This window comes from Natator depressus, chromosome 25 (genome assembly GCF_965152275.1).
Source record: "Natator depressus isolate rNatDep1 chromosome 25, rNatDep2.hap1, whole genome shotgun sequence".
Lineage (NCBI taxonomy): Eukaryota > Metazoa > Chordata > Testudines > Cheloniidae > Natator > Natator depressus.
In genome coordinates this window covers 3413489-3520657 of record NC_134258.1, presented here as the reverse complement: position 1 = coordinate 3520657, position 107169 = coordinate 3413489, and the positions used below count along the sequence as shown (strand labels likewise).

The 107169-nt window shown below is 53.6% G+C and overlaps 3 protein-coding genes and 1 long non-coding RNA gene across 5 annotated transcripts; 2 read left to right on the top strand and 2 right to left on the bottom strand.

Annotated features, from left to right (window-relative positions):
- Window positions 1-12086: 12086 nt before the first annotated feature.
- On the top strand, window positions 12087-65734 carry TJP3 (tight junction protein 3). Of its 2 annotated transcripts, none has more exons than XM_074939522.1 (20): window positions 12087-12173; window positions 31766-31822; window positions 32314-32438; window positions 33172-33274; window positions 36207-36720; window positions 37260-37363; window positions 52022-52184; window positions 52912-53002; window positions 54301-54365; window positions 55513-55591; window positions 56079-56235; window positions 57481-57589; window positions 58751-58970; window positions 60113-60309; window positions 61154-61249; window positions 61888-61958; window positions 62368-62679; window positions 63108-63356; window positions 63789-63841; window positions 65161-65734. In XM_074939522.1, the coding sequence occupies exons 2-20, from the start codon at window positions 31775-31777 to the stop codon at window positions 65261-65263; spliced, it is 2859 nt and encodes a 952-aa protein (XP_074795623.1). In that variant the 5' UTR covers window positions 12087-12173; window positions 31766-31774; the 3' UTR covers window positions 65264-65734. The 2 variants fall into 2 exon arrangements, with proteins under 2 accessions (XP_074795623.1, XP_074795622.1); XM_074939521.1 differs by lacking the exon at window positions 12087-12173 and adding an exon at window positions 26589-27054.
- Window positions 65735-66526: 792 nt separating this feature from the next.
- APBA3 (amyloid beta precursor protein binding family A member 3) lies at window positions 66527-82141 on the bottom strand. The gene is made up of 11 exons (XM_074939876.1): window positions 82002-82141; window positions 78678-79956; window positions 77695-77734; window positions 76313-76458; window positions 74936-75022; window positions 72924-73082; window positions 72071-72250; window positions 71441-71653; window positions 70221-70340; window positions 69332-69472; window positions 66527-68057 (listed from the first exon to the last, which is right to left on the bottom strand). Exons 2-11 carry the CDS (start codon window positions 79908-79910, stop codon window positions 67986-67988), a joined length of 2391 nt encoding a protein of 796 aa, XP_074795977.1. The 5' UTR covers window positions 79911-79956; window positions 82002-82141; the 3' UTR covers window positions 66527-67985.
- An 8660-nt stretch (window positions 82142-90801) lies between these two features.
- On the bottom strand, window positions 90802-93411 carry LOC141977834 (uncharacterized). Its single transcript, XR_012636291.1, has 3 exons — window positions 93129-93411; window positions 91821-92080; window positions 90802-91247 (listed from the first exon to the last, which is right to left on the bottom strand). It is a non-coding gene; the product is annotated as an uncharacterized LOC141977834 (long non-coding RNA).
- A 396-nt stretch (window positions 93412-93807) lies between these two features.
- On the top strand, window positions 93808-96997 carry MRPL54 (mitochondrial ribosomal protein L54). The gene is made up of 3 exons (XM_074939156.1): window positions 93808-93938; window positions 95122-95278; window positions 96634-96997. The coding sequence occupies exons 1-3, from the start codon at window positions 93839-93841 to the stop codon at window positions 96764-96766; spliced, it is 390 nt and encodes a 129-aa protein (XP_074795257.1). The 5' UTR covers window positions 93808-93838; the 3' UTR covers window positions 96767-96997.
- Window positions 96998-107169: the final 10172 nt, after the last annotated feature.

Here is a 107169-nt window from a genome sequence, read left to right as displayed (position 1 = left end):
CGAAAGTCTAAGCTCCCACCCATTTGACCCGTTTATCATGTGTTAAAACAGTGGTTCTCAACCTTTCCAGGCCACTGTACCCCTTTCAGGAGCCTGATTTGTCTTGTGTACCCCAAATTTCACCTCTCTTAAAACTCGGGCTTTGGCTTCAGCCCCGTGTGGCTTACCTGGGCCCCAGCAAGTCTAAGGCTGGCCTTGGTGACCCCATTAAAATGAGAACTGCTGAATAGTATATAGAGCGCTATAAACATGTCAGATTTCAGAGTAACAGCCGTGTTAGTCTGTATTCGCAAAAAGAAAAGGAGTCCTTGTGGCACCTTAGAGACTAACCAATTTATTTGAGCATAAGCTTTCGTGAGCTACAGCTCACTTCGTCGGATGCATACTGTGGAAAGTATAGAAGATCTTTTTATACACACAAAGCATGAAAAAATGGGTGTTTACCACTACAAAAGGTTTTCTCTCCCCCCACCCCACTCTCCTGCTGGTAATAGCTTATCTAAAGTGATCACTCTCCTTATAATGTGTATGATAATCAAGTTGGGCCATTTCCAGCACAAATCCAGGTTTTCTCCCCACCCCCACCCCCCTCCACAAACCCACTCTCCTGTTGGTAATAGCTTATCTAAAGTGATCACTCTCCTTACAATGTGTATGATAATCAAGGTGGGCCATTTCCAGCACAAATCCAGGGTTCAACAAGAACCTCGGGGGGGGGGGGGTAGGAAAAAAAGAAGGGGAAATAGGTTACCTTGCATAATGACTTAGCCACTCCCAGTCTCTGTTCAAGCCTAAGTTAATTGTATCCAATTTGCGAATGAATTCCAATTCAACAGTTTCTCGCTGGAGTCTGGTTTTGAAGTTTTTTTGTTGTAATATCGCAACTTTCATGTCTGTAATCGCGTGACCAGAGAGATTGAAGTTTTCGCCGACTGGTTTATGAATGTTATAATTCTTGACATTTGATTTGTGTCCATTTATTCTTTTACGTAGAGACTGTCCAGTTTGACCAATGTACATGGCAGAGGGGCATTGCTGGCACATGATGGCATATATCACATTGGTGGATGTGCAGGTGAACGAGCTTCTGATAGTGTGGCTGATGTTATTAGGCCCTGTGATGGTGTCCCCTGAATAGATATGTGGGCACAGTTGGCAACGGGCTTTGTTGCAAGGATAGGTTCCTGGGTTAGTGGTACTGTTGTGTGGTATGTGGTTGCTGGTGAGTATTTGCTTCAGGTTGGGGGGCTGTCTGTAGGCAAGGACTGGCCTGTCTCCCAAGATTTGTGAGAGTGTTGGGTCATCCTTCAGGATAGGTTGTAGATCCTTAATAATGCGTTGGAGGGGTTTTAGTTGGGGGCTGAAGGTGACGGCTAGTGGCGTTCTGTTATTTTCTTTGTTAGGCCTGTCCTGTAGTAGGTGACTTCTGGGAACTCTTCTGGCTCTATCAATCTGTTTCTTCATTTCCGCAGGTGGGTATTGTAGTTGTAAGAATGCTTGATAGAGATCTTGTAGGTGTTTGTCTCTGTCTGAGGGGTTGGAGCAAATGCGGTTAATTCGCAGAGCTTGGCTGTAGACAATGGATCGTGTGGTGTGGTCAGGGTGAAAGCTGGAGGCATGTAGGTAGGAATAGCGGTCAGTAGGTTTCCGGTATAGGGTGGTGTTTATGTGACCATCGTTTATTAGCACTGTAGTATCCAGGAAGTGGATCTCTTGTGTGAACTGGACCAGGCTGAGGTTGATGGTGGGATGGAAATTGTTGAAATCATGGTGGAATTCCTCAAGGGCTTCTTTTCCATGGGTCCAGATGATGAAGATGTCATCAATATAGCGCAAGTAGAGTAGGGGCGTTAGGGGACGAGAGCTGAGGAAGCGTTGTTCTAAGTCAGCCATAAAAATGTTGGCATACTGTGGGGCCATGCGGGTACCCATAGCAGTGCCGCTGAGTTGAAGGTATACATTGTCCCCAAATGTAAAATAGTTATGGGTAAGGACAAAGTCACAAAGTTCAGCCACCAGGTTAGCCGTGACATTATCGGGGATAGTGTTCTTGATGGCTTGTAGTCCATCTTTGTGTGGAATGTTGGTGTAGAGGGCTTCTACATCCATAGTGGCCAGGATGGTGTTATCAGGAAGATCACCGATGGATTGTAGTTATTACCAACAGGAGAGTGGGTTTGTGTGGGGGGGCGGGGGGGAAAAAACCTGGATTTGTGCTGGAAATGGCCCAACTTGATTATCATACACATTATAAGGAGAGTGATCACTTTAGATAAGCTATTACCAGCAGGAGAGTGGGGTGGGGGGAGAGAAAATCTTTTGTAGTGGTAAACACCCATTTTTTCATGCTTTGTGTGTATAAAAAGATCTTCTATACTTTCCACAGTATGCATCCGATGAAGTGAGCTGTAGCTCACGAAAGCTTATGCTCAAATAAATTGGTTAGTCTCTAAGGTGCCACAAGTACTCCTTTTCTTTTTATAAACATGTCAGCGTCTGTGAAATTTTAGGTTTCAGAGTAGCAGCTATGTTAGTCTGTATTCACAAAAAGAAAAGGATTACTAGTGGCACCTTAGAGACTAACCAATTTATTTGAGCATGAGCTTTTGTGAGCTACAGCTCACTTCATCGGATGCATTCAGTGGAAAATACAGTGAGGAGATTTATATACACACAGAACATGAAAAAATGGGTGTTACCATACACACTGTAAGGAGAGTGATCGCTTAAGATGAGCTATTACCAGCGGGGTGGGGGGGGGGGGGGGAAGGAGAAAACCTTTTGTAGTGATAATCAAGGTGGGCCATTTCCAGCAGTTAAAAGGAACATCTGAGGAACAGTGGGGGGTGGAGGGTGGGGAAATAAACATGGGGAAATAGTTTTACTTTGTTTTTCTTTTTGTGAAATTTTAGTTTGTACTGACTTCACTAGTGCTTTTCATGTAGCCTGTTGTAAAACTAGGCAAATATCTAGATGACTTGACATACCCCTGGAAGACCTCTGCATATCCCCATGGTTACACATACCCCTGGTTGAGATGTACACCGCCTTGCCTATGCCACACTTCTAATATGTTAGCTAGAACAGGTTAGATAGCACATTTTAACAATGCACCTTTAAATCCTAGTCTAGATTCTAGACAAACCCAAAGTGGCCTTTGGGCTACACCCTGCCCTCCTAGGGAACCGAGCCAAAACAATCCTCTTCCCCACTCTCCCTTTTATTCTTAACCCACATAGGCCCAGAACTTTACAGTCAATTATTACCAGTTGTTGTTGGCATCTTCTTTTTCTCTCATGTAACAGCACCACCTAGTGGTAGAGTTCTCCTCCTCTGTTGCCCTGACACACAGGATCTAGTAGTTCTGTGTTGTTGGCATCATTTCTTCAACTTTGGCTGCACTTTTCCCCTCACCTTTTTATTTACACATTCCCCATCCGTGGCCCCTCAAAGTCGTGGGATCTCCTGGTTAACCTCCTCCTAGCCCTAGCTAAAACAGCCATCTATAAAACCAGAGAGAAGAGGTTGGCCAATGAAGCGTCCTGCGACTGTAGGGCCGTTTTCCGATCCTCAGTACATTCACGTATCCGGGCGGAGTTCCTCTGGGCGGCGTCCACCGACTCCCTTGACGCCTTCGAGGAGCGGTGGGCGCTGTCCGAGGTTCTCTGCTCGGTGACCCCGTCTGGTTCCCTCCGTCTGACCCTTTGATTGACGGGAAGAGCGAGAGACCCCAGCCCCAGCCATTGCCGCTGTGGATACCATCATCACAGTCACCTAGGAGGGGTCCTATCACATGTGGGTGTACGTTCCCCCCCCCAAACTGCCCATCCCGCAGCTGTGCCCATCTTGTCAGGCACTCTCAGGAGAGGAATAATCGGTGACACTGGGCATGGCACTAGGTAACTTGAGGGGGTGGAAGACCACGAGTGTCGAGGAAGCCCCCCAGCTCTAGGCCACCAGGTAACTCAGGAGGGTGGAAGACCATGAGTGTCGAGGAAGCCCCCCCGCTCTGGGCCCAGACTAGCCTGAACACTTCTCCCTCCTGAAGGCTGCTGTGTTATACCTTGCGTTTGCTTTTGTTTTGTTGCATAGTTTTTTTTTTTCCTTTTTGATGATTCTTTGTAAGTGTTATGCAAATTAAATTCTTTTCTGCTTCAAAAAAAATAATTCCTTCAACCAGATACAACGTATGAGTCTCACCTGGGATGACAAAGCAGTTGCTGTTGAACGTTACGAAATACATCACCCCTCCCTCCTCTCAAGGAGAATACTTCTCATGCATCACAGCCAATCCCTGCTTAACCAAAGGAGCAGATCCTCAGACCAGCCCATTGCACTGAAGCCTCCAATATGGCAGTGTGGAAGTTTTTTATCCAGGAGATGGGTGCATCCTGATTTTCATGGTATTTCACAGAGGGCAGGGTTAGAGGTGTCTGGCTATGAGCTTGGTGACTCTGGTTGATTTCATGGGGGGTATAGTATAAGAAGATGGAGTAGGTAGATATATAGCTTTATATTACGTTGTTCTGGTGGTTTTGACTCAAACGGAAGAAGGGCAGTGTGAGTTCCTGCCCTCCCCCGTAAGGGCCCCATGAGGGGTGCTCTGCTTCTGCAAAGCTGCATGCCCACTTCCTCCTCAAGCACCACTCTGGCATGGCCTAGCTACCGAGCAACAGAAGTGCCACCGGAAGTGAGCTGTAGCTCACAAAAGCTTATGCTCAAATAAATTGGTTAGTCTCTAAGGTGCCACAAGTACTCCTTTTCTTCCTGTGGGATGACTGTCCCACTCCCATTTCACAAAGTGTGGCCGGACGGCACAGGGCAGCAGGAAGATGGTGTCACACACATGGGTGCCTGGGCATGGTAGGGGATGCGCTGACCTTGCAAAGGCACCTGCATACACCACCCTCCCCCTCCCCCTCCCCCTCCCCGTAAATGCTGGGACGTGGCTAGACCCTACATGGAATCTCTTCTGCTCCCAGTGCAGGAGTGCCTCCTCTTGTGCGGGGACATGGCAGGACCACACAGGGTTTGTGTGACTCGACTCAGTTCCACACTAATGCTTTGTACATTTGACGGTACTTTGTGTCTCGTCAGTGTCACTGTGTTCCCCCCCCCCCCCCAGACACTCACTTCCTCTTGATATTGGGAGCTTTTCCGTACAGCAACTTGGGGGAAGAGAAACATTTCTAAAACAGGCAGGTGGGATTGTAAAGGGGGCAGGAGAGGGAGCCGTCAGAACCCGCAGCTACTGTTTGCAGTGGACTAGATTTGAAATAGATTCTGGTCCCTTTAACTGTGAATCAGTCATTGGTCCTTCTGGTCCAACAGCCTTTTCCATCTCTCCGCAGCTCCCTAATATTGGGTCCAATTCAGCCCAGCTGTAAGTGCGCTCAGCTCCACTGAAGTCAGTAGAACTGTCCCCCCTTTCACCAGGGCTGTTGGCCCCTTGAGAGTGTGTCTCTTTCCCTTCCTTTTCTCTCTTTACAATACTTGTATTGCTGGGAGGCTGCCAGCTGGCTATGCTGCTGCCAGTGTTTGTTTTCTGTGGTGGCAACATGACGTACTCTCCAGGGGTGAGGAAGTCACGAGGATGCCAGTGCCAGGCTTAGTTGGCCAATCTAATTGATGGGCACTCCGCCTGTTAACAGGAAGGACGATCCCAAAGCAGCTTGTTACAAATGAAACATCCTATCAGCTGTGGAAGATGCTTCATCTAAAAGAAGCTCTTCAAAGAAACGATCCCCTTCTGCCTCGTAATAACCCATTTATCTTAGAGTTGTGCCTTCAGTATTGTCCTTTCAGGATACTGGGCTGAGAAAGTGCTGGCCTCCCCAACCCATTATGTCCTGTTTTCAACTGTCATGAGCCCAGGACTTCCCAATAACTCATGGCAGGCTGCTGGCAGGTTACCTCTTTTCCACTTAGAATGGCACCATCTAGTATAGAGATCTGCCCTGGCCTCTGATTTTATTTTCTCTCAGCCTTGTCTTCATTATGAGAGGGGGGAAAGGTGTGTTTTTAACAGGTGTTAACCAATGGCAACATCCTAGAGAAGACTAGGAAGGCAGTTGTGGTTTAAATGTGTTAGCTGGTGTTAGGGTGACCAGACAACAAATGTGAAAAATCGGGACAGGGATTGGGGGTAGTAGGTGCCTATATAAGAAAAAGACCCAAAAATCAGGCCTGTCCCTATAAAATCAGGACATCTGGTCACCCTAGCTGGTGTGGTGTATTCAAAACTTGTTAAAATAAGTTGTCACTTTAAATTCTAAGGGGTTTCCTGCTTCTGCTTGCAGATGAGGGGGCTCCTAGAGAAGAGTGCAATTCTGCTCCTCAGCAGTGAGTCTGCAAAAGAGCCAGTCTGGTGCAAGGTGGGGTGAGTTGTGCTCCTCTGCTTTAGGGAGCAGCCTGCTTTGACTAGCTCTGTATTTGCTTGGTGCGTATTAGATTTCTGGATTCTAGGAAATAAAGTTCAACCTTCCAGCAAGGGCATTTCTGTTTTGTTTCTAGCTCTGTGCGTATGCTGTGAATGTAACAGCTGGTATAGGTTTATCTTGCCCAGCTAGGCCCTGTTAAAACTACAACTGCCTTTTCTTTACCAGGATATTAACATTAAAAATACCCCTTTTCTCTTTAGCGTAGGCATGGCCTCACCAGGGCCGGCTCCAGGCACCAGCGTTCCAAGCAGGTGCTCGGGGCGGCGGTCAGAAAGGGGCGGCAGCTTCTCCCTTCCGCCGGCCGCGGCGGCAATTCAGCGGCAGCTTCTCTCTCTCCTGCCGGCCGCGGCCGCAATTCGGCGGCGACAGGTTTTTTTCACAGCTTGCGGCGGCAAAAACAGCAGAGCCAGCCCTGGGCCTCAAACCTACACACACCACCTGAATGGCCAATGTTGTCATCACTCATTCAGCCAAATACAACCAAATCTCCAGAGAGCAGCTATAGGCTCCCTCTGCAGCCTTTTTCTGCTGCCAGCTTCCTGGCTTTGTACCAGCCCTGCCTATTCCTTCTCAGCTGGGCTCTATCATCAGTCCAGGGTTACGAATTCCCCTCAGCTGTGGTCTATCCAGTTAATAGGCCACTTCCTCAGTCTCATTAACCCCTGCTTGGCTAGTGTGGAGTGAGCACCAGTGGCGTATTAACACCTAAGCCGACAAATTTGCAGGGGCGGCAAATTTATAATAGCAGCCAGAGCTGCTTCCCCCGGCCCCGCCCCAACTCCACCCCTTCCCCGCCCCCTCCCTGCCCCTATTGGTCCCCTTCCCCAAATCCCCGCCCTGGCCCCGCCTCCACTCCTGAGCGTGCCGCGTTCCCCCCCCCGCCCCCTCCTTCGTGAAGCTGTTTCCTGCACAAGCGCTGGCAGGGAGAAGCAGGACCCGGGAGCGCGCTCAGGGGAGGAGGCGGGGGGGGGGGGCGGCAATTATTTCAGGGCCTAGGGGCGGCAAAATCATTAATCCGCCACTGGTGAGCACCCATCACACTTGCTCAGTTTCTAAGCAGCATAAAACTTTTAAGTACTTCCTAATTAGCTCCTGTATTCCTTGATGGGTATACTGTAAACCCTTATGTACAATTGGGGGCCAGGAAGAGTAAGGTGTAGTGCAGCCTTATTCTATAGAGACCGAGGCCCCCATCCTACAAACACTTACATACATGCTTGATTTCACCGCTGTTAGTCGTTCCACGGATGTCAGTGGGAGTACTTGTACTAGTAAAGTTAAGCATGTGAGTGTCTGCAGAGTCAGGGCCCTAGATAGATTCCACAACAGGAACACCCCAGCTTTTTCTAAGTAAATATTACCTAGCATGCCAATATGGCACCTGGGTGGGAAAAGCTCCCCTATGGTCTTGTGCCTTCAATTATTATTTGATTATACAGATTTGATTAAGGGAGGAAGGGAGTTTAGTGGTTCATGCACTGGGAATTGGGAGACATGGGCTGCAGCATGGTCTGGGGAATGAAGGGAATCAGGAGACCTGACTCTGCTACTGACTTGCTGTTTGACCGTAGCCAGGTCACTTAACCTATATGTTCATCAGTTTCTCCATGTGTAAAATGGGAATTATAATACATACTCACTTTTATAAAGAGCTTTGAGATACTCTGATGGAAAGTGCCATCTAAGTATCAGTCACCATGATATGCATAATCTATTAGATCAGTGTTCAGCTGTGTTTGTTTAATTTTGGAAGGCATGTGGAAGTTACCTGTTACTCAGGGACTGTCAAAAGATTCCTCACTGGGAGAGCCATGTACTTGCAGTGTTGAACTGCCTCTGCCACTGTTCAGTTTTATTTGGCTCTCCAGGGAGGAGATATCTGCTTGTTTAAAAATAGCCCCTTACCAATATCAGATGGGTTAACTGAGATATCTACAGCTCAGAAGAGATCTGGTCTGTGGGTTGAGGAGGGAGAGAAAAAGCCCATTGGCAGTTGGTCTGTAATTTGGAAGGGTCAGTGCTTTAAGGAAACAGCACCTGAGTGGCAGTGTTAGTTCCCCATTATTCTCAAAGCAATGGAAACCTGATTCCCAAGACAACACCTGTGCAGCTGCATAATGTGGAGTCAAACACTGTAGCTAGTGAGAATATTTAGCCTTCCGTATCATTCAAAGTGCCATGCAGACATTGACCAAGGAATCGTCACAACCCCCCATCATAGAAAAATATCGTTATCTCCGTTTCACAGCCCAGGAAGCTGAGCTATAGAGGAACTTTCGGGCTTTGGTCCCCAGAGAGAATCCTGGTCGGAGATGTGATTAGAGCTGAGACGTTCCTCCCTCCTTGTCTTGTGTTCACACCACTAGACTGTGCTTGATAGCAAACAAAGAGATGGACAGTTCTATGAGCAGGGATGAAATTGGTGGCCCTGCAGGCTAAGACTATAGCGTAATCCTGTCTCGTGCGCTGGGATGGAACGAAGCCGATCACTGCTGACGTTAGGGAAGAATTTTTTTCTCCTTGTTCAGCATTGCGCAATCAGGCTGCTGTCTAAGGTGACTTTTATGCCCTCCTCTATAACATCAAACATTGACCACAGTCCTAGGGACACACAGCAGGACTTGGACTGTTGGCCTGGTTGGGGGTGGCAAATGGGCCAAATTCCACACTGGTGCAGGCAAGCACTGCTCTAATGAATTCAGTGAAGAAAAACCAGCAGCCCAGCCCCGTGGCTTAGAGATATTGTTCTGCATTGGCCCCAGGGAGAGGGGAGTAGGGCAATTCTTATTGTTCTTTATTATTTGTATTATGGTAGCACCTGTGCAGCTAAGGGCCAGTTGAGGATGGGGCTCCATTGTGCCAGGCGCTGGCCAGACAGAGTACTAGAGAGTCCCTTCCCTGGAGAGTTTCCATCCAAAACAGACCAGACCCAAGGAGGGAAGGAGGGGTAACAGACGAGCAGAGCAACAGGTGTAAATGTCACTGAGTGCTGTGTGTTTTGTTTAATCCTTCAGAAGGACTTTCATGGGTGCAGGGGGATTTGCTAGATGAGGAGACAAGGGAGGGAGCGGGGCCATAGAAGCGGGTAGGGGAGATGAGGGATCATAGAATCATATAATATCAGGGTTGGAAGGGACCTCAGGAGGTCATCTAGTCCAACCCCCTGCTCAAAGCAGGACCAATCCCCAATTAAATCATCCCAGCCAGGGCTTTGTCAAGCCTGACCTTAAAAACTTCTAAGGAAGGAGATTCTACCACCTCCCTAGGTAACGCATTCCAGTGTTTCACCACCCTCCTAGTGAAAAAGTTTTTCCTAATATCCAACCTAAACCTCCCCCACTGCAACTTGAGACCATTACTCCTTGTCCTGTCCTCTTCTACCACTGAGAATAGTCTAGAACCATCCTCTCTGGAACCACCTCTCAGGTAGTTGAAAGCAGCTATCAAATCCCCCCTCATTCTTCTCTTCTGCAGACTAAACAATCCCAGTTCCCTCAGCCTCTCCTCATAAGTCATGTGTTCCAGACCCCTAATCATTTCTGTTGCCCTTCGCTGGACTCTCTCCAATTTCTCCACATCCTTCTTGTAGTGTGGGGCCCAAAACTGGACACAGTACTCCAGATGAGGCCTCACCAATGTCGAATAGAGGGGAACGATCACGTCCCTCGATCTGCTTGCTATGCCCCTACTTATACATCCCAAAATGCCATTGGCCTTCTTGGCAACAAGGGCACACTGCTGACTCATATCCAGCTTCTCGTCCACCGTCACCCCTAGGTCCTTTTCCGCAGAACTGCTGCCTAGCCATTCGGTCCCTAGTCTATAGCGATGCATTGGGTTCTTCCGTCCTAAGTGCAGGACCCTGCACTTATCCTTATTGAACCTCATCAGATTTCTTTTGGCCCAATCCTCCAATTTGTCAAGGTCCCTCTGTATCCTATCCCTCCCCTCCAGTGTATCTATCACTCCTCCTAGTTTAGTATCATCCGCAAATTTGCTGAGAGTGCAATCCACACCATCCTCCAGATCATTTATGAAGATATTGAACAAAACGGGCCCCAGGACCGACCCCTGGGGCACTCCACTTGACACCGGCTGCCAACTAGACATGGAGCCATTGATCACTACCCGTTGAGCCCGACAATCTAGCCAACTTTCTACCCACCTTATAGTGCATTCATCCAGCCCATACTTCTTTAACTTGCTGACAAGAATACTGTGGGAGACCGTGTCAAAAGCTTTGCTAAAGTCAAGAAACAATACATCCACTGCTTTCCCTTCATCCACAGAACCAGTAATCTCATCATAGAAGGTGATTAGATTAGTCAGGCATGACCTTCCCTTGGTGAATCCATGCTGACTGTTCCTGATCACTTTCCTCTCATGTAAGTGCTTCAGGATTGATTCTTTGAGGACCTGCTCCATGATTTTTCCAGGGACTGAGGTGAGGCTGACTGGCCTGTAGTTCCCAGGATCCTCCTTCTTCCCTTTTTTAAAGATTGGCACTACATTAGCCTTTTTCCAGTCATCCGGGACTTCCCCCGTTCGCCACGAGTTTTCAAAGATAATGGCCAATGGCTCTGCAATCACAGCCGCCAATTCCTTTAGCACTCTCGGATGCAACTTGTCCGGCCCCATGGACTTGTGCACGTCCAGCTTTTCTAAATAGTCCCTAACCACCTCTTTCTCCACAGAGGGCTGGCCATCTACTCCCCATGCTGTGATGCCCAGCGCAGCAGTCTGGGAGCTGACCTTGTTCGTGAAGACAGAGGCAAAAAAAGCATTGAGTACATTAGCTTTTTCCACATCCTCTATCACTAGGTTGCCTCCCTCATTCATTAAGGGGCCCAGTAAGGGGATGGAGCATGCAGGGCAGGTGGGGATTGGAGCTAGCAGCTAGTCAGCACAGGGGAGAGAATGCCCCACTCTTTTTTGCTCCCTGGTGCTGAGGGTGCTGCAGAAGAGAAGGCCCTGGGGATGCGGGGTGGGAGGGGGGACACGACAACTCTTATTGCTCAATAGGGACCCCTCTGGCTGACTGAGATGCATCTTGCCCACCTTGGCCAGAGGCTTGTGGTACTAATGCAGGTGGGAAGGTGCCTCGAAACCACAGAGTCATAGCAGGCTAGGGAGGAAAGAGCCATTTGATCCCCCTTGCAAAAATGCCATGCCAGTTTCCCAGCCCAAGCACCCAGCCCCTCACCTGTCCTTGCTAGGGAGATGCTAAGGAAGAAACACCCCTCCCAGGTGAGCAGGGGAGGGTGAGAAAGAAATGTGCAAGGCTGTTTTAGATCAGCCCCATCCCCTTGCAATACAGAGACTTGTCTCTCCTACCTATTAATTTTTTAGGGTTCCCCCAGGTATAGGAGTATTTTCTGGCCTGCTCTCAGTCTTCCTGTATGTTTAATTGCCAGCATAATTGCCCAGGTCCCGTTTCCCAAACGGTTAATTGCCCAAGTCCCGTTTCCCAAAGGTTTAATTGCCCAAGTCCCAGTTCCCCAAAGTTACCTTTTCTTTCGCCCTCTGTTTGCCTTCCAGTGTGTGGCCCACAAAGGGTTAAGCGAGCCGCCCTGAAATGAAAGCTGCTGCTGCATATTTCAAGGAGGCTCTACCTGGGGAGTGGAGAGTTGTCTTCTTCCTGGTAGGGAAGCACCAGGGAGTCGTCTCTATGTGTGGCTGAATCCCAGTGACTTTCTCTGTTGCTGAGGAGCAAACACCTCCCACTCCCCAAAGGTGAGTGTTTAATGCGGTGAAACTGTGGCTTTGATTTAACTGGGTTGTGGTGGAGGGAGAGGGAATCCCTCGGTGCTAGCCCACAGCTGAAAAACAACGTACTTTTTGAGTTGGAAAAAGTACGGTCTGACCCATTTTGTCTGCACACCTCCCTGGAAGCCAGGAGAGGCAATAGAAGGGCCTTTCAGACCCTGCTGTAGTGTTTCCAAAGGACGGGTGTGTCCAGAAGTACTTAAAGCTCCCCTGGAATGAGGGAGCAATGTTAAAAAAATTCCTATTGACTTTTATAGGTGCTTCTTAAAGAATCAGTCTTCAAGTGCTAAACTGAGGGAGGGCAGCTCTAGAACTGAATTTTGCAGTTGGAACCCATCTCTAATGGCAGTTTTGTAAAGGAAACTCACTGTTAGGGGGCTTATTCCTTCACCCGCTTACTTCCCTGGTCCTTCTTGCATGAACAGAGAGCAACGATACCCGAAGTCCAAAGGTGCAAACAATTCGATGTTTATTGGGGTGAACTTCCAGCAAGCATGATTCCCGTTTCCTTCCTTAGTGTCCCCCTTCCCAGCTCTGACACCACAGAGCCTTATCTGTGTCCCTGTTCCCATTTCCGCCCCTTAGCAAAACATAATTCCAATTCCCCCCCCTTACTTCCTGATTGATTACAGACTATATAGTAAAACTTGAGTTCTGCTTAGCTATACCTTAACCAATCATTTTACTGAAATTTAACTAACCAATCTTAACATATTGTAACATGATTATTTAACCAATTATATCCCACCACCTTAATTAGTTTACACCCAGCAAAATTAATTATACAGCAGACAGAAACAATCACAGAACCAGAAGGAGACCATGCCAATAAACAATAGCAAAGTGGGAACTTTATAATGACAAAACAATACAGAAGTAAGGATTTCACATCCCAGCTATTGATAAGTGAGTTCTTGCCAGACAGGATGCTATCAAACTAAGTTTCCTTTTGCATTTTCTAGGCACTTCCCTTTCTCTGGAGGCGAAAGGCACTATCAGGACAGGATTGTATCCTAACAGCCCAATAGCACCTTATTTCAATGTGACTAGTTTGGAACGTGAGGATGTGACCGGTCGCTTCCCAGCTTATGGCAGCCTCTGCTGCTTAGCCAAAGGCCTTAGCCTGAGAACAGGGCCTCAGACTGTCACAGTAAGAGAAGGCCTTTACACCAGCAGACAGTGATTTTGATTCTTTCTTTTATACCTCTAGAACTAGCTGAGTGATAAGAATACACCTAAATTCTTAGAGTATAGGCCTTTATAGACAGGCCTGAATATCTATATCCTAGATACTCTTGTCAGCTCTACATGATTAGCTATGGCCAGTGACTTTAACACAGAGCTGAGCCTGGAAACGGAAAGTTGAAATGCTGGGGAGTTTAATTGATTTTATTTCAAATATGAGCTCTGAAGTGTTAGGCTGACTTCCCCAAAGCCTGACTGATTTCACTCATCTAAACTCCATCACACTGGTGTGTCTCAGGGGCCCTCCCCTGCACCCGGCAGCGAAGCAAACAGCTCTTTGCTGTAGCCACAAAGTAGCTTGCTTGGATGTAAACAGTCTCTCTGATGACCCTGAAGCATGTTGCTGAGCAGATTGAGGCATAAGTAGGTGAACTGCAGACAACGAAGGCGCTTTGACGAAAAACAAGTTTTAAGAAATTCTAGGCAGCTTTATGTAGTTATTCTGGATTTATACAAGTGTAACTTAGAGCCAAATCTGCATATGTGACAGGATACACTCTCGGGGCCAAATCTATGCTGCAAATAAAACTAAGTCAGAGGATCTGATTATACCACTGTTTCCATCTGTAGCACAGATGGGACCTGATCTGAATTTAAGCCCTGGGGAAAAGTCCTAAAAGCTTTTGTGTCCTTGCATGTTTGTTCAGCCACATCTCTGCTGGGCAGTAGGAAAGGAAAGGAAAAGACAAAACCGCTATTTGTAGTGCGCCCAGTGCCGTATATACAAACCAGGGGCCAAGCTCCCTGCCTCAGAGCTCCCAGCCTAAGGCTCCAGTCCTGCAATCCCATCATTCCTGTGGAGCCCTCCTGGATTGCTAGGGCCTGACTCAGAAACTGGTGGGAAAGGCATCATGAATCGGTGGATTTTAAGAGACGCTCTTAGACCAGACCCTCCCTGCCTCTAGTTTCCCCACAACTGTGGTTGTTTACACTGTGAGCTGTCAGGGTCTGTGCTCAGTCGGTGCTTAAAGCACAATGACAAAATACTGGGCTGTTGCTGTCTCCTTCCTTCTGTAGTAGCCCTGTGCCATGGGCTGCAATGGGAGTCAGACTCATAGGTGCTGGAACTAGGGCGGCTGGGGAAGGGGAGCTGCCACACTCCCTGGCTTGAAGTGGTTCCATCACATACAGGGTTTACAGATTGGTTCAATAGCTCTCAGCCCCCGACTGTACAAACTGTTCCAGCCCCCCAGCCAGGCTAGGGCTATGGTCAGTGTTTTCGATATACTGCTTGATTTAGCAGGCTGAGAGTGTGGGGGTGGTTTCTGCAATGAAACCTGCCAAACCAGCTTCTCTGGCTGTTTGATTGGGTGTCTTCTCTCCCTCAGCATGGGCACACCCACCACAGCTAGGCTAGTGTTTAAGTGCCCCAAGGGTGGAGCAAAATTCCATCAAGGCAGAAGCAAACCTGTGTAGGCACTTGAATTGCTCCTGTAATCTTGCTCCTCAGAGTGCAAAAGTGGGGAGGATCAAGGGGAATTGCAGGGGAGGGGCTGCAGATCCTTTCCCAAGGGCCCTGGCAGAGCAGTGGGGGTGGGGAGGCCAAGGCTGGACTAGTGGAGAGGGGCTGCAGGTCATTAGTAAGGGCTCGTGGTAGTGCTCTGAGGTAAACGTGCACTTACTAGAGCTAGCAATCTGGCTGTCGCCTCTTCTGAGTCCCTCACTTGGACACTCCCATGTGCAGTGATAGTAGAGAGCCCTTTCCTGGGGACTGCATGTGTGTTCCCCTCTGGGCCTCCCTTCCTCAAAACCACTCGGTTTATCTTTGCACTAGGCCTCTCAGAACTCCCTGTGCTGGGCAGCCAATAAAGGAGAGAGCTGGGGCTAGGGGCAATAGAAACTGCTCCTCACCTTGGGCAATGTAGCAGGGTGGAGAATTCAGGACGGCTCTGATTGCCTCCCTGATGCCAGTAAAACTAGTCTGTTTTAACGCCCACTGTCCCGCCCTGCAGAGGAGTTTCGGGTCAAAGACTGCAGCCAGTTCAGACCTAGGCTAGGAGCCTGTTGATTGCATCTGCTTCAGCAGGTGTCTAAGCAGCTGGGCTTAGTCACTGAGCAATCTTTCCCTGTGCCACTCTGCACTGTGCTCTCTTTCTGGTTCCAAGAAAAGGAGGACTTGTGGCACCTTAGAGACTAACCAATTTATTTGTAGCTCACGAAAGCTTATGCTCAAATAAATTTGTTAGTCTCTAAGGTGCCACAAGTACTCCTTTTCTTTCTGCGAATACAGACTAACACGGCTGTTGCCGGCACGCCGTGCCAGAGGCGAGCAACAGCGGTGGCGGGGGGGGGGGAGGCTTGCTACCCGGTGTGCTTCACCCAATAATCACAACGGGGTGGAGAAGCAGAAAAGTTTATTTGAAGCTTCAAAAAGGTACAGGGAGATTAGAATCTCAAATCCTGTACACAGAGCAGAAAGTTACACAGGCTTTTATACATCCTTTCTTCAGCATACTTACCAATAGCAAACTGCCCTAAGTATCCATATAGCCAGCCAATCCAGTTCCCAGCTAGTTTCCTTGTTTTTTGTATCATTTGTTAAACTATACATAAAGCTGCTTTATTCAGCATTGTTCTTCCATATCTGCCCTGTTTGGCCTTGTTTAGTTTCAGGCACTCTGACTCTGCAACATATTGTTGCAGATCCTCAGCATAACTGCTGCGAGTGCCTCCAGGCGGGGGCGCCAAGCACACTTGGGCCTAGTACGCATAGCTGCTGCGAGTGCCTCCAGGCGGGGGGGGGGGGCAAGGATACTTGGGCCTAGTGCGAGGGGGCTTCATCGACACTCGTGGTCTTCCATCCCCTCGAGTTACCTAGTGGTCATGCCCAGTGTCCCCAACACGGCTGTTACTCTGAAACCTTTCTGGTTCCAGTCCACCTCTACCACAGCCGGGGAGGGCCCAGCTCCCCATAAGGCAGGGGGATTCTGGGGAATTCCTGCAATCCTTCTGCAGTCCTAGCCTAGGAATGAGCTCTGCAGCCTCTCTCTGGAGTTGAATCCTGGCCCTATGCTGGGGTTAGAACAGAGGCACCCAGGGCCCAGCCTCGCAGAATTTGTCCCTGCCTACACCTTCCTTTTTGTTTTTAAACACAACAATCTGCTTCTATGGCTCCTCTCTCTGATGGTCCAGTGCTTTACAAAGCCTCCCCGCCCCATTTTACAGGCGGGAGATACTTGCCCTCTGTGTGGCTAACTTGCCCAAGGTTATGGGCAGAAAGGGAACTAGCGCAGGAGTCCTGACCCCCAGGCTCCTGCTCTAGCCACCAGACAATGCTGCCTTTGTGACTCCGCCTGTGAAAAGATGATTCTGTCTAGAGTGCAGCTGCCCCCTCTCCTCTTTGCACATCTTGGCTTTCCGAGCAGTTGCGCCGCCCCACTGAGAAGGCTCGTGGCTCTATGATGGCGAGAGCTGCGTGGCTGAGATTCTAGAGCTTTTAGTCCAAATGTTCTGGTGTGTGTTTCTTTTGAAGTTGGGCTTCTGTATAAATTGGTACCCAAACTGGCTGCTTCACTGTGCCTGTCTGCACTGTGCATCTCTCCCAAGACAGACGTGCCATCGCACACACGGTGATCACTAGCGCAGCAGGGATCTTGCAGTATGGAAATAAAAGGTCTGCTGAAGAGTAGCAACCAAAACAAAAATGCCCCTTGCCGGTTTCCCTAAGAAATGTGGCCCCACAGAATATCAAACACTATGGAATGTTCCCACTGACAAAAGCAGGGACAAAACTGGCTTTGTGGCTAATGTGTCGGACTGGGTGATCTGGGTTCTAGCTTTGGCTCTGCCATAAACATGTTGTGAAACTTGCTCTGTGCCTCAATTTCCCTGTCTGTAAAATGGGGAGAAAACAATGGCTTACTTCACAAGGATTTAATGAGACTTAAAGCCTTCATGTTTGTAAAGTGCTATGAGAGCTGTGGGATGGAATGCACTAACAACAGCGAGGCTACATCACTGCCGGTCCTCATCCCTATCGTACAGATGGGAAAACGAGCACACAGAGAGAGAGAACAGTTTGACCCAGATCATGCAGTGAGTCAGCAGCAGACATGAAAATAGAACCAGGTCCTGTAGAAGGGAAAATAATACATTACAATTGTTTGGGTGAAGAGACTCTGTAGGACTATAAGTGGGGTCTGAAAAGAAAAGATGATGAGATCCCTCCCCAAAGAACATCCTGATGATGTATGGCTTATGTATGGGTCTGTCACCTTAGTGGAATAGTCTTTAATTGTATGTATTCCAGCAACTGTGTTTTGTATCTTGCATGCATCACCAACCTGGGGACAGAGCATTTAAGCGGCTGGAAATTGAAGCTAGACATATTCAGACTGGAAATAAGGCATAAACAATTAGCAGCAATGGTGATTAACCATTGGTACAATTTACCAAGACTCGTGGTGGATTCTCCATTATTGAGAATGTTTAAATCAAGATTGGATATTTGTCTTGCTAGGAATTATTTTGGCACAATTCTCTGGCCTGTGTTATACAGGAGATCAGACTAGATGATCACAATGGTCCCTTCTGGCCATGGATTCTATGAATCTATGAAAAGTCCTTGAAGCAAATAGGGCTTCATGTCTTGATGGCAGAGACTAGAATAGAAATGAAATACTTCTGTATAGGGCCTGGGAAGAAAATCCCCAGGGCTCCCTATAAATGAAGTGTCTCTGAGGTCCTCCTCACTGCTCCATGTGGTGGTCAGATCATGAAAGTTGATAAGGACTGTGCAGTGCACGTGAGCTCAGAACAGATACCTGGACTCCAGATAATTGTTAAACTATCCATAATAGATACAGACAGGACTGACTCCTGTAGGAATAACTGGAGTCCTTTTTGGTAAAGAACTGGTGGTTCATGACCTGTTTGATCACGTTTCTCACCTTGGCACATCTCATCCATGGCTCTTCTCCCAGGAACCTGCCTGTAGATTTTCATTTAGGCAATGAGAACCATCTTGTTGGTTTGTTTTTATTTATAATTTTGTATTCATTTTTCAAATACAACAAATATACCAAAACACCAGATTCAACATAATACAAAAGTAAAGAAAGTAGGATAAAAGCAGTGAAGTAAGATATCTTTCTTCAGAGTATACATTAATCATAGACCTCTTAAAGAGTCATTCCAAATTGTTTTGAATTTTTCAGGCATACCCTTTCTGCAGAATGCCAGTTGTTCATTAGCTGCAAGGTCAGCTGTATCACTGAGCCAGGCAGGCATCAATATTTGGTGGGGATTGACCATTTTTGCAGGATTAACTTTTTAGCAATCAAAGACCATGTTGCCTTGTTACCAGGTAATCTCCAGCTATCCAGAATATATACAAGAATGAAACTTAAGTGGGAGGGCTCCAGTTTAGCATACAAAATCAAATTGGTCCTTTGACCCACCTCATACCAGAAATTCTTGATACAGGGGCACTCCCAAAACATATGAGCTAATGTAACACCAAGGGAATTATATTTCCAACAGTGGTCAGTATTTATGAGACCCATTACCATTAGCCTATATGGGGACAACTGTATTCAAAAAAGTGTCTCTTTTGGTGAATGAGCTGTAGTCTCAGGTCTATAGTTGCTTTTTAAACATTAGATAAAATTGTATTCCACTGGGCCAGAGATAGCTGTGTATCCAAATTTCAGTCCCAAATTTCAGTAGAAAGTTCACAATCTTTGGCAGAGTTCTTTGGACCAGACAATAATAAAAGGATACCACTGGCTGAGAAAATCCAGGACATTTCCTTCAAAATAATAAACATTCTGGAGCTCTCAATGCATCCAGTGCAAATACATGTAGAAGTCAATGCTTTAACTGAAGATATTTCCATGCTCCAGAGCAGGGCATGCCAAATTGTTTCTGAAGGTCTACAAGTGGTTTAAATTTATCCTTGTTAGTTAGCTGTGACACAGTCATAATTCCTGTGGCCATCCAATCCCTCCACATCAAAGTTTTGCTGCTGATTTTAAGGATAGGATTGCTCCAGAGGACCACATCTACATGGAAAAATGGATGGAAGTGGAATTTTTTTAGCTAAATTTGACCAATCTTGCCTCACAAATGCTATTGTGGGAGCTCTGGAGCCATCAAATCTATAATAATGTGATCCTACAATGCCTGAAAGTGGGAGAGAGTATACTAATTCTTGTTCAGTCTGAACCCAAGGTGGGGTCTGTGGGGTCATATCTAACAGCCACAAAGATGCCGGGCTTAACAAAAAGGAGATATGATAATTTTCCAAGTTGGGAAAATGAAATCCTCCCAGAGATAGGGGGAGCTGTAATTTGTTCAGAACCAGTCTAGGTTTCTTACCTGCACTCCTAAGGAACATTCTGAAAATATTATTGAATTTTTTTAAATTGAGTTTCAGGAATAGAAATAGGGAGCCCCCACAGGACATAACAAAATTCTGGGAAGGACATTCATTGTCAGTATATTAATTTTATCCAATAAACAAACTGAGGGTTAACACACTATCTCCCCAAATTGTCAGCCACTTGGGCATTAATTGGATCTGTATTTATCTTAGGAATGTCCTGAATAGTTTTGAGAATTGGTATTCTTAAATATTTCATATAAGATGATTGCCCTTGAAATTCCCAATTTGAGGAAAGGCCTTTGTGGGCATATTTGTTAATGCCTAAGATTTCTGATTTCCCCCAATTAATTTTATATCCTGAGGAATCCAGATTTATTAATAGTGGTTAGAAGGTTAGTAATGGTAACCTCAGGCTTAGACACAAATACAAAAGCATCATCCACAGAGCATAATTTTGTGCTCTTTTCGGCCCACCTTGATCCCGTGAATATATTGACTAGCTCGGATGGCAATGGCTAAGGGTTTTAGAGCTAAATCAAACAGAGGAGGAAGGGGGTAGCCATGCCTCATATCATTCTGTAATGGAAATGGGGTAGAAATAATACCATTGGTAACTACCCTGGAAATCGGGATAGAATATAAAAGATTCATCCAAGCAATACATGGGTCACCAAATCCAAATTTTGCTAACACAGGAAAAAGATAGTCCCAGACTATGCAGTCAAAGGCCTTTACAGTGTGTAAAGAAATGACACCTAAGGGCAATAATATCAATCAGCTGATGCAAATTATCTGAGCCTTGTCTATTATAAACCTACCTGATTTATGTGTATAATATGGGATTGGACAAAGTTCTCTCATACAGCAAGAACTTCAGCTAAAATTTTAGCATTACAATTGATTAAAGAAATTGGCCTGTAATTACTATATAGTTCAAGGTCTTTCCCAGGTTAGGAATAACAGAAATTACAGCTCCTTTAAGAGTAGGTGGGAGGGTTAGCTCATCCTGGGCCTCACTGAACATATTCAATAATCTAGGTATTAAAATTTCAGATAACATTTTGTAAAATTCAGTTGGGAACCCATCTGCACCAGGAGTCTTTCCACCCTTTATTTCTGTTATAGCCTGAGTCAGTTCTGTGATTTCTAGAGAAGCATCTAAAAGTTCCTTCTGAGAGTCCGAGATCTGTGGCAGAGACAACCTAGATAACTTTCTAGTGGACTATCTTCCCTCATCAGCTACATAAAACTGTTGAAATTCTTTGAATATCTGACTGTGTTGTATATAATTTATTGTCGCTATTTGTCATGGTAGCAATCTTCTTTCTGTTCGCTTTTTGCTTAAGTCTATATGCCAACAGCTTGCCAAATTCCCAGCAGTTTTGCTTTAAACAGATTACAGCAAACTTAGCTTTTTGGGACAGATGTTTGTGATTTCATGTCTTAGATTGGGGTGGGCAAGCTTTTTGCCCTGAGGGCCACATCTGGGTGTGGAAATTATATGGCAGGCCATGAAAGCTCATGAAATTGGGGTTGGGGTGTGGGAGGGGGTGTGGGCTCTGGCTAGGGGTGCGGGCTCTGGAGTGGGGCCAAAAATGAGGAGTTCAGGGTGCGGGAGGGGGCTCTGGGCTGGAGCAGGGGATTGGGGCACCGGGGGGCTCTGGCTGGGGGTGCAGGCTCTGGGGATGAGGAATTTGGGGTGCAGGAGCATGCTCTGGGCTGGAATCAAGGGGTTCAGAGGATGGGAGGGGGATCAGGACTGGGGCAGGGGCATGGGGAGAGGCTCGGGGTGCAGGCTCCAGGCAGCGCTTACCTCAAGCAGCTCCCGGAAGCAGCGGTTACTCTGGTGAGCTGTTGGGTGGTGGTCATGGCCCAAGTCCTGCCTGGGGGCCCGTAGGCATGGATGCAAGATCTGCGATCCTTCACAGGGTGTTAGGGATGAACTTCCCCAAGGGGTAGGGGTGTCTTGCACCTTCCTCTGAAGCATCCGGTTCTGACCCCTGTCAGAGACAGGACTCTAGACAAGCAGGGGAATTGGCCATGTCTAAGAGACGGAGTTTAGGGTAATTCTACACAGCAGCGTGAGTCCAGACTCAAGCCAAACCCACCTTGTGTCCACACTGCAAATGCCCTAACCTAGGGCTCGGAGCCAGGCTCCCAGGAACCTGGAGGGCCCAAGCCTGTGTTGAGCTGGGTCCTAGGGTCTGGGCCCTATTGCTTTCCTGCGTGCACATGGCCCTGGCTTGACTCAGGTCCCAGAAGTCCTCTAGATGTACCCCAGAGTTCCCGGCAGCAGACAAGCAGCGCTGCCGGCAGCCAGTGCAGCGGCCACATGCGCCATTGCTGCCTGGCCGAGATGCTCCCTGTTCCTGTCCTCTTGCAGGGCAGGCAGCAGCATGCTGCACGCCCAGCCCTGGAGCCACACCGTGCCACTCCGCACTTGGAGCCTACATTTTATGTCAAACTTCACAACAGACAAAAATAAATAAAAAATCAACCAACCCAAACCCCTTCATTGAACAACCCAGGTTACAAATGAAGAATGGCAGAGTTTCACTGTGACAGTTTGACGGCCCTTCTCCTCAGAACAGGTGCACAGGGGCATTTTCCTGCCTAGAGCTGGAGAGCCCGGCTCTCACATTAGACGGCAGTTCCGTATAAGCCTTCTCAACCTGCCGTCAGTCTACGGAAACGGCCCCCAAAGGAGGCATTATATGGTTTGAGTCCTAACGCGCCTCATGGGTGCCTGAGTCCATCCATAGCATCGGCACAGTTAGGAAACAGGGTGGGCAGTAGAGTTTTCCCCCAGGGCACCATGCCCACTCCTGCTCTAGCCCTAGGACAAACTCTTTGGCCCGAGGGCCACATCTGGGAATAGAAATTGTATGGCGGGCCATGAATGCTCACAAAATTGGGGCTGGGGTGTGGGAGGGGGTGAGGGCTCTTGGGTGGGGCCAGGAATGAGGAGTTCAAGGTGTGGGAGGGGGCTCCGGGCTGGGGAGTAGAGTGTGTGGGCGGGGGGTGAAGGCTCTGGCTGGGGGTACAGATTCTGGGGTGGGGCTGGTGTCATGGAGTCACAGAGCGATGCTCTGGAACTACTCCATATGAAGCTAGGCAGGACGCTGGGGGAGCCTCCTCTTTGTGAGCAGACTGTCTCCAGGGCAAGAAGCTCACACCTTACACAGCTTCGACCTTCCTGGGTCTGACCTCGGAGCATTCAGCATCCCCTTCTCACACCGTGCGCTTCCCACAGTGAGTCCACCCAAGCGGGGTCCTGGGGAAGCCAGAGGGCCCTGCACCCCAATTCTGCAGTCAGACGTGACTCTCAGCAGCCAGTAGAGCAGAAGGTTTATTAGACGACAGGAACACAGTCTAAAACAGAGCTTGTAGGTACAGGAAAAAGGACCCCTCAGTCAGGTCCATCTTGGGGGGCCAGGGAGACCAGAGCCTCACCTGGGCCTCCCTCCATTTCCCCAACTGAAACTCTCTGGCCCCTCCTCTGGCCTTTGTCTCTTTCCTGGGCCAGGAGGCCACCTGATCTCTTTGTTCTCGAACACCTTCAGTTGGCACCTTTGCAGAGGAGGGGCCCAGGTCATCAGTTGCCTGGAGACAGAGTGTTGGCCATTCTCTGTGCAGACACCATCACACTGGCCCTCTAGGGCTCTGCAACAATCACACACCCTTATCCCACCACCTAGATACTTAAGAAATGCCTAGGGGAAACTGAGGCACCCACACAGTATTCAGAGAGAACATTAAGAACATTCCCACTTCGTCACAGCTGGGGATGAGGAGTTTGAGGTGTAAGAGGGTGCTCTTGGCTGGGACTGAGGGAGGGTGGGAGTTTGAGGTTCAGAGGGTGGGACGGGGATCAGGGATGGGGAAGAGAGTTGGGGTGCGGAAAGGGATGCAGGCTCTGGCTGGGGGTGCAGGCTCTGGGGTGGGGTTGGGGATGAGGGATTTGGGGTGCTAGAGGATGCTCCGGACTGGGATCAAGGGGTTCAGAGGGTGGCAGTAGGATCAGGGCAGGGGGTTGGGGCATGGGGAGAGGCTCGGGGTGCAGGCTCCAGCCAGCTCTTAACTGAAGCGGCTTCCGGAAGCAATGGCATGTCCCTTTTCTGGCTCCTACGCAGAGGCACAGCCAGGCAGCTCTCCATGCTGCCCCATCTGCAGGCACCGCCCCTGCAGCTCCCCTTGGCTGAGGTTCCCGGCGAATGGGAGCTGTAGGGGCGGCGCTTGGGGCGGGGGCAGTGTGTAGAGCAGAGTTCCCTGGCTGCCCCTACATGTAGAAGCCGGAGGAGGGCCATGCTGCTGCTTCTGGGAGCCGCGTGGAGTGGCCCCCGACCCTGCTCCCCAGCTGGAGCGCAGGAGTGGGGCAAGCCCCAGACCCCATTCCCCAGCAGGAGCTCAAGGGCCGTCTTAAAATGGCTGGTGGCCTGGATCCGGCCCACGGACCATAGTTTGCCCACCCCTGGGCTAGAGTGTCAACACTGGTAGGTGGTGGGGGCGCTAGCACTTTGGAATATGTTTTCTTTGACTTCGGCCTGTGCACCACAGTGTGGATGCCAGAGCACTTGGTTTGACCACAGATTAGACAATCCTTAGCCTAGGATTAAAATGCGGTGTAGACAGTCAAGACCAGGGTTCCCTGACACAGGTGAGCTGACTCAAGTCCCACTACCCCTGGGCTTACATTGCTGTGTAGACATGCAATGAACTCCCCCTGGAGCTAATGACCATCACAAACCTCCCCACCTTCTGCACCAAGAGCATGCGTGTGTGTGTGTGTGCGCACGCGCATAGGCGCCGACTACGTGGGTACTCTGGGGCTGGAGCACCCACAAGGAAAAATTGGTGGGTCCTCTGCACCCACCGTCAGCTCCCCGCCCCAGCTCACCGCCGCCTCTGCCTCCTCCCCTGAGCGTGCCACTGCGTCCTGCTTCTCCCCCGTCCTTCCCAGCGCTTGTGCCGCAAAACAGCTGTTTCACGGCACAAGCGCTGGGAGGGAGGAGGAGGAGGAGGAGGAATAGGGCATGCTCCGGGAAGTGGCGGGACCGGGGTGGGATTTTGGGGAGGGGTCAAATAGGGACAGTGAGGGGACGGAGTCGGGGTGGGGGGGGCGCGAGCACCCACCGATGCCAACAAAAGTTGGCACCTGTGTGTGTGTGATTACCAAAAAAAAAATCCACAACAAAACACTCCACTGCACACACTTCTGCCCCGCGGAGAGGAGGAGAGAACAAACACATGACAGATGTTAGTCACGGTGCTTAACGCATGACTGGAAGGTGCCCAGATCCTGTGGTGATGAGGGTGGTATAAGAACCTAAATAGAAGAGAACATGTTAGGCCGGTTCCCTTTTCACTCTGGGCTGACCTTGGGGCAGTTTGCAATCCTGTGCTCAGTACCAGGATTCTCCTATTGCCTTTTCCAAATGTAAACTTTGTTGCAAAGCAAAGAGCAGACTTACAGCGAACGGAGGCGAAAGCCCGAATCCCTGTGCTGCTCTCTGCGTGCAGCAAACAAGGCGCTGAGTGTAGGCTGTCAAACAATGCTGCACATGAGAGAGAGGAATCCTGCAGGTGTCCTGCAGCACTCAGCCTGACACAGAAAATCACAACCAGCTCCATTCCTTATGCACCTTGTGATCTTTTGGCCTGCTAAAGCCAGAGGTAAAGGAACATCATGGGAGGCTACAGGAGAGGTGAGCTAATCTAGTCGCTTCCAAACTGCAGCCTGCAGAGAGATCCCATGGAACCGGCTTCTCCATGTTTCCAGCTGTTAAAATGCATCAACAAACTTTCCAAATTGCTGTCATTTGCCCCAGGAAAGCGAGGCCAAATGCTCATGAATGGCAAGACAGATGGCTCGTGATCATGAATAGGAGGAGAAACGTCCACCAGCCAAGGTGTGGTCCATGCTATGAAATGTGTGAGGATGCAGCGTGGGCTGACCCCTCCTCGCCAGAAGGATACTAATGCTTTGTGCTTGTATAGCTCCCTTCAGCTGGGACGTCACAGTAGCTTACCCATGTTAATGAGCATTAATTTGATGCTGGCTATGCCTCTGGGGGATACTGCAGTACTATGCATAAGGATTAGGGGTCCCATTTTACAAATGGGGAAACTGAGGTGACTTGCCCAAAGCAGTGCGAAGTCAGTGGCTGGAGAAGGAACCCTGGAGTCCTGACTCTGGGTCTGCTTATGCAGTGAAAGCTGGGCACAGGCTCATCCACCGAGCTAGCTCCAGTAACAAAGCAGGAAGGCTTCAGAGCGGGCTAGTGAGCTCAGTACAGAGCCAGAGCCCATGCCTGGCTTAGGGTGACCAGATGTCCCGATTTTATAGGGACAGTCCCGATATTTGAGGATTTTTCTTATATAGAAGCCTATTACCCCCAACCCCCGTCCTGATTTTTCACACTTGCGGTCTGGTCACCCTGCCTGGCTTGTACGGCCCACTCTGGTGCCCAGGCTGCGCTGTCTTCACTGCTCCTGGAGTTAGCTGGGGCCAAGCCAGCTGCAGTAGGTGAGCCCAGGCCAGCTTTCGCTGTGCAGACGGACCCTCTGGCTTTACCACGAGCTCCCATTACCTCTCAGAACCCAGGAGTCCTGGTGCCATTAAATCTCATCTAGTGCAAATCCGTTTATGGTGACTGGGAACCATTCTCTTGTGGATACATCATTAATGGGATGGCGGGGTGGCAAAAACACTCTTTGCTCGGCATTCTCCTTCCTCCCAAGGGCGCAGAGAGGCTCCCTGCCTGGGGCAGCTGGAATCCGTGTCCGGCGCCCTTACCTGCGTGCTGCATTCCCTGTTTCCTGCCTGCACCTAACCTGCAACTCTGTAGCTAAAGCCAGCTCTGTTCCGCTGGCCCAGCTGCTGGGAAATCCTGGCCTGGAGTCTTGTACCAGATGAGAACGAAGTCCAGGCAGGAGACTGGCTGGGACCACAGGTCAGCTGGTCACCTGAGCGCACGTCAGCCTGGTCTCTTGGAATAGGTGTGTCCCGCACCTGGCTGTGTCAGCAGGAGGCGGGCCGTGGAACAGGGAGGAGGCGGAGCAGCAGGTGTAAGCCCCCATCTCCCTGGGAGAAGGAAGAGCTGATTGTAAAGTGCCCGAACCTTGCAGCTGACCACAGAATCTCTCGGCCTCTGCACATCTGCTCCGTATAGATTGTCTCCCTTGCTGCTTGGAGCTCCTGGAACCTTTCGTCCCCAGGGCCAGCCCTGCCCATGGGAGCAGCCTGGGGCTTTGTGGAATATGGCTGTAAGATTTCAGGCAAGTCTCTTTCTCCAGCAGGTGTGTGCGCGTCCAGCGAAGGAGCTCCTGGGCCAGTAGCTTTGCAAGTGCTGTGTGTGGTAACAGCCGTCGTGGGGCAGGGGAACAATCTGAAGGGAGAAACAGGGTTTATCTTGCTCCAGTTCCGCAGCAGCCTGTTCAAAGGACAGTAATTGCAGGCGAAGAAAACAATCTTATCCAAGCGGGGGTGGGGAGGGGAGAGCACCGCAGGGTTCCGTTCTCCGCTCTTGGCTCTGCACAGCGCTGAGCACTGTCAGCCGCTCTGACCCTCTGCAGAATGTTGTGCTGGTTCCTGTGCAGAACAGGTACGAGGCAGGCAGCAATCGTGAAAGTGTCCCCTTACGCACTGCCCCCAGCCCTGACCTAGAGGGGTCCCTCCAGTGGGGAGACCAGCCTCGCGGCCCATTCTGTCCTGGGCGCCCGGGCCAAGCGTGACCGCCGGGCATCGCGTGTGATGGCTTCCATGATGGGCTTGCTCCTCCTTGAGGACTGGCTTTGTGCATGGATTGAGACCTGCCAAACTCATTTCGCATAGGGCCTCCAACAGCCAAAGGCAGCAGCTTTTGCTCACTCCCAGCCTGGCTGAGATCTGAACCAGCAACCTAGTTCAAGAGGGAAGGAGATGCAAACATCAGGATGATTCTGAGGAGAGTCTGCTCACAGCCCATCCTGCTCCCGTTAAAGCCAATGGCAAAACCCCCTTTGACCTCGACTGGCTTTGTGCACGGTGCAGACATGCTCTGCATGTGGTTGCACCATCCTATCGCTTCTCATGCTGTAGAATCATAGAATTGGTTGGAAGGGACCTCAGGAGGTATCTAGTCCAACCCCCTGCTCAAAGCAGGACCAATCCCCGATTTTTGCCCCACATCCCTAAATGACACCCTCAAGGGTTGAACTCGCAACCCTGGGTTTAGCAGGCCAATGCTCAAACCACTGAGCTATCCCTCCCCTCCAGTAACCTGCAAACATTGATTTTTTTCAGGCATATCCAGATTTGGGTGGTGGTGTATTTTGCTTTCTTGTCAAGCTGTGTTTACTACTTTGCTATGCCAGCTGTTCTGAGAAATCCTGTGCTGGGGGGATGCTCTGTCTGCTGAACCTAGGGATTCCACCTGATGCGTAATTTCCCCTGCAGACGGAAGGTTTGGCTAGAAAGGGGCCTGAATCAGAGCTCCCTCAAACTTTCGGGGTATTTTAAATATGGATCTGAAGTTTGCGGCTTGCTCCCTTCTCTAATTGTATCCTGCAGTGCAGCAACTGCAGGGCCTGGTCTGTTCACTATTGACTGTATCAGCTCTGCAGAAGGAAGCAAGATGATCCAGGTTTGATCAGTCTCTGCAGCTTGTGGATTTCAAACCCTCTCTCCAATTCCTGGAGTCTTTTTGTCCACCTGTCCTTTTTGCTTACACCACGTTTTGGCTGTTTCCTTCTTTAGGCATCTGGATGTCTTTCCTGCTCTGATTCCTCCTCTTGGGTTGTGGAATGCCTCTTGTCCTGCTAACAGATACACTTTCAGCTGAGGGAATGATCAGCCTGGCTGATCTGCTTGGGTTGGGAAGTTGTTTGTGAGTGGTTTTCTCAACGCTGATAAGAGCTTTTGGGCCTGAGCCTCCACACTTACTCTGGTTCGGTGTTGGTGTAATTCCACTGACGCAGTCCTGGGGCTAGGGTTGCCAATTTTGGTTGGATGTATTCCTGGAGATTTCATCACATGACAATCTCTTTAATTAAAGATTACTCTTTCATTCCTGGAGACTCCCAGCCAGTCCTGGAGGGTTGGCAACCCTGCCTGGGGTAGAGTCAGGGCCTTGGTGGTCACTGAAAAGTGACCAGTCCCAGGTGATGCTGCTGGTGCTGGAGGTTCATTCTCTGGATGCTGGCTGTTGGTTTTTTTCACTGAGGGGACAAAGGTGCTGGGAGGGTGGTGCCTGATGTTCAAAACCAGCTGCTGAGGAGGAGCAGAGACTGGGAGATCTCGAGACTTCACCCTTTTCCGGGGCTGGCTGTTAATGCTCAAAATCGTGGGGTGGGTGGCGGCTGGAGCTGGCACAATGGGAGAGCATTTTCCACACGGCTCTGCCAATGTACTCCCTGCTTGTCTGGGGTCCAGCCTCCCTGCAGTCCTACCCTCTGCAGGGGTATGGTCTGGGTTACTTGATCAATCGCTGATCCTTTCCTACCTCTCGTACACCAGGCTGTCCATCAAGATCTGAACTGCTCGGTGTTTGGTTACTGTAGTGTTGAGACTGCAGGTGCCTAATAATGACCTTGGAGCATGGGCCTGCTCATTCAGAATGCACCATCTGCTCCGTACTTGAAACCAGGCTGAGAACATGCAGGCTTCTGCTTTTACCTTTCTTGGATCACAGACCTCACACTGCTTAATTGTGCATCAGTGCGCTGGGGAGCAGGGGCTAGGGTATGGGACTGGAGTTCTGTTCCTGGCTTTGTCACTCCATGTGCTCTGGGATTAGTCACGTCTGTGCTCTGTACCTCGGTTTCCCCATCGGTAAATGGGTGATATTATTATTGAACTCTATTATTGGAAACTGCTGTATAAGCACTTACTGTATGTTGTTAACCTATAATTTACCATTTATTAAATGCTGTACCAGTGCTCATTATATGTTGTCCTTTGATAGACCGACATGCAGTAGGAACTGTCATCTGTCCTTGCATATTGGCTGACTTGTAGATAAACCCGATTCCCCTCCCTAGTTTGAATAGATACTTTAAAGTCACGGGCCCGTGTGTAACCTGGTGGACTGTATCTGGTGCAGTCTGACCCCTGGGCAGGCCAAGGAGGAGGTCTGCGGTAACCCGATTGGTGAGGCTTATAACATGCAGCTTTTCTAAACTCTGTGGGTTACAATAACTGCAAGCGCAGCATTTGTGGGTCTTTGACTCCTAATCACTCTCTCCCTGGAAGGCAGGAGTTTCGTTTTGGCTAAAAGCCCCTCTGCTTCCCAGGTGGACGTGGACTGCAGACAATTGCACTTGAATCCCCAGAGGAAAGGCCGGTGAGGTGATTCACATGCCGCCCGCCTGATCCATCTGGGGCTCTGCTGCTGCTGTGTCCACTTGAGCTGGGTTCCGAACTGGGGCCGTTGCGGGGCTACTGATGCTTCTCCAGCGTCTGGCAGCCGACTGACTCGGAACAAGCTCCTGTCTGTGTTCTGGCCAAGGGCTGAGTTCTCCAGCTCCCCGGGGCAGGCCGTGGAGGTGGTCAGTGTGTGCCCTGCTCTCCGCGCCATTCCAGCCCCACTTGCCTCCTCCAGGGACTCCGCTTACTGGGTTGGTGTGTTTAAGACCCTCTGTGGGAACACGAAAAGGAGGAGTGAGCAGAGATAGCAGGGAGGGGGCACCCGCTGTGTGCTCTGCTAGCTAGTCACTGCTAGCTAGTGGCACAGCTTAATTCTCAAGTGCCCATGTGAATTGTTTAGCAATAAGTAACCATGCAGGCTTCTGCTCTTACCTGTTCTTGGATCACTGGCCTCCTCACGCTGCTTAATTCCATGCCGGAGCATGGGGCAAGGGTCTGGGGCTAAGTTCTGTACCTGGCTCTGTCACTCCATGTGCTCTGGGGTTAGTCACATCTCTGTTTGCATTTCAGCTTCCCCAGCTGTGAATGGTGCTATTAGTATTCGTAGGGTTGAGCTCTGTGAATGGAAAAAGTGATATTTGCACTTAGCGTTGTCTTTTGATAGACAAACATCCAGTAGGAACTGTCAGAGGCTGATTTGTAGATAAACTTGGTCCTTCTTCCTAGTTTGAATAGATTCGTTCAAGTCAGGGACCCATGTGTAAGGTAACTGACTATCACATCTGATGAAGTGAGCTGTAACTCACGAAAGCTTATGCTCAAATAAATTGGTTCGTCTCTAAGGTGCCACAAGTCCTCCTTTTCTTTTGACTATCTCTTGTGCAGCTACTGGCTCTGGGGAGGCAATGTTGATTTTCACAATAAGTAAACTCAGTCCTGGTGGAATTTGCTGGTCTCTTCCCTCCTCCAACTTTCTTTCTCCGCTCCCACTGTTCCCTTCTGGTGGAGAATCCAGATTTGCAGGTCTAATCCTGAGACTCTCTCAGCAGGTGTAATCCACAACACAGACTAAACTGGGCCCTTTTAAACAGAACCATTATGGGTATCAGGTTCCAGAAATTAATGAAGAAGCTTTCTCCCTAAATGCGCGAAAAACATCAATAAACCTCCCTAATCCCCTGTGGATGTAGACTGGTATAATCCCTGTTTCAGTTTGGGGAAACTGAGGCATGGTTTAATGAGGTGATTTACAGTGCTTCTGTCCCTTGCTGTAACACTGCCTCCCTGGCTTCATTTGTCTTATTGTGTTCAGATGAGCCTGCTGTTGACCTAGCTTCACTGGCCTGGACACACCCTTAATAGGAGACGCTCTCTCTGCAGCTGTAGGGGCAAGTCTTTTATTTAAACGCTGGGTTTAGGGGGGCGGGGGACATGGGAGCCCTAGCCGTGGCCAGTTACCTCCTTAGGAAAAAGGCAGCTTGTTTCTTTGCAGCTAAAAGTGATTTCTAGTATGCCCAGATCTCTGGGGGTCTAGAGAAGTGACAGGAGCAAACTGGCCACCCCCCCCACCCCACCCCGTCTCTGGAGACTGGGGCAACAATCTGATTTTGTTAATTGACCGTCCTGTTTTCCCCGGGCTCCCAGGTTACAGCCATGGAGGAGATGGTCATCTGGGAGCAGCACACTGTGTCGCTGAGCAAGGTGAGCCGGCCCCACCCCTTTGCTTGTGCACTGCGCTGTCTCCCTCGGGAGGGTGGGCGTTGGGGCTTTCATCGTGAGTGGTGACACTGCGGATCAGCCAAGCCCCCTGACTGGAGCCCTCTGCCTTCCGATGTGACTGGGCTCCTAGCAGCGTGAGCTGCTTCCCCGTGGGGCCCTGCTGACGCCAGCCTGGCAGTGCAAGCCTCCCCGCTCAAGCCAGCTGGGGTGACCCTAGAAGTGCCTGGCCAGTGCCAAGCAGCCCCCCAGCAGCGTGAGCTTCCTTGTGGTACTGACCTAGCTGACTCTGGCCGTAGGAGCCCCTTCGTGGCAGCGATGCAACTGGCCTGCCAGGGAAGTGGCTTACAGCAGTGCCATTAGCACTGCTTAGCAGCCACTCAGAAATGCCTGCCCACCCCCCGTGCCCTCCCCCTTCCATCTGCAGCCGGCATCCTCTGTGCAGAGCCCGACCTTGTATGTATCTGTCGCACTAGGACCCTCGAAGGGGCTTTGGCATCGCCATCTCAGGAGGCAGGGACCGTCCCAGCAGCTTGGCTGGGGACCCCTCTATCGTTGTCTCAGATGTGGTACCCGGTGGACCAGCAGCTGGCAGGCTCCAGTGAGTGGCTGTTGGAGCCAGAAGGATTCACTGAGGAAAGCGTTGTGAGCAAAGAGGATCCAAACTTCCCCAGGTTCTGGGGTGTCTTGGATTCGGGTCCCTCTCTACTCAGGAGAGGAAGCAACACTTCAAACACTTGCTGATCTGCAGCTAGGAGTTGCTATTGTCTTCTCTGTTTTGCAGATGGGGAAACTGAGGCACAGAGAGGGGCATGATTGGCTGAAGGTCAGCAAGGGAGTCAGTTAGAACCCAGGAGGTCCTGGCTCCAGTCATATGCTCAGAACATGCCTCATGGGGGTTGGGAGGCAGGTCTGCTGGGGTCACTAGTGTGGGAGGAAGGGGAGAGTAGCAGCTGCTGGGAAGGTCCCTGCTACACTAGCTCCCTGAGGGGATCTGCCTTTCTAGCTGCTGGCTCCTGCCTTGGTGTCAGGAGGCAGACTGGGGGGGTGGAGTTGGGGAAGGAAGAGGCCAGTGGGGGTGCAGATTGGAGGACATGGGGATTTTGGACCTGGGAGGGTCTCCTGCCCTTTCTGGGGTGGGACCTGCCTTTTCAGAACTGCAAATGAACGTGCTCCCCATCAGCAGACTGTCCGGGGGTGAAGCGTGGGTTAGACTGTCACTGCAGAGGCATTTGCCTGGGCTGAGGGGCTGCTCCTAGCCACTCGGGAGCCTTATTGCACTCTCCCCTGTGCCCTGGCAAGGGATCTGCCTGACTTGAGTCTTTCCTTTCCAGGACGAGAGATCACATTGTGATGGTGAACGGCCTTTCCATGGAGAACGTGTCCTCCTCCTTTGCCATCCAGACGCTCAAAACCTGTGGCAAGTTAGCCAACATTGTAAGCGTCCTGCCTGGGAGGGGCTGACTTGGCTTCGGTGGGAGGAGAGGTAACAAGGGTCCAACATAAAGCCTTGATGTGGGGCAAGTTTTCCCACCCGGATGTTCCACTTGTCTGTCCTTGGGTTAAACGCAGCCCTCATGGAACTGGCTGCAAAACCCTTGCACAGCTAATTCCAGTGAGAACGTATGTTGTGTCCCTAGCTTGAGTCCTATCCTCACACTCCGTCCTTAACTTGACTGTGATGATGCTACTAACTCCAGTTTTCTGGCCCATCAGAGGGTATGAGCTAAAGCCTGAGTTAGTGCAGACTAATGCTCGAGTTCATACAACTTGTCAGCTGCTAACACCACCGCTCTGCAGTGTGGATGCAGGCTTGCTCCACTCGAGAGCCGCTGGTCCTCCTGTGCCTTCCCACAATTCCCCCCATGGGCCCAGAGAAACAAACAAGTTCTTCAATAATTAACTGAGAGTGAATTCAAAGAGCTGGCCAGTGAAGCAGTTGCTGAAGTGCAAAGAACTATGGGACATGCTCCCAGAAGTCTTAGTTCCACCCAGGAGTCAGTGGAGCGTCAGTGTTTATTTCCCCTCCTACTGTCCTTGTAAACTGCTGGAAATGGCCCACCTTGATTATCACTACAAAAGCTTCCTCCGGCCCCCCACCCCACCCCACCCCCAGCTCTCCTGCTGGTAATAGCTCACCTTTCCTGATCACTCTTGTTACAGTCTGTATGGTAACACCCATTGTTTCATGTTCTCTGTGTATATAAAATCTCCCCACTGTATTTTCCACTGCATGCATCCAATGAAGTGAGCTGTAGCTCCCAAAAGCTTATGCTCAAATACATTTGTTAGTCTCTAAGGTGCCACAAGTCCTCCTTTGCTTAGTGTGGACACCGCAGCTGGAGAGTGGCCGCTCTCACTCAAGAGCAGCAACTCGAATTAACTTTGTAGTGCAGATGTACCCTGAATAAGTGAAGCCTCATCCACTTACACCAGGGCTGAATTTGGGTCCACTTTCTACCAAGCATTTCATGGCTAGCAACAGCCCTGGTTCTTCCACCCCATGGCTTGTTTAGATTGGCATGTCTTGGTCCCTGTTAATCTGGCAAATTACCCGCAGGAATCAACCAGCGTCTTAAAATATTGCAGGGCACTAACTCCTTGCAAACTTTTAAAATTGTGAAAGAGGATAACTCTAGGAATAATTACAGGTTTCAGAGTAGCAGCCGTGTTAGTCTGTATTCGCAAAAAGAACAAGAGTACTTGTGGCACCTTAGAGACTAACAAATCTATTTGAGCATAAGCTTTCATGAGCTACAGCTCACTTCATCAGATGCTCACGAAAGCTCATGCTCAAATAAATTTGTTAGTCTCTAAGGTGCCACAAGTCCACCTGTTCTTTTTTCTAGGATTAATTATAAGCAATCACAGCTCAAAGCCAACTGCAAACATTCTGGGGTGGTGAGTAGCAGCACCAGAAGTAAAACTGCATCCGCACTTTTGTTTAAAGCTGGATTTTCAAATCTCTCTAAAAATCCATGTACGTAGACAGATCTGAAAATAGATACGTCACACGTCAGTCCAGGGCCTGGTCCAGAATTTGTAGTAGGAAACTGGGAACCAAATTACCCCATATATAGGCTGCCCCCAAAAATGACCTATTAAAATTTTAGCTTCTAACCAGAAGTTCCTGGCTCCAAGTCTTGTGCTCGCTTCTGTCTCAGGCCAGTGTTGGCAGAGTGGGGGGAGCCCTCAATCAGATGGAGAGCCCTCGTAGATCATGCCCTTCTGAATGGGCACTACTCGGCAAAGTGGCTCTGGGACCTTTGTTGCTGCTCTCGTGGAGCTGCTCTGAATGCCTGAGACTGCCTCAGAGCGATCTCCCGTTAACGGCCCTTCTCACTCTGCAACAGCCCAGCACAGAACAAACAGTGCAGTGTGAACTCACTGTGAGCAGAGTGCTTCATGCATCGGGGGGCCCTGGGTGTATTTTAAGGATGACTCTAGACACGCCTGACTCGAGAGGCTGTTCCAAAGGCATGAGCTAGTGGGGAGGAAGGCACAATGTCAGGAGGGGGCAAAGGAGACAAAGGGCATGGTTGGGTCATGAGCATGAGCTGAGGAAGGAAGGGATGCGGGGAGGGTGGAGGTAGGCAGGCAATCAGCTATGTTGGGAGGTCCACGATATGTCATTGCATTGATGGGACTGGCCACTCGTCAGTCTGGCTGCTTACTCTTCAAAGAACAGATGGGACCACGTGGCTCCTGATATGTCCTGTCCCCTCCATGTTTAATCTGAGACAACACGGCTCCTCCTTTGCTCATCTCCCTTTTATCTGTGCCTGTTGAACCATGGAACAGTCTGGATCCCATTAGTTGGCAGAGTCCATCACCTCCAACGCATACACGTAGGAGTTACAGGAAGGGACTCGTGGGGCTGGTCTTCACTTCAATTTTACCAGTGTAACTATTGTGGCTCGAAGTGTGATTCCTGAAATAGTTACACCAGGCTAAGCCCCAGTGTGGCTGCAGTTACATCAGTCAGTATAAAGGCGCCTTGTCCTGGTATAGTTATTTCCCTTTGCTGTACTGGTACAAAGCACCTTTCTATCAGCACAACTGCGTCCTCGCAAGGGGGCTCTGAACCAGTTTGTCTGTGCCAGTGTAGTTCAAGGGCGACAAACTTTCTAGTATAGAAACCAGGGGGCTCCTCTGTCCCAGCTCTGTCACTGACTCTCTGTGGGGCCTTGGGCAAATAACGTAATGTCTCTATGCCGTGGCTTTCCCCATCTGTAAATGAAGATAATGTCACTCTTCTCCCTCTGTGAAGTGCTTTGAAATCAGGGGTGGTTCTCTTTTGGGAGTGCTGTTTGTGTCTAACAGAGTACGTGTCATTTGCCAATCAATTCTTCTTCCTTTCCACCTGCAGACAGTGAAGAGACCAAAGAAAATTCAGCTTCCTGTAACCAAAACCAGCCAGCCACTATCCAGCGACTCCTTGCACTCTCCCAACACCGTCCGATATGAGTCGGATGAGGAATTCGAGTACCAGGGAGACGAGTCATCGCCGCGAAGCACAGGGAAAGGATACAGGTACGACAGTTACAACCGGAGCCGGCCCCAGGATGACGCGGATTACAGTAGAGGCTACGACGGAGACTCCTCCAGTGAGAGGAGCTCTGGCCACTATCGAGATAACAGTGATAATCGAAGGCAGGTGTCCAGAAGTAGAAGGCGGAGCCAGGATGGCAGCAACAGGAGACAGAGCCAAGACAGTGGCTCTGAAAGGCAGAGTTACCATAGACAACGCTCCACCAATGGGTATGGCCACGAAGAGGACACCAATGGGCTTGTGCTAGTGTCTGGGTTCAAGAGGCTGCCGCGCCAGGAGGTACCAATGAAACCCATCCGCTCTGTTCTGGTGAAGCAGAAAGAGGGCGAAGGTAAGAGGCAGCTTCCCTATTCTCTCTCCACCAACCCCATCCCGTGTTAATGAACCATCCTTCTTCGTTGCAGTCTGGTGGAGGCTGCCTGGCGTGCGGGAGGGACAGAACAGGATGACTTTGAGGACTCAGAAATTAAGGACCTTTAACACCAGCGAGGCTGAGCAGTGGTGCATGCTTCCTACTGGCTGTTGTCTTCACTGCTCTGCCCCAGAGGGGATGCCTTGGGAGGTGGAATAGGAAGGAATATCTTCACTTCTACACACACTGGGTCTGGGGCCACATTGCACTGAGTTAACTAAATCAATTTAGAAACCGAGCTAGTTAAATGTGTGCAATTTGTGTATGCACACCAGGCCTTAGCGATTGGAGTTTATGGCCTGGCTCACACTACAGCTGGAGCCGTGAGGGGAGGGCAAGGGTTCCCACTGGGTACTGTGGGCTCATAGCGAGGACCTGTCTCCCTGATATCCCAGATCTGGTATTTCTCTAGTTCCATTCCCTGAACCTGACTTGTCTGTCTCTCTCCTGGGGCGCAGAATACGGCTTGAAGCTGGGAAGCCAGATCTTTATCAAACACATAACGGAGACCGGCTTGGCTGTCAAGGACAGCTCGCTGCACGAAGGGGACCTCATTTTAAAGGTATGCAGAGGCCTGGAAGGATTGGTGCACTCATCAGCTTGTGCCTGATGCTGGGTTTCAGTGTAGGGTGTGACGTTGTCTATGGGCCGGGCGGTCTGGAGATTCTCGGGAACTCTCTGCACTAGGAAGATGAGGCTGTTTTGATAACAGATGTTAAACTATTTCTGCCGGCCCCAGAATGGCTTTGAAATGTCCGCCCTGTCAGTGTAGATGGGGTAACTGGCTTCAGCATCACTTGAAAGAGGCTGTTTTGACCCCCACCATCAAAAAAGGTTCCTTTCCCCGGTGCAGATGCAACCTTAGAGCTGATGGGAGGCACAGCAGAAACTCCTCTCCAATCTGCTCGTGACTTGGGCATTGCTGTCATGTGGTTCAATGGACCAATATTAAAAAACAAAGTGGTGGTGGTGGTGGGGAAAACCGTAAAAGTTAATAATGCTCCCCCAGCCTTAGGAAATACAGTGTGAAACATGGACCTGCAACCCCACAGCTTGAGAACAGAAAACGGAGCAGGGACCTGATTACAGTCTCCAAATACATTAAAGGCTGTTACAGAGAGGGAGGTGATCAATTGTTCTCCATGTCCACTGAAAGGAGGACAAGAAGTAATGGGTTTAATCTGCAGCAAGGAAGATTTAGGTTAGATATTAGGAAAAACTCTCAGGGTAGCGAAACTCTGGAACAGGGTTCCCGGGGTGGGGGCCCTCTGGAATCCCCATCCCTGGAGGATTGTAAGACCAGGCTGGACAAACCCCTGTTAGGGATGGCCTAGATTTACTTAGTCCTGCCTCAGCACAGGGGGCTGGATTTGGTGGCCTCTGAGGGCCCTTCCAGCCCAACATTTCCCTGGTTCTATCAACAAGAATGCGCAAACACACACTCTGTTCCCCAAGCAAATCAATTCTACATGACCACAGGCCCCAAAGTTCCACTCGGACAGCCTGAAAACTGCCCTCTCTTTGACACCATTAGTCCCGTGGATTAATCACGATTGCCTACCATTTTCAGTTTGGAGTCTAGCCCGCTGATTAGGTGTATTGCCATAGCACCAAGGAGCCTAGTCGTGGCCCAGGAGCCCAGGGCGCTAGGTGCTGGAAAAACACAGAACAGAGACACAGATCCTGCCCCAAAGAACTGACAATCGGAGTAAAGTTACTCGGATTTATTTCTGACAGCATGTGGTGCATGGAGCTGAGTTTTGGAACTGTGAAGTTTGTGTTCTGTGAGAGCTGAAGATAAGCAATCGATGTATAATGAGTGATGTCACTTACATGAAAGCATTGAGCTGTAGATATGAACCTATCCTTGTTAGTTTGATTTTTGTAGCGTATTATGGGACAAGAACTTAAATTCTGACTTTTGATTACGGAGGTCTCCACTTCCAGTAAGTTATTACATGCAAACACTCCACACTGTCCAGTGCCTCTTTATTGGTAGATATTAACAGGTAACCGATGGTTTGCTTGTCAGCTCCAACAGTTACGTACTTCTTTTGGCTGATGAATAGGTTTAGCTGGTTGAGATCATGTGACACAGTGGTGTGGGGGTGTGGCCCTCTGGCATGTAGATTAATCTGGGCTCTTTCCTGGCCAGGAGATATGTGTATTCCGCCTCCGCCCCTTGGCACTTTGCAGAGGGCAGAGTTCAGGCTTCCTCGGTGTGACCATGGAGGCTGGCTGGGTAGGGTTCAATTGCAGAGGAGTGGACAGTGTGTGTCTTTGTGAGTAACTGTGTGTGTGTGTGTGAGCGGATGCTGATAAATGGCTTCACACTGAATTTCCCAGTTTTGTGTGAGAAACAGGTCAAATTGCACGGGACAGAGTGGGGTATGGTGAGTGGGTGTTTTGATGTTTGAGTTTCTGTATTTGAATGTTTAAATTATGGTGATTGCTCTGTGTCTTCTCGGTCTGAAAGTTTCTAAGTAATTTCTTGTTCTTCTTTGATTGTTCACGTCCATTCCAATTAGTTGTGCATGCGCCACGTGCATGGATGTCAGAAACTTTTCCCCTTAGCAGCTCCCGTCAGGTCAGCAGGGGAGCCCCCTAGAATGGTGCCCTCGTGGCAGGGGATATATTACCCTGCTGGCCCGACCCCCACTTCAGTTCCTTCTTACCATCCGTGGTGGCGCTGGAATGTTTTCTCTCTCTTGCGAGTGATCCCTTAGCCTTTCAGTCTTCTAGTTAGAGTTCTTAGATAGTTACCAGTTCGTTCGAACTCCAGACACCAGAAACAATGGAAGCTAGTTCCAGCACCAGCCTTGGGCTGTGGGGCATGCCGCAAGCACGGAGTTTCAAAGCTTGCGCCACTTGCTGCAAGTCTACGCCTAACAGCGACCCCCAGGAGCGCTGCAAAATCTGCAAGGCCTTTAAGCCGCTCACCAAGAAAGAAAGAGACTTTCGCCTTAAGCAGTTGCTCATGAAGTCGTGTTACAACCACTGGCCTCTGACTGACTGGCCCTGGCCCCAGCTTCCTTGCTGCGAAGTGCCCTGGCATCCCCGCGCTACCCGGAACCACCCAGGCACCGTAAATCACTGGCACTGAGACAGGACGACCAACTTCAACACTGGTCTACCTCTCCGACACCGACTAAGCGGCACAAGCAAGGGGAGAGAGGGCGCTCTCCCTGAAGAGCTACTAAGCCGCTCAAAGACGCTCCGGGCACGCAAAGACACAATGCAGGCCCGAGCCAAGAACCGGCACCGTCGACTCCGGCACCATAGGCCCCATTGAGTCCGGTACCCAGCAGTTTCAGTGCCAACGAAGGCTTGGAGAAGGTCCTCGAACACCCCTCCACACCCGACAGGCAGGGAAAAGGCAGCAAAAGACCTTTCGAGGCAGCAAAAGACCTCACTGACTTGTCAGCGCCAAACCCCCTCCTGTGCAGGGAGAAGCCTCCGGCACCACCTAAAAGCGTGCCGTCCAGAGGGAAGCTGGCAATGGTGTGCTGCTCGAGGTCACCGTCATGGCGTCCAACTAGTCCCCGGCGCCCACGACCCAGCGTGAGGTTACGGCACCAGAGGCGAACCAGCCTGCGGCGACTGCACGCCAGTCCCCGACTTACTATTGGTCACCCGGCACCGGAGTATGGAGCCGATGACCTCACTGGCACCAAGTGCGAGACACCGATCCCGGTCCCAAGACTCCCAGTACCATTCGTGGTCCCAGCCAGCCAGGCACCGCTCCCCGGCTCTCCAGCACCCTGCGACTGCTCAACGTTCGGCACCCTCCTGGTCCTCTCCGTCGGCATCCTCCGGCTCCGAGGCCGACTCCGGTCGCTCTAGCTATAGGAGACATCGAACAATATCCAGCAGAGAATCCCAACCAGCATGGCAACCACAATGGCCTCCTCCAGGTCAGTGGCCCTTCTGGACCCCATGGGCCTACCACCAGCAACAGGGCATCTCCTCCAGAGCCTCTAGGTCCAGACAATCTATACGACGCCATTCCAGGTCACCACACAGGCACGCATCAAGGACAAGGGAGGCCACTCTCTCTAGGCTGCCCCCGGACCCACAAGAGCAACTGGCGCCCCCAGGCCCAATACCAGAGGCGGTGCCAAGCTCTGCGACATCTCGAGAGGTGTCAGCCCCACAGGGCCCTGAAGTGATGCAGGCATATGAGGAAACACAGGTGGGTCTAGATAAGGGCAACCTGCAGCACCTCACTTCCTCCTCTTCCCCAGACAAGGCGGTGGCGGGCACATCAGTCTCAGGACCACCACCAATCGACCACAGGGCTCACCAGGAGCTACTCCATAGGATTGCCCTCAATATGGGCCTCCAGGTGGAAGAAATGGTTGAGCAGGAGGATCCAGTGGTGGATATCCTGACGCCTGAGGGTCCCTCCAGAGTCACACTCCCTCTCATAAAGACCATACAAACAAATTACAAAACAATATGGCAGACACCGATGGCCAGGGGCGTAGAAAAGAAATACTTCACTTCCTCCAATGGCGACGAGTTCCTGTTCTGCTGTCCAACTCCCTGTTCCCTATCGTTTCAGCAGTCAACAAAAAGGAACGACAGGGCCAACAAGCCTCGGCCCCAGAGGCCAAGGAAGCCAAACATTTGGACCTCTTCGTTAGGAAGGTCTACTCCTCTGGAGGCCTCCAGTTACGTAAAGCCAACCAGCAGGTGATCCTTAATAAACCTAATTTCAACTCTTGGACGGCTGTGTCCAAGTTTAAGGATCGCCTGCCCCAGGACACTCACTCTGAGTTTGCAGCTTTAATCGAGGAAGGGAAGGCAGTGGCTAAAACTTCGTTACAAGCCTCCCTCGATTCAGCGGACTCTGCGGCCAGAACCATTGCCTTGGGGGTAGTCATGCGACTCTCAGCGTGGCACCAGGCATCGGGCCTCCCTCCAGAGGTCCAGAATACCCTCCAAGACCTTCCTTTCAAGGGTTCAGGCCTTTTCTCGGAGCAAACACACTCCGGGCTGCATGGCCTTAAGGATTCTCGGGCCACCCTGAAGTCGCTAGGGTTGCATACACTGGCAACCCAGTGAAAGCCCTTCAGGCCTCAGCCTCCACAGCAGAGGCAGTATCAACCCAGGACCAGGCAGCAGCCGTATCGAAGGCGGGGCAGAAATAACAGGCGCAGACGGAACAACGCGCCTAACCAGGGCCAGAGTAAATCCCAACCCAGAAACAAGCAAGGGTTTTGAGGGTGCGCCCGAGGACAGTGTACCAACCCAGCTCCCGGATCCATCCCCATGGTTTTTAAACCGACTATGCAGGAGGTTTGTTCGCTCCTTGAGATAGGTGCAGTGGAGGAGGTTCCACAGGAGCTAAGGGGAAAGGGGTTTTACTCCCGTTCTTTCTAATCCCCAAGGTCTTCGACCCATTTTAGACCTTCGCAGACTCAACAAATTTATGGTCAAGCTCCAGTTCTGCATGGTCTCCCTGTGATGTTATTGACATAATCTGGGACCGTATAGATCATCGTTGCAACCAAGGTCCTGTAAAAAGAAAAGGAGTACTTGTGGCACCTTAGAGACTAACCAATTTATTTGAGCATGAGCTTTTGTGAGCTACAGCTCAGGTATCTAAGACAAGGTTATGGTTTGCTGGTTATGATTATGCTGTCTTTGTGTGTATCATTTTTGTAGTTATGAATACTGGCTCCATGCTGTCTGTATTTCAAACTTATGCTCTGCTTCTGGGTGACACCCCAGACAAGTTGATGTCAGCTCTGCCTAGCCTGCTGGATGGCCCATTAAGGACCATCAGCGACACAACTGACCCATTGAGAGAAGGCAGACATGCCTTGGGACTCGGCAAGGTGTGCAGGGACCTGCCTAGGGACAGAACTCTGAGGTGTTTCCAGGCCATGGGATGGACAGTTTGTCTTTGGGACAAAGAAAGAAAGAGACCACATGCCAAGAGACTATACAAAGCTGCTGCAGTTCCTCCACCTTGTCTTCAATCCTGCTTCTGACCTCTGGAGGGACTTTGCTACACTGAAGCTTTGAACCGAGGACTGAATGACCCATCCCAGCTGGGGATGTTCTCCAGAGACTGGATTTGAACCTGCCGTTTATTCTATCACTGCTGCAAGCCTGAACCAAGAACTTGGCCATTCCTGTATGTCATTGATTCCATTTAACCAATTCTAGCTCTCATCTATATTTCTTTCCTTTTATGAATAAACCTTTAGACTTTAGATTCTAAAGGATTGGCAACAGTGTGATTTGTGGGCAAGATCTGATTTGTATATTGACCTGGGTGTGGTCCTTTGGGATCGAGAGAACCTTTTTTCTTTTACTGGAGTATTGGTTTTCATAACCATTTGTCCCCATAACGAGGGGCACTGGTGGAGATCCTGGGAAACTGGAGTGTCTAAGGGAATTGCTTGTGTGACTTGTGATTAGCCAGTGGGGTAAAACCAAAGTCTTCTCTGTTCGGCTGGTTTGGTTTGCCTTGGTGTGCATAGAAACCCCAGCGTTGGCTGTAATTGCCCTGCTTTAAGCAATTTGTCCTGAATTGGCACTCTCAGTTGGGTCCCGTCAGAACCAGCATCGTTATACTCCCTAAGCACTATTATTCCATCTTTGGATCCGGGGGATTGGTACGCTGACCTCGACATGAAAAACACATACTTCCATATCGCTATTCATCCGGTGCACCAACACTTCCTCCAGTTTGTCATAAACCAAGACCACTACCAGTTCATGGTTCTCCCATTTGGCCTGTCCACAGCCCCCCGAGTGTTCATGAAATGTATGTTGGTGGTGGCAGCCTTCCTGCAGAAAAGGCAGGTTCGAGTGTACCCATACCTCGATAACTGGCTTTTCACAGGTCTTTCCAAGGACGAGGTCCAGTCCCACATGACGATGGTCATGGACACATTTCACAGACTGGGGCTCCTCCTCAGTGTACCCAAATCTTCTCTCATACCCACTCAAAGGATAGAATTTATAGGGGCAGTCCTGAACTCGGTACAGGCGAAAGCGAACCTTCCAGAGCCCAGATTCCAAGCCATAGAGTAGATTGTAAAATCAATGCTTTGGTATCCCACTACCACAGTGGGACAGCTAACAGGACATATGGCAGCATGCACGTACGTGGTCAAGCATGCCTGACTGAGACTCAGACCCTTGCAAGCGTGGTTCGCACTGTCTTACCGTCCATACAGAGCCCCCCTGGACCTCGTGGTGATGATCGCGGCACAGATTCTAGAATCCCTGAGCTGGTGGCCGAACCAGCCAGTGGTCTGTGCAGGGGTCCCCTTCGCCAAGCCCCAACCTTCTCTGACGTTAGTAACAAATGCGTCAGATCTGGGCTGGGGCGCACACTTTGGGGACCTGAGGACACAAGGCTTGTGGTCGAGGGACAAGATACTTCTCCATATCAACCTGAAGGAGCTCAGGGCTGTTCGTCTGGCCTGCCAAACCTTTCATACCACATTGCAAGGTCACAGCATGACAGTCCTGACAGATGACACCACCGCCATGTTCTATATAAACAAACAAGGCGGAACCCGCTCCTCACCTCTGTGCTGTGAGGCTCTTCTTCTCTGGGACTTCTGTATAGCCCAATCCATTCCTCTCGAAGGATCCTACCTCCCAGGAGTGCGGAATGAGCTTGCCAATCGCCTTAGCAGGTCATACCACATGCACAAGTGGTCAATCAGATTGGACATCATACAGTCAGTCTTCCAGAAGTGGGGTTATCCCCAAGTAGACCTTTTCGCCACCAAGAGCAACAGACAGTGCCCTCAATTCTGCTCATTCCAAAACCACAGTCCGGGCTTGATTGCCGATGCGTTCTTAATACCATGGGGCGAGGGTCTGAAGTATGCCTTCCCTCCTATCCCGCTTGTCCACCGGGTCCTCCTCAAAATTCGCAGCGACAGAGCGATGGTAATCATGATCGCCCCATCTTGGCCCTGACAGCATTGGTATACAACCCTATTAGAGCTGTCCGTAGATGCCTCAATTGCTCTGCCCCTTCACCCAGATCTGATCACGCAGGACCATGGGCGCCTCCTTCACCTGAACCTGCAATCTCTGCATCTCATGGCTTGGAAACTCCACGGCTAAACCCCATGGAGAGCCAGTGCTCTCAGTCGGTGAGACAAATTCTCCTCGGCAGTAGGAAACCTTCCACTAGGGCTACCTACCTGGCAAAATGGAAAAGGTTTTCCTGTCGGTGTGAACACAAGCGCCTTCAACCGCTCCAGGCTACCATCCCAGTTATTTTAGAATACTTCCTACACCTTAAGCATCAGGGTCTATCCCTTTCTTCCATCAGAGTACACCTGGTGGTCATTTCAGCTTTCCATCCAGGGGAGTCTGGGCACTCGGTATTTTCTAATCCCATTGTGGGGCGATTCCTCAAAGGTCTGGAGAGGGTGTTCCCGTATTCTCGCCCACCAGTCCCAACCTGGAACCTGAACCTGGTCCTCTCCAAACTCATGAGCCCACCATTTGAGCCCCAGGCCACTTGTTTCCTCCTCTACCTTTCTTGGAAGGTGGCATCCCTGGTGGCCATTACATCGGCAAGGAGGGTGTCCGAGCTGAGAGCCCTCACCTCTGAACCGCCTTACATGGTGTTTCATAAGGACAAGTTGCGGCTTAGACCCCACCCTAAATTTCTCCCCAAGGTGGTCTCCCAATTCCACATGGGTCAGGACATTTGCTTACCGGTGTTCTTTCCAGAACCCCACATGAGCCCGAGACACCGCAGCCTACACACGCTGGATGTTCGGAGAGCCCTGGCGTTCTACATAAAGCACACAAAATCTTTCCACAAGTCAACCCAATTGTTCGTCGCCATAGCTGACAGAATGAAGGTGTGACGAAATGGGACTGTTCTTAATGTTTCCTCTGAATATTGTGTGGGTGCCTCAGTTTCCCCTATGCATTTCTTAAGTCTCTGGGTGGTGGGATAAGGGGGTGTAATTGTTGGAGAGCAAAGGGCCAGTGTACATAAATGGCCGACACTCTGTCTCCTGGCAACTGATGGCCTGGGCCCTCCCCCCCCTGCAAGGTGATAGCTAAAGGGTTGGAGAACAAAGGAATCAGGTGACCTCCTGGCCCGGGAAAGGGACAAAGCCCAGAGGAGGAGGGGGTGGAGGATGAGTCAGTTTGGGCTGGCTGGGGACATGGAGCGAAGTGAAGACGTGGTTGTCTGGCTCACTGCCCCCCAGAATGGACACAGCTGAGGGGTCCTGTTCTCTGTACCTACAAGCTCTGTATTAGACCGTGTTCCCGTCATCTGATAAACCTTCTGTTTTACTGGCTGGCTAAGAGTCACGTCTGACTGCAGAATTGGGGTGCAGGACCCTCTGGCTTCCCCAGGACCCCGCCTGGGCGGACTCACTGTGGAAAGCACACGGAGGGGCAGAGTATGCTGAATGCTCCGAGGTCAGACCCAGGAAGGTGGAAGCCATGTGAGCTTCTTGTCCTGGAGACAGTCTGCTCACGGAGAGGAGACTTCCCCAGAGTCCTGCCTGGCTTCGTAGGGAGCAGTTCCAGGGCATCGCCCAGGGACTCCATGACAGAAGGGTCTTCCTGTCTCTGCGCAACGCATATCGTCCTGGATCACAGACTGCATTCGCACGTGCTATAAGTTGGCCAAGGTCCCAGCCCCAGCAATTACAGCCCATTCAACCAGAGCACAGGCGTGTTCATCAGCCTTTCTGGCTCAGGTCCCTATCCAGGAGATCTGTAAATCAGCCACCTGGTCGTCAGTGCACTCGTTTACAGCCCATTATGCTGTTAACCAACAGGCCAGAGATGATGCGGCAGTCGGCAGAGCTGTTCTTCAGTCAGTCGTTCCATGACTCCTACCCTCCTCCAATGGTAAGCTTGGAAATCACCTAATTGGAATGGACGTGAACAATCACTTGAAGAAGAAAAGATGATTACGTACTTCTCTAACTGTTGTTCTTCAAGATGTGTTCTTCACGTCCATTACAATACCCACCCCCCTTCCCCTCTGTTGGAGTCAACGGCAAGAAGGAACCGAAGGGGGGGTCAGGCCGGCAGGGTAATATATACACCGCCATGAGGACGCCACTCTAGGGGGCTCCCCTGCTGTCCTGACGGGAGCTACTAAGGAAAAAGTTTCCGAGGTCCATGCACCCGGCGTGCGTACACCTAATTGTAATGGACGTGAACAACACATCTCGAAGAAAAACAGTTACGAGAGGTAGGTAACCGTCTTTTCCATAAGATTATCCAGTTCACCTCCTCCACCCAATATGGGCGGAGCCAGCTCTGCATCATCCCCCACAGACTCACTTTGGCACAGGGGGCATTCTGTGGGGGTGGGGGAGCAGAAGCTATTGCTGGGATGCCACTTAACCCCCAGCGATTCTCTGCTGCTGGAATGCCCCTGGAGGCTATTAGAGATGCAAGACTGGGGAGGGAATCTCTTTTATTGGGCCAACTTCTGTTGGTGGAAGAGACAAGCTTTGGCGCTCTCGCAGAGCTCTTCTTCAGGTCTGGGAGGCTATGGAAGGTGGGGAGCGGAGGAGGAGGAACAACTTAAGGCTGTGCTTGGGCTGTTCTAACCTATTCCTGGATTGATCTGCCACTTGCCAGCCCCAGCACAGAGATGGGGCAAAACCTCCCCAGTTGGTCCTTGCCCCAAAAAGGACTGTCCACAATGCCTGCCTGCTCCAAGGCATCACCTCGCCTCTGAGACTCTCCTCCTCAGAGCTCCCAACAGAACAAAGGGAGGCGGCTACTAGATCCCAGTTCTTCTCCGCTGAGGAGCAGGTGGCTGAGCTCACAGCTCCACTCCAGCCCCATTGTAACCGTTCGGCCTTGGGGTCAGACCTGCCATTCTGGGACATGAGGATGGAGCCTATCGGAGCCAGCACGGAGCTGAGCTATTGCGCCTGCTCTGTGGCTCATCTTGCCCTTTCATTCTCCTGATCTTTCTCTCCCAAGCCCTTCCCTCTGCAAGAGCAGCTATTTTATCACCTCTCTGGTTGCTGGTTTGGCCATTGTGGCTTTGTCTAGACTGGGACTTAACCGTGGGGTTATTAGGTCACGTTCGTTAGATCAGGCTAGTTAACATGATCTATCTTAATCCAGACAAAGCCTGTATGTTGTTGGATCTCCAAAGAGGACTTCAGAGGAGCCTCTTAAACCTTCTGTCTAGCCTTTGTCATGACGGACACTCACTCTTGTGAGTACTTTCATCCTCAAAACCTCCTGTTATAAAGCTGTGCTCAAAACTCTGTCGTGGTAATTGTTCTGCGCAGACACCTCTGCTGTTTTCACCGCTTTGCTCTGGGCAGCCTTGGTTTTGCTCGCTGATCTTAGATCTAAGACCTCAGCTGGAGTACTGTGTCCAGCTCTGGGCCCCACACCTTTAGGAAAGGGGGGGGACACTGGAGAAAGTCCAGAAGAGAGCAACAAAAATGATGAAGGGTCTAGAAAACACAACCTAAGAGGAAAGATTGGGAAAAGTTGGGTTTGTGTAATCTGGAGAAGAGAAGACTGAGGAGGGACATAGTCTTCAAGTACGTAAAAGGTTGCTCTGAAGAGGAGAATGATAAATTGCTCTCCTCATCCACTGAGGATAGCACAAGAAGCAATGGGCTTAAATTGCAGCAAGGGAGGTTTAGGTTGGACATTAGGAAAAAGTTCCTAACTGTCAGGGTAGTTAAGCACTGAAATAAATGACCTAAGGAGGTTGTGGAATCTCCATCACTGGAGGTTTTGAAGAGCAGGTTGGACAAACACCTGTCAGAGATGGTCTAGATAATATTTGGCCCTGCCTCGGTGCAGGGGATTGAACTAGATGACCACTCGAGGGCCCTTCCAGGCCTACGTGTCTGTGGTGACAGCCCCGTTGACTAAATGGCATGAATTCTTTGCTGTGTGGTGCATTCTGTGGAACCCATAGGGCTTGGAACCCATAGGGCTCCAAAAAAGACACATCCCCTGTCTGAACACCTGGAGCAAGCTTTGTGGGTTTGGGTGTTTTTGGAGGGTTTCTTTGTTTTGGGGACTAGATCGTCTTTACCGACAGAACTGCTTGGGCTTGGATTGGGAGGTAGTTAACGGCACAGCCCCTAGTGTGGACACAGCAGATAGTCTAGTTTATTGCTATGTGCGCCTCAATGCCAGAGCAACTGCACCTGCACTAGGGGCTTGTACCAGCATCACTATGTATCTGCTCCTAACCCACTAGAGTTGACATGATACTGTGTGCGTGTGTGTATGTCTCAACCTGAAAACAACTACCTTATTTAAACCCAGCATTACCATCGAAAATTCCAAACATGCCAAATTTTATAATTTCAAATATTTCATTCAAAAAAGTATCCCAGAGGGATCTGAAGGAGATAGTTACAAGGAAGGGCCTGGGGCAGTGTTAGCCACAGAGCTGCCATCAGCACCTGCAACATACTGTCTAGATGAACTGAGCGTTCGTGCAAACGGGGAATGTGGTGGCCTGCCTGCCCCAGGGCGGAGTTTGGCCCCTGAAAACCTGAACAGAGGTGAGTGCTCATCTGTTACAGTGAAAGACAAGTGCACACAAAGAACCCAATCTACAGTCCTTTCCCCAGGCCAAAGCAACCCTCTGGCCTTGTCTGTGCAAAACCTGGAACTGAAATGACTGAGGCTTTGTCTTCACTGCAGACAAGGTGCGTGTTACTTAGTGGAGAAAAGGCACAGACGGGTTTTATCTCAGCAGAGTTAGTCGAGGTCAATGTTTTACTAACCAGTTTATTTAATGGTCCCTGGCCCCTCCCAGCCAGACTTGTACATAACCTGATCCCTACAAATGAGGACACCACTGCCACTTTGTGGGGCGGGGGGAGGCTGTGATTTATTTTTTAAGGCATAAAAATACAGAAGCCAAAGTGGATTTGTTCAAGAGGCCCTGGTAAGAGCGTCAGAACAGACAACAGTCCTCAAGGAATCAATTCTGAAGCACTTAGAGGAGAGGAAAGTGATCAGGAACAGTCAGCATGGATTCACCAAGGGCAAGTCATGCCTGACTAATCTAATTGCCTTCTAATGAGAAAACTGGCTGTGTGGATGAGGGGAAAGCAGTGGACGTGTTGTTCCTTGACTTTAGCAAAGCTTTTGACACGGTCTCCCACAGTATTCTTGCCAGCAGGTTAAAGTAGTATGGGCTGGATGAATGGACGATAAGGTGGATAGAAAGCTGGCTGGATTGTTGGGCTGAACGGGTAATGATCAATGGCTCCATGTCTAGTTGGCAGCCGGTATCAAGCTGAGTGCCCCAAGGGTCAGTCCTGGGGCCGGTTTTGTTCAACATCTTCATTAATGATCTGGATGATGGGTTGGATTGCACCCTCAGCAAGTTTGCAGATGACACTAAACTGGGAGGAGAGGTAGATACGCTGGAGGGTAGGGATAGACTACAGAGGGCCCTAGACAAATTAGAGGATTGGGCCAAAAGAAATCTGATGAGGTTCAACAAGGACAAGTGCAGAGTCCTGCACTTAGGACGGAAGAATCCAATGCACCGCTACAGACTAGGGACCGAGTGGCTAGGCAGCAGTTCTGCAGAAAAGGACCTAGGCGTTGCAGTGGACGAGAAGCTGGATATGAGTCAACAGTGTGCCCTTGTTGCCAAGAAGGCCAATGGCATTTTGGGCTGTATAAGTTGGGGCATTGCCAGCAGATCAAGGGACGTGATCATTCCCCTCTATTCGACATTGGTGAGGCCTCATCTGGAGTACTGTGTCCAGTTTTGGGCCCCACACTACAAGAAGGATGTGGAAAAATTGGAAAGAGTCCAGCGGAGGGCAACAAAAATGATTAGGGGACTGGAACACATGACTTATGAGGAGAGGCTGAGGGAACTGGGATTGTTTAGTCTGCGGAAGAGAAGAATGAGGGGGGATTTGATAGCTGCTTTCAACTACATGAAAGGGGGTTCCAAAGAGGATGGATCTAGACTGTTCTCAGTGGTAGCTGATGACAGAACGAGGAGTAATGGTCTCAAGTTGCAGTGGGGGAGGTTTAGGTTGGATATTAGAAAAACTTTTTCACTAGGAGGGTGGTGAAGCACTGGAATGCATTCCCTAGGGAGGTGGTGGAATCTCCTTCCTTAGAAGTTTTTAAGGTCAGGCTTGACAAAGCCCTGGCTGGGATGATTTAGTTGGGGATTGGTCCTGCTTTGAGCAGGGGGTTGGACTAGATACCTCCTGAGGTCCCTTCTAACCCTGAGATTCTATGATTCTATGAACTATAATTAAACTCGATTTGCAAGTGTGTTTCACAGGCTGGGCACATCAGGAGGTGCTGCTTGTCTGGAGAACTTTCTAAACGTTCTCACTTCTGTTCAGAAGCTAGGAATGGGCGACACTTGATGATTACCTGTTCTGTTCATTCCCTCTGGGGCACCTGGCACTGGCCACTGTCGGAAGACAGGATACTGGGCTAAATGGACCTTTAGTCTGACCCAGTGTGGCCGTTCTTATGTACATAGTCAGAGGTCTTTCTGTAGTGAGAGATCCTTCCACCCAACCATCAGCAGGTGGTTTGGAGACACAGGGAGAGCAAGCGTGTGTGTGTGTGTGTGTGTGTGTGTGTGTGCTCACACTCCAACCACATACCTCCTTCCCGGCTCAGCTTCCCATTTATCTAAGAGCTAATGATATTTCCCGCTGCGGTTGTGAAGTGCTTTGAACTCTCTGGATGAAAACCCCGCTCTGTAGTAGTGGTGAGTGTTGTTGTTAACATGCCTGCTGTTCCTCACTGTGTTGTGCCTGTCTGTGTACACAGCGTGATTAAACTCCTTGTCCCAGTACCCACGTGGATTTGCTGGGCTTCCTGCCTGCCTGCATTGTCCACAGGAATGTCTTTCCCTGATGCCAGCAGGGTAGCTATGGGCATCAGAGCCGGCCTTGGCCCTGCCCCGTTAAATCAACAGTCCCACCCCTCCCGTTGGGTGCTGTGATATGAGGCACACTGGCTGGCGTGTGGGAGTGTTTGGCTTGGTGTGACTGACTCAGCGCTGCACTCCCCAGCGTGGATCTCTAGATGAACTGCAGGGGGTTAGCGGATCTGGGCTTAGTCTGGTCTATAGGCTCGTCTTCGCTACACCTCTGCTCTCGGCTGTGCCCAGGCACAGGGAAGGCTGCAGCCTCCCCCTGAGCATGGTGCTTAGCAGGCAGCTCTGTAATCCGCCGCCCCCTCTCTCTGCCCCTCTGGTTAGATTAATGGTGTCACCAGCGAGAACATGTCTCTGGCTGACACCCGCAGGCTGATTGAAAGGTCAGAGGGGACGCTGAGGCTGCTCGTGTTCCGGGACAACCGGCAGTTCCTGGTCAACATCCCCCAAGTGAGGGACAGTGACAGCGACAGCTCGCGGCTGGACGGTGAGTGGAGTCACGAGGGCCTGGGGGAGCCTCCAGGTGAAAGGAGCCAGGACACACGTGTTCTGTGGCTGACTTGGGTACAGGCGACCTGGCAGTGCCGTATTCAGTGCTGGGGAGGGGGGAGAACACACCAGGGCGGCAGCAAGTATCTAGTTGCTGTCGGAATTCAAAGGTCACGGTGACCTAATTGCCATGTGCTCAGCCATTTGGAAGGTCGTTGGCCCCAAGCAAGAGTCCCAGATGGCTGTTGGACTCTGAAGGGTAATTACTGTTTGGGAGCCTCTGCAAAAGCAGAGTCATCCGGCGACACGGCCTATGCAGTGTGCTCGGTGCACGCCAGTCCGGCAAGGGCTGGGTTTGTGTCAGATCTGCTCCTTGAGTAGCTGCAGTTATGCTGGGCAAGCTGGAGGGAGAAGCCAGGCGCTGCCACTGGGCGTCTGGGGAGCTCAGCAGTGGAGCCGCACGTGGCAGACTCGCTGGTGTTCTCCAGCGAATGGCAGGGCTGTGGGCTCTGAGTACTTGGTCTGTTGCTTCCAAGCTGTTGTTGTCTCACCGCATGAGACAGCAAGAGTCCTCCAGTCCTTCCCCAGACCCCGATAGCCCAGAGGATCATGCGCCCTGTCACTGCCATAGAGCTGAGGAGGGAAACGAACCTCTGCCCTGGCGTGCCTGGCTCTAGCGTGTGAGCAGCTACTGCGCTGTCTTATCTCCCCCCTTTGTGCTCTAGACATCTCCGACATTGGCTCCGAACTGTCCCACCCGCCCCCAGCACAGAGCCCCCAGCGGGCCCCAGAGGCCTCCAGGACGAACTCGCTATCGTAAGCCACTTCCTCTTCCCCCTCAACCCTTAGAGTCATCAGACCCTCGCTATGCCACCCCAGGTGGAGGGGCCGCTCCCCTTCTGCCCCGGCTGTGTTCCCCAGCAGCCAGCTTGTCCTGAGACACTGTCAGACCCGAGAGACAGCCCCGGTTTGGGTGTGGATGAACACTGCTCAGACGCTGATTGGCTCGGTGGCTGCTCTCTGCCTGTCCCCTCTGTAACATGGACTAACGCTTGTGTATGAGTCCTCGCAGTGCCCAGGAGCCAGGGCCGAGCAGTGCCGTCAGTAAGGTTATGTGGAGCTGGGCACTGAGTTTAGTTTAAAGGTGACTTCCCCATCTTGGACCTGCACTGCAAACCTCGTCCAGTTTTCTAGGTAATGTTCCTGCTCCAGCTGGAGCAGCCTAAGCGGAGTTCCTGGGGCATCTGTCAGTTGGGTCCCATCGTGTAACTGCCAGGAGCCTCTGACTTTGCGGCCACAGGGCCGTCCAGGGGGAAACCTACAGCCCAAGCAATGATTACACTGCTTGGCAGTCGCTGGTCTCTCCCCTGCCAGGACAGCCCCTGGGGATGGTGCCTCTCTAAGGGCTCCTTGGTGGATGAGGGAGGGGCTGGAGCAGGTGCCTCTGTGTGGGCTCAGGGAGCAGAGCGAGGCAGGTGATGACACTTGGGAGGAGAAGGCAGGGGCGGCATGGGCATCTCCCTGCCTGATCCAGCCGGCAGCTGGTCTGTGGCTTGTCCGAGAGGAGACTGGGTGATGTGAGCCATCGGCGCTCTCCCGCTGCAGAGCCGAGCAGGGCCTGCGCCCCAGAGAACAGCCCTTCCCGGGGGTGGCAGCCTGGCAGAGTAGGCTGCCTGCTGGTGAAGAGCCAGGCCCTGCTGCACAGACTGCATGTTTCTTGGCGCAGGAGTGTGTGCACGTGCAGTGTGCAATGTGCTCGCAGTGTGTGCAGTGCCCAGTACAACGGGGCCCTAGCCCCACAAACACTGATGCTCCTCCGGCTGGCAGCACCACTGAGCATCTCCAGTCCCCTCAGCTCTGTTCCCCCCGCCTCCCACGCGCTTGCTGCGGGGGTGAAGGGGAGCTCCAGGAGCTGGGCAGAACCAGGCAGCCCAAAGAGTGTGAGTCCCGGGCTGTCCCCATGCCTTCGGCCTAGCTCTCTCAGGCAAGGGGCTGCTGCTTTTTGGAGCTGCGGGAAAGGGCTCTCTGAATGGGACCAGGGCCCCCTTCCCTGTCCCACAAATGGAGGAGCAGCAGCAGTCCTGCTTAAGTCTCATCATCTCTTTTTGCTCTAGGGAGGGGAGTCAGCTCAGCAGGGAGACAGCAGCCGCTGTACAGGAGAATGATGCTCCTCTCCCAGGTGAGTCCTGGCTACTGGGTCTCCTCCGGGCGAGGCAAGGAGCCTCGAGGCTGAGTCCAGCCTGCCCTGCTCTGGAAACTGGGCCTGCACAGTCTCTCCCCTGCAGGCTGCTGGTTCATGTCCCGCCCAGCAGGATCGTGACCGACTGCGTATTGGGAATGGGCTGATGTATCAAGAACCAGGAGCAATGGTCGCAGTGGGGGAGGTCGAGGTTGGATATTAGGAAACACTATTTCACTAGGAGGGTGGTGAAGCACTGGAATGGGTTCCCTAGGGAGGTGGTGGAATCTCCTTCCTTAGAAGTTTTTAAGGCCTGGCTTGACAAAGCCCTGGCTGGGATGATTTAGTTGGGGTAGGTCCTGCTTTGAGCAGGAGGTTGGACTAGATGACTTCCTGAGGTCTCTTCCAACCCTGAGATTCTATGATCTGGTTCCTGGCACTAAGGTGTCTTCATGGCAGGAACCACCAGCGTGGGTAGGAGTCACTGGAAGTCTGGCTGCCCAGCTAAGCAGAGGGGCCAGGACTGAGTGGGACCCTGGAAATCTATCTCCTCGCTTGTCTGGAGAGGAGGCCTCTCCAGGGCACGGCCAAAGATACGTTGGGGGGGCGGGTGGCAGCTGGGGGGAGGGGGAACCTACCCTGCCGCCCTCTGTTCTGTGGTGAAGCAGAGGCCATCAGTCTCAGAGGCTGTCGTTAGGGGCCGTTCACCAACACTGACTTCCCAGACGTGAGGCCAGGCTGATGATCATGGCTCTGAACAGACGCCGTGGGCCAAGCTCCCAGCTGGGCCGGGCAAGCTGCTGTGTTCTGGCAGCTGCCTGGTGTAGGCTCGGGCGCCCTGATGGCCCGCATGCGTCTCTCCCCTGCGGCATCCTGTGCTCTCGAGCCCCTGCAGAAGGGCGCACTGCTCTCTGGCGGTGCTGCCTGCCACTCTGAGGGCAGCAGCATGGATGTCCCCATCTTCATCAGCCATCTCTGGAGCACTGGGCCACACACCACACCCAGGCAGTAAATGGGCTCTTTGCTCTTGAGAAGCTCCTAAGACTCCCTGTTTCCAACCCCCCTGCCCCAGCCAAGTCCCTGCAGCCCTCAAAGCAGCTTGAATGTCCAGGGCTGCTCCACCTTACCCCACCCTCTCCCATTGCAGATTCCCAGGAACCTGCTGAGGAGAGTGCCTACAGCGTCTCCTATGACCACCCTGCAGCCAGAGCCAGCAAGGAGGATGGGTAAGCTGCTGCCATGTGCTGGTAACTCGGAGACCTCCTGGCTAGCTGGGGAAGGAGCCGTGTCTAGGCGCAGGTATTGCGGAGGTCACAGGGCTGTGCAGACAGAACAGGGCCCTGCCCAGATGCAGCACAGTCCTGGCAACAGCCTGCGGAGAAGCCACTCAGCAGTGGGCTGGCAGGGGGAGGGGGCGATGGGACTGGCCAGGGAAAATAGCTGGGCTTTAAGAAGAGCTCTGAAGCCAAAGGGGAGGGCTCTCAGCAGGGGATGAGCTCATGGGGCAGGATGGAGCCAGCTCGGAGCAGGGCGGGTAGGAGGAGCTAAGGATGACCCTGGCTCCTTCAGACAAAGGCTCTTGTTTGTGGTGGTGAAGTGCCCTTGAGCCCTCCCATGCTGGCTGTGGATGATGAGCTGCTGGAACCCATCTGCCCCGACGGCAGCGCTGACTTTGCTGCTCCAAGCTCACACTGCGGTTCTTCCCGGTTGCAGGTACAGCCCGGACGCCAAGATCGTGCGCTTTGTGAAGGCCAACACCATCGGGCTACGGCTGGCTGGTGGCAATGACGTGGGCATCTTTGTGGCAGGTGTGCAGGAGGGGAGCCCTGCGGACAGCCAGGGGATCAAAGAGGGGGACCAAGTTCTGCAGGTACCACCGCAAACAAGGGGGCAGGGGAGGGAGAGTGTCTGGAATGAAAGTGTTGCTGCGTCAACGACCCTCCCTGCGCAAAGCTGGGGTCACAGAATCACAGGATATCTGGGTGGGCAGGGACCCCAGGAAGTCATCTAGTCCAGCCCCTGCTCCAAGCAGGACCAACCCCCAGTTTTTGCCCCAGATCCCTAAATGGCCCCCTCAAGGATTGAACTCACAACCCTGGGTTTAGCAGGCCAATGCTCAAACCACTGAGCTATCCCTCCCCCACAGGTCCTTGTCTGGTGTGGCTCTTACTGTTATTGGGAAGTAACTGAGCCCAGGAAGTGCAGGGGAGCCGAAAATCTTGGGATTGTTTCCTGGCTCAGCTCCCTATGGGTTGGGACATCCCAAACTCTCACTTTGTTATATGACGTGACCGTCTCTAGCCTCCCAAACCCCGCACTCCCAGCAGCCCTGTGTGGAGAGTCACCCGCAAATGGAGTGCCAGGACCGACCCTGCTGGAAGCTAATCCTGGGAGAGAACATGGGAAATGCTTCTCCCAACCTCTAGTCCAGTCCCCTCCCTCCAGCCTGCCCCGGCCAGGAGCGTACTTCTCCTGGCTGTGAGCACTTCCAGGCGCTCGCCCAGGAGCTGTCACACCCTCTGGCAGTCCAGCATTGAGAAAGTGCCACCTGCTGCATGTCTAGAATACCCAGAGCACGTCCGTGCTCTTCCCCGAGGCATCCGGGCCCCCTGCTCTCCTTGAAGCGCCCCTGTGTTAATGTGCAACGGCCACCATCTCAGCTGGCAGCCCGGGGATTGAACCGGGGAGCTCCCGGAGCTAAAACCACAAACCGCTGCAACTGGAGCGATGGAGCCTTGGCCCTGTAACGGCTCAGCCTCTGTGGCTTGGCCTAGGGGGAGACCCAGAACAGTCACCTGTAGGCTATATACACAGACTACATAGGCTCCCCCGTCTCCCTCTGAACCTGCTTGTGCGGTCAGTGTGACTGACAGGGAAACATAAGCACCAAGGTCATGGAGCTGGGAATAGCACCCAGGAGCCCTGACTCTGGGTCTCGGCTCCAGCCATTAGCCCTGCACTAGCCTGGCTTGTACAGCCCGGTCCTGCAGTGCCTGAGCACCGTCACCACAGCCTCATGTGGCCTCCCCGTGCAGGCCCTTCCCCTTGGCGTGTGCTGCTCCCACCCAGGAAGGGACGGGGGACGCCGGTGCTAAGGCCCTTTCATCTCTGGCAGGTGAACGATACCAGCTTCCAGAGCCTGACCCGAGAGGACGCCGTGCAGTATCTGCTGTCCCTGCCACGGGGCGAGGAGGTCGTTCTGCTGACCCAGCGCAAGCAGGACAGTAAGTGACCAACTGACCTCCAGTCTGCAGCTGCAGGGTTGCTGGGGCTTGTGTGTTAAGGTCCCACTCCAGGCTCTGGCTGGTCCTTGCCTGTGACTGAGCTGCCAATGTGCACCCGCGTCTGTCCCTTGGGAGCCCAGCGTGACTCTGCCCACGTGAGTTTCCTCCTCTTTCCCCTGGGAAGTTGGGCAAGAGACAAGACCAGCCTGGGACTTCCCAGAACGCTGGCTCCCCTGGAGTGCCCAGGATCCCAGCTGTGCTGGACGGGCCCAGGCACATCCCCTGTTGGACTGAGCACAGGTGGGTGGGAGAGTTAACCCAGCCCTCAACCGCATCCCAGAGAAATCTTCCAGTGCTGCAACACCTGCTCCAAACGCTACACCGCGAGCCACCATATCAATGCCAGCCTCCAGCGCAGATGGGCTGCACCAGCGTCAGACAGGGCTGGCATCAGTGAGGCTAAATTGCACCCATGTGACTCCAGAACAGCCATCTGAACCGAGGGGCAGGGCTGGTGTAGCTACACTCATGCCGGTAGAGAGACCCAAAGGAAAGCCGCATGTCCCTATGGCAAATCGCTTGTTGTCTTGGGTTGAATCCAGGCCTGGGTTATAGTCTGGGCTCTTGGTGCCTGATCTCTCTAAGGGGTCCCACTCCCCCATTTAGCCTGTACCTTTTCAGGGTGGAACTGGCCGAGCTCCCAACCAGAGCTACCTCCTGCTTCGTCCGGCCACTCGCTTTTGTTCCCAACCTGACATATGTTGGGGTTGCTGCCCTGCACGCTCCTGCTCCCCGACCTTCATTCATGGTGGGGGGGGGGGGTTTCCATCCCGCCCAATGCTCTGGCCTGGGCTCTGCCCATCTCCCTGGATGTTGAGCTCACGCTCCCAGAGTTTCCATGGTTGCGAGGGGTTCACCTTCCTTCCAGCTCAGTTGTGTTGCTGATGGCTCCCGTTTTTCATGAGCCATGCTGCGGGACTCTGTTCCCTCTACGCAGACGGTCCCTGGTTCTCTGCCGGGGTTTTGAGACCTGGGCAGTAAAAGGTGCTGCACAAATGCAGCCAACCCATCTCTCCTCCATTTTCCCCGTGTGCTGGCCCCCAAATGCCCCCTCCTCTCTGGCCGCCTCTCCCTGACAGGCCCTGTCTTGGCCTTGCCCAGTCTACAGGAAGATGGTCAAGTCCAACGTGAGGGACTCGTTCCACATCCGCACGCACTTCGACTTCGAGAAGGACGCTCCCTCTGGGTTGAGCTTCACGCGGGGCGAGGTCTTCCATGTTCTGGACACCATGTACCGCGGCAAGCTGGGCAGCTGGCTGGCCGTGCGCATGGGCAGAGACCTGCAGGAACTGGACAAGGGAATCATCCCCAACAGGAGCAGGTAGGGCAGGCCGTGGGGGACAGGGTCCTTGGCATGAGTCTCAGAGCGGGGGCACTGAGCCCTGGGGCTGAGCAAAGGGCAGTGGAGCTACTAAGGGAGCTGTTGGGGGGACATCCTCCAGTGTGGATCACAATAACCTTCCCACCCCAAGGCATCTGCAGCTGGGAGCCCTGAGGGTGTTTACTCAGGCCCCATGATGCTCCCATGGCGGGAAGTCATCAATCCAGCTTTCTGCCCTGGGCTGCGACAGAGCAGCAGGACCAGCGGGCTGTCTGCCTGCAGCCAGGGCCTGGGCAGGTGGCTGCTATGGGACCAAGAACCCGTCAGCCCCACATATGCTGTCCGGAGCTGCTCTGCCCCAGACCCATGCCAGCCTCCCACCCCACCACGGAGGGAGCCCCGTGCTTCTCTGGGGCAGAGAGAGGAAGCTCTGTCCCTGCGTGGCCTCGTTGGAGGAAGCATGATCCAGTGGTAGCCCTGGGAATCTTGGCTCTGCCACAAAGTGGCCATGTGTCCTGAGGCCAAGTCATGTTCCAGGTCTCTGCCTCAGTTTACCCATCTGTGAAACAGGGACAATGGTTTCTTCCTGGGAGGCAGTGGAGGTTGTTTGCAGGGCAGCCTGATGCCCTAGGATTGAAGGGGCTGTTGCACAGCATCTTCCTGCCATGCCTGCAAGGTTAGACAGGGCAGGACTCACGCCCTAGCACTGCTGGGCCATTGCTCAGGAAGGGAATTGGAGGCCTGTTGTGCCGATGTGGAAATCCAATGACCCAGGCCGTGTGCCCTGCAAGGAAATGCACCCTGGGTCTCGCTGCACGGGGCTGTGCCGCTTAGACCTTCTCTCTGCCCTGGCACACGGCTCCTGGGATGGTCTGTGTAACGATACTGAGCGCTCGCAGTGTCTGCTGCTTGCCAGCCCCTCCCACCGGCAAAGGGGGGCACCAAGGGAGGAGGTGAGTTGGTATCGGCCCCTGGAGGGGATCCCAGGCGCCCTGGTTCGCGGTGCTGGAAACGCTCACCAGTCCTGGACCTGTGGGACAGACTGGCTGTGCCAGAGCAGGGACAGTGAGGCCGTTGGTTTGGGGGCGCCCCGAGATGCTTTGGGGCTCTCGATGCTGACGCTGCCTCGCCCTCTGGTGCAGGGCTGAGCAGTTCGCCAGCTTGGAGTCCGTCCTGAAGGCCACCTCCATTGCCAGCTCCTCCGGGGCCCGGGCCGAGTTCTGGAAGCTGCGGGGCCTGCGGGGGGCCAAGAAGAACCTGCGGAAGAGCCGCGAGGACCTGTCGGCTCTCACCAAGCAGGGCCACTATCCACCCTACGAGAGGGTGGTGCTGCGGGAAGGTGGGCATGGCTGCCAGCCCGGGGCTGTCCCAGAGGAGCGGTGCTGGGGGGCTGATCCTTCAGGCCTGGGGGAGGGAAGGATTGGCCTGGCTGGAGGAGGCTGGCTGCTGCTGGCCTGTCCATGTGAGAGGAGCCCTGCACTCCCTTCCTGTTGGCCCACTGGGCTGGGCTGTCCCCTGGGAGGTGTTGCCCCAGGCTCTGCCCATGCATGGGCAGCTGCTTTGCATTCCTGTTCTCTGATGAGATGGGGGGGTCCCCTGCCTGGAGTGCACTTGGGGCCTGCTCCTCACCGTGCCTTGCCCTTTGGTATCTTCATGGGAGCTGCCAGCCATCGGCCAGACAAACACCCCTCCTTGTGGAGGCTTCGTCAAAAGCCAAGCTGAGCTGCCTGACTCTGGGCCGAAGGATGAGGCTGCCGATTCTCCCTCTCCCTGGCTACCCAAGGGCCAGTCGCTCGCCCCTCGGGAGTTCCAGGCTCGGCCCCTGGGCCCTCCCACAGGCTGTGAGGCCTCGGCTCCGAGGCAGGGATCAGTGGTGCACGAGCTCTGTGCAGGTGGCAGCGGGGAGCACGCTGGGCTGCGGCCCTGACCCTGCAGGTTGGCTGGGATGCTGCAGCCGACAGCCTGAGGCCTCTGGCGTATCTGATCCTGCCGCTCGCAGCCATCCCCTGGGCCCATCTACGCCCAGCCCGGGAGGCAGAGTGCCCGTCCCCCATGTTACAGGTCATGATGGCACAGGGGCGGGGGGCCTGCCCGAGGCTGCAGCATTTCAGTGGCGGGGATGGGGTCAGACCTTGTGTTTCATGTGGTGCCCGGCTCGCTGAACCCCTCTCCTCTCCCCGCAGCCAACTTCAAACGGCCAGTCGTGATCCTGGGGCCCATCTCTGACATCGCCATGGAGAAGCTGAGTGCCGAGCTGCCTGACGAGTTTGAAATCGCCCGTAAGTGCAGCTGGGAGCGTCCGACAGGCCCTGTTCTGGCTGGGGTCCTGTCCTGGGATATTACGTGGGGAATGCAGGGCTCCCGTGTGCGGCCAGTGTAAGGAGGGGGTGCTCTGGGCAAGAGCTGGCGGACCTACATGGCCTGCTGAAGTGTTCTCTCTCAGGCACCCAGCCATGGCTAATGCTGAGAGCCTCCTGCAGCCCAGGGGCCCTTTCAGGGATGTAGCCCTGATCCCAGCTGCTTCCTTATCCTGGGCCTCCACATTTCCCATGCGCAGTGTGTGTCTCTGCCTGCCTGTCCCTTCCGCCCCCCATGTGCCAGCTGCTTTGCAACATCATCTGCCCAGCCTGCTGATGGCTTCCTCCTGAGCTAGACAGGTCAGGAGCCTTCTCTCCACCCCCCAGTTCATGCACACCCTCTGCAATGTCCTGGGGCCCCTCTCCGCCCCTCCATGCACACCCCCTGCAATGCCCTGGGGCCCCTCATGCCATTTCCCACCACCCCAGACAGCTGGGCTGAGGAGCTCTCCTGGGATCAGTAGCAGCACAGCTGGGCCAGGGACACTTGGGGACAATCAATGGGTCTGGCTTGGAGACGCTCTCACCGTCTCCCATGCCGGGTTGTGCTTGTTCCCCAGAGAGTGTGGCCCGCGACGAGGCATCATCCAAGGTCATCAAACTGGACTCGGTGCGACATATCGCTGAGAAGGTGAGGCCCCCGCAGGGCCAGGGTTAGCGAGGGATGCTCTGCCCTCCCCGAGCCTCTTCCAGCCAGGGCCTCCAAGCCTGCCCACGCTGGCTGCCTGCTGGGAAGCATGCGTCACCCCAGTCCACAGGGAGAGAGCTTGGGTGTCTTGCCTGAGTGAGTGCAGAGCTAGGAATCAAGCCCAATGCCCTGACTCCTGCCGTGCCTGCCCGCTGCTCGGGAAGTGGAGGGCGAGGCCAGGCAGTGGGGATCCCCCTTCTCAGGGGGCGGGGGCCCAGAGAGCTGTATTCCAATGCTCGTGGCAGTGGATGGCTCAGCCCCTCCCGGCTGGTGTTCTGAGGCAGGGGAACCACGCTGTAGGTTTCCCTTCCCGCCCCCAGGACCCTCACCCAGCCCCTCTCCTGCCCCGCAGGACAAGCACGCGCTGCTGGACATCACGCCCTCAGCGGTGGAGCGGCTTAACTACGTGCAGTACTACCCCGTGGTGGTGTTCTGTGAACCCGACAGCCGGCAGGGCATCAAGGCCATGCGCCAGTGGCTCGCCCCCGGCTCCAAGAAGAGCTCCCGCCGCCTCTACGCGCAGGCCGTCAAGATGAAGAAGAACTACAGTTACCTCTTCACGGCCGCCATCAGCCTCGGCGGAAGCACCAACACCTGGTACCAGAGCCTCAAGGAGATCGTCCGCGCCCAGCAGGCCCGGCCTATCTGGACAGCGGAGGAGCAGGTACCCGGAGAGTCCTTCTCGCTCCTCCAGGCCCCCGCCTTTCTCAGCTCCCTCCTGCCTGCCCTGACTGAAACGGGGCATCCCCTGGGCGGGGCCCGCTGCCCCATCGAACTGCCAGGGAGCTGGGATTGGAGTCTGCCTGCCAGCCCTGGCTAATTCCCTGCGGCAGACATGGCTCTGATCCCAACAGCCCCGGCCCGCTGGGGCAGCCCTCTGGGCACTAGGGGGAGTGGGGAGGACAGTGCCTCAGAACTACATGGAGGGGCTGCCCTGGCACCCTGCTCCTCTGCAAGGCAGCTGAGATTCAGGGCCTGAGGGAGACCAATACCTGTGCGCCAGCGCCATGGAGCCAGTGCAGACGCCCACCGTGGGTCACCGCGGGCCCTCTTGGGCCTGTTGCCAAGTGACCCCCTCTCCTCTCCCTGCAGGTGGACGCCTCCCCAGAGGAGGGCCTGGACCTGCTGAACCAGCAGCACTCCGCCAGCACAGGGGACCTCACCTGCGATAGCCGCGCCAACAGCGACTACGAGGACACGGATGGCGAGGGGGGGGCCTACACGGACAACGAGCTGGAGGACGACTATGCCCAGACAGCCCTGGCCCGGTCCTCGGAGCCGGTGGAGCCCCACAACCCAGATGAGCATGTGGCCGTCTCTCTGACCTATGCCGCCTCTCGGGTGAGCAGGGCAGCGCGGGCAGGGCACTGGGGGGTGCAGGGGTCCAATATTGCCCTGGCCGGTGGCTTCTGGGGAAGGGGGCAGGAGGTCTCTGCCCTGGTCGCAGAGGGCATTGCTAACCCCCATCAGAATGGGCACCAAGGGGTCCCATTGTGAGCAGCCTCAGCAGCGCCAGGGCAGCTGAACTCCCCTCTTCAAAGCCCAGGGTGAGGGTGGGCAGGGGAGCCTGGCCCAGCTCTGGCTGTGAGGTGCCCGTTTCAGGGGCAGTCGGGGGCACTCTCCCTGGGGCAGGCAGCAGGCCAGCCGGGCTTGAGGGCTGGTGCTGCCTCTCTGACCGCAGAGCCCCTCCCAGGGCAGTGCCTGGGGCTGCAGCGCCTCCGTCTCGAGCACTCAGCTCTGCAGCCTCGAACGACTTCCTTCTGATTCCAATAGGATGGAGACCAGCAGCCTCAGGACCAGTGGAGACAGGATTACAGCAGCATCAGGTACCAGCAGCCTAGTCTCTCCTGCCCCAGCAGGCGTGACATGGGAAGTGAGGGGGGTGGGGGGTGAATCACGTGCTCGGAGCATCCTTCCTGCCAGGACTAGGATTGCTAACTTTCTACTTGCACAAAACTGAACACCCTTGCCCCGCCCCTGCCCCACCCCTCCTCTGAGGCCCCACCCCTGCCTCCAGCTCCAGGTGCAGGCTTCAGGGTGGGGCCAGAAATGAGGGGTTCAGGGTGCAGGAGGGGGCTGGGGCAGAGGGTTGGAGTGTGTGTGTGTCGGGGGGGGTAAGGGCTCTGGCTGGGGCAGGGGATGCGATGCAGGGGGAGGGGAGGGGAGGAGGGACTTGAGGTACGTGAGGGGACTCTGGGCTAGGGCTGCGAGGTTCAGATTGTGGGAGGGGGCTCTGGCTGTGGGGTGGGGCTGTGACTGAGGGGTTCGGCTCGTGGGAGGGGAATCAGGGCTGGGGCACAGGGGGGTGAGGGCTGGTGGTGCAGGCTCTGGGGTGTAGGAGGGTGCTCTGGGCTGGGACTGAGGGGTTCAGAGGGTGGAAAAGGGATCAGGACTGTGGCAGTGGGTTGGGGTGTGGGAGGGGGCTCAGGGGTGCAGACTCCGGGCATCGCTTACCTCAAGCAGCTCCCAGAAGCAGTAGCATGTCCCCTCTGGTTCCTATGTGGAGGTGCAGCCAGGTGGCTCTGTGCGCTGCCCCATCTGCAGGTGCCGCACCTGCAGCTCCCATTAGCCACAGTTCCCAGCCAATGGGAGCTGCAGCACTAGGGCTTGGGGCAGGGGCAGCATGCGGAGCATCCTGGCTGCCCCTATGCGTAGGAGCCGGAGAGCAGACATGCCGCTGCTTCAAGGCGCCACACGGAATCATGGCAGGCAGGGAGCCTACCTTGGCCCTACTGCGCTGCCAACCCGACTTTTAACGGCCTGGTCAGTGGTGCTGTCTGGAGCTGCCAGGGGCCCTTTCCGACTGGGCGTTCTGGTTGAAAACCGAACAGCTGGCACCCTCGCCAGGACACCAGTTCTGCTCGCTGGGTCTGTGGCTGCCGCCTGAATCCAGTTGTGAGGGGGTTAATGCAAGTCACTGGATTCCTTTAACCTTCCCATCGTTCTGGCAGGGTCTGTGGGCTCCGCACAGGCTCAGCGGCAGGGAGGGGAATGTCAGCCAGGGCCAGTTCTGAACCCAAACCAGCCATGGCCTGTGGGCCACTGTGAGCTCTTCAGCCGAGTACCCCGGGGGGGTGTTCTGCAGCTGCTGTCCCTTCCCCGGCTCCCCAGCCAGGGCCTGACGTGGCATCTTGCTGCCCTGTAGGGAGTACGAACACAACGCTCTGAAAAAGAAGTTCACGCAGGCCCGGGCCTACGACTCTGATGAGGATGAAGGCTACGACTGGGGCCCAGCTACGGACCTGTAGCCACAACGGCTTCCAGGATTCCTCGTTCTACACCACCGAGCTGCCTTCTGGGAAGTGCCTGCCAAGCTGCATCGTCCCCTTTCCGCCCTGGGCCGGCGAGAGGAGCCCCTGTCCCTTCTCACTCGGGGTCGGCTCCCTCCTGCACACCCCCCTCTCCAGAGCAGGGCTGTTTGGTTTTAATCTTCCTGAACACAAGGCTCAGGGCAGCGTGCTGCTGGCTGGCTAGCAGCCAGCCTGAGCTGTTCTCCTGGGCTCCCAGCCTCTGCCCACATCCTAGGCTTTAACTCTCCTCCGCGTCTCTGCCGGCAGAGCCCAGGTCTCAGCCCTGTCCTAGCTGCCTGCAGTGATGTCAATGTGCCAGCGTCCCTGGCAAGTGCAGCTCTGCCCACTGAGCGTCACCAGGCAGGACACCCTGGCACCCTGGGTGGTGCTGTAAATAGCTCTGCCTGTGTTTGTAATAAAGGAATCCTTTTCACTAGCCCCTGCTGTCTCTGTATCCCCCGGCGGGGGCGAGGTGGTGGACTGGGCTCTGTTCCGAGCCTCAGTAGAGGGGGCTGGTGAACAAAATGCAGGGCAGCCGTGAGGGAGCATGCTCTGCAGAGGAGGGCAGCAGCGTACCTGTGCTCCTGCCTCGCTGCACGGGAACCGAATGAAGCCAGGCTGCAGGCAGCTGGCACATCTCAGCTGGGCTAACTGCCCCCCTCCAGCTCAGTGCGCTGTTAGTGCAGCAGCCAACTTTCCTCATCAGCCTGATGGGGCGCCATCTCTGCACCATTATTGCACAACTGTGCACACACAGGACAGACAGCTGGTCCTAAAAGCCCATCCTGAGATGATGCATGCCAGGGAGCGGCGCTCACGAAACACAGCGTCTGTCACTGAGCCAGACACCCCCACAAAGCTCCTAGCCTTAGCCATGGGTCCAGCATCTGGCATGTGGCTGCTGGTGGCCTCTGGGGCTAGATGAACCCTGACTCTGGGAGGTCCCAGGGCTCCCTCCATCTGAGTCTGGAGCTAGGGCAAGCTCTGCCAGCTGATAGGGACACTCTGAGCAGCTGCTTGCCTTCCCCAGCCCTGTGCTGTTCCCTGCACCGCCTCCCCCAGGAAGTGGGGGACTCAGCCAGCAATCCCTGGCCAGAGCAGGCCCCAGGACCTCGTATGCCCACAGTGCAGTCCTTCCCATGCAGGTCGGTTGCCTGGCATTTCACTTACCCAGTCAGTCCTAGACACGCCACAAACAGCCTTTATTCCTACATCAGCCAGCAGTACAGGTTAAAACTCAGCCCCGGGCTTCCTGCAGCTGATGGAGCACCCAAGACTCTGATTTAGTCCAGGGGAAACAAGGGAGGTGAGAACAGCTGTTACTGGACCAACTTCTCTTGGACAAATGTTGGTCCAACCTCCCTCACTTTGTATCTCATGCTGGGACCACCACTGCGATTAACTTAGTACAAGCAGCCTTCCGCAGGGCCAGCCCTGCCTACAGAAACGGCCCAGGGCAGAGGCTCCAGCAGCAGAGTGGGATCGCAGCGAGCCCCTTTCTCCTGTGCTCCCCCACCCAACACACTGTGGCTGGCCAGGTCGCTGCTGCCTGCTCCAGCCTGACGTTCCCCCACGCCCAGCGCTAGGCCCAAGCCAGGTCATGCTGCTCCTGCAGCTTCTCTCAGAACGAGGGCGCAGCTGACCCACCCCACCATGGGGCCCGCTGGCAGATGAATCTGGCTCTCATGGCAGGGGCTGCAGGTCCAGCCTGGTCCCAGGTGCTGGGGGAGGAGGGGTTACAAACAGCATTAACAAGGCAGAACAGGAAAGCAGAGGGAGTTTCCCCTCACATCCCAGCAGGTCCAAGAGGGGCCGTGTCCATCTGGGCAGCACCCCCTCCTCAGCCTGAGCTGGTGTTACACCTGGTATCGCTGGCAGTTTGATGGGCCCTCTCAGGCCGATGGCAGGACAAGGGAGGGAGTGGCCAGGGCTAGACCTGTCGCCCTTGATCTGTAGTGCAGACTCAGCCGGGATTCAGCAGACACAAGGCAGGATCTTCCTCCTGCAGGCAGCGAGGAGGGGCACAGAGCATGGCACTGGCCAGAAAACTATCTCTGCCCACACAAACCACATCCTGAACAGCCTCCCCTGCAGCCAGGCCCTGCTCCGGCTCCAGCATGACGCACCAAGTGCGAGCACCCATCTGAGCCAGTCGAGTCGCTGCCCTTTGCAAAGCAGGGCAGGGGCCATGCCCTGCCCCCATGGCAACTCCAGAATCTCCTGCAAACGCCTGCGCTGACCCGAGAGCAGGTACGTCCCAGCCAGCCACGCACACGGGGCCAGCTGAGCCAAGGAAGCCCCTGGCATTCTCCAGGGCCCATCCTATCAGCAAGGCCCCGATCCCCACTGTGTGGCGCAAGCTGACAACTCCAGCTGAGTGAGCGGAGGCCCAGGAGAGGAGCCAAGGAGTTTGGGTCCCTGACTCTAAGGCCTGGTGCAAAGCTCCCTCATGTGGTGAGGCCAGGCAAAGCACATCCAGAAGAGGCAAAGGGGGGTTTGCCTTCTGGGTCCCTGCATGAAACAAGAAAAGCGGCAGGATCTGGCCCCCAGCAGGCCCCGAGGGAACTGGAGATGCAGCGACATCCTTTCCTTGTGGGCTGCTGCCCCAGGCCGGGGCCCCAAAACCACGTAGCTGGTACATGTGCAGAGCCACAGACGGGGTAAATGCAAACTCCACCCTTCAGAGGAAGATGGGCTGCTCCTGGCCTGTCAGTAACCGGTAGGTGGAGGCCGGCATGGTCTTGATATGGACCTAGAGAGATAGGGAATGAATCAGCTGGGAGAGCTCCATTCAGAAACGCCCACTTGGGCTCAGAGTCCTGCAGACGCCACTCATCTGCCCCAGCCTCTCTGGGCCTGGGAGAAGGACCCAGGGGAAATGTTTCATGCTAAAGCACGGTTTAGAGATACTAAGGCACTTTACATGTCCAGGTACTGGCTGCAAGAGTTACTTCTCCCCCGTCTGCTGAAATGCAGCTGCCGCTGGGGTGGAGCTGAGCCACTGGTTTGAACGGGGCACAGCTCCCCATAAAAAAACGCAGGTTAGGGCAGGATGTGGAGTTTCTTGCCCAGGCTCAGGGCAAACTCGAAGGCCTGACAGAAAAGAGCAACAGTTCTTAGCAGAAGCCTGAACCTGCCTAGGCCTGCAGGGGAGCTCAGGCCAGGTGGCTGGGATTCCCATGCTAACCTGCATTAGCCCTGCCAGCAGGCTTAGGGACGGGCTAGGGCAAATAGCCATCACTTTGCCACCCCTATTGCAGCCTCCAAAGCCCCGCAGCAGCCTGTCGCTTTGGAGAGCGAGCTGTGCCCCACCTGGGGCATTAGTTCAGTGCCGGCATGGAGGGATGGCGAATCCGAGGCATCATTTGCTACAGCACCCGCAGTTCCCGAGGGGGCTGTGCTGTCCTGCGGGGGGAGAAGAGGGCAGCTGGTCCCTCCCTAATAGAGTTTGCAGCCCAGGGCACGGAAGATCAGCCCCTGCTTGAGGCTCCAGGTGCAGGCAGAGGAGGAACAGAAGGGGCAGTGGGAGCAGGGAGCTGCAGGAGAAAAGGCTTTGCTCCCAGAGTCCAGTACGCCAAAGAGGTGTGCTGCTCAGCAGCGTGATGAGGGATCCCCTCCCTAGCAGAGGGTGCAGCTTGCAAAGCAGGACTGGGAGTTGAGATGAGCACCCAGGAAATTGTGGGGTTGGGGGCAGTTGGCCCATGTCAGACCCCCCTAAACACAGGGCAGAGGTCTCAGGGTGGGAGTCAGCCCTCCTCCCCAAAACAGGGCAGGGGGTCTGTCCCAAACCAGCCTCCCCAGCTGAGGCAGGGGGCTCAGGGCAGGAGTCTACCCCGTACCTGCCCTTCCCTCCCCCCCAGCCAGGGCGGGGGGGGATCTGGACGGGGGTCTGCCCTGTACCTGCCCCTCCCTCCCCTGAGCCATGGCAGGGGGCTCAGGGCGAGGGGTCTGCCCCATGCCAGCCCCCCCAATGGGGAAAAGGGCCTGCATGCCCCTGCTGCACCCCCTGGCCTCAGGCCAGCTCACCTCACTGACGGCCTGCGTGAGGAGCTGGATGATCTTCTCGTGCGGCGTGGCCACCACGCTCTGCCCGTTGATCTCGATGATGCGATGGCCCACTCGGATGCCGCCTCTCTCCGCTATCCCCCCTCGCATCAGGCTGCAGATCTGAATGGCAGGGGGCGCTGGTGAGAGCAGGCCAGCCCCCGCCCCCAGCACGCCATCCTCCACAGCCTCCCCAAGCAGAGCAAATCTCGCCTGCTGGGAGAGCCCATGAAACCCACCCCTGGGCCTGCCCCTCCCGGCATGCTGCGCTCGCCAGCCATCACACCAGCCACAGCGCCCCCTTACTGCTCACTCAGCACCACGTTCCAGCACCCTTCTGCGCCCTGGCAGCTGGGACTCAGCCCCCCCCCCCCAAGGACCGGCCCTGGAGGCAGCAGGGCCGGGTCACCAGAGTCAAGGTTCCGAGCCGGAGAGTGCCAGAGAGCTGGGGTCCAGGAAAGGCCATGGTCACGGGGGTCCTGGCACAGGGACATCAGCCTGGCAGCTGGTGCCGTGGGGGGAGGGCGAAAGCAGACAGTCTGCAGGCGCTGGGGTAACGCGCCCAGGCCTCGCTGCTCACCCCCTGCTCCCTACCCTTGGCACTGACGAGGCCCCGCATGGAACCAGCCCCATCACTGCCCCTGGGGCTGGGACCAGAGATTCTCTCCCTCTCCTTGGACTCGACGCCCACCGGGGCCACATGCCTGCTGCTCCTTGGGCGGCTGGAAGTTCTCCCCTAGCTCAAGCAGTGCCAGCCAGCGAGCCTGGAGCACAAGGGCCTGAGTTCTCGCCCCAGGTATGGCATCTGTGCTGGCCAGAGGGCCCCTGGCCCTCCCCCCGCACGCCACACCCCGGGGCTCCCGCCACTCACAATGCCGTCCTCCACGCAGAAGCCCAGCGGGTACTTGGAGTCGGGCCGGCGGACGATCGCCGTGGTGACGGGCGGGCAGTGCACGATGCTCAGCGTCACCTCGGTCTGCGATTTCAGGTCCTGCCAGGGGCGGGGCTCATTAGCGCCACAGGGGAATCAGGATCGGCCCAGCCGTGGGGGGACAGACGGGGGGCAGGTTTACGCCCACTGGCCCCATGACACTCTCTGGGGCCATGTAGGGGAAGGGAGGGCAGAACTGAACACGACCACTGTGCTCCGCACGCCTTACATGGGGGCGGGTCTAATTACCACCCTCCTTTTATGGGGGGGAAGGGGGAAACTGAGGCACAGTCTTGCCCAAGGTTACACTGCAGGTCAGGGAAAAGAACCCAGGAATCCAAGTCCAGCTTGCCCTGCTCCAACCTCTAGGCCATGCTGCCCTCTGGCGCAGTGCTGGGCTTGTCCGTGTTCTGCTCGGACACCTCCCAGAGGAAGCGTTTCATAGGATGCCCCCAAACGCCTGATCCTGGAGCTGATTCTCCCAGGGCCAGGGCAAGCTTGAGTCCCACCTGCAGAGGGATCTGAGCAGAACACTGGGAGCCAGGACTCCTGAGTTCCCTGGTGGCAAACTCTTGTAGGCTTAAGTCTGGAAGGTCTCACTGCACCCACGGGGGCTCTTGGGCCCAGCCGGCATCCCAGCAGTGAAGGCTCCAGCCCCTGCTCCACCCCCACCTGGCTGCAGCACCAGCCCCAGCTTGCACGTCCCTCAACACTGAGCGCGAAGGGCTGAGCGCCTCTGATGGAAAGGTGGCTGCTATCACAGACTAAGAGGCCCAGGAACTGAGTACAGGTCCCCCCCCACACAGCCCTCTACACTCCCTCCCCATTCCCACCATCCCCCTCCATTGTCCCTTCTCACTACCCCCAACCTCCAGAACCCCCTCACCATTGTGCCCCACCATCCCCATTTCCCCCTCCTCAGTCCCACCATCTCCATCACCCCCTTCACAGCCACCCTGCCTGTTTCCTTCCACCTCCCCTCGCCCCCTCTCCACTGTCCCCCGATCCCCGTCACCCCCTCCACAACCACCCCTGCCCCACTGTCCCCTCCCACCCCCCAACCCCCTCACCCCTCCAACACCCCCTCCAACCCCCTCCCCAGTCACCCATTCCACTGTCCTCCCTCCACCCCCACCCCCACCTCTCCTTCCCCTGCTCACCCGGATGATGCTCTGGCAGGTGCTGAGGGGCAGCCCCACCAGACTTGTCCCGTTGACGGACATAAGCCGGTCCCCGATGCTCAGCTCCCCACACTTCTCCGCAGGGCCGCCATGCATGAGGTTGGCGACGACCACGGTGGGTAGGATGGAGCCCCAGCCCGACTCCACCACAGCGACGCCCAGGATCTCCCCCTTCTGCTTGCGGATGCAGACCTGCAGGCCGGGCGGAGCACAGGGCCCACTGAACTACGGAGCGGGCGCTGGGGGACCTCGGGGCTGGCGACACCGCACAGCCGGGAGCTCGGGCTGCAGCAGGCTGCGGTGCAGGCACCAAGAGGAGTGGGTGGCTCACAGCTACTCCAGACCTGGATCCCAGAGGGTGCAGGTACACCACTGGCAGTGGGCGGGAGGGGGCCCCGGAGAGGCTGTAGGGAGCGGGGCCTGGGCACTTGCCCCGGGGGAGCCCCCGGCTACTCCAGGCCCGGCTCCCGCAGCAGGGCGCTGGCAGGTTGCAACACAGGAGGCTCCCAACTGCTGCAGACACCAGCAAGAGGCGCTGCAGGGAGCCAAGCTGGAGCACTGGGTGCCAGTGAGCTGATCCCACCCCCAACCCCTGCAGGCAGCTCTTACATCCTTGCAGTTCTCCTGCTTGGAGAAGTGGGCCAGGTCCCCGTTGTGCAGCTCCTGGCTCTCCAGGGCGCGGCTGTCCTGGCCAGGGGAGAGTTGGCTTGGGTCGATGCCGCTGGCCTGCAGCAACTGCTGGTATGCCACGCTGAAGGCCTGCCCGATGGCCTGGGCAATCAGCTGAGCCTGCAGGAGGAAGTGCCCCGAGGTTACCCCGGCAGCGGGGCACTGGGCCCCAAGCGCCTGTGGGTACAGGGCTCCACCCTCCAACACCCCCAGCACCCGGGAGCCTGGGCAGTGCCAGGGGGTCAAAGCCAACCCATCTGCCATCCCGCCAGCCTGTCTGGGGCACAGCCAAACCCTGCTACAGCAGCTGCAGAGAACCTGGGATGTATTGCGGGGCAGGGGTGGGACAGACACTTCCAACCCCTTCTATGGGCAGATACCCACACACCTCTCCCCTCCCCTCCCCAGGTGGGGCCCCCTTTACAGCACAGACACCCTCATGCCTCTCGCCTCCAAAGATCCTTCCCCCCCAGCCCTGGCTTTCTCCAACAGTACAAAGGACCCCCCACCCTACCCACTCTCCAGGTGGCTCTTTCCTGTCTCCGAGCTAGACCCGAGGCGGCTGGAGATGGGGGTGAGCGAGCTCCCAGACACAAGGCCCAGCACTGCGGCAGGGAGAAATGCAACTGAAACGCCTCAAGGAACAGCAACACCTGGAGGCCAAGCTGAGAACCCCCAGCTCATGATGCCTACTGGGCTTTGGGTAGGACTGGGATCTGGAGCTCCAGGCTCGAAGCCTGTGTAAAGCCAACGCGCAATGCTCCGCCCCCTACCCCGCCCCGCCCAGACTCACGTCCGCAGAATGGAAGACATGGCAGATCATCTTGTAGAGCTGCTTCTCCTGCGAGGTGTCTGCCCGCCGCGGCAGCTTCCTGCGCGCCATCAGCACAATGATGCTGCCGATGTCCGCAATGTAGGAGATGGTCTGGAGCGGATGGTCCATCATGGCCTCCTGAGGGAGGGGGCATGAGAAATTCAGGGGTGGTCTCAGTGGACAGCTGGAGTGCCAGCGGGATTATGGGAGCACAGCCTCCAAGCCAGGGAAGTCTGTTAACCGAGGGGAGGGAAGGGTTCTTCAGGGCCTGTTTAAAACCCTGGGGCTCTAGTGGCTATTTCACTCAAACGCCAGCCACACTGTTGGGAGAACACCCATCCGAGTTACAGGTTGGACACGCCTTCAGCCAAGGACTCCTGAGCCACTCATAAGAACGGCCATACTGGGTCAGACCAAATGTCCATCAAGCCCAGTATCCTGTCCTCGGATAGTGGCCAATGGCAGGTGCCCCAAAGGGAATGAACAGAGCGGTTATCATCAAGTGATCCATGCCCTGTCACCCAATCACAGCTTCTGGCAAACAGAGGCTAGGAACACCATTCCTGCCCACCCTGGTGAATAGCCATTGATGGACCTATCCTCCATGAATCTATCTAGCTCCCTTTTGAACCCCGTGATAGTATTGGCCTTCACAACACCCTCTGGCAAGGAGTTCCAGAGGTTGACAGTGTGTTGCGTGAAAAGATACTTTCTTGTGTTTGTTTTAAACCTGCTACCTATTAATTTCATTTGGTGGCCCCTTGTTCTTGTATTATGAGAAGGAGTAAATAACACTTCCTAATTTCCTTTCTCCACACCACTCATGATTGTATAGACCTCTATCATATCCCCCCTCAGTCGCCTCTTTTCCAAGATGAAAAGTCCCAGTCTTATTAATCCCTCCTCACACGGAAGCCGTTCCATACCCCTAATAATTTTTGTTGCCCTTTTCTGAACCTTTTCCAATTCCAGTGTATCCTTTTTGAGACGGGGCAACCACATCCGCACACAGTATTCACGGTGTGGGTGTACCATGGGTTTCTACAGAGGCAATACGATACCTTCTGTCGTATTATCCATCCCTTTCCTAATGATTCCCAACATTCTGTTCGCTGTTTTGACTGCCACTGCACATTGAGTGGATGGATGACTCCTGTGGGTCGTGCAAGGAGACCTCCAGCAAAGCCAGCGAAGACCTGACTGCACATGCCCGATGGTTACACAGGAGAATACGAATCCTCCCCGGCTTTCTCTATCTATCCAGTGAAACTGCCGCGTAACCCTGCCTGGACTCTCATGCTGAGATTGACACCTCTTGTGTACTGATGTTGTTTAGCTCAGTAATCAATCAAGAAAAGCCAGGTTTAGATTAATTTAGGAGCATGCCCAGGAGGCTCTGTACCAGTGGAGCGCTGAACATAGAGGAGGCCTAAGGCGGAGGCGCCGACACTCTGGGGGCTCCGGAAAAAAAACAGACTCCTGAATCAGTGCCTCCCTCTCCCTCCCAGCACCTCCCGAGGCATTGGGGGAGAGGGGGTGGGAAGAGGTGGGGCAGGAGCTTGGGAGAAGGGGTGGAGTGGGGGTGGAAAAGCACCCCTTGGCACATTAGAAAGTCAGCGCCTCTGGCCTAAGGAACGCACAAAACCAATTGGTTTTCCCTTTACATGTAAACTTTTAACTGCTGCTGGGTCCACCCCAGAGGTGGCTGCATTTTGGCAGCAGCTGTGCAATCCCCACTGATGTCAGTGGATCCTCCAGGAGGAAAGGCCTCTTTACCCAGGTGGGGTCACAACCAAAGCACACCTGCACCACATACAATCGATCGCCTTAGGCCAGTTCCCTGCACGGGCCAAGTGCCCTGATCCAAGCTGGAGGGGGTGGGGTGCAGAGAAGGTGACGTCCTAAGGCCGGGAGAATTCTAACAGAAACAAGCCCAGTTCTCCTAGCACAGGTGACCCACCCCCTGTAACGACATCCCCTGTCCTACACACCTGCGAGTCGGCCGTCAGGACCTTGATCCTCTGGGTGGAGACAAACAGATCCACCTCGGTCATGGGCTGGGACTCCCCCTCCGGCGCCTGCAGCATGGTAAGGACAAAGCACCCGTGTGCGTGGTCACCAGTAGCCCCAAGGCAGAGGCTCAAAGCAAGGGACTTGGAGCCAGGACTCCTGGGTCCTATTTCCAGCTCTGCCCTAACTCTCTCTGTGACCAGGAGTGAGTCACCACTCCTCTCTGTGCCTCCGTTTCCCCTCAAGGAGCAATGGGTCTCCATGAACATGCAGTCTGGGGTGCTGGGATGGGCGATGGGGTACTAGAATTCACAGCCCATTGGAATGCCAGAGCTGGATAGCAGCAGCTGACGTGACAGATTGTGTTTGCCTTGTCTTCCTCTACCCGATCTCTGAATGACTCCTGTCAAGAGCAACCCTCAGTGAGCACTTTACAGACAGCCCGCGCAGGAGGAATCAATCAGCCTCTTTTTACAGGTGGGGAAACTGAGGCACAGAGACACCAGGCCTGGCCTAGTGTCACCCAGTGGAAGAGGTGGGACTGGAACTCAGGCCTCCTGACTCCCTGGCCTGTGCTTTGACCACTGCTTCCTCCCTCTCGCCTCTCTGCATCCCACTTCTGGAACCCTGTTCGAATCAAACCTCCCCACTGATCCCCCCCACACCTTCCACCCAGCCTAGCGAGTGGGAGCTCAGCTTCCAGCTGCAGCCAGACCCAGGAGTGACCTGCTTTCACTGCTCTTCACACCTGCTCCCTGCAGCCTACAGGTCTGAGTATAAACAGAGCTACGCACCTCGGAGAAGTCAGCAGCACCCTCTTCTGGAGTGGGGCCCTGGAAAATGGGGGGGGGTCCCTATTTTTTCACCCACCAGTCAAAGCTCAGCTGCTGGCTGCAATGGCAGGGGTGGGCGAGAACCTGATGCAAACACAGGCATCGGCTCGTGACATGCTCAGCTTTGCCCCGCTGCAGCCGAGGGAACGGACAAGGATCCCACCCTCGGGGCCCACACTTCCCTCGACCTGCTTATGTGCCAGGCCAGCCCAGTGAGCCCAGGAGCCGCCTGCAACGGGCGCAGGGTGGGGAGGACAGAGAGCAGAGGAGGATGCACACTGTGCTCTGGGCATGGGAGAGGGCACCTCCTCGGCTGCATCGATGGGGGCACCGTGGCTGGGCAGTCCCAGACAGCTGGGCTTTGGCTCCTGGTGGGTGAAAATCAACTAGTGCCAGGAGCTCATCTCAGCAGCCTCTGCCCCCAGGGCTGGATGCTCCTGAAGAGACGCAGGTGGCAGTGCCACCCCGATGGGACCAGCTCGCATGGACTAGTGACCGCTCAGCTCACCCGGCACCCTCACCCACCTTTATCCTGTCCACGGCCTCCTGGGCCTGCGCCATGCGGACGCTGGCAGGGGGGTTCCTCTCCGAGACCAGCTGTGTAGAGCCTAGATACTTTGCTCCGAAGATCACTCCATCCAGGAGATCCTCCGGCTCACAGGGGCCTGCCACTGAGAAGCCAGGGGCAGGTGTTAGCAAAGGCAGGGCCTCCCTGCTCCTCCCCTCCCTGCAATGCCCATGGCCTGAGACACCGGTCTGGAGCCAGGCCCAGCTGCTGCTGACTGCGGGTGTGGGGGGGCATGGCCCCTCTCAGCAGCCTTTTATCCGGGGGGCCAGGTTACCCCAGGCCTCAGCAGGGCGTGATTCCCATCTCGCTCCCCCCGCTTAAAGCTGGAGCACCCCCTGGAGCCCCAGCGTTCTTGCAATGAGCGAGATCAGCCCGCGCACAGTGCCCCCTGCTTTACAGGCCTGAACCCCCCGTGGGAAAAAGTCCAGCACCTGCCCCTCAGCGGAGCAGGGATAAGCTTCCCTCTCGACACAGAGACCTGCATCCAGCCAGGCCCGGGCAGCGGGGCCAGGGCCTAGCGAGTGCTGGGCCTGAGCAGCAGCAGACACCACCAGAACCGGCATTTCAATCCTGGTTCTCACGCCCCTCCCAAGGCAGCTCTCCATTACTCCCCACCGTTGAGCTCCCTGCAGGCACTGCCCCATTCCGAGGGGCTCAGATCTCGTGGGGGAAGCTGCAGGGGAGTTGGATCCGTCCCCAGCCGGGTATCCTGCACCACCTGCTACCTCCTCCGTAGGGCTGGGAAGGCCAAGCCCCCTGTGGCATCTCCTTGTCCTGCATGTGCCACGTCGGCAGCCCCAGAGGCTGATGGCACCAATAGTGGCCGGCCAAGTGCCCCCAGCCGCCCCCCCCCCCCCCACACACACATGCCTGAGCCCTGAGCTGGAGCCACCCCTTCCTTGAGCAAAAGGGAGTGCAGCCTCCTCGACCTCCCTGCTGCGGCTGCCCCGGGGGACCCCAGTCACAGGCAGCCACAAGAAGGTTTACGCAGCATGGGGACCCGTCTGAGACCCTCCAAACTTGTGTCACATAGGCCACAACAGATCACTTGTGACTAGAGCAGGATTCGAACCAGTGTCCTCAATCTGGCCCCTCTCCCAGGACTTGGCAGCCAGAAAGCCTTCCTCCTATGAGCCAAGGCAGTGAAAGACACGCCCCCGCCCTTCATAAATCCCCTCCCCTCCCTGGCCGGGCTGGGCCGGCCTGCCATGCACTAGCCACACAGCACCCAGGAGGGGCTGCCACTCACACAGCGGCCCACGGGCTGGTGGTCAGAGCAGGTGACGGGGAAGCAGGACGCCTGGGTTCTATCCCTGTTACAAGTGGATGAGTAACTCACCCTCTTTGAAGGCCGGATAGGCCGCCTGGGATTCTTTAACCTACAAAGCAACCATGAGAGCAGTGAGTGTCAGCACCCAGGGGGACGCAGACGCCGGGACGCCTGCCGGCCACCTCCAGCGATGGACACAAGGCCTAACTAATCCCCAAGCAGCAGCCAAAGAGGAACCGAGAGCAGCAGCAGGACAAGGCCAGAGGGCTCAGTGTTCTGGGTGCAAGGGGCAGAGGAAGGGGCGGGCCAGGGATGCTGAGGTCGGTGGGCAGCTGCTGCCAGGGTGGAGTCCTCTGAGTTAACTCAGCAGCCTGGGATCAGCCAGAGCCGTGTGAGCCCCAGCAGGGATGCGGGACGGTCAAGCTGCTGGGAAGCCTGGGTAGGGGATGTTCTGGGGACAGGGCTGGAGGGGGGCAGGGACTCCAGTTGGTACCCGCTGCCAGCCCATCATGCAGCACCTCCAGAACCGCTCTTCCCATGCCAGACCCTCCAAGGCCAGTGCCGTCTCAGCTCGCAGTGGCCGGATGTGTGAGACTCCCATGCACACAGTGGAGAGCAGACCTCGTCCCCAGCCCTGAGAGGGTCCAGACCTACCCCTACCCAGGCTCTGGGCTTCGGCGGCCCCCACACGTGACGCTGGGCCCCTTGCTTGGCTGCAAGGTAACAATGCGTGTCAGCAGCCCCTCGACCTGCCGGCTGCCCTCGGGAACGCCTCCCCCATACCCCACACATGGCAGGGAGCCAGGGGTAGCTGCTCTCCGCATCCTGCTCCCCTCCACCACCCCGCCCCCCAGCCTGGGGGCAGCCGGCAGCGACTCTTGTGCCAAGGGCTGACCCCCAACCACCCCGCGTAGCCGTTGTCATGGGGATCTGTCAGAGTGCTCAGCTCCAGGCCTGGCATCCAGAGGTAGCTCAGAGCCCCACCCAATCCCAGGGCCCCCCAAGACAAGGTGCCCGGGGCCAGACCTCCAGCCAGCATGCAAAGCACTCACAGCTGTGCTCCTGGGGGAGGGCTGCTCCAGACCCTGGCTGTGAGGAGGGGACATGGCCACCCACACGGGCTCTGGGGAGCTGTCCCAACTGCCCGGGGACACGCAGGCAGAGTCTCCCTCGTGGGCTCCCCCTCTCCGATACCACCGGCAGGAGCCTTCTGCCTGCGAGCTGCCTGGCTGTGAAGCGGCCTCCTCCGCCTGCCGGGCCACTGGGCTCTCCTGACACTGCAGGACCTCCCCGTCACTCCCAGCCAGGACATCTGACCTGGCGAGGGGGGTCTCCTCACTGGCCTCTGCTGGGAGCCCCCCCTCATGGTGCAGGAGGCTTAGCAAGTCCTCCCGGTCAGCCTCTGCAAAGAGCAGGCCGTGGCTCTCCTGGCTCCTCCGGGAGCAGGTGGAGGGCTGAGCATGGCAGGGCTGCATTGCCAGGCCTCTCCCCATGGCAACGTGCAGCAGGCAGGGAGGGCACTCGCCCAGCAGGCCCCGGCAGCGGCCAAAGGCCCGTTTGTGGGGAAGTGCTGCGTCTCCCCCAAAAGGGCCTGCGCCACAGTCAGACGCCAGCAGCGGGTCGTCCTCCAAGGCAGGCAAGTCATCGTGGAAGCTGGGGCTAAGGATCTGGAGCTGGGCGAGGAGGCCCTGGATCTCCAACTGGTCGTCATCCTCCACACTCTCGGCCCACTCCTCCCCTCTCAGGTGGGCCTCAGGCTCCTCATCCAGGTCCATGCAAACCAGGTCACCCTGCTCCGTGCTGGCCGGGACTCTGGGACAATCCACTCCCGGGTGGGCTCCCTCTGGGTTCCCTTTCCAGTCAGCATCGCTTCCAGGTGCTGCAGTGTCCTCGCAGCCTTCCATCCCCCCTCCCAGGTCCCTGCAAGCGTCATCACGTGCTTCCCCAGCTGCCTGGAGGGCTGAGTCCAGAGCAGCTGCGGGGCCAGGGGTCTGCAGGCCCCCCAGAGGGCTTTCGGGGACAGTCGGCTCTGCGATGGCTGCACCAACAGACAGTTCAGCCTCAGCTGCAGAGGGGTTGAGGTCGGAGCGCAGGGCACTGAAGGGGGATCCGGGCTGCTGCAGGCAGCGCAGGCTTTGTTCACAGGCCGTTGGCATGGCCAGTGTTGGCGACGCCCCTTCCTCCAGGTCCATGGCTGGAGGCTCCAGGAGCTCCCCGGGAAGGCTGTGGCTGCCAAAGCCAGGCCCTGGGTGCACGTCAGTTTGGAAGTCCATGCTGTTGTCCATCACAGTCGCTCCTGCCCAGGTGGGGGAAGAAGAAACTCACCCTACACTGAGAACAGAAGGAAAGAGGTATTGGAGGTTAGACATGGGCAGGACTGAAAGTAAGAGCAGAGACAGCTTCGTAGACTAGATCCTCGCAGAGCTGCCCTGAGTCAGGTCCGCGGAGGATCCAGCCCCTGATCTTCTGGATGGAAATCAGCAGCGGAGGCTGGGCAGGGCTGAATTAACAAAGACAGCTGCAAAGCTGTTCCTGCCATTGCAACCCGTAGGGAGCAGCCGTGTGGAGTCTCCCACGCCACAGACCTCAGGCCCAGATCCTCCGTGGCAGTGAGGATTGAAATCAATGGGAGTAAGGTGCGGGCCGGCACTCAGACTATGCTGGGCAAATCTGAAAACCCACATCAGTCTCTCTGATGCACTGCATGTTACACTCATCAATGACCGAATCTCACAGGGCCCTCCTTGGAGGCTGGCCAATCTCACTGTCCCTAGTTTACAGAAGGGGAAACTGAGGCACAGAGCCGTTAAGGCTGACATTTCGCAAAGGTGGCCATTTACACTGGGAGCCTAAGGTGATTATTTCAGAGGTGCTGAGCCCCCTCGATTCCCGCTCGGAGTTGTGGGCACTCAGCACTTCTGAAAAATCAGCCCCCTTCCAGGTTTCTCAAGTTGGGCACCCAAAGCCAGTAGCCACTTGTGAGAACTCTGCCCTAAGGGACTTGCCCAAGGTCAGGCAGTGAGTCAGTGGCAGAACCAGGAACAGACCCCCCAGGAGTCCTGACTCACAGTCTGGTGCCCTGAGACCACATTAACAATTCTCGCTTTAGTCCCTCTCCAAACATATCCACTGTCTAACCTGAAGAGGGTGGGCGCTTCCTTGCCTGCAATGGGGCTCAACCCCCGCTCTTGGTACTGCTGCAAGGAATCCAGCCCCAGGGTTCATGCAGGAGACTCATAAAAAACTCCTTCTGAAGAGCTATTATGTCCACCTCTGCTGGGCCGTGTTCCCCAGAATCAGTTGCTTTCCCCTGGAGGGCGGGGATCCACGGATGTACGCTGAGATGCTGGGAAGCACTCTCAGACCCCAGCAGGACAAGGCTGGAGGTCACCATGCACAGATCAGTGGCTGCTTCCTGTGTCTCTCCCAGCAGCTGTGCTGAGAATGCTGAAATCGCCCCCCCTACAAAGTCTGCTTCCCCTCTGTCAGATCCCGGAGGTAGAAATGTCACAGCCCCCTAGGACCCCCCCACGGCCCCTCACACTGCTTACATTGCACGATAACATCTGACACACAAACAGGGAGGCCTCGATCAAGAATGAATCCACTGAAGTCCATGGAGCTGCTCCTGATTTACACCTGCATCACTGAGAGCAGAATCTGGCCCCATAACCACAATCTAGCCTTACAAAATTACTTACTGCCCCAACACAAGGTGGTTTCATTAGACTGGGGAGTAAAACCAACTAGCTAGGCCCCGATTTTACAATCAGAGGCTTCTAGGCTTCCACGCCCAGGGGCTGCCAGGGCACCGACTTCATTGCAGCTCCACTGGGACAAGGCGGGCCGACTGCAGGATCTGAGTCGCTAAGGTGATAAAAGGTGGGCAACTAACTCCTGTGGCTAGTAAGTTGCCCACTTTTTGATGATGCCTGGAGCATCATGACTAGCGAGCCACATCTGGCTGGGGAGGGATAGCTCAGTGATTTGAGCATTGGCCTGCTCAACCCAGGGTTGAGAGTTCAATCCTCGAGGGGGCCGTTTAGGGATCTGGAGGCAAACACTGGGGACGGGCCTTGCTTTGAGCAGGGGGTGGGACTAGATGGCCTCCTGGGGTCCCCTCCAGCCCTGGTATTCTGTGATCTCCCAGCAGTCCCCATGTAATGCGCAGACCGGATCCCCTCGTTCCGGGCCAAGCCCTTCCACGGATGCAGCCAACTTATTTCCACCGAGCTCCTGCTTTGACTCCCCCCTTTCCGGGGCTGAAGGCCAGGAAGGGGATGCCCCGGATCGGCCGGGCAATGCTGGCCCCACGCCGGCGAAGGACGGGGCCAGGGGAGCACTGGCCACACGCCGGCCTGGCGGAGCGAACTTACTTCCAAGAAAGTTTCAGCTACTCCGAGAGACGCAGCGGCGCAGGAACCCGGGGTCAGTTAACTCTTGGCGCGCCGCAGCCGCCCCAGGCGCCCCCCTCCTGCCGGCAGCTGCCCTTGATGTGGCTGCGGAGCGAAACTTCGCTCGCCCCCGAGCCCCTCCCTCCCGCTTCCAGCCGCCTGGGGCTCGTCCCCTCCACCGAGCATGCGCGGGCCCCGCAGGCTGCTGGGGGATGTAGTTCTGGGCCGGGCCGCGCAGCTCTGAGCACGCGGGGCGCTGCTGGGGGATGTAGTTCGGAGGCGCAGTTCCCAGGCCCCTCCCCGCGGTGTCCCGGGGCCGGGCGCTGCAGAGCCGCTGGCGGTGCCTAGGGAGCCCAGGTGTCCCGTTCTATGGGGACAGCCCCCATACCTGGTGCTTTGTCTTATTTAGGCGCCTACTGCCCCCCTCACCGCCTGCCCCGATGGTTTACACTTGCCGCCTGGTCACCCTAGCGGTGTCGATCCGGAGGAACAAGGGAAACCAGCAAGAGACGATCTTTGCCCTGCGACCCCATTCCTGCAAAGCTGCGAGCAGGGTCCTAACTGTGCCTACACGGCTCAGGTGGGGGGCGTGTCCCCTGCCCCCCAGTTTCCCACCACAGCAGGGTGCAAACAGGAAAGCGAGCTGCGGCTCCGTGCTCTGCGGAGGAACCCGCAGCCGGGGCCCTAGAAGCGCTGTTGGCTGACAGGGCTGGCCCCCCGGCTCTGGGTGGTGGGAAATGTACATTCCCTGGCTGTGTGGGCCGCCGGCTCCGCGCACTGGAGAGCTGTCTGCATGGTTCTGTCCTTCTCCACCCCTGCGCAGAGCTGGTCTAGTGAGGTTTCCAATGCCCCCTCCGGCTGGGCAACTGAGAGCCTGTGCACCCATTAGCACCCCCCGCCAGCCCGTGCCCACAGCCAGCAGCCGCGCTAGCAGCTCCTGGACCAGGGGGGCACTCAAAGCCCTCCATGTGGGTACATAGCTCCCCGTCACCCAGCTGACAGGATGAAAGCCAGGAGAGAGCAGTTTCTGCCTAGCCTTGGCTGAGACCTGGTGAGTGCTGATCTCCTTAAGTCTCTCCCACAAAGCTGATCAGTTTTATTTTCCGTGTCACAGTCAGTGCTGTCTTTAGACATTTCAGTTGCTCCTGATGGAAATCGGAGGAAATGATTGTACATAGCTCTGATTCTCAATCAGAAAATAAAACATGTTTTCTTTCTTAAATTAGTCTACGGGGAATGACTGCCTAGGAAGGAGTACTGCGGAAAGGGATCTGGGGGTCAAAGTGGACTACAAGCTAAATATGAGTCAACAGTGTAACGCTGCTGCAAAAAAAGCAAACATCATTCTGGGATGTATTAGCAGGCAGGAGTATTGTAAGCAAGACACGAGAAGTAATTCTTCCGCTCTGCTCCCCGCTGATTAGGCCTCAACTGGAGTATTGTGTCCAGTTCTGGGCACCACATTTCAGAAAGGATGTGGACAAATCGGAGAAAGTCCAGAGAAGAGCAACAAAAATGATTCAAGGTCTAGAAAACATGACCTATGAGGGAAGATTGGAAAAATTGGGTTTGTTTAGTCTGGAGAAGAGAAGACTGAGAGGGGACATGATAACAGTTTTCAAGTATGTAAAAGGTTGTTACAAGGAGGAAGAAGAAAAATTGTTCTTCTTAACCTCTGAGGATAGGACAAGAAGCAATGGACTTAAATTGCAGCAAGGGAGGTTTAGGTTGGACATTAGGAAAAACTTCATAACTGTCAGGGTGGTTAAGCACTGGAATAAATTGCGTGAGGAGTTATGGAATCTCCATCATTGGAGATTTTTAAAAGCAGATTAGACAAACAGTTGTCAGGAATGGTCTAGATAATTAGTCCTGCCCCGAATGCAGGGGACTGGACTAGATGACCTCTCAAGGTCCCTTCCAGTTCTATGATTCTATGGACTCTTGAGACTTTCTACAATTCCTGGAAGGCTCTTTCTTAATCCTACAAGGCTGTTACAGCCTTAGAACATAAGAATGACCATACTGGGTCAGACCAAAGGTTCATCTATCCTGTCTTCCGACAGTGGCCAGTGCCAGGTGCCACAGAGGGAATGAACAGAACCGGTAATCATCAAGTGATCCATCCTGTCGCCCATTCCCAACTTCTGGCAAACAGAGGCTAGGGACACCATCCCTGCCCATCCTGGCTAATAGCCTTGGAACAGGTTTCTTTATTAACTTCCTTAATATTTGAGTAAGCCCTTGAAAATGACATTGTTTAGAGGGCAAATTTTCTAAATAAAATTTAAGACATATAGTGTCACTTTATATTTTAAGACACGGTTAATAATCATCCAGCTGGGTCACTGTACATACATACTCAGGATTCCTGTATTACATTATGGAACTGAACAGTTTCCAGAAGCTAAAACAGGCTTTTAGATCAGTCATTTGTAAATGCATTGTATAAACAGATTACAATAGTTAAGACTTTCTTTCTAATTACTGGCTATCTTAACAGGAAAAGAAAACACTTTTCCATTAGAAAAAGGTGATAACTGTCAGAGCTGATAGGAAACCTATGTTGGCAAATCTGTTGTAATATTTTCTTTCCAATTATCACTTTAAAAGCTTTTTGTCTTTCTTTTTTTTTAAGCTAGTGCCAAAACAAATTTGTTTTCTAATTTGTTAGTTATTCCATGTTTTAGAAGAATGTTTGAGAGGAAACTCAACTACTTTAGACTTCATAACTTTTTAATGAGAAATGAGATATACAAAGTAAGAGTGCATGTATTTTCTTGCTTATATTTTTCCAGACGATAATATAAATGAAAATAAAAAAGTGCGTGGGTGTTTGAGGGTGATTGGTGTGAGGTTATAAGGACAATTATATTTAGTAAATATTCTGTATTCATTTTATTTACCAATTAAAGTTATTAATTCTCGTACTAAGGCTCCAAAACTGACATAGGAAAGTAAATGCAAAGTAATGCACATTGGAAAACAAAATCCCAGCTATACAAATGATGGGGTCTAAATTAGCTGTTACCACTCAAGAAAAAGATCTGGGAGTCATCATGGAGAGTTCTCTGAAAACATCCACTCAATGTGCCGCTGCAGTCAAACAAGCCAACAGAATGTTAGGAACCATTAGGAAGAGGACAGATAATAAGACAGCGCATATCATGTTGCCTCTATACAAATCCATGGTACGCCCAAATATTGAATACTGCATGCAGATCTGGTTACCCCATCTCAAAAAAGATATATTGGAATTGGAAAAGGTACAGAAAAGGGCAACAAAAATGATTAAGCAGGGGTTCTCCAACTTCATTGCATCGCAACCCCCTTATGACAACAAAAATTACTATACGACCCCAGGAGGGGGGCCGAAGTCTGAGCCCACCCAAGGCCCACTGCCCCAGGCGGGAAGGCCAAAGCCCAAGGGCTTCAGCCCAGGGCGGGGGGCCTGTAACCTAAGCCCTGACACTCAGGGCTGAAGCTGTCGGGCTCAGGCTTCAGCCTCAGGCCCTAGCAAGTCTAACGCCAGCCCTGGCAACCCCATTAAAATGGGGTCACGACTCACATTGAGGTGCTGACCCACAGTTTGAGAACCACTGGATTAGGGGGATGGAACAGCTTCTGTATGAGGCGAGATTAAAAAGACTGGGACTCTTCAGCTTGGAAAAGAGACGACTAAGGGGGGATCTGAGAGAGGCCTATAAAAACTTGACTGGGGTGGAGAAAGTGAATAGGGAAGTGTTATTTACCCCTTCTCATAACACAAGAACCAGCAGATTTAAAACAAAAGGAAGTACTTTTTCACATAACGCACAGTCAATTTGTGGTACTCATTTCCAGGGGATGTTGTGAAGGCCGAAATTATAATAGGGTTAAAAAAAGAACTAGATAAGTTCCTGAAGGATAGGTCCATCAATGGCAATTAGCCAGGATGGGAAGGGATGTAGCCGCATGCTCTGAGTGTGACAGTGTCCCTAGCCTCTGTTTGCCAGAAGCTGGTAGTGGAGGACAGGGGATGGATCACCCGATGATTGCTTGTTCTGTTCATTCTCTCTGAAGGACAGGATACTGGGCTAGATGGACCTTTGGTCTGACCCAATATGGCTGCTCTTATGTTCTTATGATACCTCAAGATTTGGAATTGGGAATATCTTTGTGTATTATCTCCTGATTGTTCTAAATTTACATATAAACTTAAAATATGACTTTAACTGGTGTTTGTATATATTTTTTCTTTCTTTATATAGGAATTAGATACAGTGCTTCTGTCAGACAATTTCTAAGTTATCTGCAAAAAACCTAGAGTTTATGGGTGCCTAAGTAACTCCTGGAATTATGGTTAATATTGCCCCTCCCCCCCCGCAAATCTGAAATGGTGCCACTGGGGTCCTAAATCTAATGAAGATGCATTGCAGGTTTGGCTCTTAAGCTAGTACCTTGCATTATGGGGTCAAATAGCACGGCTGAGATAATTGCACTAGTAAAGTCCTGCAACCTGATCAGTGCAGATGGGTCCTTGTGTCTGTGCGGAGTTGACCTCAGTGGGGTTCCTTATGGGTGCAGAGGTCTGCCTAGGAGGCCAGATCAAGACTGGATGTTTTCCTGAAAGCTCTGCTCTAGGAATTCATTTGGGGACATTCTCTGGCCTGTGTTCTAAGGGGGTCAGACTGGATGATCACAATGGTCCCTTCTGGCCTTGGACTCTCTGACTCTATGAAGGGATTTATTATGAATGGTTATTTATATTACTCCCATAGCACCATTTAGGAATTGGGAGACTGGGAGGGACCTTGCGTTTTTTCACCTTCCTCTGCAGCATGGGGCATGGTTCGCCTGCTGGGATCATTTGTGCACATCTCACCTAAACAATTTCCTGCCATCACATGGACCTCGGGCTTTGGAGGCAACATGGCCTCTCCCATTTTCTGCCTGCACCATGCTACAGTTTAGTCTCTAGAGGACTGAAATGCTACTCCAGAAGTCTGCTCAGGAGCGTAAACTTACTTGCATAAGTATTTGGAGCAGGCAAGGGGCCAGGATTATTCCTAACTAGAATCTGCTCTGCGCTCTTGTTCTAATCCTGCAAGTGCTTAGATGCATGAGTAGGCCAATTGATTCAACTGGACTATATTCTTACTGGTAAATTCACACACAAGTGCCAGTGTTTGCATGATCAGGCTTTGGGTGCTTGTATTGCTGAGCAATGACAAATGGTGGGAGTGGCTTAAAAATCATGAGATTTTCAAAAATAATAAATTGTAGCTTCTCTGTATTTGCTTTCTGGTTTTTGCACCTTTAGAGGTCCATTTTCAAGCTCTCCCCTGCGACCACAAGGGCCAGAAACATCCATTTCTCAATTAACATAAGCTGAGAGTCTCATGTAATCACATGACTCTGGGAGCTGGGGCTTTAAGAAAAACCCCAAATATCATGAAACTCCTGATAAAATCAAAGAAGAGTAGGACTAGAAGGGACCTTGATAAGTCATCTAGTCCAGTCCCCTGCACTGAGAGTTTGCAGCACTAGATGCAATAAATTAAATAATAATTATTAATTAATGTAAGCTATTATTATGACATCCCACTTAAGTATAATAATAGTGATATTCATAATAAATCGCATAGGTAATAATGACAAATGAAGGTGTTCTTGCCACTCCATAGTTGCATTGCATTTTGCAGTTAAAGCAGAACTAAAATCCTTAATTGTTTTAATAATTACTGTACCCTTGTTATAGCTTCCACAGCCAGGAGGGACTGTTGTGATCATCTTAGCCTGACCTGTCTCACACAGGCCAGAACACTGCCCTGAAAGAATTCCTAGAGCACCTTTTTTAGAAAATAATCTGTGATGACTAATGAGGATTCTTACCATTACAGTAATTATAGAATACCAGGGTTGGAAGGGACCTCAGGAGGTCATCTAGTCCAACCCCCTGCTCAAAGCAGGACCAATCCCCATTTTTGCCCCAGATCCCAAATGGCCCCCTCAAGGGTTGAACTCACAACCCTGGGTTTAGCAGGCCAATGCTCAAACCACTGAGCTATCCCTCCCCCCAGAACTAGCGCATTAGGGTACGTCTACACTACGAAATTAGGTCGAATTTATAGAAGTCGGTTTTGTAGAAAGCGTTTTTATACAGTCGATTGTGTGTGTCCCCACACAAATGCTCTAAGTGCATTTAGTTGGCGGAGTGCGTCCACCGAGGCAACCGTACAGAGGCAACCGTCGACTTCCGGAGGGCTGCACTGTGGGTAGCTATCCCACAGTTCCCGCAGTCTCCGCCGCCCATTTGAATTCTGGGTAGAAATCCCAGTGCCTGATGGGGCTAAAACATTGTCGCGGGTGGTTCTGGGTACATATCATCAGGTCCCCCTTCCCTCCCTCCCTCCGTGAAAGCAACGGCAGACAATCGTTTTGCGCCTTTTTTCCTGGGTTACCTGTGCAGACGCCATACCACCGCAAGCGTGGAGCCTGCTCAGCTCACTGTCACCGTATGTCTCCTGGGTGCTGGCAGACACGGTACTGCATTGCTACACAGCAGCAGTTTATTGCCTTTTGGCAGCAGACAGTGCAGTATGACTGGTAGCTGTCGTCACCGTAGTCCTGGGTGCTCTTTTAACTGACCTCAGTGAGGTCAGGGGCACCTGGGCAGACATGGGAGTGACTCAGCCAGGTCATTTCCCTTTTAAGTTTCCTCTCATGGCGATTCAGTCCTGCCAGCAGTGCACTGTCTTTTAACCTCCAGCCAGCAGAATATGATGGCCAGCAGTCACACTGCACCGTCTTCTGCCGAGCACCCATGAGATGATGATGGCTAGCAGTCCTACTGCCAGCAAGATGTACAAAGATAGATGAAGTGTCTCAAAACAAGAAATAGACCAGATTTGTTTTGTACTCATTTTCTCCTCCCTCCCTCCATCCGTGAAATCAACAGCCTGCTAAACCCAGTTTTGAGTGCTATCCTTGAGGTTTTGAGTTCTATCCTTGAGGGGGCCATTCTGTTTCTCGCAAAGCCACCCCCTTTGTTGATTTTAATTCCCTGTAAGCCAACCCTGTAAGCCATGTCGTCAGTCGCCCCTCCCTCCATCAGGGCAACGGCAGACAATTCTTCCACGCCTTTTTTCTGTGCAGGCGCCATACCACGGCAAGCATGGAGCCCGCTCAGATCACTTTGCCAATTAGGAGCACATTAAACACCACACGCATTATCCAGCAGTATATGCAGCACCAGAACCTGGCAAAGCAAAACCGGGCGAGTAGGCGACATCAGCGCGGTGACAAGAGCGATGAGGACATGGACACAGACTTCTCTCAAAGCACGGGCCCTGGCAATGTGGGCATCATGGTGCTAATGGGGCACGTTCATGCCGTGGAACACCGATTCTGGGCTCGGGAAACAAGCACAGACTGGTGGGACCGCATAGTGTTGCGGGTCTGGGACGATTCCCAGTTGCTGCGAAACTTTCGCATGCGTAAGGGCACTTTCATGGAACTTTGTGACTTGCTTTCCCCTGCCCTGAAGCGCATGAATACCAAGATGAGAGCAGCCCTCACAGTTGAGAAGCGAGTGGCAATAGGCCTGTGGAAGCTTGCAACGCCAGACAGCTACCGGTCAGTCGGGAATCAATTTGGAGTGGGCAAATCTACTGTGGGGGATGCTGTGATGCAAGTAGCCAACGCAATCAAAGACCTGCTATCAAGGGTAGTGACCCTGGGAAATGTGCAGGTCACAGTGGATGGCTTTGCTGCAATGGGATTCCCTAACTGTGGTGGGGCCATAGATGGAACCCATAGCCCTATCTTGGCACCGGAACACCAAGCCGGCGAGTACATAAACCGCAAGGGGTACTTTTCAATAGTGCTGCAAGCACTGGTGGATCACACGGGACGTTTCACCAACATCAATGTGGGATGGCCGGGAAAGGTACATGAAGCTCGCATCTTCAGGAACTCTGGTCTGTTTCAAAAGCTGCAGGAAGGGACTTTATTCCCAGACCAGAAAATAATCGTTGGGGATGATGAAATGCCTATAGTTATCCTTGGGGACCCAGCCTACCCCTTAATGCCATGGCTCATGAAGCCATACACAGGCAGCCTGGACAGTAGTCAGGAGCTGTTCAACTACAGGCTGAGCAAGTGCAGAATGGTGGTAGAATGTGCATTTGGACGTTTAAAAGCGCGCTGGCGCAGTTTACTGACTCGCTTAGACCTCAGCGAAACCAATATTCCCACTGTTATTACTGCTTGCTGTGCGCTCCACAATATCTGTGAGAGTAAGGGGGAGACGTTTATGGCGGGGTGGGAGGTTGAGGCAAATCGCCTGGCTGCTGGTTACGCACAGCCAGACACCAGGGCGGTTAGAAGAGCACAGGAGGGCACGGTGCACATCAGAGAAGCTTTGAAAACCAGTTTCATGACTGGCCAGGCTACGGTGTGAAAGTTCTGTTTGTTTCTCCTTGATTAAACCCCCCCACCCCTTGGTTCACTCTACTTCCCTGTAAGCTAACCACCCTCCCCTCCTCCCTTGGATCACCGCTTGCAGAGGCAATAAAGTCATTGTTGCTTCACATTCATGCATTCTTTATTAATTCATCACACAAATAGGGAGATAACTGCCAAGGTAGCCCAGGAGGGGTGGTGGAGGAGAGAAGCACCAGGAGCGGTGGTGGAGGAGGGAAGGACAAGGCCACACAGCACTTTAAAAGTTTTAAAATTTAAAACTTATTGAATGCCAGCCTTCTGTTGCTTGGGCAATCCTCTAGGGTGGAGTGGCTGGGTGGCCGGAGTTCCCCACACCACGTTCTTGGGCGTCTGGGTGAGGCGGCTATGGAACTTGGGGAGGAGGGCAGTTGGTTACACAGGGGCTGTAGCTGCGGTCTGTGCTCCTGCTGCCTTTCCTGCAGCTCAACCATACGCTGGAGCATATTGGTTTTATCCTCCAGCAGCCTCAGCATTGAATCCTGCCTCCTCTCATCACGCTGCCGCCACCTTTCAGCTTCAGCCCTCTCTTCAGCCTGCCACTTACTCTCCTCAGCCTGCCACCTCTCCTCCCGTTCCTGCACTCTGACATTGTCTGCCTCCACGCATTCGTCTGTGCTCTGTCAGTGTGGGAGGACAGCATGAGCTCAGAGAACATTTCATTGCGAGTGCGTTTTTTTTGCCTTCTAATCTTCGCTAGCCTCTAGGAAGGAGAAGATCCTGTGATCCTTGAAACACATGCAGCTGGTGGAGAAAAAAAAAGGGACAGTGGTATTTAAAAAGACACATTTTATAGAACAATGGGTACACTCTTTCACGGTAAACCTTGCTGTTAACATTATATACATCACACATGTGCTTTCGTTCCAAGGTCACATTTTGCCTCCCCCCAGCGCGTGGCTAGCCCCTCCACGTGGCTAACAGTGGGGAACATTTCTGTTCAGCCACAGGCAAACAGCCCAGCAGGCCCGGGCACCTCTGAAAGTCCCCTTAAGAAAAGCACCCTATTTCAACCAGGTTACCATGAATGATATCACTCTCCTGAGGATAACACAGAGAGATAAAGAACGGATGTTGTTTGAACGCCAGCAAACATACACTGCAATGTTTTGTTCTACAGTGATTCCCAAGTACGTGCTACTGGCCTGGAGTGATAAAGTGTCCGACCATGGTGGACAGAATAAGGCTGCCCTCCCCAGAAACCTTTTGCAAAGGCTTTGGGAGTACATCCAGGAGAGCTGCGAGTGCCAGGGCAAATTAATCATTAAACTTGCTTGCTTTTAAACCATGTATAGTATTTTTAAAAGGTACACTCACCAGAGGTCCCTTCTTCGCCTGGTGGGTCCGGGAGGCAACCTTAGATGGGTTCGGGGGGTACTGGCTCCAGGTCCAGGGTGAGAAACAGTTCCTGGCTGTCGGGAAAACCGGTTTCTCTGCTTGCTTGCTGTGAGCTATCTACAACCTCATCATCATCTTCCTCGTCCCCAAAACCTGCTTCTGTGTTGCCTCCATCTCCATTGAAGGAGTCAAACAACACGGCTGGGGTAGTGGTGGCTGAACGCTGTTACGAATTACACCTGATAGGACACGCACACATGTGCTACGAATTACACCTGATAGGACACGCACACAAGTGCTACGGATTACACCTGGTAGGACATGCACACATGTGCTACGAATTACACCTGGTAGGACATGCACACATGTGCTACGAATTACACCTGATAGGACACGCACACAAGTGCTACGGATTACACCTGGTAGGACACGCACACAAGTGCTACGAATTACACCTTGTTAGGACACGCACACAAGTGCTGCGAATTATACCTGATAGGACACGCACAGTTCGAATCTAGGCTGAGGCACAGAAATAAAATCCACAACTGCAGAGTTTCCAAAAGGCACTAAGTTTATTACGCTCGAGCGTGGTGCCCCCCTGCTAGCCAGGAGGGGACCCTGAATACAGATTATACAAAGGTTATATACTTTTTAGCAAAGCATGTTGCCCTCGTGCATCGGAAACCTTAGCCAATAAACAAACCCTTGTCTTATCTACCACCTATCCCTGCTTGGTGCATTCCTCGTGCTATACCAGTATGTTAATTACACAGCATGGTTTTAAAGCCATGCATTAGTAACTTTTATTATCAGAATGGGAGGCCTCACATCAAGGCCAAGAGACAGGGAGTTAGAGACTAACAAAAACCAGATACTGGGAGTCAAGGCAGGCTGGAGACAAGGAGGAGGATTTTCACAGGGATTCAGTATCTAAGGATCACTCCTCCTGGTGTATGCTGTGCTGGCATTTAAACAATGGTGGGCCCCAAACCAAAATGGAGTCACATGTGCTAACTTTTCCTTAACAACGCCCTAAAATGGCATGCAGCTCATCATAGATCTGCATGTTTTGGGCTCTGACCCGGAGCGGCCGTTTGCTTCTCTGGTTTTCTGGTAGGCTTGCCTCAGCTCCTTAAGTTTCACGCAGCACTGCTTTGGGTCCCTGTTATGGCCTCTGTCCTTCATGCCCTGGGAGATTTTTTCAAATATATTGGCATTTCATCTTTTGGAACGGAGTTCTGATAGCACGGACTCCTGTCCCCGTACAGCGATCAGATCCCGTACCTCCCGTTCGGCCCATGCTGGAGCTCTTTTGCAATTCTGGGGCTCCATCATGGTCACCTCTGCTGATGAGCTCTGCATGGTCACCTGCAGCTCGCCACGCTGGCCAAACAGGAAATGAGATTCAAAAGTTCACGGGCCGTTTCCTGTCTACCTGGCCAGTGCATCTGAGTTGAGAGCGCTGTCCAGAGCGGTCACAATGGAGCACTCTGGGATAGCTCCCGGAGGCCAATACCATCTAATTGCATCCACAGTACCCCAGATTCGACCCCGCATGGCCGATTTCAGCGCTAATCCCCTTGTCGGGGGTGGAGTAAGGAAGTCGATTTTAAGAGCCCTTTAAGTTGAAAAAAAGGGCTTCGTCGTGTGGACGGGTGCAGGGTTAAATCGATTTAACGCTGCTAAATTCGACCTCAACTCCCAGTGTAGACCCTAGTCACTCCCCATGGGCACTGGGCACAATCCGAATTTAAACTGCCATTAATCCACAGGAGCAGATTTACAGGAAACACAGTTCGGGCCACCGAAAGAGCCTTTCGCCATCTCCGGCCTGCACCGCCGAGGGGAGGGGAGTGAATGAACTACACCTCCCAGCATGCTCCCTGGTCCCGGCCCGACTGCGAATCCCAGCCTGCCCCAGGCCTGCGCCCCGCGGTGCCCGCGTGAGGAAGGCCGCGCGCAGCCCCGCGCGTGCAGCTGGGGCGAGCGGGCCCATGGCAGCGCGGGCGCTTGTGCGGGCTCTCGCGGCTGGGCGCTGCCCGGGCGCCGGCCCCTTCTGCAGGGTGCTGGCTCGTGGCTATGCCAAGAAAGCAGGTGAGCGTGGGGCCGAGCCCTCCCGCTGGCTGCTGGGGGCCTGGGGTGCACTGAGTGGCTGGGACTCAGCTGGGCTCTCCCTGCTGCCCTCCCCGGGCTTAGGTCGGGTGGCCCTGCTCCCGACAGCCCCCTGGGGCCTCCAGCCCTAGCGCTGCTTGCTGGGAGCAGCGGGCTTGGAGAGGGGGCGCTGGCCCCTGTTTCCATTGTGTGGCTGTGTCCAGGCTGCGGCTCTCACGCCAGCCGCCCCCGGGCGCAGCCTTGGCTGGGTTTCATTTCAGAGCAATCCCCTGCCACCGAGATTTCACCCTGCCCGTGAGGGAGGAACATCTACCCTGGGTGCAAGCTGGGAGTCAGGACTCTTGGGTTCTGTTCCTGCTGGCGGACCTCTGCAGCCTCTTGGGCGAGTTTCTCTTTCCCCTTCTGTACCTCAGTTTCCCCATGTTGCAAATCCATAATACCAACCTCATTGGGGGCGAGAGGAGGTAGGATTGGTCCAGCACTTGGGGCACTAGCCATGGATTTGGGAGACCTGGGAGCCAGAGACGACCTGTGTGACCCTGGGCCAGGCAGCCAGCCTCAGTTCCTCACCTATAAAAGGGGGGTCCTACCTCCAGGGCATTGGGAAGATAACTACACTGCAGATTGTGAGGGGTCACGTGCTGTAGTGATGGCATCCTACGAGCCTCGTAGATTGCTGCCCATTTTGCTCTGCGCTGAGGTCCTCCCAAGTGTGTTTGGACATCAGCGGGGTGGGAGGTTTAATATGCCCACTCCGACTGTCCCAGCAAGAGAGGTTCATTGTTTTGCAACACAGTGGCCTAGACTCTCGGAGGTAATGTGACCCTAACTGGACTGAGAGCTGCCTTGATGTCACGGTGACGGGCACGTCAGAAATTCACAGGCTTCTGCTCCTTGCGTTGCCGGGGGCTGGGCTTATGGGGAGTCAAAGTGAGAGGGTCGAGTGGTGCAGTTGTGGAGCATTTGAGGTTTTCCGAGTCAGTGGACGTGCCTCCAAAGCCGCTCACTTGTGTAGCAAGAGTGTTTGGTCTCTGCCCCCTGTGAAGCGGAAATCGCAGGCGGAGGAATTTGGTAGGACCGTTGCTGCTCCCTGCAATAGTCCGGTGCCTCCCCCCAGCGCCGAGGCGGCCAGGCGCCCTGCTGACATCTGTGTTTGTCTCTGCAGCGGTGAAGGCCAAAGGGAAAGGCTTCAGTAAGGAGGAGCTGAAAGGCCCGGAGGTGTGCAAGGACCCCGTGCTGCTCACCACGCACGCCATGGGAGTGAACTTCTACAGACAGGGCCCAGAGGTGACTCTGAAGGATGACTCTGAGTATCCTGACTGGTGGGTGAAGCCTGGTCTGCCCTCTCCCAGCCACTCGAGGCACATGGAGACTAGTGGTTAGAGCAGGGGCCTGGGAGCCAGGACTGCTGGGTTCCCTTGCTGGCTCCATCACTGACTCCCTGCGAGACCTTGGACCTAGCTGTGCCAGTCTCTAACATGGGGTTAAATCAGGTTTATGGGATATATTGTGCCTCACAGCTAAAAGGGGAGAGCAAGTTGCTGAATAACTCGGGTTGTGAGCTCCCTGGAGCAGGGTCCGGGTGTTTTGTTGTGTTTGTGCAGCCCTAGCACAGTGGGGGCCTGGGTCATGACTGGGGCTCCTAGGCACTACCGTGATACACCTAATAGATAATGTAGAGCCCCTGTAGCACCATGGGGTCCTGGGTAACGATGGGGGCACCTAGGTGCTACCATAATACACCTAATAAATAATGTACAGCCCTAGCACTGTGGATCTTGGACCCCGACTCGGGCTCCTAGGTATTACCATAATACACCTAATAAATAATGTACAGCATCTTGTATAGTGGGGTTCTGGGCCATGACTGGGGCTCCTAAGTGCCACCAGAATAGAAATAATAAACAAGCAGAGCTGTCACCCCCTCTACAAAGGTGTCGTCCCCCCCTCTCCATCCCCCCCCCCCCCCCGGCACCCCTGCACTTGTCAGTGTCTGACTCTAGCTACCTGCAATGCTTGTGCTGTATCCCGGCAACCGTGGCCCCCTGCAGAACCAAGCAGCGTCCCGCCCTGTGGCCTCCGAGGGCCAGACCCTGCCAGTGCTTAGTCCCACGTGTTTGTGGGATCAGGCCCTGAGCAGGGGTCCTTCCTCCCCCATCTGCCGGGGGTTGACCAGCCAAGCTGAGCAAGTAGGGGGAGTTTCTGGTTTGCTGCTAATTCTGAAAAGCAGGAAAAATATTCATTTCAGATGGAAGAAAACATTTTGGTTTGATCTTGTCTTTCTCAACATTTTTTATTATTTAACCAAAGGAAAGCTGGACATGCCACCTCGCTTGGAACCAAAAAAATCAGACCATTTTGTTTTGAAAAGGTGGAAATGAAATGGGATCATTCTTCCCAACCAAAGCAATTTGGTGCGCGTTTGTGAAACTTTTCAATGTAGCTGAATCTGTATTTTTCACCAGAAAAGCTTTGTGCAAAAAATTTGGCCCAGCTCTGGTGACCCTGGCTAGCCTTAGGGCGCTTTAAATGATGAGGCGTGCTTGATGGCAAGTGACCGCATGAGGCCAGGAGCTAGCCGGAACCTGAGCGGGCTGATGCATCCCATCACCTGGGTCAGGATTAAGGGATCCCGCCTGACCTAGAAACTCACTCTCTCTTGTGCATTGGTCCCCAGGCTTTTCCAGATGCACCTCGGCCCCCCCAAGACACTGGAGGAGCTGGACCCTGAGACGCCCCAGTACTGGAGGCTCCTGCGGAAGCACAATACCTGGCGCCGCAACAAACTGAGCAAGAGCAAGAAGTTTTAGGGTGGGGCCTGTATGGTGACACCCCTGCACCTCCTGTGCCCCCGGGCCTGGGAAGGATGCTGCACTGGGGCTCGAGGTGGGATTTGGACGTGTCCTGTGAGATGGAAAACAGATGCAGCTGGGCGGGCCCCTGAACTGGGATCAGCTGGCACCTCCGCCTGGCCAGAGTCTCTTATTTTTACTTTGAATACTGACGACAATAAATCATTGGCCGTAACTGGACAGCGTTGGTGGGTCTGTCCTGTTATTTGAGCCCTGTTACCCAGGGCTCAAATCTTCATGCATCCCCCTCTCCATGGCATCCGGCGCATCGCTGGGTCATCGGCTCCCTTCGAGGGCTGAATCAGAGTGGCAGTGGTGTTACCCAGTGTTCTTTCAACCCAAAGCTCTTGGTAACTTTTACTCTGTGCAAGGTGGTGTCAGGAAATAAATCAGGGGAGACACGGCCGTCCGACCGATAGATGGCTGGCACAGGAGGCCAGGCTAGATGATCACAATGGTCCCTTCTGGCCTTACAATCTATAAATCTATGAAAAAAATGGCCAGGGGCTTTGCAGAGCCGTTAAAGACAGTGGCACGTGGCTGGCTGGCCCAGGCTGTCTGTGCGTACGGCAGCATGTGGAGTAGCAGATGCTGCAGGCCCAGCTAGCTGGGTACAAAGAGTGTAGACGGTGAGACGTGGTTTAGGTGAGCAGAGTACAGTAGAGAGCTGGACACACCTCAGCCCCCAGGTTTGTCCTCTCCATGGCTGTCTACAAGCCCAAGCAGTGCCTCCCACGGCTGCTTTTAGCAGAGTAGTGTCCCACTGCCTCCCCCTGACCAGAGCCTCTCACTGCGGCCTGTCACTGTGTGTGTAGCGTCTGTACTCAGCACACTGCCGTAAACGTAGACTTTGCCTCGGGCAGGCATCCTTTACATGTGGCGCTGGGATTTTTTAATTTTATTTCACAGCGTGAGGCTAGAGGCTTCATTTTTAAAATTATTTTCCCCCCCTAATGAAAGCCTGGAATTTGGGGCTCAAGGAGCCAGCTTCCAGAAAGGGCTCTGCTTTGCTGATCCACTGTGAGCCACCATGGGTTCACCCCTGTCTCCTGCGTTGCGTCAGACCAATGGTCCGTCTTCCCCAGTAGCCTGTCTCTGAGAGTGGCCCGTACCAAAGCTTCAGCTTTTAGAACAGTGCAACCCCCAATCCCAGCTTCCACTTCCAGTCGTCAGAGGTTTAGGGTGCTCCATGCGTGGGGTTGCGTCTCTGACTATCTTGGCTAATAGCCATCGATGGACTTCATCCTCCATGAATTTACCCAGCTTTGTTTTGAATCCAGTTATGCCATCACAGCATCCCATGGCAATGAGTTTCATGCACAAGTTGTGCATTATGTGAAAAGTACTTGCTCTTCCTTGTGTTCAGCCTGCTGCCGCTTAATTTAATTGCGGCTTTTGTTTTGGGAACGGGCAGTTAACCCTTTTCCCACGCCATTCATGATTTTATAGACCTCATATCATTCTTCCCTTAGTCGTCTCTCTTCTAAGGTGAAGAGCGGTAATCTTAGTCTCTCCTCGTGTGGAAGCCGTTCATCCCTGGATCATCTTTGTTGCCCTTCTCTGGACCTTTTCCAGTTCCACTCTCCTTTTTGAGATGGTGGCAACCAGAACTGGACAGTATTCAAGGGGTGGGCGCACAATGGATTTATACTGTGGCATTATGATATTTCCTGTCTTCTGTTATCCCTTCCCTACCAGTCCCTAACATACTATTAGCCTTTTTGACAACAAGAGGTACGCTTAGGTGATGGTTTGGAGCTTTTCTGAAAGAGCCTTCAAGGACCAGTGGGAGCAATGGATGAAATTGGTTAGTATCGTCAGCAGGTGGGCCAAGGGGAATGGCTCTGTGTCCAGGCCCTAGGACAGCACAGGGCATGGAGGATTGATTTCAGCCACAGATTTGAATTGTGATTTAAATCAGCAAGCAGGAAACCTTGACTTAAATAATCAAATTGCGTCTTGTTTTGCATTTGCACTTTTTAGTTATGTTTCTAAAGCGAGGTTGATTCTCATTGGTGGTAACTATTAAAACAGGTTGGTTTGCCATTAAAATAGCCTTTTTGCTAAATTTGGTACTGGCTTTTGCTAATCACGAGGATACACTAGAACTGTACATACTTATTTAAGCAATTACATAGCTAAACGTACATTTACTCAGATTCTTAATTTTTCCTATTTTCTACCATTAGAAAACAGTGAGCGATGCATTTCTTATTTACTAGATGATTAATTAGTTCTCCTTGTGTCAAGCTGCTTTTGGATGGAAACTGGGATTCAATTAACAATGCACAAACCCAGCATTTCCAAATGTGTTTTTCATTCAATGTGACGGCCACAGCTATGTTGGATACATACATCAGGCGTCTGCCTTCCTGTAAAGCTTCAAGAGCAAACATCCTGCTTCATATTCTATGGGATTTGATGTAAAGGATTTTAGATTAGGGTAAATTTAGGGCCTTGACCCAGGTTGTCAATAACTTCCCATTTAAATAGGTTTGTTTTAAAAAAGAAAAATGCACTTAATTTAAATGTAAAAGAATTGGATTTTGTGTAAATCCCCCTGAGCCCACCTTGCTGGGAGTGTGAGGGACGTTCCTAATCTGCAGCCTCCCCCTGGCTGGTGCTTGTTTGACTCAAGGATGCCACAGAGGTTAGAAATGGGGAGGGAGGGGATGTGCCCCGTAGCTCTCCAGAAGGTAATGTGTGCCCCTCCCCCGGGGATTTACAAAGCACCCTCCACCTCCACATGCTCTCACTTCCCCTTTGGCTCCCCCATTCTCAGGCTGTGCAGTCGGAGGAGGCTCCTCCACTCACCTGACCCCGCGGGGGGAGGGAGAAGCGTATTCACCCATTCTGCCTTCACGTTTTCTAAAAGGGAGCAGTGTCTAGTGGTTGCGGGGGGGGGCTGGGATTGGCAGCCAGGACTCCTAGGTTCCATGAAAGGATCTGCTGCAGGATGCTAGGCAAGACCCGTTCCTGCTTCTCCCAAAAGCCTGGCACAAAGAGATCAAGATCCAGACCCACACGCCTCAATCATGGAGCAGAGCCCACCTGGCTGTGCCCATCCAGGCCTCCCCCACTGCTCTGCCAAAGCACCTTGATCCTTCCCAGCCCCGCACTTCCAGCCCCCAGTCCCCCCACGCCCCTCCCTTCAGCTCTGCACAGAAAAGTCCTGTCTCAGTAGCATCTCCACCTTCCCCCCATCAGCTGTTTATGTAGTTACACTAGAAACTGCTCCAGAAGCGCAGGGAGTTTGCCCTGGGGTTTGGGGCAAGCTGCAGCCGCGGTGGATCATGCAGGATTCCTGGGGCATGGAAGGGCACAGAGCCAGCTGGTACCTGCACAGGTGGAGATGTTACCTAGCAGCTCTGTGTTCTTGGGGAATCAGGGCGCAGTACCCAGCCTCTGTCTGACTCACTAAAGACCTCCCGCTGCCCAGCCTCTGCTTGAACCAAAACCGATCAGAAGAAAGATGTACAAAAAGCAATGAAAAGGCCGTGGGAGACACCTAAACCCCTGGGATAAGGGTGACAGGATTAAAGAAACTCCCGTAGCCTCATTTGCATCGAAGATGGAACAGGGAGGCATCTCTATTAGCATACAGAATGGAGAACAGAGATTCCAAGGCAAGAACCGCTTGGAACTCTGGGACTATAAAAGCAGGGAAGCACTGCATAATGAGAGATCTTTGCTCCAGGTGTTAATGAACCCACGCCTGCACACACCCAGCTCTGTAGTTTCAGACCAATTCTAGTAATAAATCCTTTATTGGTATCCAAAATACTGAAGCTCCCTAATTGCATTGTGAGCTCCCTCGAAGGAACACCACCCATAGCTGGGAATGATCAGTTCCTATTGTCTAGCCTGAACAAAACAACTTTGGTATATTCCCTTGAGCCATCAGTTTACACATAAACAAATCTAGTGTTATCCCTCCAACCACTGTTGTTTCCCTACAAATGTTTCCCTACCCATGCTCAAGTAAGTACTCTGATGCCTGAATCCAAAATCTGCATCAGTTCTATTGGAACTTCATCTTCTCCTGACTGATCATGCTGGGGGCTCTGCCTGACTCCAGCACTCTGGACCCTCAGCTACCACCGCCACCTGGGATCCCCAATCAATTCAAGCTTCACGGAATGGCGAGAATCCAGCTCTCTCGCTCTCTCTCGGAATAGCCTTCTGACCCTGGCTTGTGTGATCAGTTATAGTTTTCTAAACCTGACTTTTATAATCCAATTTAAGTTAGATTTAATATTATCACTGTTTTAGAATCATAGACTTTAAGGTCAGAAGGAACCATTATGATCGTCTAGTCTGACCTCCTGCACAACGCAGGCCACTGAATCTCACCCACCCACTCCTGTAACAAACCCCTAACCTACTGAAGTCCTCAAATCGTGGTTTAAAGACTTCAAGGTGCAGAGAATCCTCCAGCAAGTGACCCGTGCCCCAAGCTGCAGAGGAAGGTGAAAAACCCCCAGGGCCTCTGCCAATCTGCCCTGGAGGAAAATTCCTTCCCGACTCCAAATATGGCGATCAGCTAAACCCTGAGCATTTGGGCAAGACTCACCAGCCAGACACTCAGGAAAGAATTCTCTGTAGTAACTCAGATCCCACCCCATCTAACATCCCATCACAGGCCATTGGGCATATCTACCGCTAATAGTCAAAGATCAATTCATTGCCAAAATTAGGCTATCCCATCCCCTCCATAAACTTATCAAGCTAAGTCTTGAAGCCAGATATGTCTTTTGCCCCCACTGCTCCCCTTGGAAGGCTGTTCCAGAACTTCAGTCCTCTGCTGGTTAGAAACCTTTGTCTAATTTCAAGTCTAAACTTCCTGATGACCAGTTTATATCCATTTGTTCTTGTGTCCACATTGGTACTGAGCTTAAATAATTCCTCTCCCTCCCTGGTATTTATCCCTCTGATATATTTATAGAGAGCAATCGTATCTCCCCTCAGCCTTCTTTTGGTTAGGCTAAATAAGCCAAGCTCCTTGAGTCTCCTTTCATGAGACAGGTTTTCCATTCCTCGGATCATCCTAGTAGCCCTTCTCTGTACCTGTTCCAGTTTGAATTCATCCTTCTTAAACATGTTTGTTTGGCTCTCCTATGGTTATTACCTGGCAATAAATAACTTTCATGATTAAGATGGTTGCTTCTCTCTCTCTCTTCCTCCATCCCATCATGGGTGGTTTGGTTTTTTTTGGCTTCCCCATTCACTTTGGAGCAACGCTCCTCATACCCAAACTAAAGATCCCTGCAGTGCCCAAAAATCCTGTGGGGTTTGCTCATCGAGTGGGTTACGACCAGAACAATGGTAACGTGAAAGCGGAGATAGGGTTGTGCTGAACCTGGGGCATAGGCGGGTGGCAGCTTGGAGGTGCTGCTCAACCCGGCCTGCTGAGTCCAGGGACGTGTAAGGGGTCAGTTGGGGGGTGCTGATTGACCCGGTCCTCCCAGATGCGCTCTGTTAACGTGTGTGTGTGTTTGTCTGATTCTGGGACTGGAAGAACCCAGCCCTGGGGAACCGAGGTCCTGCAGAATCGCTCCACTTGGAGGGGACTTGCAGCAGGGAGAAGCAGAGCTCCGTGGGAGAACACAGTGTGTAAGCAGTACATTGATGGAATTACAGAATCCCCCTCCCCCACAGAAAAGTAACCCTAATAAATGAGTGTTCCCCAAAGTAACGGGCAAATCTGGTAACATAGGGAACCATTCACTGCTAAGTCCCAGGTTCCCATTCGGGCTGGGAGTCACCAGACGCTCCTGGGGCCAGACCCCCATGGGCATTTCTGTACCTACCTCCTATCTGGGCCTTGGCGCCTCCTGGCTGTTGGCTAGCCTGTGTGCGTCAGTGAGTCGCAGGGCAGCCCCATGGCAAACTCCATCCCCCATGGCATGGACGGGACTCAGGAGAAGCTAAGGCTTGAACTGGGACACGGAAACTGAGCAGGTCCCCCCAGAGCAGCACCCCGGGTGCGGGGCAGGGGGATTTTGTCCTGGTGCTGCTCATGTTGCGCTGTGGCTCAGTCTCCAGAGCTAGAATTCACCTCGCCACCCAAAGCTGGCACTGCCCAGCCATGGATTCTCAGAGGGGCTGGTGTAAGCCAAGAACGACCCACTTCCCGCTGGCATGTGGAGGGCAGTGCGTGTGCACACGCATGATGGAGTTGCCTGGGGCCCTGGGTGTCAGGGTAGAGGTTCCTGTTTTAGCTGGTTCCATTTGAAGGCCACTGTCTGGTTCCCAGGGCTCAGCTGTTTGCGCTGGGCTGGGCGATGGCCATGCAGGCCAGCCCCACCTCAGGGGCAGCGCCATGGGAGCAGAGGGGTCTATGCTGGGTGTGAGCTGGGCCCCAGCACTACTGCAGTTAGGGCTCAGGAAGCTGCTCACAAAAGCAGAAGTGCCGTGTACTGCAGCGTGGGGGGACTTTTGTTTTTAACCCTCGTTTCCTGTGCGTGGGCTTCAGAGCTCGGTGACACGGCTCTGCACAGCTGGGGCGCAGGCAGTCTCCGTGGACGGGGTTGCGGAGGGCTGCCATCTCCAGGCTCTGAGCAGCGCTGGCAGGAGCAGGTGGGCTTCTCCAGCATCCAGGCTGTCTCCGAAGGTGTCTCTGCTCTGCCAGGGGTGAGTACACTGTTGCCGACTCCCTGCTGCTCAGACTTCAGCCCTCCCCTCCACTTCCTCCCATGCTCCCCTCCCTGCGTGCCTCTTCCCATTCACTGCTTGGCCCCAGCAATCTCCCCTGTGCCCACCCTGCGCAGGCCGTGTCTGCAAAGCCTTAATTCCACCCTTCCAAGCATCCGGCACCCTCAGCTCCATTACCATCAGCCTCTTTGAGGATCAGGCCCTAGGCTGGTAAATCCAACAGGGAGGGGCGCAGCCTCCTCGCAGTGCCAGCAGGCTGGTCGCAGGAGAGAAAGGACATGCTTGTGGTTAAGGCAATGGGTGGGCAGGACTCCTGGGTTCTATTCCCAGCCCTGCCAGAGAGTTCCTGTGTGACCTTGGGTGGGTCACTCTTTCTCAGGCACTGCAGGTCCTGCTATTAGAGCTGCATGAGATGGAGCCAATAAGAGATTGCTCAGCTCCCCCCTAACCAGGATCAAGGCAGGGCAGCTCCTCAGTTGGGTCGCTACGGTAACATTGCAATGGAGGAAAATAACAGAGAGGAGCTTCAGGGCTGGAGGAAACTGGAAGGGGGGAGGGTTCCCGGCAGTAACCCCCCGACCCTTAGAGGTCAGCCAGGCTTACGACACCTCTAGCAGGAGTCTGAAAAATCCCAGCCCCCCCGCCCCCATTCAGTCTCCACATATTCAGTTTTAACACGAGACTCAGAGGCTGAGGCCGAGACAGTGCAGCCTAGGGGTCAGAGCACGGGACGGGAAGCCTGTGACATACCACAGTACAATCCAGACTAATGAGCCGCTCAGTCATCCTGGTCCTGCAACCTTGGTGCCTTAAGATGCCTTGCTGAAGTGGCTTCCACCTGGGCCACTCACAGACAGCTTCCAGCATGCAAGCCACACCCTGTGTATCTTTGTGCAACTGCAGCCTGCCAGCCACACTGAGGTTACATATCCTGCTCTCACCAGCCTGGGTTATATTGCAGGGTGACACCAAAACACCCCCAGTCGTAGACGGTCCCTCAGTAATGTATGTCCTCTCCTGGACAATACAAGCTACATTAAGTCTATTTCTTTAGAAATAATATGCACACAATTTGCCACCCCCAATGGAGTTTGTCAGACACTTTAATTTAAACACACTGGCTTAGATAAAAGAGTAAAACAAGTTTATTAATTACAAAAAGAGCCATTTTCAATGAGTACAAGTAACGAGTCAAAAAAATCAGAAATGGTTACAAGAACAATAGAGTTAAGACATTTCCTAATGCCGAACTTAACAAACTCTATCAGATTCAAGCAAAGTTTCTTACCATATACTTTCAGCAGTCTTACTGACCAAACCCTGTAGGTTAGGACCCCTTCTCCCAGAATCCAATGAAGGCTTCCTTTGTTGCTTCAGGTGCAGTGAATCTGATGGGCAGGGAGAGAGAAAGAGGGGACCGGTGGGGTTTTTGTCTTTCCTTTCTATAGTTTCAGTCCTCCTCTTGAAAAACATTTCCAGGTGGGCACTAGAAGGAAAAGAGTCTGCATGGAAGGATGTTCCCTGCTGCTTTTTCCTCATCTATTTAAGCTTCCTTGTTTCCCTTCCAGCTGATGACTCTGTTTACTGCTTAAATGCAAATTAAGCAGAGGACACATTCCTTTGTTTAGGACAGGCCTGTTTGCCACCCTCAGTTTGGAACATGTTTTAATAAAGCCACACAGTGGCTTCACATACAAGGTTACCACACAGGTTTTATCAGGATGTTACTGATCAACAAATTATGAGTTTTCAAATGATATCTCACAAGGAGTACTTTGTACAAAGATTATTACAATAGTGTGTCAGGTGTGAGTACAGGGGTACGTCATTCTGTCACAGAGCCGAATTCCAATTCTGATGCCAACACTGAGGCTAGTGCCCACGTGTCTTTCCCAGGCGCTCTCCCACCCAGGGCCTGGGAGGCGGCTATTAGTACATTACTGTATCCCCCCTGCCCTAAACCCCCCTGAAACCCATCTACCGGGTCCCAGGGGCAGGATCACTCTGCCTGGGGCCCTTTGCCTAAAACAAATCAGACTCCAGCTCAAGCCTCCACCCAGGTCTGGGCTCCTACTTCTGGCTCTGGGAAATTAAAATAACCCCTCCTGGGTCCCCTTTACAGGGGGCTCTTCCCCCTCGCCAGCGCTCAGCGCCCTTGGAACACAAAGAGCTTTTCATCGGGGGGAAACCAGTCCAAAGAACCATGATAACCCAGGTCTAGATTTACCTGTAAGAACCTGAGGCACCTAAACCAGGCATCAGGCATCTGGATGGCCTCACGGGCAGAGACCCAGGACTCCGCTGGCTTGTCTTCCTGGCAGAGTTACCTCGAGTTACACTCCCAGCGTCACCCCTCGCTGGAGTCCCACAAAACCCTTCACTGCTGTGACGGTGCTGTTTACACCAGCTGAATGCTCTGCCCCCTCCAGAGCACAGGCTAACGAGCTGCGCAGCGTGGTGGCAGGCTTGCTCCACTGGACTGCTGCTCATCCTCCAACACCTTTCCACAATTTTGCCCCCACCGCACCACCAAGTCCAGAAAGGACAAACAAGTTTCCACTTACTGCAGCGCCAAGGCCTTCTGTCACGCCCGAGGAGGGCCACACCCAGTGTGGACACAGCAGGTGGGATTCCACAGTGGAGCTGCTCTCATGCGAGCAAGGCTAACTCGAGTTCACTGTGCAGTGAAGACAGATCCCAGGCTGTCCACAAGCCCCACCCCCCCTAAAGCCCTCTTGTGGTTCTCATCTACTGGTCTGCTCCCGCCCAAAGAGAACCGTGCAGCTACCCAGCCCAGCTCTGCAATATCAGCTCCGGTCCTGCTGGCCCAGGATCCTGGGAAGTCAGCTCTGGCGGGCGTGGCTAACAGGGTGCCATGGGCTGACAGAGATCTCAGCCACGTTCCACTGCTGCTGATGGCTACAACGCAAGCTCTGCACGATTATCTCCCCCACTGCTCCAGCCCCACAGATTCACTCCACACAGGAACCAAACCGCCACGTGGGGAACCCAGAGCAAAACAAAACCCTTGAGTAGGAGCTAGAACCCCAGCTCCTTGCAGTGATCCATCCGGTCTTTGCTCCAAGATTTCCTCTACTCGGAGGAGGATTTCATTCCAAACCACGGTCTCCTCGCCCCTCGGGCCAGGTGACCCCACCTTGGGCATATTCTGGCCAAATCATCAGCACTTTGGAGGGTTCAATACTAATCTATTGTCATTGACACAGTCAGAACAGAAACCAGTTCCAACCAGAGTGTCCAAGGGCAGTAGAGGGAATTCTGGGTAAACAAGATGCATCCAGGAGGCTAACTAGAGAGGGCTGTTCCCCTTCTCCCCATAAAGGTTGCAGAGCGCCAGCCCTAGGGAACGTCTACACACCTTTTACAACCCAGGGCAGCGAGTCTGTGGTGCTAAAATCAGCTGTTTGGCCTTGGACTGAGCTCCAGCCTGAGCCTGAATGGCTACACACAGAAGGGGGGGAGTATGGGGGCGGGGGCGGAGTCATGTGCCCCATGAGATTTCGGCCAGGGTGGGAGTCGGGCTGAGCACAGCTGAGGGGGATGTGCCTGGGAAAGGCACCAGCCCCCAGCCTCACTAGGAGGCCCCAGAGCAGGGAAGAGAGGCGGGGCGTGGAGAAGCCCACTGAGTCCCATCCCTTCCTCGCCCGCAGCTCGGCAGTTGGTGTCCAGAGCTTGCTCCAGCCCGG

Coding starts and splice junctions, on each gene's coding strand:
- TJP3 (XM_074939521.1), top strand. Junction 31,823..32,313: donor ACACTGTGTCGCTGAGCAAG/GTGAGCCGGCCC, acceptor CTGTCGCACTAG/GACCCTCGAAGGGGCTTTGG. Junction 33,275..36,206: donor GTGGCAAGTTAGCCAACATT/GTAAGCGTCCTG, acceptor TTCCACCTGCAG/ACAGTGAAGAGACCAAAGAA.
- MRPL54 (XM_074939156.1), top strand. CDS start 93,839: ATGGCAGCGCGGGCGCTTGTGCGGGCTCTCGCGGCTGGGCGCTGCCCG. Junction 93,939..95,121: donor TGGCTATGCCAAGAAAGCAG/GTGAGCGTGGGG, acceptor TTGTCTCTGCAG/CGGTGAAGGCCAAAGGGAAA. Junction 95,279..96,633: donor GACTCTGAGTATCCTGACTG/GTGGGTGAAGCC, acceptor ATTGGTCCCCAG/GCTTTTCCAGATGCACCTCG.
- APBA3 (XM_074939876.1), bottom strand. CDS start 79,910: ATGGACAACAGCATGGACTTCCAAACTGACGTGCACCCAGGGCCTGGC. Junction 75,023..76,312: donor AGGCCGTGGACAGGATAAAG/GTGGGTGAGGGT, acceptor ACCATGCTGCAG/GCGCCGGAGGGGGAGTCCCA. Junction 72,251..72,923: donor ATGTCTTCCATTCTGCGGAC/GTGAGTCTGGGC, acceptor TTCCTCCTGCAG/GCTCAGCTGATTGCCCAGGC.